Source organism: Alosa alosa, chromosome 18, assembly GCF_017589495.1.
Source record: "Alosa alosa isolate M-15738 ecotype Scorff River chromosome 18, AALO_Geno_1.1, whole genome shotgun sequence".
In the NCBI taxonomy this organism is placed as follows: domain Eukaryota; kingdom Metazoa; phylum Chordata; class Actinopteri; order Clupeiformes; family Clupeidae; genus Alosa; species Alosa alosa.
Window position 1 is genome coordinate 8,201,043 of NC_063206.1, and position 144,179 is coordinate 8,345,221.

Consider the following 144,179-nt stretch of genomic DNA (forward strand, 5'->3'; position numbering starts at 1 on the left):
AGTAAAGTGACATAAGTTATTTCCAAAAGCAAGCAGTAGCACAAGGTTGATAGTGTGACTACACAGAGCCAGTAATTAATGCAGCAATGGTCTTTGGCTTTATCTATATCAAATATCAAATGTTACCATAAGGCAATAGGCAAACCTCTGGGACTAAAAGATGACAAGGTAGCAAGAATAATTTTACATCACCATTCTTGGCTAAACTACTTTCTATTTAGGCAACAGCACTAAGACCTCGAGACTTGAATTTGCAGGCCGAAAGGTCACAATACATTCTCACAGGTAAGTAATGTATTTCAATTTTCAACAAAATAATGAATTTGGCCAGCTGATCTGTGCTTAAAGGTTGATTCCAACCAGTACACGACAAATATCACATTTCCCTGTTTCACACTGTCTTACTAAGGGATAATGACATTCATCTTTCTCATACATCTCTCTTCTGTGAAACAAACGATAGCAAGATAAACAGGAAACAGAGACACAGGAAACACTGTGAAACTGAGGACTGCTGCGGTGAACACCAGACCAACAAACCATGGTAAATACTCATACACACACACACACACACACACACACACACACACACAAAGATAGACAGACAAGAGTTCATAAAAAACACCAAGACAAAATTAAAACAACACTCTGTCCATGGCATAAAGACACAATGCTGTTCCCCTAGGAAAACAATAGAACATCGAAGGGGTTCAAAGTGGACTCTACAGAGTTGCATCTGAGCAGTAAGAAATTCAAATAACTTAGCAATTATCCAATTATCTGATGAGTTGAGTACTCAACAGAAATGGGAAGCTGTGTGGTGAAAAACCAGTATGCCCAAACTACTCTGAACTTCTTATGTAAGGCTTTTATGGTCTTTGTAGAAAGGGGCATTTCTCATGGGCATGGCATCCACACAAAAGGTGGTGTTGTTTGCATGTCATGGTGGCAGCCCGATTTCCCCATGCCAAAGCCACCTCTGTTTGTTCAAGCTAAGAGGAAGAAGTGGAAATAATGAAATATAGGAATCTGAAGGAAAAGGGGAAGCTTTAGCAACATAGCCTGCCCAACCGAAAAAAAGCCAAGAATTATGGAGAAGTGACATAAAGGGAAGCACACACAGGGAATTGTGAAGCTGGGTAACTGAAACGCTGCTCTTTTCAGCCTGTGTGAGCATACCACAAATAAAGAAATAAAGAAATAAAAAAAGGTTTGTAACACATGTGGTAGGCTATTTAGAATTTAGCCTTCACTTTGTTGACTACCACCATTCTCAAATCAAAAGGATTTCAATGTAGTGGAAATCTCACAAACACTTCAGATACCTTTGTAGATGTGGTCACCGGAAAGTACCAGAACAAAACACGCTCAGTACATGACAGCGTGATCATATGTGCTCGAGAAACTCAGCTCATCCCAGCAGGATGGAGAACCTGAAACCGCAGTGCCGTGAGAGACTGAAGCATGTGAAGTCCTACGTGTCCTCCATCATGAAGAGAGGGAGTGCCGTGCGCGGTACAAACTCAGCCATCCATGTAGTCTTACACTTTGTCACTTCTGATGCCCTATACGCAGGTGACACCCACAACTGTGAGGACACCAGCTCTTTCTCACAGGCTCATTTCAGGGTACACTGGCGTCTGTCACCAAAGGAGTCATTAAGACTTACGGAAAGTTCTGGATCTTTTCAAGGAGTTTTGTTGGGCTTTTCTCATACACAATAAAAAACACACACACACACACACACACACACAGACACACAGACACACACACGCATACACACATACACACACACACACACACACACAAACAAATACATACACACAAACACAGAGAGAGAGAGTGAGAGAGATCGAGAGAGAGAATGAGAGAGAGGCCACACACATGAACTAACCCGTCACTAGTATTCCTGTATTCGTGTTGCAACAATAAAGCCTATGGGCTGTCCTAACCTGGGTCAGACAGGGGGAACTGGATCTGCTGTGCTGCAGTCTCCCAGGGATATGGGGAAGTTATGACTAAAACGGGAATGAGAAGAAGGGCTTTTACTTTACATAACGCTTGTCACACATCCTAATTTACCCGTTTTGGGAAGCTACTGTCAAAACCCACAAGGAAGGACAAACAAAGAGCACAGGCCAATAGCACTATATGAACACCATGTTACTTCAAGCGACGGCTTCATGTGGATACAATGACCTGGAAACAATGAGTTTGTCAGGGCACTAGCCACTTTGGTTAGGCTAATACAGGGGGTCACAACACTAGGTTGGCAGAGGCCGGGCTGACGTTTGAACTTCTGAAGTAAGCGGTGATAGTTTGGTGGGGAAGTTAAAATAGTGTGGGGGTTTGTGTCAAAGCACTGGTGCTCTCGATGCCTGAAAATAGCCTGGTGAGTGAGCTGTGGAGACACATGCATACACGCCAAGAAGGCGCAAAAATGATACACGCATGCATATACATATGTTTTGTGTGTGTGTGTTTGTGTGTGTGTGTGTGTGTGTGTGTGTGTGTGTGTGTGTGTGTGTGTGTGTGTGTGTGCACGTGTGTGCACATCTGTGTGCATGAGTGTGTGCGTGCACGCATTTGTCCACACACTGATAAGGAACAGCTAAAAGGACCCAGCCTTGTTTTTTCATTTCAGGAACCTCAAAGTCAAGAGCTACTATCTGAAATTGCTTCATAGAATAGCAGCAGTAGAACTCTTATAGAGCAGTGAGTCTGTCATGAGTCACCAAACAGGGACTCAAAACCAGATGAGACTCTTTAGTGGGTCAAAGCCAAGTGAACAAACACAAGGGAAAATCCTCTTGTGCACTTCTGAACTCCTTGAGCCAGTATTAACACTGCCATGCAGCATTATTGTATATGTTTCATACTTCAACTGTAACAGATGGGTCAAAAATGTTTGTGTTCAGAAAAAGTATTTTTTAATGATTTAACCCTTAAAGGAGTACCATCACACCGGTGTGACGGTAATGTTGGGAAATGAACGTTCTTTGGGTTCTTTAGGTTCATTGAATTCAACATAGAATTTTAGAACCTTCAATTGTTGCGGAACTTAGAATGTTCAAAAAACTACACCTTTAAGGGTTTAATTACAAGACATTTATACACCTTTAATACAAGACATGCTCTACCAAATGGTGGAGCATCATGGGGGGGATGAATAACAGGGCAGAAGTGCAGTTTCACGGTTGCTCTGTGGAGTAGCACAGAGCACACACATACGTCATGCCGCCCCTGAGAAAGATCAAGTGTTCTCTTTTAGCTTTGAGGTCTACGCCTCCTCGGGCTGCAGCACGCCTCCAAGCGCCACACGCAGATTCCTGTTAATGCCTTGCATTTGAAGGCCACGCAGGGTGATCCTGAAAGATAACTCTCCCTCGATAGAGTTGCTGCTGCTTTTTTTTTTGGTCTATCAAAAAAAAGTGCTGCAGAGATAGAACAGTCACATCCTCAAACAGTGACTGATCAGATTAAGAAGGGAAGGCTGTTAAGCACACACACAAATACACACACACACTAAACACACACGCTCACATACATACACTAGGGTGCACGCACATTCACACACACAGCACATAGAACTAACCTATTCCACATAATGATGGGGGTTCCAGTTTTCACTACAAGGCTATTTGGAGAAGTTGTCTTTTTCTAAGATATGCTTCGGGTTTGGCTTTGGTACCTGAGCTCTATGTCTCTGCAAATATTCCATAAAAGTTTATGCTGTCTCCATCTTTCCACAAAAATAAAATTATGATTATATTTTTGACAATGTTCCCTTTTCATTAGAAGCATTCCTGTTGTTTTCCCAAATCATGTTACCCTACTTTACAACAAATTCTCTCAGATATGCTGTTGCTGTCATTTTTGAGTGGGATAGTGTGAGTCATAACGATAGCTATGAAACCAGTAGCCCCCACTCTGGAAATGAGTAATGAGTAATTGTTGAACTCGACTCGTGTAACATTTGGAGGAGTGTGATACCAGACTTAGTAAGTGGGGTCTGTTCTTTTGAGAATGATAACATGTTTATAGTTATTGTGACAGTTAGAGCAGAAGTTAGCGGGGCGCCGGATGCCAAATATAATGCCACAGAGGCAAAGGTTCCAGATCCTTATGTAAGGCTCCTGTACAGTTTTTGAAGGTGTCTGTAAAAAGCACAGCAGTTGAAGTGAAAGCATAGGCATATGTGCAGGTGCACCGTGTGTGTGTTTAAGTGTGTGTGTGTGTGTGTGTGTAGTGATGCCTGACTCTGTTCCTGAGCGCATTATCTCCCTGCCTGGGTGTTGAAACTATCTGAGCTCTGGCAAGTTCTTCTTAGGAAACTCTTGCACATCCTATTTCAGTTTCCTCTGACATTTTGCTTTATTTTTTTTATCTTTTCAGTCAAGAGAGCCTCCAGGACTTTGATGATGAATAGTAATAAAACAAGAGTGCGCACACTGTCGTGGTATGGCCTTATTACTGGCAAGAACTCATTTGGAAACATGCTAAGCCAACCCCAAGTCTGTTGACACTTGTATGTTTTATGGAAAGCAAAATACAATACAACTCCTAATGATATGGCTGGACAACAAGTCAAAAACAATTAGCCCTCCACTGTGCATAGGAAATAATCTCAGTGTGGAATACTAATGGATTGAAGAGGATATCAATTACAGCAATGGCACTACACAACTATCGTAACACCCCCAATTATCACCACTTTTGTTCAGAAATTCTAAAACAACGATTTTTTTTTAACACTTCAAAATAACATTTGCTAAATTAACCTGACATTTTTCAGTAGCCATAGGTGTGTAGATTTGAACAAAAATCTGGTTTGTTTGTTAACGGGAGCATTTACTGCCTGAAATATCCGATTTTGTTTACCACGCCAGAGTTATAGTGCTGGCCTGATGGGTCGCCTATTTACACCGTTTCAACGGCACATGGACGGTTAGACCGAGAATTTCGGCCGCGGAAATTAAAATTCCACTGGAGCTCCAAGCGGTTGTGTACACGCAGCCTTACAACACTGTCTACAGCTCTTTGAGTCACGGTAAAATGTCATTTTTGGTACATAGCTAATTTAGATACACCTATGGTGTGGGTGGTTGCGTTTCTTTAGGAGTCTGCTGTCTTGGTTTGTATAGAAATTGATATTAAGTGACACATACACGCAAGACGGTGGAAATACGGGACCGACGGTAATAGGGGGAGTTCCGATAAACACTTTAAATTCAGGTGAAATTCAGAAACTTTATTGCAGTGAACTAGAGGTGAATGTTCAGTTCAGTCTACTTGTAATGGGGAGAACTTCTCTTGAGCTAGATATGGGCACGTTCTTTTTACACATACACGGCCCATTGTAGTTCAACAGCAGGATATACAGTATATAGTTAATTGAAATGGGATTGCTAATTCATTCAAAAAGGGTATTCTAGAATGGTTAGAGGCTATTGACCTATTGAACAGACTGTCCATCTGACTTGACCAAACTCACCCAAGCCTTTGTCAGTCCTGTTGTTCTGCTGGAGGCCAGAGGTGGCAGACAGGTCCTCTGGCACAGGCATGGCCTCATCTGTCTCCTCCGATGCCTCATTGGCAGGGGGACTGTCCCGGCCTGAGAAAGGACCGGCAGTCATACTGACATCACTCTCTGGACCAGAGAACAATTAATCAGAGTTTCACAACATTACAAGAAACTGTGGGCATGCACACTCATGCCTTACAAAAATGTAAGAACTATTGAGCCCCCACACACACACACACACACACACAAATACATGTGTAATCAATGGCGATTGGACAAACAAAGAAAAAACTGTAGTTTCATCTTTCTTTTTAACCCCTGCACAGAACTGCAGCCCTTTCCCATGTAGCACACTTTTTCCATTCCAAGAAAACGAACAGAAGTGCTTATTGCACAATGTCATGTGGAAGATCTTGAGCCATGACTTGACAGCCCAATTTAAATGTGCACTGATGGCCTGGATACTGTATTGTAGGTGTCATTTCAACTGCGGTTTACCCCATATTGCTTCTGTGTTCTAAAACCCTTATCACTTGATCATTCTATTTTGATTATTACAATATTTATAATAAAATCAAACAAACATTTGCTTTGTTTTGTTTGCTTCAGAGCAAACTCTTCTTGTTTAATATTCAAACATTCCTTCTCAAGGGAAACTTCTGGGTCGGGCTGTTGCAATATCCGATTTTCACTACACGATTACAATGGCCCCTACAAACCTCTATATGTGATATAATTATTTAATTTATTAGATATCACAGTTATAATCAATACTGGTTCATCACAACACCTTCATCACAACACCCCTACCTCTGAGATAAAATACCATTTAAAGAGAAAGAGGTTTTCCAACAACATCAACATGTTGTTGCATACATCACTGCCTTTGCTTGTTTCCTGAGTGTTCATCTCTCCCCATGTCTGTGTCTGAAAGCTATCCTCCAACGAACCAACTATACCTCTCTGTGGGGTTAACTGTGTCACGTGGTCATGTGACAAACCTCACCTGGCATCTGGGTCATTTCCTGGGCCTCTTCAGTCTCCATTCTCTGCAGGTACTCTAAAGTTAGAGAAAGCCAGGGACAGCGAGGGGACGCAGTGACAGACAGAGTGAAAACGTGAGAGGGGCAGAGAGAGAGAGAGAAAGGGAGAGAAAGGGAGAGAGAAAGAAATGTATCAGTTTAATCAACACCTGGCTGAAAGTGGAACCATCTAAAGCAGGTATAAACAGATTAAAGGTGCTGGCCTCTCCATGTACAAACCCCATCATGGACAGCGAGCCTGCCCGTCCCCTGGCAGACGTGATGGTTCTGCACATTACATTACAATGAATTACAGACACTTTCATTACCGTTCCGACAGCCAGCTTGGGGCTGCCAGGGAGAGTGGAGAAGGAGCAGAGCGGGCCAGAGCGCTCTTGGGTGGTGGCGGGGGCTGGTGGCGGGGCTGGTGGCAGGCAGGTGGGTGGGTGTGTAGGGGCTTTGGCGGGGAGCTATAGCTTTCCGACCACATTTGTTATTTATTGTTAATTTCCCACCACATAATCATCCAAAAATGCAAACTGACTGTCGCAAAATTAAGCAGAAAATGAGATGGCCTCAGGTCACTGAGGATGCGGGGCTCTGCCGCAGCCAGCTGATCGGCGCTCGTGTTCACTCTAATTTACTGAGCATGCATGGGTGAGCCGGGCACAGCCGGCCCTACGCACACCCGCACGCACGCACGCACGGGCCTGTGACAGGAACAAAGAACGCGCAGAACGGAGGGAGATGGACAGAGAACGAGTGAGGAGATAGAGGGGGGGGGTTGTATGTGTGTGAGAGAGAGAGAGAGAGAGAGAGAGAGAGTGAAAAAGAAGAGGCAGAGTGATAGAGAGATAGGAAAGAGGAAGAAAGCCAAACAGCGATCTGCAGAGATGGATAGAATTTGGGGAAGTCACAGAGACGGAGCGAGAGAGAAAAAATGGAGACACAAGGAGACAACAAGGCAAAAACAGAGGGAGAGAGTGAGGGAAGCAAAACAGAAAGATGCACGGAGGGGAAAAAGAGAAGGAAATCGAGGCGACAGGGAAGAGGTCAGCGAGAGAATGAAAGAAATAGAGAAGACGCAAAAAACAAAGTGGCTGAAGAGGGCAGATAGTTTGTGTCTGTGTGTGTGTGTGTGTGTGTGTGTGTGTGTGTGTGTGTCTGTGTGTGTGTGTGTGTGTGTGTGTGTGTGTGTGTGTGTGTGTGTGTGTGTGTGTGTGTGTGTGTGTGTGTGTGTGTGTGTGTATTTTTTTCTTATTCACACAAGAGGCAATATTCTGAGGAGCACATCATTGGGCCAGGCCTGCATATCTGAGGAGTCACCAGTGCGCGTGGCCCTATCAATAATGCATGGGCCCCCGAAGCCCGCGGCAGATGGGCACAACAGCCCCGGCCCCCTGGCCACTGCCACCGCCACTCCAAGACGTCCCCACTGGTGGCACTCGCCCAGTGGCCAGGCAGAGGAGCACGGCGCCGAGCAGGGCTCCCTAAAATAGTGACGCGGGCCGGTGGGCCAGCGGGCCCAGAGAAGGCGTCCGGCCCTTTCCTGCTCGCACTGACAGATGGCTCCACACACTTGGAACAAATAGTGGGAAGCGGGCGGCCCCTCCGTCTGGTGCCACATGCAGCGACCGAGGACGGCCGCGAGGAGCCGAGACACGCCATAGCCACACGGGAGGAATGTGTGTGCATGTGTGTGTGTGTGTGTGTGTGTGTGTGTGTGAGTGTGTGTGTGTGTGTGTGTGTGTGTGTGTGTGTGTGTGTGTGTGTGTGTGTGTGTGTGTGAGTGCATGTGTGTGCATGTGTGTGTGTGAGTATGTGTGTGTGTGTGTGTGTGTGTGTGAGTATGTGTGTGTGTGTGTGTGTGTGTGTGTGTGTGTGTGTGTGTGTGTGTGAGTGTGTGTGTGTGTGTGTGTGTGTGTGGGGGGTGAGGGAGCATGAGGATAGCGGGCGAAGCTTGGGAGGAGGTTGGCGCTAGAAGAGCTGCATGGGGAGCGAGGTGCCAGAGTCTCCCGTGGCCCCGTTTCTGGGCAGCGGGTGTGATGGCAAATTGTGATGGTGGGGAAAGTGAGAGATCAGTATCCCACATAAAACCACAGGCATATGTGCTTACAGCCAAAGCACGGGTGGGGAAATCACAGTATGGATATGACTGTTTGGATGAAAGAGACTGTTTTTCATCTGAATATACTAGCTTCTACGGGGGGGTCTATTCATTACCAATAAGAAATCTTCACTCAAACAAGTTTTGTTGACTAAAAATCAATTATTGTAAGCATGACATCTAGCAATGTGAAGATGCTTTTCAGACACATTACTTTTTAATTCTGGTATATTGTAGGGCTCTGTAAATTAAAAGAGATAAAAAGGTTTGTGAAACCACACTTTTCCAGTTTAGAATGCTTAAGTTGTTGGGCAAAATATACTGCTCAAAAAAACACTTCAATCATACACTGATATGCTTATACTTTTGATGCGAGTGTTTTATTTTGCAAGAACTGTCAGACATTCTGTGAATGTAGTTTGAGAATGGAGAAAAGGTTGGAAGGTTTCAAAAAATGTGTTTTAACAATTGTGGAAAACTGTAAGTGTTCCCTTAATTTTTTTTAGCAGTATATATTGTCACATCTAACTGTTATACAACTGCAAAATATGTTAAAATATTGCAACACATGCTGATTCAGCTTCTAAATATCACCATAATATCAAATGATGAGGTTTCTGGCAATTTACGCCTCTACTTAAATCCCAAATAAATTACAGGATTGGCGAGGCTTAACGGCAAATCTCTCTATCCTGGAGAGCCTCATTTAGGAGATTGCAGCTAAAACACACATTCTGTGATATTCCATATGATGTGATAAGGCATCTATGTGTTTCCACAAAAACACCCATATGTCATGGTGGGTTTTGTGAAACTATGGATTCTTCCTCTTATACTGCACATTTCAGTGGTGAGCTGGAGATTTATAAATTGATTAATTGAATGATTTAATATGCTTTAAAAAGTTCATATCCATAATGAGTGTTTTAATAACTCTTTTCCACGAATTGTCAAAATACTGTATTCAATCTCACAGGATTCTACAGGTATGATTTTGACATATGAACATGGTGGCATTGCAACTTTTGTGCAATTAGTAATTCAGTGAAAATATGGCGAATAAATGGATTTACTTCATCTCCATGTCAGTGCACATTTCATCTGATTCCATCGGAAGATAAAGCCTTCCGCTCTGTCACTATCTGCTTAACTGGAGCCCATGAAGAAGCAGGAAGTACAAAGTTGTGAAGTTGTGCATGTTCAATAAGAGGCAGGAAAAGGCTTGTGGGTAGAACACTCGAGCGCGCTCAGTCCTACCTACGAAGAGTGTGTGCTGGGGTGTGTGTGTAGCAGGGAGGGGGTTGGGTTGCAAAGCTTGGTGTGAAAACAGAAAACATGAAACGGAGAAAAGGGTGGAGACTAGACACCATGAAACCGTTAAACAGACTCCATGCCACAGTCTGGGGTCATAAAAGACCAAAGATACTGAAATACTTAAAGACTTTTTTGCTATAGTCAGTCACTGCTTCTTTTCAAGTGTTAAAATAGTGAAAGTATTCAAGAGATGGAGAGGACAGCAAAATGCAAACTGAAGTCTTTTTTTGTATTGTAACAAAAGCTTGTCAGTCAGGGTCAGATGAAATTTAGCCAAATCATGTTTAGCTCATCCCCAAATACGCACTTGGTATAGTGGTGGAATTTTCTGTTCCTGATTTTAGCTACAGTACGTAGGCTATTCACTCTGCTAATACGGTAATTGCTTATATTTATATAATGAATATGTGTTAAAAAAAATCAAGCAAATCTATTGGAAAACAATTGATAATGATAATGAGTGAATAGTGTCCAGGAAAGATTGTGTCTCAGGACAGAAAAGTTGTCCTGAGACACAACTGTACTGTACCACCCCAACACCTTTCTGCTCGACAGCACTTACATCCTCTCTGCATGTAAAACACATTATTTGTATTTTTAAGAACTGTCACGAAAATAAATGTTTTTGATAGCATCAGATATATATGTTTTATCATAAAAATGCAATTATTTTTAATTTATGCAATTAGTTTCAATTGCTGGATTAGCAAAAGGAAAATGAATTGCATTTAAATGTAAGTTATTCTTTTGTTATTTCCAAAATGAAGGATTATCACATAGCCTAGTGTTTGAGTGGTCTCCACCATACAACCTCAGTTATCAGTGGTCAGTTACACTAAATGTATAAACCATGAGTTCCATTCTAATACTACTGAATAGTCTTTGTATAATATAAAATGGGGCTTAAATATTTGCAACTACAAATGAATTGTAATTGAATTGCTCGTTATGAGAGTGGATTTTTGCTATGATGGTTTTGGGTTGGTGGTGCTGGTGGATGAGTTGATTGCTATCAGTAAGAACTGATCCACAAGAACTGACTGAAAAAGAAGAATCCCTTCAGAGAAGCCCACTTAAGGAGCCTAATTCATATCTGACACACTTCACTACACTGGCATTCAGAAGAGTCATTTTAATAACTTTATCTCTCTCACTCACTTGCTCATCTTCCACTTTTCCCTCTCTCTTTGAGCTCACTCCTCCACTTTTCTCTCTCAAATTTGAAATGAGAAGCCTAGACTATATATATTTTCAATATGGTGACTATTAAAAGGCTTAGCCTTTATTTATTAAAATATTTATATTTATTTTGGAATTTCAATCGAACATTTAAAGTAATATTCAATGCAATTATTGACATTCATGGGTTTTTCGGTTGAATGTATACGTGACAAACCCATGGCATGTTCCAGGAAGGGCGCTTGAAAGTGCAACTTCAGGTTTTTGTCATAAACTGTAGCCCTAACTCTAAGATGGTTAACTATTTCAGTAAGTTGTTTTTGGCGACTAATGTACAGTAATGTGGTGGGAAACATTTAAAAGATAGCTCATCTTTTCATATTAAACCATTTCAACATAAGAAATGTTTGACCTCTTAAACCCTGTCGATGCAGACAGATAAGACGTTCACTCATGATGCCGGTGAAGCCACGCAGACTTGTACCTGATTCTCGCATAATCTTGGTATTTCTGTCTGAAGTCAGCAGAGGTTGGCTATAGGCTACGTACATTGCTATCACTATTTCGTGCATGATTAGCTTTGTGTGTACGCTACATGTCCTGCCCACAATCAATCAACACAACCTCACATGCATAATCGGTTCCACGGCACCTGATGTTAGATGAGTTTGATCGATGTGTAGGCTACAGGAGCTTAGAATGTAAGTTCAGAATACCTCTAAAGAAAACTGATGAAAGTAAAATAATTTGTAGCCTACGGGACTATAATAGCAAGGAATATATGGTTACTTTTTAGTGCGAAAAAGAAATAGCTATTTGGAAATGCGCTCTTTGAGATATGTTGAACTGAGATGTAGCCTACATTTACACATTTCACTGAGTTCATGAAAATTACAATATAGGCAACTTTAAATATAGCCAACATTTATGAGGCAATGTTAAACTGTTTGAATTTCAAAATAACGTAGGAAACGTCTCTTACACTCCTAGCTTGTTTACAGTAAAATATAAGTTCAAGCATAATTTGTTTGTCTGGAAAACTTTAATCAGAGACAATTACAAAACTTTCTACCGTAAAACTTCACAATGTCTCAGTGAAAGCAGGATGCGCGTGTTGCAACAGGTGCCATTTAGGAGAAGCGGTAGATTATCATTTTTCTAACTCACTATATTCAACAGTTTAAAATTAGTAAAACTTCTCTTCAGTTTGTTTAATCTAATGTAAGTCTATATGTCAATTATTCAGTGTCGTGACGTTTAAATTATTAAATTATCCGATATTCCAAACCTATCCATTTGGATACCGGGAAAATCCATGGCACTTTAAAATTCATAAAAAGTTTTGGAAGTGAGACAGTACATCATAACAGAGGTCTTCACATAATTTAAACTATGTTAGAATAGTCCATTTGGTCTCCGTTAACATCTAATCCATTCCGCGCCTTTTAAGCTGTCTAGTGCTGTAGCCCCAGTGGATTTAAGTGACGCTCTCGCACCTGCTCTAGACTGAAGGACAATATTTTCCAACTCGCCTCCTTTTTTGTTCACTTCACGGAAATTCGTAAACCCTTCACTTGAAATGATTGGTAGTCAGACTTACTTTGACATTTTTTGAGTTTAAAAGCATCGTGAAAATTACTCTACCTGCTATTCCTTGACTTTGCAATATGAAGCTCTTCCAACTCTCCCCCGCTCCATGTGCAGAAGTTCGTAGCGCCGCTGCAGCACTATGGAACTCTGCCCTCGGTCCCTCCCCTCTCCACTGCACTTCCTCGTTCCAGCCTAACATTGCTATGTCTCTGTTCTCAAACGGAGCATTTTGCAAGCTTTTATTCCAGAGGCCGATTCTGCTCAGGGAGTCGAAGCGGCAGCCCTTGGCACATTGCTTTGTATCGTGCCAATAAAAGCTGACACCCAGTAGACCATCACTGGCAGCCATGCATGAGATAGGATGAGGCGAGCGAAGAGAGTGGACCGTTCATGTCTTATTTATTTATTTCTTTGTCAGGGACGGACAGGGAGACGCATATGCACAGAGGCAGGTCCCCCAGTCACCTGTTTTGACAGTTGGTAACTGATAGCACCAACAGTGTGTATGCCAGTAGGAGAAACTAAAACTTTCCCCTTTCCCCATGCACATCCTATTCCAACCCAGATTTATCCAAGAACCATGGGCATATAGTTATGTTTATCATAATTAGCATATTTCTATGTATTATATTGTTATGTTATTAGGCTATTGATCTAAAATGTCTTCATCACCTTTAACTGGTTCAGCAACAAACAATTAACACACTCTATTAAATACTACATGCTCTTTTCTTCTGTACTGTAGGCCTGTGGAATTTTGATTACTAAAGTGCTGGGTGTAATGAGATACTGGGTACCCTGTTAAGGTTTGGGTGTAATGTGTATGTCCATCTGACTGTTACATAGACCTCAGGATATTTTCATGTCTTTCAGGCAGTATTGGAATGCTTTATCTCTAACCACTGTCCATAAATTCAAAGGAAAAGAAAACATTGCATGGTATGGGTAGCTGAATATGGGACACTCAAAATGTACAAAGTGTTGGTCAGGCCATTTGCCCATCATTATGAGTGTCCTAGTTTAGTTATTCCAATAGCATTTTCCAAGCTGTGTTATATCAACAGTCTTTTTAAAAGCATAGTCATATACTAAAGTATTATAGTAGTCAACAGATATAGACAAATAGAATGTTACAAGATATAGACATAATATAACGTCTAGTGGTTTCAGTCATGTTAATCATCTATGGGTGTTCTGTATTATAATAGTAAAATGCCATGGTCCAATATGCTACTCTAATATACACCTTACTATCTAAATACTCTGCGGTCTATACAATTGAGTAATAGACTCTGCTCTTCATTGCAATATCATTTTGAAAATCAGTACGAGATATGACCTGTTCAACATCTGGCTTTGGCTTAACAGAAATCCTTATTTGAATATGAAGGTATGCTCCACTGTGACAGCAATCATCCAAAATATAGCTATAATTTTATCATTAATATTTATAGAGATCAATAAATAATGAGTTGTGCAGCAAGTTTGATTTTGAATAAATAGGCTCATTTCCCTCCCATGTTTTGTCATTACATTCTAAATAATGATTCTGCTATGCATCGTCCAGTCCAGTATTAGAGCACCAAGCCTGAAACCCAGAGCCTCCCCTCCCAAGTGTTCCTTGTTTTTAACCCTTCAAGGTAGCCCTATCTGTGGAGAGGTGGCTGCAGGCCCCGAGCTGCTGAGTCACGACAGCAGGAGGCTGCCCTTATCTGAGATGAGCCAGGACTTTCTCAGGCAGTTGGTCTGGGTAGAAATGAGGAACTCAAAGGACCTTGGAGAACCCTTTGTAGTGTCTGGGCATGTTGCTTCATCATGACAATGTATGATGTTGCACAGGGCGGACACAAACACCAAACTAATGTACCCAATGGGTATTGGTGGGGCAGTGGGTTCAGAACCTATAGACCCTTTCAAGAGAGTTCCATTATCAGCATCATAGTTGGCCCCACAAGGCTTCCGTTTTAACATTCCATATGTTATCTTAATGCAGAGGAAGTAGATTGGGAACCAAATAGAACGTTCAAGCATTGTTTTTGTTTTTATTGTTGAAAGGGTCTATAATCAGAAGTGGGTAAATGGCAGACCTGCTATGATGCCCATCCAGAGGGCAGGCTGAGGGAATGCCAACAGGGGAGGTGCCGGGGGGCAGGAGAGGGGGCAGTGACTCAGCACCATGCATGGCGTTTCCCGCAAATCATAACTAGCAGGGTTGAACACGCGCTTCCCGGTCTAAGAGATATATTATCAGAGAATTCAAATGAGGGAGTAACATCTACAGTCTATCAGGCCTGGGACTGTACAAATATTGAGTGGACTCATTGCTTTTTTTCAATATACTGCACTATTTTTCTACAACTTAAAAGTATAGTATTTTTAATTTTTAATCAACTTAAACATTTTCATACAGAACACAAAATGAACATAATGTGTTGCATACTATGTCATATCTCATTGCCTCATACAGTTGTTCTTTGGGACCTACAACTTTTGCATTTTAATAGAAATTCAATTTTTAAGAGACAAATGGTATTTTTAAATAAGTGTCTGCCGCATCCTTTCAAAATCAACAGATGAACAAAATTCACTGGACCCAAGCATTTCATCTACAGCACCACAATGGATAATATAGTGCAATTAAAAAGCACCAGTGGATTTGCCACATATCAGTGTTGAGCAAACTAAACCTGAGAGAATCCACAACAAAAGACTGCCTGTGTCTTATTTCATGGATCTTTAAGCAGCATTCACTGCTCCCAATTTAGGAGGTTCAAGAACATGTAGGCAATAATTGGTTTAAATACCTAAATAAGTTTGAGGTGTTCAGGATTGGTAATCATGTTAATAGTGAAATTTGCAGTTGGTGGGCTGAGAAACCTCACTTTCTTTGGGAATGAATTATGCGGCAAGGATGTCAGAGTAAATTAAATTCCCCTTTGCACACTAAACCATCAATTTCCTTATGGTAATTATCTACAGGCATGGATGTGTCACTAGAGGGAGTCAGGCATGCTTGACATTTACCCTCTTTATGGAGAAACGACGAGTAAAAATTAAGACGCTGAGGGGAAATTAATCTCTTGGCCAGGCAAGAGCGACACCGAGAGCCCGATGCATTGTCAGTGAGGAAGCCATTATGTTTGTGACCCTAGTGTGAAGGCAAGGCCTGCTGATGAGATGTAAACCAGTGATGTGGAGAGAGGGATTATGCAGGAAAGAGGAGAGAGCTGGAGAGAGATATAATAGCATGGGAATATATTATATACTGTTTGGAGATATATTAGATCAACCTGTGGCTATATGGGATAAGCACAAAATAGTCAATTTTAAAGGTATGAACTTCTAAGTTACTTTGCATCTAATTATGTTATTCACTATTTCTGATTATTTTATGAGATGTTGAGTAAATTCAGCTAACTATGAGTCCACCACAATTGCATAGCCGTCTGAATGATTTAAGATGCATGTTTTTTTCATAAACAAAAAATAAGCAGTTGACATAATTGGAACCTAATGCATTATTTGTGTTCAAAAGCTAATGTCATCTGTCGTAATATAGTATTTTTTGAGTCAAGTATTTACTAATGAAATCACACCAGAGTAGCTTGCTGAAAACCTTTTTAAAGGCTAATCACCAAATGAACCCTTTCCACTGGGGTAAGGTATAACAAAGCACAAGGAAAGGCACCTTGGAACGGAAAGCCAAAAGGCAGCAGACAGAAAGCCATGGTAGGAAGGAGTGGGGCCCCTCCCAGAGCCAGGGCAGGAAAACAGCCGTAGCCTCCAAAAGGACGTTGGTTATCTGCTAACCACATCTCCATCACTGGGAGCTGAATAAACAGTGTCATTCCCACCAAGACCAAGGTGTCAAGGTTACAGAGACCGCAGCAGAAAATGGTTTGAGCAAAACCCAGAAAAAAAGGCAACAGGATGGATGGTAGGAAGACAACGGCACATGCTCCAGCAGTTGCACTTCACAAGGGCAGAGCATCAGAGCATATATCAAAATATTTGAGAAAAAAAAACATTTATCAATACTGATCTTACATGGAATTACTGTAATGTGGCACACTTTTGTTTATTGCTTACTCTGCATTTAGATTAGCACGTGTCTTTTCACGCATGCTCAAGTAACACCAGATAGATTACTTGAAATTCGTTTTCAAAATACTGAAACACAATGCTGAAAACACAATACAGTATAAAGGGATATGAATATAATCTGGGAAAGTATGGCCATCTAACCAAACATCAGAAGTCAGGAGGAGGTTTTAGAAGTAAAAAAATGTAGATATTGTTGCAAAATAATAAATGTGGAAGTGCAAACACAGTCAGAGAGAACAGCTGAGTGAGAGGACAGAATGTTAATGGATGCCATATGAAGAAAGAAGACATGAAGAGAAGCTTCACCCCCAAATTTCTTGTCAACAGGTAAAAAGATGGCATCTTTAACCAAACTAGTACCAGGTTGCAACCAACCCGAGTTCAAGGTTCTGAGACTGAGTTGCAGATGTGATTTTGGATGTGTGTACATGAAACTGTAATGCATTAAAGCAACACAATATAAGAATTTGTATTTACCCCTTGACATTAAAGGGGTACAGAGAAGTGTGTTGAGAAGTGACAAAAAGTTTGCATTTTCTGCGCGACAAAGTTGTATGTGCAATGTTTGGACGCCCCTCTCTCTTTAAAATATCAGTGTACCATCAAGAGTATAGTAAGTATAAGTACATATATATAACACACACTAATCCCGGCGCAGTGAGCTGCCTGCTACAATGGCGGAGCTCGGGGAGCAGTGAGGGGTTAGGTGCCTTGCTCAAGGGCACTTCAGCCGCAGCCCACTGGTCGGGGCTCGAACCGGCAACCCTCCGGTTACAAGTCCAGAGTGCTAACCAGTAGGCCACGGCTGCCCACAAAATGATCAGTTTGAAGTCATTATTTTCAGGTAAAAAATTACGCTACATAAAAGGGCATCTAGGACTACATAAAATGCTGCTTCATGTGCACAAAAAAAATTGTCAGCTTCATTCTATTTTTGCTTCCCAAGATTATAATATTTTGAAAATAACCACTGGTGGTGTTAATATAAAAATGCACTCAACAGAAACATTTGTGGTTGAGCTGAAACTATATTGTGCTCTACCATTAAAATGGGCAAGACAAAAAAATGAGTTTTTAAACCACTCTAACTATTCTCCAAACAAATGAAACCCCTTTAAAAACTTTTATACACATGCACACTGCACATGCACTCACACACACACACACAAAGAGAGAGAGAAAGTGTACAGTATGTGTGTGTGTGTGTGTGTATGTGTGTGTGTGTGAGAGAGAGAGAGAGAGAAAGTTTGAGAAGACAATGACAGACTATGCTCACTCCCTCCATATTCACAGAAGCACTCATCTAAATCAAGGGAAATTATGCTAATGAAGCATCTCATTATTCCGAATTCTCAGAGAATCAGTCACTGACATCACATCATTACAGATCTATTCACAAACACAGATTGGATTTCATGAAGAGACCCTTACATTTCACACATTTCCCACTTATTTTTTATTTTTTATTTCAAATCTTTATTACTCTGTGTAGTGTGTCTTCTGTGTGTGTGTGTGTGTGTGTGTGTACGCTTTCTCTCTAAGTAGAGATGGGGAATGCTGGAGGGCTTGGTTGGAGGAAAGGGTTCTGGGGTGGAACTCTGGTCACCATCCTGGACAGCGGGCCAGTGTGGCCAAAGGCCAGGTAGCTCTGACGGCTACCCCTGTAAGAGACATGTACCTTTCAACTGGAAATCGCTTCACTTACTATGTCTGGCAAGATATCTTGAACGGCTAACTGCTGCTATATTGCTTTGCACAGGATAGATTTTTTAATCATAAGATATTTAAATGGCATCGCAGAAATGTAGGCATTGTACAAAATATGACTAAAATTGGGGGTTCCAAAATGAACAGTTGTTACAGTTTTTTGCAATTGCTAAGACACAAAAATGCTTGATTACTAATACTTGACTTTACGATAAACTGATAATTTGAATGTTAATGCAATGGTGTCATACAAGTCGTTTTTGACAAAAGCATCTGCTAAATATCATAAACATAAAACAAGTACAACACAAGTAGCCCATCTATTTACCGGGTTTGTTAAACCCATCTTTATACAATGTTCGAAATGATAAAACACACCTTTCGCATAAAACTAAACACAGTTATATACATTAGACATAAATCATTTGAAACTAAAAGCCTTTGTGTGTCGACTGCTAAACACTGCCACTGAAATACACACATCAATTATCAACGATCCAAACCAAGAACGCACATTTCAAAACATTTGTAACCAATCTGATGACTTTGAAATCAGACTCAATTCTCTAAAGAGGGTTCAGGTTTGCACTGTGGGACGATTAGCACTAGGAGGACAAGGAGGATGCGATGGAGGAAGAGGAGGAGCAAGAGAAGAAGGAGCACAAGACACTTTTATCAAAGTGACTAACAATGACATAAATAAACATTACATTAACAATAAAATTAACAGTTTATAGCCAAATCAAATAGCCTAATAATACCCATATTTTAATAAATGAAATAGAATTTACCAAAATAATAGCAATTAACATAAACATATACAAACTGCAACCCTATAGGGAAAAATGTATAAGCTAGAGACAAGATAATAACATAAGTCTTAAATGCTTTTTGAAGATCCCAAGCAATCACATTAATATGGAAGCATGCCAGGGCTGGATACTCCATTCAAGACTATACTTCCCCTAACAGGATACTATGTGTGATGTTCGCAGGCAGGATGGAGGATGTAACTGCACTTCTGTATACTGTGGTGTTTTTGTTATATAATACTGTACTGTATATACCATTATTTACAACCTGCTACAACTATAAATCCCAAAACTTTAGATAATGGTGATAGTTTTGAGTGATATGTATGCTTTTGCAAGAGATTTTGCTTTTGAGTTCTTTTGTGTTTTTGATTTTTGTGTTTTGACAAAAAAAAGACGTGCTTTAGCAATTGCAAACAGCAATCAGACAAAAACAATACTCTACAAGTATTTAGAAATGTGGAAATAAATAAAAAAAAAGTCTTTATATAAACTCTTAAACCATCATGTGTGTACAAATGTAAGAGTCTTGCCCTTTTCCGTTATATGGTTGAAAATATGAGGGGCTAGTTTTGTCGTCAGAGGAAACAGCTTTTTGAGGGCCATTTTTTCCAGGAAAATGGAGGTGTCTGCAGTAAAACCACCATTACCACTACCAGGAACATTTCAGTTCTGGATGGGGCCATCTGGAGAGAGTTGCTCCAGAACAAAGTGAACCTGCTCTTTGGGGTGGGCCCTGCTAGGAAACAGGTTTGACATCAAACCTTAGGCAGCCGCCAGAGAGCTATGGGGTTGCTCCTCTTTTGATGCTATACTTTTCCTTTTCCAGTTCAACACACAATGTGCAATGACAATGTGGAGAGATAGTCGTGCCATTTTTATTTTTCAGTCTTGCAGAAGCTGTGATATTAAATGTATTTCCTTTTTAGGGAAATATCTGGCCATAGCTGTGAGCATGCAACTTAATTCTGGTTTCTGAGTTTCCCAAGTAGTTGTGCACCAACTTCTGTTTGAATCTATGAATATTTCATACACATTCATGACCCCTTTTAATATATACCTATTCTCTCCAGGTCACATTAGCTGGCACCATTTTGCATGCTGACCTTCTGACGCCCACAGGCCACCAGACCCAAAATAAGTCCACAGGATGTGGATCACTGCGGTGTAGTCCATCTAGGCCAGGCCCTGTCTACTGACACAGGCAGAGAGACAGTCCTGCTTTTCAAACCAAATGCACCTCTTTATGCCCTGATCATGTGTGTGGACATGAGGGTAAGGCATATGGACTTTGTAAGGCAAATGTGTTTATGCACGTATTGTGCATTTGATCCTAACCCTCCTATTTCTGTGATACATTTACATTTGTCTTCATAATACATCGAGAGGAACTTGAATTTCCAGCTGTGACTCTATGCTACTCTATGCTACATTACTGCCACCTGCTGACACAAAGGTGCCTACAAACCAGTCTCATAGAAGTGCACAACATTCACCATTCAGCTGCAACACATGTCTCAATGTGTGTCCCAAACACACATTCTTCCTACACAAAGTCATCTGTGGGTGCAGGTAGAATCACTGTGCCCCCCACACACACACACACTTTCATCCTGATCACATCCTGAAGTTGTTCAGACATGGAAAGGACCAAATGGAAAAGAAGGGCTTAGTCTTGAGCTGAGCTCATCAGGATGCTGCTCCACACACAGATGTTCAGGATCAGCCCAACGATTTCCCACTGGCTTGAAGTCAGGGGAGTTGAGTGGCCATTCCTGCTTCTGATGAAGCCTGGAAGGCCCTCGGCACACCACTGCTGACTCACTGCTGTGTAAGCAGGAGCACTGATTCTGAATGGCTGCTTTTTCCAAGTGCTTATGGGCGCCACTTTTTTCTTGAATTGTTCATGTGGCCTACTGAGTATTCATTTTGGCGCCCTAGGATACAGTTTGAGTGCACTGAAACTGACACAAAGCAATGTGGGTACAAAAATAGAACACATTGAAGGTTTTCATGACTATTCATTAAAAGGCATTAGGGCATTTAAAAGAGAAAATCTCCAACTTCTCTGTGCTCAGAGAGACATGCTTTTTGCAAAAATCTTCATAAAGTAAAACGAATCAAAGTTATATTTGTAAGATCGCAAACACAGGTGTAATCAGCAACATTTTCTCAAAGATTTCTGAGACTTCTGATAACAATTACAGATTTGCTCTTGGCCATGGTTACTGCTGCATATAAATGTAGACCTAGGTACAACTACTGGTACATACACTCATGTTTAGTATTTCCTAGTTTAATTACTGGCACCTGTTGCATCCTCACAGCAGCTGATGGTCCCTCAAAAAAAGGTCCCCTACTCATTCTTGTCCTGCAGGGTCCACTATACTGCTACTCCTCTCACTGGCCTCCCCAAGAAATCTATCAGACAGGTACAGCTAACTTAGAACGCTGCTGCCAGACTTTTAGCCAAAACCAAGAAAAGAGATAATATTACTCCAATTCTCAAGTCTTTGCACTTTGCAGTGACACAGTCACTTTCCGAATTGAATTCAAGGTACTATTAATCATGTACAAGACACTAAATGCCCTGGGCCCTAAATACACTGCAGAAATGCTAATGCCATATGCCTGCTAGAGATCAAGATCTACTGAGACAGCTAGTCGTCAGCCAGTCATCCCCAGAGTCAATACCAAGCAAGGTGAAATGACATTTAGCCATTATAGGCTACCGCCCACCACTGGAACCCCCTCCCTATGAAGATTAGATCTGCTCCAATGGTAGTCTGTTTTAAAGGAGACTTGAAACTGCACTATATTTTACTGCCTTTGATTAATCCGTTGATTTCTTGATAGGCCATATGGATTGTTTTATAGTCATATGTTTATTTATTTATTTATTCCTTTTATTTTTTTAATTCTTCTTTTATATTTTTTAATATTAATTTTTACTTCAACTTCAAAGTCAAAGTCAAAGTCAGCTTTATTGTCAATTTCTTCACATGTTCCAGACATACAAAGAGATCGAAATTACGTTTCTCACTATCCCACGGTGAAGACAAGACATATTTTACCAATTTAGGAAGACAAACATAACATTCAAGTAAACAAAAAGTAAGTAAATAAAAATAAGAGGGCACATATAATAATGAAAAAATAAGAGCAGCAAAATGTGGTTGAAATTGTGCATAGACAGTCAATAAAAAAACTAGTGCAAATTCAGGCCAATAAAAGGTTCTGTTTGACCTAAGTAAGAAGAAAGTGGCATAGTGGTGCAAGTTATGTAAGAGCAGCAGAAGTGTTGTGTTCAGGACAACAACACCAGTTGTAAAGTGTACAAGTGTGCAAGTGTGCAAGTGGAGTAGTGCAGGCGGCCATTTTTGGGTCCAATGTCCAGGATGTTATGTAGCTGAGGGTGGAGGGGGGGGAGGAGGGAGAGTTCAGCATCCTTACGGCTTGGTGTATGAAGCTGTTGGTGAGTCTGGTAGTGGGAGCGCAGGCTTCTGTACCTCTTCCCAGAGGGCAGTAGATCAAACAGATTGTGAGCGGGTGACTTGCATCACTCACAATTTTGGTCGCCTTGGCGGGTGAGGTGGGTGGTGTAAATGTCCTTCAGGGAGGGGAGTGAAGCACCAATAATCCTTCCAGCTGTGTTCACTATGCGCTGCAGGGCTTTCCTGTTGTATTCAGTGCAGCTTCCGCCCCACACAGCGATACAGCTGGAGAGGATGCTCGATGGTGCCTCGGTAGAATGTGGTCATGATGGCTGGTGGAGCACTTGCTCGCCTGAGTTTCAAGAGGAAGTACAGGCGGCGCTGAGCTCTTCGCCAGTGATGCAGTGTTGGTGGTCCAGGAGAGGTCTTCACTGATGTGCACCCCCAGGAATTTGGTGCTGCTTTCGCTCTCTCCACCACAGCACCGCCGATGGTCAGTGGCAGGTGTTGGGTGTGACCTCTCCGAAGTCAACAACAATCTCTTTGGTCTTGCTGACGCTCAGCAGGAGGTTGTTGTCCCTGCACCACGCGGGTCAGATGGTCGACCTCCAACCTGTATTGAGTCTCGTCGCCCTTGGTGATGAGACCCACCAGAGTTGTGTCGCCAGCAAATTTCACTATGTGATTGTTGCTGTAGGTTGCAGTGCAGTCATGCGTCAGCAGGGTGAAGAGCAGCGGACTGAGCACGCAGCCTTGGGGCCCCTGTGCTCAGTGTGATGCTGCTTGAGGTATTGTTGCCGACATCGCATTACTTGGGGCCTCTGACAGAGGAACAGTAGCCAGTTGCAGAGGTAGGTACTGAGTCCCAGTTTGTCAAGTTTGCAGATGAGTTGTTGTGGTATTATGGTGTTGAATGCAGAACTGAAGTCTATAAACAGCAATCTCACATATGAGTCTCTTTTTTCCAGGTGGGTGAGGGCTGGGTGGAGGGCAGAGCAGATTGCATCCTCTGTGACCCGCTTGGCTCGGTATGCAAACTGGAAGGGGTCCAGGGGGGGAGAATGGCTTTGATATGTGACATGACAAGCCGCTCAAAGCACTTCATGATGATGGGTGTCAGTGCCACAGGGCGGTAGTCATTGAAGCAGGATGGAGCAGTTTTCTTGGCACAGGTATGATGGTGGCAGCTTTGAAACATGATGGGACGATGGCTTGCTTCAGGGAAGTGTTAAAGATGTCTGTGAAGACATCCTTAAGCTCCCTGCACAGTCCTTCAGCGCCGCGACCTGGGATGTTGTCTGGACCTGTTGCCTTACTGGTGTTGATGGCAGCAAGTGTCCTCTTCACGCTGTCGGCAGAGAGGCACAGGGGCTGCTCATGTAGAGGGGATGGGTCTTCTGTGGGCAGGTGCTGTTTTGTGCTTCAAAGCGAGCAAAGAAGCGGTTCAGGTTGTTGAGCAGAGGGATGTTGCTCTCACAGCTCTGTGGCGTGGGCTTGTAGTCCGTGAGGGCCTGAATGCCCTGCCATAGGCTTTGTGCGTTCCTGCTGTCTTTGAAGTGGGTGGTTATCTTGTGAGTGTATTCCTTTTTGCTTCCTTGATGCCACGGGACAGGTTGGCTCTCGCTGTTTTCATGCCAGCTTCATCCCCAGCTCTGTAGGCTTTGTCTCTGGCCCTCAGCAGCCTGAGGACATCCCCTGTCAGCCATGGCTTCCAGTTAGCCCGAAAGTGATGATGTCTTTTGTGTGGGTCACATCATCGATGCACTTGGTGATGTAAGAGGTTACAGTGTCTGTATACTCCTCTATGTCTGTCCGGTTGTTGTAAGTGGCTGCCTGCTTAAACATTTCCCAGTCTGTTGTGTCAAAGCAGTCTTGAAGAGCATCGGAGGCTCCCTCAGGCCACACTTTTACCTGCTTACAAACCGGTTTGTTCGCTTTTACCCTTTGTCTGTATGCGGGCATTAGCATAACAGTGATATGGTCTGAAAGTCCAATGTGGGGGAGGGGGGTGGCTTTGTATGCTCCTTTGTGTGCAGTGTAGACCAGGTCCAGGATGTTATCTCCTCTTGTTGGAAAATCAACATGCTGGTGTAGCTTTGGAAGTACAGTTTTGAGATCAGCATGGTTAAAATCTCCAGTGAAGATGGTGAAACCGTCTGGGTGTGCTGTCTGTTGTTCACTGACAGCCTGTTGTTTACTTGGGCTATTTCCATTTTATTTGATTGTTCTGCTTGTGCAAAGCACATCAAATGACAATTATGTATGATAATGTGCTATCCAAATAAACTTGACTTTGATTACTCCCCATAATTCGGGAAAAATTAATGAGCAGGGAGGGCTACTTAGAAATTTCAATGACTGATCTTAACTTTAGTAAAGGTGCTACTTTTTCTACTCCAAGTTAACAGGGGCCAGGCAGATAGATAAACCTTATAGACAAACTTTACCTTACCTTAAATATGTCTCCTTACAATGTGTAAGGTGTAATGTTAATGGTTGTTGTTATTATTATGGGAAATTCTATTCAGTATATAACTAACATTGATATTTTCTATATACTCTTTTGATCCCGTGAGGGAAATTTGGTCTCTGCATTTATCCTGTGAATTAGTGAAACACACTCAGCACAGGTGAAAACACAGTGAGGTGAAGCACACACTAATCCCAGTGCAACAACAGCAGCACTCGGGGAGCAGTGAGGGGTTAGGTGCCTTGCTCAAGGGCACTTCAGCCGTGCCAGGGTTCGAACCGGCAACCCTCCGGTTACAAGTCCGAAGCGCTAACCAGTAGGCCACGGCTGCCCCATAATCTTCATTAATGTTAATCTTCATTCTTCATTAATGATCACTTCTCCTCCACACCCAACACATAGCTCCATACAGATAACTTGTCTTTGTTGTATTGTTTTGTTTGTTTGTTATTGTGTTTCCCTGCCTTTGTCTTTGTTGTATTGTTGTTTGTTTGTTATTGTGTTTCCCTGCCTTCCTACTATGTAAAGCGACCTTGGGTTTGAGAAAGGCGCTATATAAAATAAACTTATTATTATTATTATTATTATTATTATTATTATTATTTAGGCTATATGACTTTAAACTATCAATTTGAATGTTAATGTAATGTTTATTGAGGTCATTGCAAGTTGCTTTGGACAATAACATCCGCTAGATAAACAACCAACAAAAGCAGGTAAGACTGCTAACAGATTACAAACAAGTTAACCACTGAGAGAAAGCATTTTTGAGAGGCAGTGTAGTAAAACCTACAAATGCATCTCGAAACACTTTTCAATGTCCATGAAAAGTCAACCAAAAATCTAATTGAAAAGCCAAATTGACCTATAATACAATATAACTGAGATTTCACTCAGTGCACTGTACTGTAAATACTGCTGTTACATAATTGACTAATTAAGCTGTATTGTATCACTGCTAGGGTTGCAAACGTTTGGAAAAATTTCCAGGAAATTTCCATTAGAAGTTAAGATGGGGAATTTTGGAAACATTCCAAATTGGAAACTTTCATGGAATTAATGGAAATTATGGGAATGAATGGGAATAACCTGGGATTTTTGGGTAATTCATACAAACTGTTTCATATACAAACATTATCATTTTGTTTCGTGATAAGCAATACGATTTGTTTGTTCGTATTTTCGCTTAGCTTAGCATACAAAGCTAGCAATACTAGCGGGATCCCATTCTCTGTCTATGGTTTACTAGCGTGCTAGGTTAGCAACACTGAAACCACTGAACTGCCCAAGATACACCATGCCACTCAACAACAAAATCCAATTGGTTGGGATATTGACTGACTATCACTTTGCTGTCTGCAGTCAGAGTCCCAGAAAATGGTAAAACAAATAAAATATATATATATATAAAAATAATGAAATTGCATATGGTTATTAATTGTCCTGTTAAAGCTAATGCAAAATGGCGTACACCCATTTGATTGACAAAAGTGACGACAAGCCCATAACTGGGCAACTCTGTTTGCAAACTTCCCCCAGTTTCACATCAGTTATTCCCACATGAGATGATGTTTTCATTGTTAATTTTTTTCACCCATGCACATGAACGCACCATAGGGTTCCTTTATGCCTAGTACCCTACGCTGATTGCTGTGTGCATGTCATTGACATGTGCAGGGTAGAAATTCGAAATTGCATTAAATCAGGTTGTTTTAACTAATATTATGCTGCAAGATGGGGGTTTGTCCACTACATTTAAGTTCCCTGTTATAGACTAATTTGCCATATTAAAATTCCCCAGTTTATTACCATTAATTCATGTTAATTCCCGTATATTTTCATTAATTCCCATGGAAAGTTTCCAACTTTAGGAAAATTTCCTGAATTTTGCAACCCTAATCACTGTAGATCAAAATATATGGTGGCATTGGTGGCATGAAAAGCAGCTCAACCCTGCAGGTCTGTCAAAGACTCCTGAGTGGTTGATAAGCTGCCAGTGAGCTCTCAGCACGACAGCAGCGCATATTAGCCGATTTCATAGTCTAACACGTCTTAATGACCGTGAGACAAACAATTGTCATGCTTCTGCAATATCTTCATAGTGTCACATTTCTGGGGCTGTGCCAAGAGATGGCGTGACCAAACATGGAACAACTGCTCTGAACTGGTTTTGTTACAGTTGGCCTGTGTTTTGGCATACATTTTGACCAGATCAATGGCAACCCTCAGGCCAACCATCAGCTCCACGGTGGCTTAGTGGTGATGGTGATGGTGATGGGGGGGCAGCGGGGGGACTTACCCCAGGGCCGGAGCAGTGTGGGGCAGAGCAGGCAGGCTGGCCGTGTCATAATGGGCTTTACCAGTGTAACCTGGGATGGTGAGTCGACTTGCAAATACAAAACAGGGCTTTTGTAAGTGTACCACAGAATAAAGGTGCATTTGTCAAAGGACACATTAAAACGGTCATGAAGTGTTTAGTGTCGCTATTCAAATGATGAATTTGTCTGTCATCTCTTTATCAATCTATGTGTCAATTAATGCATCTGTCCATTTATTTGGACTATATTTCACACACAATAGTGCATACTTACTGTGCAGTGGGGGTGTACGGAGGCATTGGTTTACGCAGCATGGTCAAAGGGGTAAAGTCCTTCCCAACAATGTCTACATTGTCCATGTTTTCTGATCCAACTGTGTCACTTCATGAAGGGACATTATACACAGAGAGAGAGAGATCATTCAAGAATCTAAAGAAAAATATTTGGAACATTGGCAAAAGGAGACAAAAAAACAAAGCAAATTAGAATGTTAAGAGTCAATAAAATCTGAATACCAATTGGAAGAATATCTCTTTACTGTTAGAGATATAAAGCAGAGACAGATCCTGACCAAATACAGACTCAGTGACCACAGTCTAGCCATAGAAAAGGGCAGACTGAGAAAATCCTGGTTGCCAAGAGAGCAAAGAATATGTGGTCACTGCGTAACAGGTGAGGTTGAGACTGAGGTGCACTTTCTTCTTCACTGTAAGAAATATACAACTATACGTAAGTCATACTTTGACAGGCTTACAAGCCTAATCCCAGGGTTCAGAAATCTAGAAGAACAAGAAATAATTGCAGTCTTACTCAGACAGCAGGGACAGACAGCAAATCTTGCTGCCAAATAGGTCACCGAATGCCATAAGGAAAGGGACAGTGGTTAAATAATTAAATAATTACATAATTATTAGTTTTATATGGCACCTATCCATATAATTACACAGACAAACACCATACATGCACGCAGCCACATACACACCCACACACACGCACACACCCACCCACACATACACACACACACACACACACACACACACACACAAACACCAGTTTGTTTGTTAATCTAGGATGCGTATCTATTTGCCATGTACTGTATTCCAAGCATTCTCTATGTAAATGTATGTCTAAATGTTCTGCTTTGGCAATGCAAAAATATTAGTCATGCTAATAAAGCTCACTTGAATTGAATTGAATTGAGAGGGAGAGAATGGGGGTATCTTGTCATCAGATGTCTTGTCACATTGCATGACTGTCATGTCAAGTTATGTGCCATCTAACTACAACTGCCAACATGCCAGAAATCCATTGCAATGTCAGACACATTGGCTTTGACATCAAATTCATACCTCAGTAAACCATAATTTCAAAATTGACAATACCATGAGTTTCTCACAGGAAATTCTTGCAGGGATTATTACAAACAATATTACTGATCACCCCTAAGCTCTTTGGGGCTCGAGGGGTGAACAGGAGGAACTATAAAAGGGGGAGATACTGTGTGCTTGTGCATCACTATTGCAAAACCACTAGATGGCTCTACTAACAAATCTGTGAATCCTTGCACTATTTTTCCTTTAGTCTCTCAAGTCAGCTGCAATGTGTTGTGTTATATTGATTCAAAATATATTTTGCACACACATACTACTACAAACTTGACCAATAATTTGCATTGAACTCAATGAGCATCAAACCACCTAATAGGCTAACTGAAATAAAACCATGCCAATCTAGGTATGGTGAAGGGTATGTGATGATGCTATTTTAATTCCAAAGGCCAAGGGAACTTTATCAGGATACATAGCATCCTTGATCCATGAAAAAACTGGGTCTCTGCATTTATCCCAATCTGTGAATTAGTGAAACACGCTCAGCACACAGTGAACACACAGTGAGGTGAAGCACACACTAATCCCGGCGCAGTGAGCTGCCTGCAACAACAGCGGCACTTGGGGAGCAGTGAGGGGTTAGGTGCCTTGCTAAAAGGCACTTCAGCCATTCCTACTGGTCGGGGTTCGAACCGGCAACACTCCAGTTACAAGTCCGAAGCGCTAACCAGTAGGCCACGGCTGTCTCTAAATCTGCCTGCCTCTATGGGAATTTAACATAGGGGTGCCAATACTTATGACCCCTGTATTTTAAGGAAGAACATTTATTTATTTATGATACATTATTCATTCACAAAGAAAAATGGTGTCCTTAAAAGGTTGGATATGTCCTCATCTTTTTACTTAAGGCATTAAGTTCAATTTCCAAAAGATGATTTTATATTCCTTTTTTAGGTCAACTTAAGCAGACGTGCCAATAATTCTGGAGGGTACTGTAGTACTGTATGTAGACAAATTTCTTGTACATTGATTTAAGCCTGTCCTCGGTTTTAAAAAAAAGTCTAGTTAATCCATGTATGGGAAACTGGTCCATTAAGATTAAGATGGTGACGTAGCAAATGTTTTACAGATACATTTATTCAGTTTAATCCCAGTAAGGTTTCTGATCAAGCAGAGTATTTAGATCTTAACAAGATCACAATTAAATAACCAAAAACGATTTGACAAGCCTATTACTTTGTGACCTGCCTTGGGCACTGTCCAAGCTAACTTTTGGTCACTGTTGCCTCACTGGGACCAATGTGATTAGTGCTTTAGTGTGGCACAAATAATTCTGGTTGGTTGCCAAGACTTTCAAAATGCTGCGTCTCAAACCACAAAATTCTGTGCAAAATTCTAGCACAGATTAATTGTGACAGTCCAATTGAGTTGTTTGTTTCCAGTATGCTGCAAACCTCTGGTACAGTCTAGACCAGCACTAAGCCTTCCTTGCTCATTGAGTAATCCCTTGTTTGTAAACCCTCATTCAGCCTCTTGTACTGTGATGCACTGTGCCTCAAGACTGCAGGGCCTTGTTTAACCCACACCGATTTTGTATTCTGTTAACGACTCTAAAATGACTTGTCTTCCTGCAACAGCATAGCCCTCCATTGACATTTTAAAGAGTAGCTTCCCAAATGTCTCATTAAACAAGAGTATAGTGGTCTTGGAATGCTTTATTTGCATCCATTTCATTTCATTTGTTGAATACAAGATTAAATGTTGTATTGTGGATCACTTCAGAATATGAGGCAAATGGAGCAAAATCTCCACAAACTCTGACTGCATTTCCACGACCAAGATTAAATATGCTGCATTATTACGCGGCTCTTCACAAGGCAAGTAACGCTCCATTGACTTGAATGGGATTTCCCAATAACGGTCATTTCCGTTCCGAGGAAAGGACCTCTGAAAAAAATAATGACCGCTGTCAATGGCAACGAAGTTTGTGCTTCTAATTCAGGTATTTCATATCACTACGTAAGGACTGGAACTTCATTCAAAAGTGAAAGCAGACGGTTGATCAGCTGTGTTCTAAAGAATGTTTAATTCAAGTTCAGCGTGTGTTGTTGCGAACTCTTTGTGTCTCAGCAAATGCCACGATGAACAGTAACAACTGTGTCAACTTCACGGCGTAGCTACGCCGGCACTCCTACGGTATCGTGACCATTTTATGGTTCTGTGTCGGGTTGCTTTGCATCGCGGTGCATTTCAGCGCCATAAAGCTCGGTGTCGCCTGTGTCTGCGCCACTCACCACCGAAACAAGACATTTATTTATTTGCAAAGCTTATATCAGTGAACTAGCATGTTGCTAATCCCAACAGTAGGCTGCTTGAAACACCAACTATCAAGCGCTCAAGTTCACAAGTTGTCACATGAAAAACGTGTGTCAATAAAAAAAACTAAATAAGAATGAGAGTCAGACACACCTTAAACGTATATGTGCATCGTGCATCAAATTGTGCACGCGTCTGTGTATTGGGCCCAATGTAGTCTCCATGGGACTTATTTGTTGAGTTGTTTTCAGCTGATTTCAGCTATTTGTCTTAATATATCCACCTGTCATTATTATTGACTTGCCAAGGGAGACTTAAGCTAGAAATTATTCTGTCCCACACTCATTGGTTTATCAAGTTAGTATTTCATTTTCTTTTCTAGTTACACAATGGTATTTCTTAGGTGGATGAAAAAAGCATAAGGTGCACCTGTTACAATTTCACTCACTGAAAATACACATATTCTCATTTCAGGTGCGCAGAGAACCAAAACCCCAAACCCAAAAGACAAGGATTTAACTATAGACCCTTTCAAGAGAGTTCCATTATCAGCATCATAGTTGGCCCCACAAGACTTCCTTTTTAACATTCCATATGTTATCTTAATGCAGAGGAAGTAGATTGGGGCCCAAATAGAACGTTCAAGCATTGTTTTTGTTTTTATTGTTGAAAGGGTCTATATTAACAACCCAACCTGCTATGCTTGCAAACCATGTCATAGAATGGCATCTCACTACAAACACCAAACAACAGCCATGTTTGTGTCTAGTGGGTTGGCTCCATCCTATGATTGAACTAAAGCGATGCAGATACAGTCATCCAGCCATGGTGAGACTGAAACGAATACATTAGAGACCAAATCTAAAGGAATCAAATTCTCTTTTTTTCTATATCCAGGCTTTAGATGGGGAAACCTGGGGATCGAAAACATGTTTGTAGGCCTTTTGAAAATTAATGCTATTAGTCTATTCAGTGGGAGATAACCAAACAGGGGCACTCTGCCAACTCTGAGTGTCCCTAGCGTAAGGCAGTTCAATGTTCCAAACCTACCTTTAGGCCCGGTGGTATTCAATGCTCCCAATAGGTTGCCAAAAAGGGGAGCCAATTTCAAAACCACAGTTTCAGCATAGCCTTAAATGCCTATTGGGTTAGTAGGTTTAGTGTGCCTCGCATACAATTTAGGATTTGGGCCAAACTGACAACTTTATAACGATGCCGATTCCTGAGGGCACTCTAAATGCAGTGACCTGGACATCTAAAAATAGTTAAATAGATAATAGTAAGTAAGTATAGTTAAATTTTAGAGCACATTTAACCACAGCTCGCACTGACCAAAGTGCTGTACATAGTGCATAAGCTAAAGAATAATAAAATAAAAATAAAAATAGATTAATACACATACAGATACAGTGATTTCAGCTAAGATGACATCAACAGACAACACTTAATTACAGACAGTACAGGGTAAGACAATTATAACACAGGGATGGCCGATGTAAAAAGGTGCGTTTTGAGCCTGATTTTGAATATTGTAATTGAAGGGGCATTTATGATGTCAAGTGGCAGTTGGTTCCACAGCTGAGGGCCAGCAACAGAAAAGGCTCTGTCACTTTTTTGCTTAAGCCGGAACCGTGGGACATGGAGGAGACCTTGGCTGGAGGATCTGAGGGACCTAGGGGCTTCATGGGAATGAACGATATCAACTATGTAGCTGCATGAAGAGCCTTAAAAACCAACAGCAGTATTTTAAATTGCTTGAGTGGACTGGAAGCCAGTGCAAGGAAGCTAGGACAGGTGTAATATATTCACGCTTTTTTGTGTTGGTGAGCAGCCTAGCTGCTGCATTTTGGACCATCTGAAGCCGTGCCACCAGTATCAGAGGGAGACCAAAGTAGAGAGAGTTAGTTATAATACAATAGTCTAGACAGGAGGTTATGAAGGCATGGATGACTTGTTTCAGATCATTGTATGATAGAACAGACTTGAGTTTGGAGATTATTCTTAATTGATAAAAACTGGTCTTTACAACAGATGAGATTTGTTTGTCCAGGTTAAGATGAGAGTCTAAAATAATACCCAGGTTAAGTGCATGGGATTTCACATAGGGGGCAAGGGGACCAAGGTTGGCGGGGATGGAATTTTTGGATTTTGAAGGCCCAAAGACAATAACTTCAGTTTTGTTATCATTTAACTGAAGGAAGTTGTTAGCCATCCAGATTTTAATTTCTTACAAACCGTCTAAAAGAGGCTGCATGGAGGTGCCGGATTTAAGTGGGAGTTGGAGTCATCTGCATAGAAATGGAATGAAATATTGAATTTTCCCACTGATGTTACCTAGGGGGAGCATGTACAGGCAGAAAAGTACTGGACCCAAAATGGATCCCTGGAGGACACCATAAGACACAGGGGCAGAGGATGAAGAGCACTTGGATACAAAGAAAGATCTATGGTGGAGGTTGGAGTGAAACTAGTTTCGAGCTGTACCTTTAATGCCAACCCACTGTTCAAGACGCTCTAGTAGTGTACCATGGTCTACAGTGTCAAATGCAGCACTAAGATCCAACAGGACCAGAATGCCATTATCACCTCAGTCAAGGGTGAGCAACAGGTCATTATCAGGGCTGGTTCAGTGCTGTGACGGGCTTTGAAACCAGATTGAAATGGCTCTAGGATCTCTGTTGAGTTGAGGTATGGAAGCAGCTGTGTTAACACCACCTTCTCCAACATTTATGAGAGAAATGGCAGTTTAGAGATAGGCCGAAAGTTATTAGGACATTTTGCATCCAGATTATGTTTCTTAAGCATAGTCTGGACAACTGCATGCTTGAAACATATAATGGTGCCGGTGGCAAGGCAGGAGCTGAGAATAAATTGAATGGAGGGACCAACAGCATCAAAAACATCTTTGATAATCTGTGAAGGGATAGGATCGTGTGGGGCTGTTGATGGTTTCATGTGCTTTACAATGTTCCATAGATCAGTATAGGACACTGCTTTTAATGTCAAAAGTAGCTGCAGCAATGGAGAAACGGGGTGGAGTGTCAGATTTAACTGTGATGTGGTTCATTTTCTACAATTGAGTTTATGGTATTAAATGAAATTCTAGGGCATTAAACCATTCATAATGCTTTAATACGTTGCTGCCAGATTATCCACAAGCTCATTCTATGTTTTCAGAAAATACTGAATTCTTGGCAAGGTGAAAAGAGAAAGTGCATCCTATCTGTGATTAATCTGATAGATTGGTCCAACTCACTTACCAGTACAAAGGGATCTGGCCTGACTTTGGACATGGGCTGGTACTGTTGAACAAAAAAGTATTACAAATATGAACCATGCATATTCATTTTAAAAGACCTCTAAGATCTACCCATGATTTGTCTGATCAAAACATCCTCATTATTAAACATTGGTTAATGTCAGATATACACAGGAGAGGTGTTACATTCTTTTGCTGAGAGGAGGGGATTTCCCAGCCAATCAACATTCAGCAAGACATGCTCTACCAACTAATTCTTCAGTCATTCTTTTTGTTGCTGTGATAATTGACCATCCGATCAGCAACATAACCAGATAAACCAATGATGCAGGAACCCACAAATACAAAAAAGGGATATGGCAGATTTTGTTTTCCCTAGATAATACCAGCAAAGTCACAGCAGAAAAAACTTACAATGTGATTGGCTTCCTCACTTCATTTCTGGAACGGAGTTGATATCTGTTCCAATGGGGGCCGACAGCCTTGACAAAAAAGTCCAAAAGAATGAATAAGTAATAAAGTAATCAAATCCAATTGCAAACTTTTATGTACAACCTGCTCGTTCCACACCATATGGAAGGACTCACCTGCCACAGCTCAGGCCTGGTGTGGTATCTTCTCACGGTGAAACGCTGATCCACACGGTCTGCCATTTTCTCCCAAGTGGTTGAAGGAGGTTTGAGCCGCGGAGGCAACTTAGTATCCCAAGCAACATCCTCATAGCCTCTGCCACACATCATAACTCCATTAGGTCATAAGGTCCGCCACAGGAAAAGTGGCCTAGGTCAACTAACTGTTGCCAATGGAGATCTGTTCCATTGAAAGATTGTGCCAAGAACACTACAACTGACCTTTGAGCCACTGATGTGTAAATGCAGTGCTGAGCTGCCTCATTCACAGACTGCGGTGAGATAACAGAGTATGGCTTCTATAGTGCACACAGATTCAAGAACATCTGTGAGATATACTATTAATGATGGCACCCTGATCTAGTGCATTTGAGGAAAACGTGACAAGATAGTAGACTCATAAAAAGTATTTTAACATGCATACAGGGGAAAGTGTTGTGCTAAGTGCTATGCCTACCGAATTTGAGTCATCCTTTTCCAGAAAAAAACTAAATAACTTCACTGAGCCTGGAATTTTAGGAGCAGCAGTTTTCACTCTCTCAGCACTTGTCCAACCTTTGTGAGAACACAATACAGAGACAGTCATAATATGGCTGACTGAGCGCAGGGACCTCAAAACTGTTTCAAACTCAGCATACTATTGATTTGGACAAAATCGTTAACCAAATACCACAAACATAAACACATTTCAGACCTCTGGATAACATAAACGGAAAGATTTTATATTAGTGGTAACATAAAAACGATGATGATAAAGAAATACATTTAGGCCTACCTCCTAAGCCCGCCCGCACTGCTGCGTCAGACAGGGTTCTGGAATTCCATGAGCTGTGTTCGGCTGAGTCACAGACCACAGCCGATGGCCTTTGTGGTGGTGTCTGCGGTCTGTCTCTTGAGCCAGTTGGAACCCACAAGTCAGACGGAGTGTTTACTCTGCCTATAAACTTGCGGCATCTTTTGTTTCCAAGATTCACTTCTGCGCCTGCACTCAGCTGTCCTGAGCATGGGTCAATTAGTAACACCTCATCTCGGAACGGTGCCAAGGCAGCGTTCTCCGCCGGTGGCTGGGCTTGCGGATTGAATTTTGTAAAACCGTGGAGTGCTTTTTCTTTCAGGCTATCGAATTCGTACCTTCCTTCGGGACCCCTCTCGCACGGCAGATTGATCTGTTTATGTAACCATTTGTCCACCCCAATTTGGCTCTGATTAGGTCTCATAATGAGTCGAATTCTGTGGGGCTCCATAGAGGCGGACATTTTTGGAGCCAGGAGGGCACTTGTCAATGCCAAAAATAACCTTTATAAAGTTAGCTAATTGCCTTCAAACATGCCTCACCCTTGTTTAATCCTTTACTGGAGTGTGACTGGATTGCAACTGACATGATGTATGCTAAGAGCGCTGTTCAGCGTTTCCTGTTGCCTGGAGACAGCAACAGTGGCTTGGCTCCTATGTCACTGATGACAGTGTCACAGTGGGGGGCTCAAATTACTCTGCTGTCAAGTTAATAGGCTTACTTTTACCTTGGTCTGTTCAACCAGTGGATGATACACAGAGCGTAAAGTATAAAAACTGGTAACACTAACAGAGAACATAAAATTGCTATTGTGGTAAGCTTAGGCCTACTTAAACACAGTTTCTTTTGAGGTGTTGAGCTGAAAAACTGCGACTGTAAAGCACTAGATGGCAATATTTCACATAAAAAGCAGGATACTAAATGGGTGGGGGAAATTAGCCAAGACCTGTGTGGGCATGACATTTATTTTGTAAAGTAAATATACCCCTCTTCCCTGGCATATCTCAACTGATTATAGTCTATTGACAGGGACGCTCATTTTTGAGTCGGCTAAGAATCAGTAAATTAACTAGCCTATTGAATACCCTGAATTGCCTGGGCAAGAATTACAGAGCTAGATGGGGGAATACTTTATAAGATATTGTTATGGTATTGGTTTACAGGAGTCTGTTTACTTGTATGATTAAGCAGACCACATTAGAGCCAATGGTAGATGACTTGATCTTATTAACCAGTTCAAATGAATGCTGTATGTTTGGAGTCACTGAAGCAAAAAGAAAGAAATAATAATAATAATAATAATAATAATAATAAAAACACATGCATCTGCTTCAGTGACCATATCAGCTAATGCTCTGTTTGCCACAGTTGTAATTTTAATGTAAATGCCATAAATACATAAATAAATAAAAATTAAATAAATGGGCCTACTCGCTTGTTTCTGTGCTGCTGACTGTGTGCTTCACAGAGGAATGACATGATGATGATAAGTGTTGATGGCTGGTTTTATAGCCAGGCTGTCATTAACATAAACATCTAATAAACAAGCACAGAGCTGTCAGAACAGAAAATATTTGGTTAAAAATAACCCAATTAGGGTCATTTTGACAAGATAGTGCTGTAAGTATTTCAGCTCTTCAAATTAATTATGCCACAATGCTCCGCTTATACTGTGAAAGGGGAATTATCGAAAACTAAAGGAATGAAAACAAACATGCATCCACTTTAAAGAGCAGAACTAGATCATATTGAGGATTAATTAATTTACACACAAAGAAAGCCCTTGCTTGCTCATCACATTTGAATGGATCAACCATGCCTTATGCAGTTCTGCACAAAACCAGTGATAGACTTTAGTTGATTGAGGTCTTCTATATTTTCTCTTCAAATAATCACTCAACATTTGAGGTACATTACTAAGTCCTTTACTGAGTAAAATGATTAACAGACACAATAAGAATCACTCCAAGTTACAGGTACAGTATCTGTCAGCTGATGGTATAAAATCAGATTGTAAGTGTTTGTAAGTGTAAGAGTGCTTTGTATTGATTCTCTTTGTGTTTGGCTATGATCTGTAAAGCGGTTGTACTATGACTTCACATAGGGATTGTTTATTATTATGACTTTATATTCAATAACAATTTCAGAATGTGTAGATATGACAAGCCCGAGACTGTTCAGGCATTGGAATTATGCATGTAAATGAACAGCCATTTCCTCTCTAGACAGATATGAACATATTTCATGTATCTGCTCGTTTCATTTTTCAGGAACATTTTTATCATTCTTGCCTTCTTGCCAATTAATTCCCAATCCATAATTAATCTGTTTTCCCCTCTTTTGTGCTTCCGTTTCAGTCTGTGGGAGTGCTTCTAACGAATTACAACATTCTCCCTGCCCCAAGAAGAAGAGTATTTTTGGCATGGACTTGGGTATTTTTAGTGTGAGAAATCATTTCAGCATGGAGCGAGCCACATTGCTGAAATCTCAGTTATTAGTCAGCTTGTCTGCCATGTCCCTTCTCTGCCGTGGCTGAAATTATTTAAATCGCACATCATATCCCATGGTGCAAGTCCATACCACAGCAGAACAGCTAATTTGAGCAGGCAGCATTCGGCTGGAAAAGAAACACATGCATTCGTGTAGAGGGCAATTGGAGCCCTTGGAGTGCAAAGCTGGCAAAGGCCTCGGCGTGATTCTGCATCTACTGTCTAAGGACCTGAGCACAGCCATTTCTCTCCATCGTAGATGATCTTGTTATCCTGTTAATTAGACTACAGTAACTGGGGATGGATGATGCCCCCACATGACACGTAAGAAGAGGTAAAATGAGGAATCTGGGAGTTGAGAGGAAAGGGGCAGGATGAGCGATCAGGCTCGACCAAATCACTTTCTTCAGGTCAATGTCTACTGTACATCGACATAGATGGATGGACTGTAGTATGTATTGTGCATATAGCACACATTAATTCCTTATTGTATGGTATACGTGTGTTTTTCTGTGTGCGTGTGTGTGTGTGTGTGTGTGTGTGTGTGTGTGTGGTGCAGTGCGATTCGTGTGTGTGTGTGTGTGTGAGTGTGTGTGTGTGTACGCGTGCACGCATCAATATTTTGCCGTATTTCATTTTTCTTTTGTCTTCTGTTAGCAGTTGCCTCTCCATGTCTTGCGTAAATGTTCGATGAGCTCAGAAACTGAGTCAGAATGAGAATGTCTGGCACACACTCACCATGCATATTGAAAAGATGTCACAATGCTGAACGAGGGCCACACAAAGGCAATATTCTCCTTTCAGTGGAACAACACACAGAAAATAAGCTGCACGTACTGTATATTCAGCTGAATGCAAATCTTGACATAAGTTGCAGATTAAATTCAAACAATATTATTTATATATATGGAGTCTTCCATCCATTAATGAAACAAATACAAGTCCTGGAGAGTACATTTAGATAGATAGATACATACCTATTACACTTCTCTGGTGGGTGTTTTTTCATTCAAAACACATCCAGATCTGTCACAGTGTCTTCCCTTCAGAATTGCGTGCATCAGCGCCTTCCCCATAAATCTGTGCCAAGATGTCAATAGCGTTTGCTCTAATGGCCCAAATGAGAATTCATGTGTTAAGCAAACGTATGAGGATATGCGGCCTTATTTATAGAACTCAGAGCTCTGGGTTATAGCTTCTGGGTCTTGGCCTTTTCGGCTGCTCCGAGTTCCAACTGATGACTGTCCAAGCATTAAGGAGCGGGACAGAGAGTGCAGAAATGCATCCTGTCGCTGCACGCCTTCGGTTTGCCACTTGGAAATGTCCAAACAGAAGTCTTGTTCTGGAATTCCCATAAGCAGGATGAAACAATCTTGTCCTGTGAATCCGGCCGAGGGCGAGCCTTTGGAACAGCTTCCCCCTTGCCCTCACTATCTTCTGCTCTGTGCCTGTCACAGTCAATTAGCTCAATGGAGTAATGAATGTGCTGCTTTACATTTTTCATTAGGGACCACTGATAGGGAACATATCTGGGGGCTGTCAGGTCCCTAATGTGAATCATCCCTTTAGTGTTGTGTTCCTACAAAGCCCAGAAAGGTGGCAGCGCAGATGCTGCTGAAAATGCCCAAGTAGACAAGGAAGATACAAAAAGACAAAATGAACACTAAGTCCAAAGGTCACCCCAGGCCAGTGTAGGCCAGTGGCAAACACACACACACACACACACACACACACACACACACACACACACACACACACACACACAGAGACAGACACAGACACACACACACACACACACTGGACGCACAATGCATTGATGCATTAAATGAAACAGACTGGAAGTGTATCTGTCAATTAGTCCCGCTTGCTTGAACTGCACAGTGTGCTTTGCTTAGCGAATGTCTAAGTTTGTGTCCTTGTGGGACCAGGCCACCACCAGCAGCTTATATGACTAGAGTTGTGGCCAAATTGTCTCCCACAAACAACCAAACAATTTACAACATAAACAAAGAGACAATACACAACATCCTCTCACTGAGTGTTAATGCTTGTCTCCGTCACAATACCTGATTCTGATTTGAATGTTTTGAATGTTTCCCATACTTCTGCAAAGTAGGCACTGTCCAAGATTTTCAAGGAGAAAACACCTCATAAAGGTGCCTGGTGGCATATTGTCAGATATGAGCCCATTGAATTTGAAAATGTTCTAAATTTGAAAGCTGAAGATCATTTAGGTTGAACAGTATACGCCAATCGTATACGCCTCATGAATAGCCTCGCAACTGTATGAATGAAATGGCAATTTTCAAACAATTCTCAAGCAACTGTACAAAACCCTTTGGGTATCAATTATTCTTCGGCTGCACTTCTGTGGAAGGCTGGGTTTTTCTCTGCTGTCCTCACAGGACAGATCAAGCTCATAGGAATATGCTCTCATTGCTGTTGTATTTTTAGAGTTGTCATTGCCAGAGGTGGCAACGAAACGAGAGACTGAATTTTGCTGTCTGCTCTCTCTCCCTCTCCCTCTCCCTCTCTCTCTCTCTCTTTCTCTCTCCCTCTTTCTCCTGTACAAACACTCTTTCCCTCTGTGTCTCTCCTGTTCTATCCTTTCATCTCCCTCTTGCCTTCACCTCCCTCCTTCTCTGTCCTTCCCTCTCTTCACTCCTGTGTCTGTCTCTCTAGAACACAAATACGCTCTCTCTATGTCTCGTCTCACTCCCTCTGCCTGAGTTATAATACAGCCAACAGTTTCAATTAAGGAGTAAGAAGCCACATTAGGCAAGAAACACTGAGGGTAATGGACTTTTGCTGTTGCCTGGAGAAATGGGCCTGTCCCCAGGGGCCGGCATGCTTTCATTATTAAACCACTACACAATTGTTGAGCCAAGCTGTTTCAGCACCGCATACTTGGATTGGAATGACCTGGGGGGGGGGGGGTTAAGAGGAGGACTTGGGCGAGCACCACACCCTTTAGTAACATAATTGCTGTCAGCTAGCAGGGGCTACTTGTATATGTTGTATGAATAAGAGGCCTTGTTTTGAACTATCAGTCAGACCTTGGATATCTGTGACATAATGCCACAGAGTCTGCGGCTCATGAGCACCCGCGGGCTGGACGTCCACCGCGCACCTCGTCTGAGAGGGTTGTTTAGCCGACTTCTGAAGGCCTGTAAATGAAACCCCAGACGGCCCTGTGAGAGATGTTTAGAATAGAGTGATTTTAATTTTCAGCCAGTTGCATCACATAGCGATGTGGCAACATGGCTGGGAGCCCACAGGAGAGGTGTGCTATGAGTGAGAGTTACACGCGCGTGTGAATGAAGAGTGGCTGGCAATTGATCTGATTTTATTATGCCGTCCAGCCAAAGACGAGAAACCAGCTTGCTTTATGTTAACATGACCCTTTGCTCAGACAGCTTGACATCTAGTTATGCAGACATTCGTATCAAAACAATGCTCTCCTGGGCTGAACCTTGACAAAGAGCATTTTGTATTCAGGTCACACTGGGGTATTGTAGCTGCTTTCCCTCTTTGTGCACTGAAACTCCACAGAGTCGGATGTGCCGGATTAGACTATGTCTCAATCACTCTCCAACTAGGCATGGGACCAATCGATCATGGATGCAGAGGAAACCACAATAGGTCACACTGGCTCCAAAAACGAATTGCCAATACCCATCAGCTCTAGTCTCTCCCAGCGGAAGGCGTGTTTTCTCTCTCCCAACCACCCTGTTCATTAGCCACTGAGAAACAGAAGGGAAGGCAGGCAGGCAGGAAGGAAGAGCGACTAGAGAGGTGGAAGTGTGTGTGTGTGTGTGTGTGTGTGTGTGTGTGTGTGTGTGTGTGTGTTGAGACAGGGGGGGCATGACTGTCTGAAAGCAACACAACATTACACCTTCTAAATGCAGCCGTGCCATCTGCTCTGTCTGCAGTGGGGGTTCTGTCAACACACAGCGTGAGCACAGGGGCATACATCTACATCTACATCTGGTGTGGAATGGACCGTAGCAGTTATCGCAAGCCAACTGACTTATGTGCGCTCTCCTTTATTACCACATTCTATTAGGGCCCCCCCTCACATGGCACGCAGCTATTCTTAATCTTGCCAGCGGCGTTTCACACCAGCCCTCAACTGTGAGGTCTTTTTTTTTCTCCAGATGTGTTAACGGTTTGAGTGGGTAGCAGTTTCATATGTGTGAAGGAAGACAGACAATTGTGAATTCCAATTAATGGTTAAAGAGTCATTTTCAAATTGGGTGCAAGGGAGGTTTAATTAAGACCCAATGCTATCAATGGGTCGGGCAATATGCAATTTGTCAGTGTGAGCCAGAGAAAAGAGTGCCATTAAAAACCCTCTCTGAAGCAGGGTGAAATGGATGAGGCAAAAACCCCTCTCAATCAAAATGCCAAAGCAAGCTCATCCCTCTCACATTCGTGCCCTACTAAAATCCTGGCCACTGATGGTATTACTCTTTACCATACAGAGCACGTATTTCTGGTGGAAGTACAGAACACTCATTGGATTTGTTCTTAACTAATCTGTAAAATGTTTGTTTAGATAAGCATGGCACACTCAATGAAGATGCATTATATTCCACTAAAAATAACCCTCTCTATCTGAATCCACCCACCCGCTTTCCAGAAGATTCTCACAGAAATGATTCATCACAGAATCTCATTGAGAAAAACATGTGGAAAGGTGAGGCTGAGCATAATTCATAGTGGGTCTAATTCTGGCAGAGAGCCAGAAATTAATGAAGTCCGCTGATGGGTGCAAGTTACTATTTAAATGACCAGAACATGGCCCACATTTTAAGGGGCACTGTTTCAAGTTGAAAAGGGTAATCGTTTTTGGTCGTCAGCAACAGATTTTCCTCATTAAAAGCTCCCTTTGAAGGAGGAAGCGGCAGCCTGGCATGAGACCACTTTGGGAATTCTCTTTCAAAGTGGAGGACTAATTTGGTCTCTCCACAAGTATGTTATCACCACAGAAACTTTAATCATTCTGTCCTTGCAGGGAGACCTGACATTCAAAACAGTCCAATTAAGACTAAAAAGTCTGACTAACAATAATAAAAGAGGTACTTTTAAACAGTCTTTTAAGGCTGTGCTAATGTGGTAGGCTTTTTGCTTGTGTTGAAAAGAAGCATGAATTGATTCTTTGGCCATGACAGAGCATCTACTGCACCTGGAGGAGTCAGACAGGAGGCCTGAGACTCAGGGGGGTGCAGAGACACTGAGGGATGAGGGGAGGGAGGAGGAGAGGGAGGAGGAGAGGGAGGAGGAGAGGGACATTAGCAACAGCGCTCCTCTCCTGTATGTGCCCCTTACATGTTCAAAATCCATATTCTCTGATTGAGCTGGGAGTGGTGGAGTGAGGGGAGAGAGCGGGAACCACAAAGGGCTCTAAATGGTGAGGACGAGGATCGCCCGCATGTCCCCTGCACCCCTCCCCCAAACACACACACACACACACACACACACACACACACACACACACACACACACACACACACACACACACACCATCGTCTCGCTCCGAGTCTGTCATGTATGCGCACACAGCTGGGCTCATCTCCCACAATCCCCGCGCTGAGCCCGCGAGCACGTCTCCTCTGCTGGAGACTCACCGCTGTCGTCGGGCATCCCTGGGATCAAAGACCCCCCCCCTGTGTGCCCCACACATTAATGGGCCACACACTGATAAAACCAGGCGCACATAGTGCCCAGAGAAAGAGAGAGAACATCTCCCACCAGGTCTGGATGGAGGCTGTGATCTAAATAAGGACTGAAGTTATCAGTGGTTCTACTATCTCTGTACGTGATAGTGTGCTGGCATCAAGGTGGCGGATTTGCTTTGTTAAAGTGAATTAACAGTTCCTTGTTGGAAGGAAGCATTTGCTATGCACTGGTTGCATGCTCTGCATGAATAATATTATACTGTTTTGATTTGTGATATCAGGGCCTCTTTACAGACACATGGGAAATCGGTTTGATTAAATCATGGCATTTCTAAAAGGCAGCTTATCCTTTGACATCTCAAAACTTTTCAGGCACACGGCCATTCCTGCCAAACATGTTATCGACAAGCTGAGATGAATTACACTAGCCAGTGACTGGAAGTTGATCTTTTCTTATCCCAGCTAGAGGGTAAAGCCTTATCCCTTAGCACCATTTATACAGAAAATGGAAATGCAGTTTGAGATTCTAACCTGCATTTTATTGGTTCAGTTATTGACAGCCAAATGTTTGCTCTGACATTATGAAATCGAGCTAACCTTGCTCCAATGATTTTTGCTGAAATATTATAACATCCTTTAGCTTCAGGTAGCCTAAACTCTGACACGGTCTCAGAGTTCTTCTGTGAGTTTTGACTTCTGGGTATTTTGTTATTCAGGAGGTAAGGCCAGACTATTTTTTTTACTTTGGTCCTTGTGCTTCAAACACCGAAAACAGCTTTTGAAGAAAAAAGCAGACGGTTGCTTAAATGGCAAGCATCAGCATCAACAACAGCATCCTAAAATGCACAGTGTGACTTGATTTATTTGTAACAATTATACACAAGACAGATATACTTTTTTTCTTTACAAAAAATGCACTTACTGCTGAGAACAAATACAAAGACCTACAATAAATACAAACAAGCAGTTGATTTTTCTTCAGTATTGGAGGTCATCAACTTTGTTACAGGCCTTATACTGTAGTCTTCACTCCTGCTTGTCATTACATCACAGAGAAATTCCTCTTTACACTACTGTGACAGTTGGCACGATACATTCCTCGATGTTGGGTGGAAACCTGACCCTGTATAGTACATCTCAGTATATCAAAATACATAACTATAAAAAATATCTGTTTTAAGCCCTAAATATTTTTTTTCATCCATAATGTTCCATAAAATGAACCAATTCATATAATGTATAAATAAATAAATATCATTTTATGGGTTACAAATCGTCATAGAAAGTTTATATAATAATGTATTTCAGGAGACTCTCGGCATCATGCGGTCTGATACAAAGCCCACAGTGGGGCTCGTGGAGCATACTGTCCATAAGGCGACGCAACATCGGCAGCATCACCACACTTAACAGCATGTCAGCTTCGAACAAGCCTTCTTCTGTACATCAAGCATGCAAGGTGAAGCAGTCTGGCAGGACGCGCACTAGTCTAATTCAGAGCTTTTCTCTCCGCTGCCCTCGATCCTCGTCACGGCCCCGTGAAGGGACAGCGGGGGGCCGCGTCAACACTGGCTTTGTATCAGAAGGTGTCAGGACCGGTGGAGTTGTGATGGAGGTGCTTAGAGACACAGAGGTCGCCTGTTGCCACGACGCTGGCCTCAACCTCTGTGTGCCCATGCCGACAGCAGAGAATGCTGTGTGTATTGGTGTGTGAGTGTATCTGTGTGTGTGTCTGTGTGTGTGTGTGTGTTTGTTTGTTTCCATGTCTGTCTGAGTGTGTATGTGTGTGAGTGTGTGTGTCTGTGTGTGTGTTTGTTTCCATGTCTGTCTGAGTGTGTATGTGTGTGAGTGTGTGTGTCTGTGTGTGTGTTTGTTTCCATGTCTGTCTGACTGTGTATGTGTGAGTGTGTGTGTCTGTGTGTGTGTTTGTTTCCATGTCTGTCTGAGTGTGTATGTGTGTGAGTGTGTGTGTGTGAGTGGTTTGTTATGTATGTATGCATGATGGGCAGCTTGTCACCCATGCCATGCTCTCGGCTTTATCTGCGTCGACACTCGTTCTTACTGCAGGTGGCTTGCCGCTCGATGCGCCATGTGCCCTCCTCGTACGTGCAGTAGCAGATGGTGCACTCGTCAATCTTTACCTCACGGCCGGCTGGAATCACCGCAGTATCCGCATAGCAGTTGGGTCCTGGGAGAAAAACAAAACAAAAATAACAAAACAGTGACAGACAAACATGATGCACGATAGTGGACAACAGCAGTAACAGCAGCATCATCTGAGCTCCATGCCAGTACTACATCCATTCTGCTTAAAACAAACAGGATGTGGTGTGAAGCAATCTCAGTGTGCAGGAGAGTGTCAGTCTTGACAGATATCTTTAAATGAAGCGTGGACAGAGTGTCACAGTTTCTCGGACACACGTGCTTGAGGACAGCCTCTACCTCTCTAGGTTCTCCAGCGTCCAACTGCCACGTTCAACATCTATCGCGTTTCATTCTAATCCCAGAGTCTGAGCCTCTCTGCACTGTGAGTCAGGGGAAAATGGGCTCCGGGCTCTGGACGCTTTCCAGCCTCCGAGCCGAGAGCCTTCCAGCCAGCCGGGGGGTTCAAATCCCTCTCACACACAAGTGTCGGCAGAACTAATGGCCGCTCCCGGAGGATGGCACAAAAAAGCAGACAGGCAGCGGCTGCGCCTGAGAGGCGCGAGAGGAGAGGAGAGGAGAGGAGGGGAGAGGAGGGGAGAGAGGTGTAAGAGGAAAAGAGGCCGAGAGCTTTTCACAACTCATTTCTCCTGCTCCAGGCTGCAGCTAATGACAGGTTGTGCGGCTGTGAAAGGGTGCGTGCAAAATGCTCATTTCTTTGGTGGAAGAGCCGAATTGGATTCATGCCATTAGGCTACTTATGGCCAGCAAATGTCTCCTAAGCACTCTGAGAGCCCAGTAGCTCTCTCTTCAGGGGTGTTCGCCGTGAGGACTTATTGCAGATTCATTTCAGCGGGTGGGCTCCCTGTCCATAGGCGTACATACAGAGTACTTACCTTGCATTTATTTTTAATTCTCTTTTTGTGTCTCAAGTTTTTCAAGACACCTTAAATCATACATAAATGAACCCGACATGAAAGCCCTTTCCTGAAGAATAGCAGAACCAGCGGCACACTTGGGCGGAGCAGCCCTACACTCAAATGGTTCTCAATCAAATGGACCCTTTCAACAATCAAAACAAAAACAATGCTTGAACATTCTATTTGGGCCCCAATCTACTTCCTCTACATTAAGATAACATATGGAATGTTAAAAAGGAAGTCTTGTGGGGCCAACTATGATGCTGATAATGGAACTCTCTTGAAAGGGTCCATACAGAGAAAAGCATCTGGGAAATGTCAGCGAGTACAATAAAAACACTAATGACACATTATTAAATCTGATCACAGGAGGTTCCCTGACATTTGAGCAAATGTCCTCGAACCCATGTGTGGGGGTATCATGAGAGAGGACAGGATCCTTCATTCTCAGGAGGGCGAGAAAAATTAATGAATGATGGAGAGAAAATACACTGTGTATGGCCTCCTACTGCCTGCACTCCATTCCGGTCACAACTCATCTACTTCTCTCACACAGTGTGAGTAATACAGGCTCCAAGACAATGGCTGCCCTTGGAGAGACAACTTGTAATGTACCTTGCTTGTTTCCCCATTTATAGTCTTGGGCCAAACTGCTCTAGACATTTCCCATAAAGACTGGTCATTTACCATAATATAAAAGTTTCACGATATTGTGAAATCCTGTGAAATATCACAGCGATGCAGGTAGCTATGGACCCTTTCAACAATAAAAACAAAAACAATGCTTGAACGTTCTATTTGGTTCCCAATCTACTTCCTCTGCATTAAGATAACATATGGAATGTTAAAACGGAAGCCTTGTGGGGCCAACTATGATGCTGATAATGGAACTCTCTTGAAAGGGTCTATAGAGACACAAAGGACACCTTCCTGCTCTCCCGGCCACTGGCGGAGGATGGGAAGAATCAAGGTTATCTCCTCCGAGTACAGTGGACACTTGCGGGAAAAAAAATAAACCTTCCATGGCCTCCTCAGCTGCGTAATCAGTCAAGATCGCTGTCTGCACACAAAACTGGCCCACAAAAGGGCGCACAAGACAGCCTCTGTTTACTGCTCCTACATTTAAATAATGGCCGCGTGGACACCATCTAAAAAGCTGCTTCGAAATGCTGATGAATCACAGCCAGAGAGCTCGGAGCGAGAGGACAACATCACGGAGGGGAAGGGCTCCACTCCTGCATTCTGCCACATCAATCAACATGAATATTTGGCTGAGGCTGTCAAACCGTCAGAACTCTTGCATTTATAATGGTTTCAGTGAACACTTCAAGCCCCACATGAATATCAAGTCACTGCAAATAAATGCCTCTGTCACAGTGCATTCATCAAGCACGTCTTTATCCCAGATTAGTTGAAGTGTGTCTGTTACTGTGACTGGCATGTGTGTTTGTTTACTGATACAGAGATGATATGGGAGTTGTGTGAATATGTAGATATGTTCTGGAGTCCGCAATACTAATGACCACACAGCCACATAAAGCAGAAGTAAAAGAGAAGAGAGAGAGAGAGAGAGAGAGAGAGAGGGTGCACAAGAGAGAGAGAGAGAGAGAGAGAGAGAGAGAGAGGGTGCACAAGAGAGAGAGAGAGAGAGAGAGAGAGAGAACACACAAGTCTGTGCTCTATTCTTAAGCCCTATGTCAAGCTTTTTTATCCTCCTAAAAAAATCAAAGCAGAGCTACAAAGGTTACAAGGATGGGAATGTGATTGGGGGGAAAATCCCCTTCTGTCCATTCAAAGATTCCTTGAGCTCCCTGAGGTTCGGGTCTAATTGTGATGGCCCAGGGAGCGAGGGCATACATCCAGGAAAGGGAGAACTCCCTCACCTCTTATTAGAGCAGCTCCACTGTTAAAGCGTGTAAAACAGGCAGTAATGGGCACAGGTCTGAGAATGCAGGAAAATAGTTCCCACTAGCCCAAGATTCTTCAGCACACAGGCTTTTTGTGGAAATACAAGTTGGTTATTAGGGACTGGAGATATTTGGAGCAGTGATTTCTGCCAGGCATTAAATATTCATCCCCTTTCACGTCTATTAGCTTTGGTGGTGGGAGGGTTGCAGTGTTTGAATGTTTCTCCTGTGGAGCTGTCTGATCAGTTTGCTCATTCTGCAGTATTAAAGACAGCATCCTACCGCTGATGCTGATGTGTGACACCAAAAACGCTTGTTACGTAATCTGATAATTATTCATCACATCCCCTTAATATTCTAAAAGTTACCACAGATCGTATCTACTCCGAGCACGCTGACCTTATACGCAGAGGAGTGAAGGGAGGAACACAGTGACATGACAGGGGCAGGCGGGCAGTGGTCTGGGCTTGGCTGTGGCCGGCACCAAATTCATCTGCATTCATCTCTTTCCTCTATTATCAGAGAGAATCAAGGGCTCTAACAAAAGGGATGAATACATCTATGCTAATATGCATCCGTCCTGTGCTGCTTTCCAGCTCCTGGTCGAAGGCAGTTTTAGGTACTCAAATTCTATTTTCCCCCTCATTTCAGCAGCCTTGCCCGAGCTGCCATGAATATTCTTCCTCTTGTTCCCCTCTCCCAGCTGCCAACTCCCCCACCCCCCGACCCCCACACTGAAAATGAATATTAGGCATCTCCTTCCCAGCATTGGCGGGCTCCTCAGCTGACCTGCCATGATTTGAAGTGCTTTTGGCTCGGGCTCAGGCTGTTTATCACAACCTCCCCAGATTAGCCGCGACCCTGATGTCTGAGGCTTCAGAGGGAGGCTTGTTTTCCTGCACGTTGCCAAGGCGATGGCCAGCCAGAGCCAGGGTCGAGGAGGAGAGCGACAGGGAGAGAGGGGAAAGAGAGGGAGAGAAAGAAAGAGAGCGTGATGGTGAGAGGCAAGATCATAAGCAGCACAGCTCTATCGGCGAGGCCCTCAGCATGAACCGGCACGCTGTGATCTAAACAAGGTGGTCTCTGAGTAAGTAGAGGGAGGAAATGTGTATGTGCACTCGCCGGACTGGACGCTGTGGTCCTGACAAGGGTTGCCAGTTCAACAGAAAATATGAGCCCCGGAAAGTCAATCCAGACTACCTTTGCCATTCATGACCAAAAGCAGAGTCTGAAGTCGATTTGACAGCACAGGCTCCTTCCCCTTATAGCACACAGGCAGTTTGGGGGGATTTTTAAGTGGAGCATTAAATAGCCCATCTATTCCATGCAGAACGCATAAACATTGACAGCTCCAAGGCAGACCCTGAGAAGTGTCTGTGTTTTTGTGTGTGTGTGTGTGTGTGTGTGTGTGTATGAGTGCGTGTGCGGGGTGGAGGATCTGTGTGTTTAAAGTGAATATGAAACTCCTTTCCCCCTCTCCCTGCCATTCCCAAAGACTCCTCACACAGATGTTCTTTGATATTCATGAACAACTGCCTGTGGTGGATGTTAGCAATAGCACTCACTTTCATCTCTCCCCATGGCACTTCCTCAAGTGTCTCTCTGCATAGAGCGCCAGCAACACGTCCCTGCAACCGCGCCGCGCCCCAACATAATGCTCCATTCACCGCCTATGAATGGGCTTGAGCTGTCTCTCGCTCTCTCTCTTTCTCTCTACCTCTCCCTTCACCCCCCCTCTCTCTCTCTGTCTCTCTCTATCCCGCTCTCTCTCTTTAATGAGCCCAGAATGGAGATGTCAAACCCCAGCTTTTTTCCCCCTTATTTTGGGACTCTTTCTCCCCGTGTCTTGACACTCACTTCAGATGACAACGGCGAAGGTGAGGCAGAAGCAAGCGAACAGAAGTGACAGGCCGATCTTTTACTGCGTGATTTATGGTGCCTTAATATTGCATCTGCATTTCCATATCTGAAGTATATCTTGGCACTGGGGTGGTTTCAAATATTCAAAAGACATATGGTCTGGACAAATTAGGCAGCTTGATCACACTTTAGCTGAGATAACAAGAAAAGGCTTTCTGCACCAGGAGGCATTTTTGTGATAAGTACAAACTAGGCCAGATAAAAGGAGAATAGAAAAGTGGCTATTTATAAACCCATGCGACAAGTGATCTCACTATTTCATGATCACCCAAAACCCCTTAATGAAGTCCACTGCTTCAATTTTCTCTTTTTGATATCAGACATTTTCATCCTATTGCCCAAGCAACTTTTTTCCTCTTCATGTTCCTGTCAAAAAAGGTCCCATTTATAGAAAGAAGAGGACAAGTATTAGTTAATCAACTGCTGATGGGATCCTTATTATCTCAATGAATCCATCATTCTACTGCTGCTCCCACTGCCTCAGGCGTCCTGACTGAGCTACACCTCACACACAACTCCAATCTCCAATATTTTTGTCAACTTTGGGTGGAACAGGTGCAATCCATGTGGCAATTATTCACTGCGCATAATAACTTCAGCCTCTCGTCTGACACTTAGCCCGCTCTTGGGAAACGGTGTCAGTGAGTCGCAAGGCTTTGAAGTCTTCACTTCAGAGCCATCAGATTCGCGGCAGTCTCAGGAGGTCGCAGCATCTGTCGAGTTTCGGCATCTGGGCCTTTGTAACTCGGCAGACACCTGCATCCCCCGTGACTCGGAGGTGCCGCTGAACCCGCTCTACTGCTACCGCCAGCGGCGTCAGCGTACGCCGGGGTTGAAAACGCCAGCGCTCGGCTCGCACAAGAAAACAGCGATTACGGAGGGCTCAGGCGCAAAAAAAAAAATACAACAGCGCGAGGGGAAAAAAAGGGGTCGCTTCCCAGAACTGGTGCGTCTGACTCACCGCAGGCCTCAGATATGGAGCAAGCTCGCATGCGGAGTGCTGGCCAACTGGGGAGAGCTGCCTTGATTTTCCTGGTGCTCAGTTGTGTGCTAAAAAACTCGTCAAACAGCAGCTATGGAAATGTGTGGCTGAGGGAGCATGTCCCGAAGGCCTCCAATCCATCTTAAAACCACAAATACATCATGCACGGCTGACCTCGCACTTCTGTTGCGCCCTCTGAATATTCTCAAACCGTGCTCCACTGCTTCACAAAATCAGACTGACTTATCTCATGGACTTTTTTGTTGAAAAATGTAAGCGTCGTACTGGGGTGACATTTCCTATGGCGCTAGGTAAACTCATTTAGAAATTCTATCTTCTATCGTGGCTGTGATCCCTTGTTTGTTTGTCAATAGTCAGGGGGCAAAGTCTAAACTGCCTCAGCTGAGATAGATGTCCCCAGTCAACATCCCTTTTCGCTGAAGGAGGCAACGTCGCTGGCAGTGCCATGTTGCATTAGAGTCATGCTAAGCAAACAAGGGGCCACAATGTAGGACGTGCTGTCGGAAGTCATTGGAGAGAGCTCTAGATAATCAAGCCTGATCCAGAGAATGTCTCCTAAGACAGCATAATGTGTTCCAATATAGAAGCCCTCACACACTATCCCAAGAGCCTCCAGCGTACATAACAGACCACAGCCACAACACACATTGGCACATGACTGGAATGCTTACACATGCCTTCGTTTTCACCAACACACCAAGCACTAAATCTCGATATAAAATAAATACTTGATATTTCTCCTTTTTAAAGGATACTATACTGTGTGATTAAACATCATTTCAGTGATTAAGAATCAAGAGTGTTGAGAGAAACCTTTTTCCATCTCTCTGCTTGTCACAGCGAATTAAGGAGAGAAACGGTTTAATTACCAACACAGTTTCTTCAAGGATACCATCTGCAAGACAGAAGCACATTACTGACTTAATGACTTGGACATAAACTCTAAACTACTGAATATTAAACCCTTCTACATCTATAATGGAAACAAGATGAGGGCAAATTACATTATGCGGGTGCCAAGTCCCTGCATTCCCAGGCTCTCACGTGTGATGTCTCAACATCTGAGAGATGGTCGTAAAACACACTCAATAACTTTCAGACTCCTCATAAAGAAGACCAGGACAGACCAATCAATTGCAGATCACTCAGAGAAAAGGTTCTCATGTGGCAGTGGAGGCTACTGCAATGTCAGCCCTTTCCTCCCACCGCAATAGGAACTCAGTCATCTGTTAGGTGCTCCTGTTTCACCTGACTGGCTGTTTGTTTGCAGCGGGCAGTGCCAGCGAGAGAGGACCTAATTCTGGAGAGAGAAAAAGACAGAAAGAAAGAAAGAGGGGGGTGAGGGAGGGAGAGAGGGAGGGAGAAAGGGCACATTACTCACCACTCTTGCAGACAGGGCAGCACTGATCTGGCTCATACTCAGGGTCCACACACTCTGTCTGGGGGCAGGCAGCTACAGAGCACAGCACCTCACCACTGGGCTCACAGCGACACTTCTCACAGGGGGACACCTGGACACACGTATGCACACACACACACACACACACACACACACACACACACACACACACACACACACACACACACACAGACACACAGACACACAGACACACACACACACACACACACACACACACACATGTACACACACATGCACTCACACACACACACGCACATGTACACACGCATGCACTCACACACACACACACAAACACACACACACGCACATATGCACACACACAGACACACGTATGCACACACACACACACATGCGCACATACACACACACACACACACACACACACACACACACACACACTCAAACCAACATGCCCGAAGGCATGGACATGGACATGGTAATGATTGGACATAGACACACAGCCAAACACAGACACACACGCACACAGATACATAGGCACTCAAAAACATGGATGTAGGCATGGAAATGATTGCACACACACACACACACACACACACACACACACACACACACACACACACACTTGCATGATTGAAGATGGACACATACACACACATAGGTGAACACTCACACGAAATCATGTAAGCACCATTTCACCACACAACCTCACACACATACACAAATACCATGGACGCATGGAGGGATTCACACAGACACACCGACAGACAAATCACAGACAGACACACAGACAGGCAAACATTACCACAATCTCAAATAAACACAGAGAAGAACACATGCAGCCTGTCTATGCGCTTACAGTAAAATAATTGCTCACACCTTTTAGCCCCGCTGTCTGTGAGAAGACAACTGGGATGTTATGATATAGAGTCAGAGGAACAGAAGGTCCTGTTGACATAATGACATAATTGGCTAAATAGGGGTTTCAAATTCAGAGAGCATTTCAGGAGTAATTTTAAGGTTCAGTGCATCAGTAAATGAAAGGGCCTATGTGAAAGAGACTTTGTACAGCTATCTGCTTTCTCTTGCTCTACTATTGTCTCTCTCTCTCCCTTTCTCTCCCTCTGCCTTTCTCCCTCACCCTCTGATCTCTCTCTCTCTCTCTCTCTCTCCGTGTCTCTCTCTCTCCGTCCTCTCTAGCACGCAGGGCCGAAGCATTCGTGTGGCACAGTGCCGCGACTTAACGCCCCAAAAAACATACTGTAACGCACATAAGGTTACGCTCACTGCTTTGTTTGTAGTCTCCAGGCGAGAAGGCGTGCGGCTCATGAGCGATCTCCACTGAAGGAAATCGGGCTTTTCTGCACAACAGCCACACGTGGCTCTCCTCGCCTCCCTGGAGAGCTGAGCAGTCATGGAGATGGCAGGCGAAAACGCCGTCCAATGTTTTACAGCCATAAAACCCAAATCCCTACACATAATGACTGCTGAGGGAACCTTGTGTTGTTCCGCTGCTCGACAACAGGTTTGAGCACTCGCAGAAAAAAAAAGCCAGCTTATAAATGCATAATTGTGTGGCTCCGCATGGTGTAAATTCTCACATTAATTAATCATGTCTTACCCTACAGTTCCCCCCTAAGACACAAGCCCCAAGGATCAGATCAGATATTATGCAAAAGTTACCTCATTTTGCTGAGGCTCTAACTGTTTAAAGATTATATTATGCATGTGCAGTTGGTCCTGTTAGGATGGGGCTCTCCACAGAGCCCCTGGTCTTTCCCAGTCTTCTGTGACTAACATTAATGCTGACTGCTGCAGTAATAAAAGTGCTTGCAAGCCACAGAGCTCAACTGTAATGGAACGACAATGCAATAAACAAGAAAATAAAACTGAGGTGAAATGCGACTGTTTAAATAAACAAGCAAGCAAGGAGTAGAAGATAGCATCTCGGATTAAAACACAAGGCCTTGAGAGCAAAATGTGGAGACCTGTTAGGTCTTGACAACTGACAAGATTTCTAAGACTTCTGCTAATCAATAAACCACTGTCCTGAATAAATATTCTTGGCCTTTTCAGATAATTAGTATTGTTGCACTGATCCCTGTGAGACGATTTGTAAATTGGTTTATTCTACAAGCAACTTTAACACAGAGTCGAAATGGTGGGCTTAGCGGAATGCTTGAAGTGTACTTAGACATTAATAGAGCAAATAATATCAAGTCTTGCCTGCAAGCCTGGGCATATGCCACATCAAACTGGTGCTTTCAGAGAGAAAGCCGCACATAAAATATTCATATCATATTTTTTAATATAGACCTCATTCCCATGTGAGGGTAATGACTGAAACACTGAAAGACACTGTTAAAGGTACCGTCAAAAAAGGGCTCAAAATCACTGAAGTCATTTTCGGTCCAACAGAATCAATACTGAATCAAGGTATGTATGGCCTGGCCATTAAAGCATTTCAATGAGACAGGACTCTCCACTCAACCAAAAAATTCCATCTGAGCTGAGAGATGAGCTCAGACAGGTGTTGGAGAACGATATCCTCACCTCCAGTGGCTCAGTGAAAATCCACCTGGCCCTTTATCTTATCACAAAAATGAATTTATGCAGAGATCAAGGCAGTGATTAATTGGAGTCTAGAAAGAGCCGTCGCTGGTAAAGACTTATCTAACCTTGAACTCCTCCAGTGATGAGTACATCTTCCCCCGGAATTCACAGTAGTTCTTCTTCTCCTTGCACTGTGGGCAGCACTGGCTGGTGTCCACGCGCAGGCAGCGCGGGTGGAGCTTAGGGCACTCCGGCTTGGCACACAGGGGCCCCTCGTCCGTGCAGACGCACGGGCACGTGGAGGGGCCAGGGGTGAATGTCTCCCCGATGGCGAACACGAAGCCTGTCTCGTCCATACAGCCCTTGCCCCGGTAGTCGGGGTAGGCGTACTCGTCGATGGGGTCCATGGAGACGTCGTTGGGCTCGCCGGTGGGGCCGTCGTCACCCTGCTTCAGGGAGTCCCGCGCGCCCCAGGGTTGCTCCTGGCTGGCGCCCTGGGGCTTGTTGGGCCCACGTCTCGGGGGTGTCCAGCCAGGCCGGGGCCTCCCCCCGGTGGTCTTGTTGGAGCCGCGGCCGGCATCCAGCCCGCCCGTGAGACTGATCTCCTCCAGCCGCTGCTGGGCGCCGGGGCTCAGGGCGCCCTCCTTGGCCTGGGTCAAGGCGCGCTCCAGGCGCTCACGCTCTCCGCCCTCGGGCAGGGGCACCACGGGGTTACCGCGAGCGCCCGTCATCAGCCACCACGTAGTCAGGACCAGTCCTGTCACCATGGCAACGGAGCACAGCATCTCTCCGACCCTCCCGACCACCTGTGAGGTGGGCTGAGACCTCGCGTCACATAACACGCATCACATCCGAGGTGCAGCCCAGTCCATCTGAAAAACAGGACAAAGGCAATCAGGCAGGCCTGAAAAAAAGCCTCAAGAGCGGGAAAGACTGCTGAGGACAATCAAGCAAACGCCAGAGAGCACAGACACAGCACACTTTCAAGATTAGTTTTGGTATGAAAACAGTCTGAAAAACACACAAAACAGCGCCACACCCCCTGTTCCAATCGATGCTTTGCAACTGAATTTGGTTTCAACGAATTGATTCTCTTTTTTTTCCAGGTGGTTGCGGAAGGATGTTTCAGCTTCAACAAACACAACAACAAGGGAACCTATTTTTGCGTGGCTGTCTCTCTCCATCTGGGAACAGACAGGCTTCACAAGTTTTAAAGGTGTAAGAAGGTGCAGTCACAAGTCTAGAGAGCCTCAGCCACACCAATCTCCAACCAACACCTCCATACATCAATTTCCACTGAAGTGATGGGCATGAAAGTAAATTGCTTTACAGAATCAAAGACTTGAACTATCTGTTCATCAACGACCCCTCTCACTAACTCTATCCCTCACACCCCCTCCTCTCAGGTAGCCACTGAGGGACAAATCAATTCATTCAATCTAATCGGCTGAGCAGAGTGGCAAGAGGTTAATCAGGAAATGGGTCCCAGCCTTTCCAAATGGAGATGGAAAAGAGAAACAAATAGTGTGAGGCTCAAGCAATTCACGAATGTTTAAAGACATCTCAATTAGGCTAATGTCTATTAGGTATTCTATAAGGTGTAATGCTGAATTTTGAGTTGCATTAAGACTTGTTTTCAGCTGCTTTCATTGAGGTTGCTTATAGCCTGCCGTACTGTATGATCCACACAGACAGCGGCAGCGTTTGATAGGCTACAGCTGAATCAGACTCCAGAAGACTCCAGACTGGCACGTTGTGTGGAACTGAAACTGCATTTGCATTAGTATACAGAGCAGTTCTTAGCGGGTAACTGTTGCTTCTCCAATCAAATGTGTTAGAAATGGCTGAGAAAAACAATCATCCGCGCAACATCCGTGATTAATACGAAATGGACATGAAATTCTCATACCAGCAGTAGCAGAGAGAGAAGTTATACATGCGCACGAGAAGGTGATTGGTTACTTTTGTTCTGCATAGCAATGTAGACCTAATTAGGAAAAACGTCGCTATGACACACATCTGAGGTGGATGCATATGTTCGGAACTCAACAGGATATGTAGGCTATTATTTAAAAGTAAAACAACTGATTATTTCCGATGGTATTATTATGATTTGATTTTTAAAAATACCATATGTGCCTCCACGTCTTACTGAACCAGCGAGCGCGCTGCTGATATAGCAGCTGTGTAAAGTGGGCGTGATGGTGACTGGTCGGTAGATATGAGTAGCCTACAGAATTTGTCAGTCGGTTTACCTACAAATAAAGGATGCTAAATGTAACGACATCGGATTTTTAAATGCTACTTATATCGCATTATTTATTTTTCTAATTTCGCCTAATTATTGACATGTTAAGGATGATGTTGTTGCATGCCCGACTAAGATTATCAATGAGATGCTGCGGGAAGTTGTCTTTCAATCGATAAAACTAATCGTGCGTTATTGAACCTTACCGGTGAGCTCGCGACTGTGTCCAAGTAGTCCTCGGTTCAGTTTGCCAAATGCTGACAGGTGATGAGAAAAGTCGATTTGGTGCGTTAAGCCCCTGAAATTAATAGTTAGAAAAACTGGGCTGTATAAATTATTTTGTTGAAAGGAACATACTTTATAGAACGACTCATTATTCGTGTCCTTCTTCCTGATAAATCCAAAGGGTTTTCTATCGCATGTAGGACCCGTTTTATGTTCTCTGATACCGGCGAAAGAATACCGTTGTCAGATGCTAGGGTAGTGAGCGGTGGCTGGTCGCGCTCCTTCTACTGGAGTGTTCACTTTGGTTATGGTGGCACGAAAACATCAGCCTTACGTCACATTGTAGTTTCATGAGGATAAACGACAATGATTTCGGCCACCAGGTGGCACAGTCTAACACTTGTTTTTCTAAAGAAACTTTGATATCAGCCTTTTTTTATTAGCTCAAGCTTAGGGAACTTATCTTAGGCTCTTATCTTTGTGCCTCTTTGGGGTATAGCATTAATATCAAATTGCATGATCGATCAGTGTCACCACCCAATGATATAATGCTTTACCCTTCCCCTTTTCTCCATTTAATGCTATAAAAAAGTGTGACAGGCACACAGCTTTAATAAAAAAAATAATAATAAAAAAAAATATATATATATATAATCGATATCCTTTGTAGGCTCCACACAATGTCTAGCCAGCCAAACACTAAGTGGTGTCTGTGTATGTGTGTGTGTGTGTGTGTGTGTGTGCGTGTGTGTGTGTGTGTGTGTGTGTGTGTGTGTGTGTGTGTGCGTGCTGGCGTGTGTGTATGTCCACAAAGTCAAACACACTCTCTCAAAGCAAAGAGTGCCTAGCCTGGGGGGAGGTGATTACATGCTTTTAAAGACATGCTCTTTATTTCCAGCTCCCAGCTGCATTAATACAATTGATTATTCAAAACTGGCCATGGCCATTTCCATCATCTCCCTCTGATGGGGTGAGAGGAGAAATCATTAATTCAACATCAACAACAAAAAAAGTCAGGGGGTGATGGCAATGTTACGGTAGGTCTACTGCTGAGACTATGCTTATTAACTATTGAATAATCCCAACAATAATCCGGCAATGCACTGGGCAAACATACATAATCTGTAGTAGCCATGTACCCACTGCAGGTCTAGGGTCACGCTCTTGTTATTTATTATTGTGTGTCTGCCAGGATGCATTTAAAAAAGTCCTGGTCCTCTGCATCTTGAGCCCAGTTGGACTTGGGAGAAGAGCTCTGAGGAGATGGCCATACTAATAGCTTTTCCTGGAAGCATGCTCCAGTGAACATCTAGACAAAAAAAAAACTGTTCATGCGGCACCTGTGGGGGATATTTTGGAGTGGAAGGTGAAGCAAAGTTCATTGGTGTTTCCAGTGGATTTGTGCAAGGCATTTTTTCAGGGCATTGCAGTCCTGCATCACCTGGCTCTGTAAATAGTTGCTGGGTTGAGGAACTGATAAATGTTTTAGAGGCAAGTCCATGAGCTGGACATGGACAGCTCATTCTAGGACACTCAGCATGGGCCCACTATGGTGTAATGTCATCTAGGAAAGCATTACAATGTAAATGAATTACATCAACAGGTGAATCCTGATCAAAAAAGAAAAAAAAAAATCCATTAGCGATTGTAATATTTTTCAGAGGCAGAGATGCAGAACCAAGATTTGATAAGGATGAGTACTTTGTAATTTAATAATCTTATAATCACCTAAGTCCCCCAGTGGCTACAAAGTATCGGTCTTGTCAAAGATCTGTGGATGACTTTTGTTTAATTGATTTCGACTTTAAAAATCCCTACTTATACTTTGACTAGGATGGATCACAATGTTGCCTTATGCACTGAAGTTAAGGTGACAGACAGTCAGTCTCAGTGAAACGATCATCATGCACTCCCTCCCCAGCACAAACTAGTGCACAAATAAGAGCCCAGTTCCTAAAAAAAAGTGCTTGCTTTCCCTAAAATAGACTTTTGCACCTGATGAATAATTCATGAGGAATGCAGCAATGCAGAAGTCTGTGTGCACCATCAGCACAAATCCTATTGAGACAAATACCTAATCCCCTCACCCTCACCCCAGACACCCCCACTTAGATGACATCAGTTAGCAGAGCTCAACATCAAATACAAAACATTCAGATGCTCTCAACTAATAACATGAATTGCCAAAGAGGCAGTATTAGTTAAATGTCTAAAACCTCTGTTCAAAACAAGATGACAAGACAATGTTTTTGTTCTCATAAAAAGCTGCCACAGTTTAATTCAGTAACCTGTGTTCAATACTATAACAACAAGCAAGAGCACACTTTTACAGTACAATATAAACATGACAATATTAACAAGAATGGCTTAAAATCAAAACTAGTAAAACAAGCCTGTCTCCATTTTGTACCCTCTACACATCACAAATACTCGAGTACTGAAAGAAAAGAAAGCAGGACATTGACAGAAGTATTTTCTTTTTTCTTTTTTTGTTCCGTTTCTCTCAAATCAGTTCAGGAATGCACATGTTTGTTTGCTAGACATTCGTGAGAAGTCTCAAGTCCGTAAGAATCCCAATTGGCTGTGGGCTAATCCAGTCAGGAGATTAATGTGTAACTGTGTGTGCTGTACAACTAAAGCACACCCAGGCCAGCTACCACAGAGGACAGCCTACGGGGGAGAGGGGGAGATCAGAGAGGGACAGAAGAGCAGAATGCCGTTCAATCCAGATGGTCTGCTGAAGTCTACCATGAATGTTGCAGTACATCATCATCATCATCACAGCTCCAAAGGTCAGAGTGTCAGTAGTTTGAGACACTTTTTTTTTTTCAGATGAAGACACGCCCCCTCACATACGTCCAAACCGATTCACCATACACACTCACACACACACACACACACACACACACACACACAATTGAACCACAACACAACCCACATTACCACGGCATGCGTATTAATTGCGCCTGGAAATGAGAGCATTACAACGTTATGACAATGTTAGAAACTGGCAGCAACCCTGCTGATGAGATGTCACACTGAAAAGATTAAAGATTTTGAACATTCAAGGTAACATAGCTCCAGCGCATGCAAACCCACACACCAGCATGCACAAGGAAACATACATACACACTTGTGTGCACTCATACAGTGTAGTAGAACAAAATATGGAGACCTGACACTTCAAAAGTGAGAGACAAAGAGGGAGTGCAGAGGATGATTAAAAGAGCCTAGCATGCTGTTCCCCTGATTCATCTCCATCCTCTCTCATTGCATTATACTGCATAGATTGGTGAGAACTTCAAGTTAGGATTGGTGCAAAATCAAACACAGTACCACAGGGAACTAGCGACTGAGGATGTGTGTGTGTGTGTGTGTGTGTGTGTGTGTGTGTGTGTGTGTGCTCATTTTAATAGGGAGCAAACTTCTGGCGGTCGGATTTTTTGAAGCCGGCGGTGGGGATCTTTGTGGTGTAAGGATTGAGGCCTGGAGGCAGACCAGAGGAGGCTGCAGCGTGCACGGCCAGCAGGGGCATGGTTTTCATGCCAAGCAGGCTGGAGACAGGGACGGCGTAGTGGGCACTGGGGATGGTGGAGAGAGTGGAGGGGGAGTGCACGTTAAGGGCGTGGGAGGCCGCCCCGGCTGAGGCAGCCAGGACAGCCATGGAGGTGGGGGTGGGAGAGGCGGACTGGGAGAAGCCCATGTTCAGGTCAACGGGAGTGGTGGAGGAGGAAGCGGCCTGGATGCTGAGTTTAGCCATCTCTAAGCTGCAAACAGACACAGATGAGGGAGGGGAGGGGAGGGGGGAGATCAGGAGAGAGGGAGGGGAGGGAGGGAGGGAGGTGAGGAGAGGGGGAGAGAAGAGGAGGGTTAACAGAACAGGTTATGGAGAAAAAGAAGATGAATTCCAAAGGGAGAGAGGAGGAAAAAAGGGGGGAATAGATTGGGAGAAAGGGGTGAGAAAAATGAAAAAAAGAAGAATCAACACGGGAATGTTATGTGTTACAAGGAAAACTCATAAAAAAAGGGTTTCACATGCCATGATGAGTATTAATAGGCTGAGGAGCACAGAAATGGGTGAGAATCTTTGAGCAGATCTCTAGTCTATATCTATGATAGAGGACCCAGTGTCTCACCCCAAAAATGATTTATGCATTACATTTACCACTCATATGCGTGTAATAACCAAGCAAAATCAGTATGGGTCTAACAATTCATTTCCAGCAACCTTACACAGACTGTTTGTTCTAAGTAGCTGAAGCAAGTCTTGCAGAGCATGACTGTCTTCCCCAAGCTAGATTTGGATCGTGCAAAGCCCCTACCTGGCGTTGATGAGGTACTGTGCCACACTGATGTTGGCGGGCGAGCCTGTGATGGTGACATGGCGCACAGCTGAGCCATCTGTGGCCCCCGCGATCTTGATCTGAGCACCCGACATCTGGCGAATTTCGTTGATTTTGCTTCCTTGTCTGCCGATTATGCAGCCAATGAACTGATGGAATAGACAGCAAAGCGAAAAGAAGAGAGCAAATGTGATGAGAGATGAAGAGGCTGACACATTTTTTGGAAGATTGATCACAATTCAACTCAAAAAGACAAGATTTAAACGAATAAGTGATGATGGTGACCCACTTCAATGATTTACAAAATAATGAAACTGGACACACAAGGCAATAATGATTCATATTTGACAGATATTTTCAAGCATGAACATATGCAGATAGTAGCTTACATCATTCGGAATGGTCAGCTCATGAGAACTCGTAGGCATGGCAGCTTCCATACCTATGTAAGGAGAGACATGCAAACAGTAATACATGGCAAAGCACACAGTCAATAAACACAACACAATCATGTATGGGATGATTCCTTCTGTCATACATGTCAATACATGGAACTAATGTAATAGCTGCAATACATACATAAATCTGCATGTAATAGCTATAGCCAATATATACACAAGGTTAAGCTACATTACACCAGAATAACAGAATTACAGCTTCAGTAAAACTGGCCTTCTTAAAAACCTCTGTAGAAACATACATATCTATATTTTCCCAGAACATTTTTTCCCAGAAAAAGAAAAAAACAGGACATTATGCATTTCTGTGAGAGTTGTTGAAGAGGTAGAGGATATGGGGTGGAATAAGTTAGGGTTGCTTTGGAGGACATGACATAAAAGGGAACTTTAAAAACAGTTTTCATGCTGATGCCTTTGTTGCCTGCTGTGCATAAATCTAGAATGTGTTAATATAGGGCATGCATAGTAATGACTAAGTGGTAAAACGGTGGCAGTAAAGTTTTCTCTTTAGACTTGTTTTACTAATAATGCAAAAGAATATCGCTATTCACTATGAAATGCAAATATCAACCACTCCAAATATCAACCAAATGGACTGTATAAATTCTGTGTCCATGATGTTGTCACAAAGTACATCTTTTTGACAATCCTGATTAGCCTACATGATGCCCTCTGGCTAAAGCCCTGAGCTCCAGAGCTCAAATAAATGATTGATTTGTTTGACGTGGACAGACAGACAGAGTGAAGACAAGGAGACAGAGGGAGAGAGAGAGGGAGACAGAGGAGACAAAGGGCAAGACAGAGAGGGAGATATGGACTTCCCCAGGGAGCTTTGGGTACGTACCAGGGAAGGTAGGGTTGTTCTGCCCAAGGGAGGTAAGGGGAATATGCTGCATAGCCAACTGGTGAAGCTTGGTCAACTGCAGGGGCAGGAAGGGATGTTAGAAACTAACCAATCAAATGGAATTATCCCAGTGGACACTGAAAGCTACAGAACAGAATCTTTTGGTTGCACAGTGTTAGTCCCATTTTGGCCTCCTCCTCCCCAACAGAGTCTGCCATAGAAACAGTATCCACATCTGATTCTGTTAAAACAAGGACGGGCTCTAAACATGACATGAAGAGGGTGGGTGTTAGTACAGAGTGTCGAGTGCTACGACTGTATGGTGTTAGTTCGGTGGGCATGTTTGGCTGGGAGGGAGATCTTCTCTGGGCCAATTCTGGCTGAACAGAAGAAGCTATAGAGTTACATGTGGTCAGTAAGGTCAGGGCTGGGGGCATTGGCAGTAGCATTGTGGGTGGAACTCCATGCAGGATGCCATGGGGAAGTGGTGGTGGTAATGGTGGTGGCTGTTTGGGAGAGGAATTGGCTGGGGCTTGGGGTTGGTGACACTTTGGAGTGGGATGTCAGAGAGCACTAGGAGTGCCATGAGGACTGCACTCACATCTTGATGTGGAATGGCATACTGCCCTGGCATTGCGAAGGCCTGCGGAGGAACAAAAAGACATAATGTTGATCACAATGATACAATGGGACAGTGGGTTTATTTAACAGAATTTCATTTTTTAGTGACTAGAATGTTGGGACACAGAAGGCTTATCCAGACATTATCCAGAAGACACACAGATGTGAAAATGATTCTAAGCTGGTTTGTGCTGACCACTTTTACCACTACCACCAGGTGTCACTCACAACAAATGGGCTATTTGCCTACCCTGACGTATCCCTAAAGAGGACCTGTCACTCTGAAACTGTGATATGCATATGAGAGCATACAGAGAAATTAACATGTAAATCATTACACATGGCTATAGGAAACAGCTCTTCTCCTAGTGGGCCTTTTTCCCCTTTGCACCACATTAACCTCTGAGTCCTAGCAGTTAGTCTAAAGGTTACAACTGCCCTCTCTCTTCCCCAGAAAATACACAAAAAAGTCCCCTGGACATAAACATGGACGTGAGTTATTCTCCCAACAGAGAAATAGCTGTATTATGTCACGTCAAAGAGGAGAGGTTGCATAAGCTTCCATTTGCCTTTTTCTGCAGGGACAAAGAAAACTATAATCAGCAGCATTCTGCATCTATGCTTCATCACACCACTAACCTTTCCAAACCCAGCTAGACATTTATCATTCCCGTCACAGGAAAACATACTTGTTCCTGAACATAATTAGCCTATTTGCTGTGGCTTTTCCAATACGTGACTCAACCATCTGTCTAGTGAGTTCATACATGCCATTGTAAATAACACAACCAAACTGACCTCATGACTATAATTATCACAGCACAACACTGGCCAGTGAAAACTGGCGGCTTTAAGACTGATGGTTTGAGGATGACCTAATCGACAAAACCTAGCACTAATCCTAACTAGCACCTTACCCTAAACCCAAATCCTATTTACATTTGTCAGTGTCAAGAGAGACTCAAGTGTTTTTGTGTACAAAAATGGCTGTCGAAAAGGAACCAGGACCTGGTCTGCTAGTTCAGAAAACACATTCTTATTCAAATGAGATGCACAATGCTAAATAAATATTGAAATGTGCCTGAATAAAGTATGAGGATACTCACTGCAGATGCATGTGGCTGCGCTATCACAGTGTGAGGCCCTGCAGGCGATGGCTTGGGCCGATACGGAATCGTCGCTCCTTTGGGTGGGGACTGGACAACAACAAGAGCCACGCGGCAAAAACAAACATTAACAATTCATGCATTCCCTCGGGTGGACAATTTGAATGAACTGCCCACGTAGTTAATAAGTAGCAGTCCCAGTGGGGCCGATCATCAACCCTGTGCTCAGACCCTTGGTGACGCCAACCTGGGCAGCTATTTGGCTATTTCAGGGTTCCACTTTGTTTAGCGTGGAGAATTGGCTCATGCAAGCCTGTCCGTGCCACTCAAGCTCCAGGGACACATCAAAGGCAGCGGGGGAGAGCACCAGGCGTGTTGGCTTTCATTTGAGGAGTGCCCGGCCTCCCTTACCTCCAGCATGACAGTGCAGATGTGGCGCACGCACTGAGTGATGGCATGGGGTGTCCCAGACACGGTCACGGCCCTCTCCGTGGAGTCTGGCAACAAGTCGCCGGCCACCTGGACCTGGGCACCAGTGGTCTGCAAGACAGCACAGACAGGAACGTGAAACCAGGACTCTGAGGAGCCAGTTGAGACCCCACTGTTGAGTGATCCTAGCCACCGCTCAGAATTTTTATAGCACCGTCTATTTATAGACCCCAAACAATGCCCATATGGCAGGCCTTCCACAACTGTTCATTTAAACATGCTGTGGCTTTAAACCACAATAAGACATGCAACTATTCAGGACATTCTGCTTGGCAATTCATACCGTGGTCCATTCAGCTATTTATATATTCATCTATTTCTGCCCTCCTGGGTCACAGTGTCCTAGGCAGGCATTCCAGGCTGGCATTAAGTCAACTATTTCGCTCATATCCTGAAATAAATAGGACCAATTTGAACCAAACAAAAAAAAATTAAGTTGCTGAAAGGTCCTTACTGTACATTGGTCTTCAATGCACATGGTCCAATGAATTTAAGTGAGACAAAGTGGGGTGTCTGTATCCAATTCTAGTCATTAAACATCCATTAAGACTGTGAGCAGATTATTTGGTAGGAATAGCTAGAGCAGTAGCTGCCCAGCTCAAGGACGAAGCAGTCCTTAAATAGGAGAACAAGAGGCCCAGGTTGTTTTTAACCCCTGCGGGATAACAGGGTCAAAAGAAGCGCTCTATTTTGGATTCAATTAATGACTCGATGCAAAACAACAGATCTATACTGTGCTTACCTCTCTGATCTCTTTAATCTTGGAGCCCCCTTTGCCTATGAGCGATCCACACTGGCTGGCTGGGAAGACCAGGCGCAGCGTCACAGGGGGTTTGCTGGTCACCGTGCTGTTTATCATGCAGGCGTTTATGTCCTAAAATAACAGTAATGAGACAATGAAACATGAGCGTGCCAAAAACACTCCCCAGAACAAGTGGGGAGCTCTTCCCCTCCGAGCCATTCAGTTCAAAGGAGTACATGCAAAACCCTACTAACATACCTGCACATTATATGCACATGATATGACACCGTTACAGACGGACAATGGGACAAAAAGTGGGAAAAATTGATAAAGAATATGACCTACCTCTTCAAACTTCTCGGCGATCATGGCGAAAGCTTTGAAGATGACCTCTGAAGCTCCAGTGATGGTGACAATCCTCTCGGGGCTGGAGCCGTCAGATATATTAATCCGAGCTCCACTCTGACAACAGAGGCACAAATTTATACAGCCGTAGAGCATTCGCAGACTGCCAGCCTAATTGCTGAGGTTCAACCCTTTCTTCTTTATTATTTCATGAGCTTAGCCTAAAGCTATCGCATATACATGAGAAAGAGTTACCTCTGTGTTATGTGAATTACAAAGGCCTTTTTTCTGTCACAACACATAACTAAAAGAATTTGAAATGTACCTCTTCTCTCATCTTTTTCACGGTTTCTCCTTTCTGAAAGAGCAAACATGGGGAAAGCAATATAAGATACAAGAAAACAAAACATAACTCTAATAAATAGAGTTAATAAATAACAATTATTTATATCTAATGGATGTGAACATATGCCTCAAACAGGGTCTTGTACATACCTTTCCAATGATGCTACCAACCTCCTGAAAATGAAAAGGAAATGATGACTACTTAGAGACTCTGACTGAGGGACTTATGAACACACCTCTGGCGCCAATCACTCTGAACTCACTCCATTGAGCCTCTTACATGAGTTCTTTTCCTGAAAGATTGGAATTGCCCTCTTTGACAGCTAATACATAGGAACCATGGGGCCCCAAGGCACATAACGTGCTCCCCTCCACTGTGATTTATGCTAATATTTTAAGGATGATTACATGAAACTAATTTAGCTCGAGTGACACATAACAAACATCCTCAAGAGCTGCTAATAGGGTGCCATGATCACGCTGAGGAGAGGTGTCTCACACGTTGGACCTCTCTGAATATTAACTAGTCCTACAAATGACAGGCACTGTCACAAGCCTAAAACTAACAATGAGCACACACACACTTGTTCTAATGGCATGTGGTATGCTGCGTGGTATGTAAGCTGATAGCGTAGCGCCACTTTAACAATATACCCGGCACCATGCAGGTCAAAAGCTGATATCTTGTAAACGTGGCTGAGCAGCTCCATTAGCACTTGATACGGTTGATCCAGGTTGCAAGTTATGGCATGAATCTGATGTGTCATAACATGACTGAATCTAAAGTAATGTCATGATCAGACAATTATTCTATAATAACAGACCACATGGGAAACGTCACATGATTGTCTGGTCACAGCTCTTCTTTTTCCGAGGGCACATCTCCTCTCAGCAGGAGAACCAGGGCTGGCTATACTTCTCATGCTGGAGTTTAAGAGGGCAAAAGCAAGTTCCGTGGTCTCACCTTGCCGTGCATCAGCAGACGTATCGTTAGGGTCACGTTCAATCCGCCATCCAAGGCTCCACCCTCAGGATCGTTAATATTCATGTTCAACGACAACGAAGTTGCTCCTCTCACAGCCTCACAAAGATACACACTACTCACTCACAAACATTACACACAAAGACACACACACACACACACACACACAGAGAACAACAGACAGACAGACAGGGAGAGAGAGAAAGAGAGAGAGGAATAAAATACATGACAGAACAATCCAGAAGCACAGCGTCATGCACAAACACAAACTACATTGTTACCGCATCATTCTGTCTCACTTGATGTCATTTTCTAAGCCTGTTTAACATGGAAGGGAAGAATAATCCACATACATACAGTTGCCATAAGTTGCTGGTCATGATACTGACTTCTTAGTTGGAAATGGGAGTGAGCAAGGGTCTGCCCCTGATTCAATCCACACACGAGATCCTTCCATTGGTTCCAGATAAATAGAACTAGTGTGACAACATGTGCTTACACATGACACAAAGGGGGCTGTTTGTCTCCTGCTGGGTCTTGGGATCAAGTGATGCCAGTGTGACCATATCTAATAAGATGCTGCTAATATGGCACCAAAAGAGCACAATGTCGCACTGTTCTCATTTCACAAGCGTTCTCTTTGCTGTCTGCACTGGTGATAATTCACATGTCTGAGCTTCACCAACGCTTAGCTGAAGCTGAACACAGGGGTGTTCAGTGTGCATGTTCTGTAGCCACTATGGGCCGTCCATCAATCAGTGTGTTCATTTTTAAAACATTTCTCTCAAAAACGGAAAACATCCTTTTTGCCTTTAGATTGCTCATATGATACTCACATAGATCCCAAGACGTGCTGTATGCTCTATCTCCATGGCATATCTGGAATAGAGACTCATCTCAGTTATAATCCTCTCAACATATGATGAATTAAAAAATGTCAAAAACATATAGGCTATCAGAATTTATCTTGAAAATCAATCAATCAGCACTGCAGCCCACAACAGGCCAAAGGCTTATGGCCAAGCGCGAACACTAATATAATCCATTAGTAATACATCATACCTATGCTTCCTTCCATGGCTACCCTCAATGTATGCCAAATGCATTAATCTTTGGTCAACATAAATAAAAGCTAGGCATATCGGGAGGAACCCGTTTCATTGTGTGGCCTTCCTCTCTCTCTGTGTAGTTCTATCAGGTAAATGCATCAAACCCAACGCAACCCGAGGGCCTAATCCTATAGGCCAGGATTTGTTTGGCTAATGCTAAAACCCTTTTGACCCACTTCTGTCTCCTCCAGCATGTCAGCACCCACTCGCCACTTTGAAAACACAGCACCCATATAATATAACACTAATGAATACAGATAGAATGCTGATAACAAACATACATAATTTTTCCCCTTGTCATTTTTGTATATTTGCCTCAGGATTAAAACAGTCATCGACATTAAACAAGGTACAAAATCTTGCAAAGGAATCAGAAAAATTCCAAGCACCACACAAATCCTAAATCCATGACTTGGAGCAATTCTCAAGCTGTCTTGTTGAAAGGCGAGTTGTTGAGCACTAACAATGATTTCTACATAAAGAGATGAAATAAATTGAACGCTAATATGAGACCAAAAAGTAATACTTCAAAAGCGTCTTTGTTTGTCCATCATGTGTCATATTCCACTTCAGTAGGCAAGATCAGATACAGTAGCAACTCAAGTCATGTTTTTTTAAGCAATCAAGTAACAGACAGCAAACACTTCTCAACCTTCTATTTGTACATATATATGAATTCAGCCTTTTTAAGGATTTTTTTGACGGGACAAGAACTCTCTAGCGGAACACAGAGTGGGCCGAAAGCCTCATTAAGGCTGTTGGAGGCCTGTAAAGTATATCTGTCAAAAGGATTTAGTTTATCATGGAGAGTTCAGCATAACTGACCTGCTGGGCCGTTTCAGAAGACTTCGGTAGGTTGCTTTTTTCCTCTCGTCCTTCTCGTCCCCCTCAGAGAGAGAGTATGTCCAGTGTCTGTCGGAGTGCTCCAGAGAGAGAGAGAGAGAGAGGGAAGAGTTCCCCCCCCCCTTTTGTTGTCAGTTGTATTCAGAGAATGGACAGATGGCCTTATGCCCGCAGTCGTGCTAGAGGGAGACTGGCTTTGCTGTTTTTTTCATCCCCTGGCTTAGCCTCTGATAAGCCCTGCACTAGGGGAAGTGAACTTACAGTCCTTCGTTGTGTTTAACACTTACAGTTTGCTCCACTGTACAAAAAGTTGGCTGGCTCCTATCGAAAGTCTTGGAGTATGGAAACGAGATCTCAAACTGGGCAAAGTCTGATCATACTGTGACGTATAACGCCACAATATAATTTACTGTAATCATCTGAATTATGCTTTGGAGGCTCACCATGGAGAGGTGCTTAGAAGTAACAGTTCAGTTATTTTTTAAATGATCAGTGGCATAATATAAGATGTGTGTTGTGCAAATCATCAACACCATTCCAGCAATAATCTGAAATGATAGATTGAGATAAAATGGAATTCCACAAAAGTTATGCGGATCCTAGCTTTCGGATCTTGGGGAATCATGGTGACGAAGAGACACAACGTTTCTGTGGACAGTTTCCCCCTCCCCCACGCCAAACCAAATACCCCTACTAATGAGGCCACAGCCCTGCGAATACAATGTGGTCCTTTTTAACAGAGCGAGATGCATTCAGCACAGCAGTGAAATTATGAACTAAATGAGTCAGTCAGGCAGAAGTGGCATATTTAATTACTGCCTGCTGCTTGGGATGGGAACACACAAAGGGTTCTCTGGACCTCATATCACTCTATCTCCACCGTGCGTAACTGGTCATCTCTATGAAACCATGTCTTTCAGATGTGTGTGTGTGTGTGTGAGAGAGAGTATGCGTGGGCACTTGTCAGCAACAAAGTATCTGAGACACAAATTTAGCAGCTTTCTGCTCTCTGTTCTGTAGAGGCACTATAGCTTTTACCACAGCAGAGATGTGCATCACATCCCAGCTTCAATAATAGTGCCTGGCTGGATTAAGTACAACCTAGTGCATTGTTAATTTTCTTCTTCTTCACATATTCCATTACTTTTCTTACCCGATGACAGACATTTCAAGCCATCAAGAGGGACTTGCACAGATTTTTATTGATTCTTCATACTTTTCGGATTTGTTTTAAGTCTAAAAGAAGAAACTCCCTCTAGGACTGGTGTTAGTTGTGACCCGTCATCAGCCGGGTCAATCTTTGGCCATCTGCTAAGCCACAAGCAAAGATCTGCCAATATACTGCCCTGCTGTTTAAAGTTGAATGAAGTTGACAGGTTGGCCATTAGGAGTACAATAGAAACATCCACTTACTGCTGGCTGTATGTAGCCTTATCTATTCCCGAAACACCTAAATGACCATCCACACTGCGTGTCCAACCCACTGATCTATAAAGTTCTTCATAGATCAGTGGTCCAACCCGAAAGATTTACCTTTTAGAGTGTGGAATCTATCGAAGTGCATAAAACGACTACTTTACTTAGGCTACTGGGCTTGTCCTTCATCTGTGATATCACAAGTAGGAACTAAAACGAATTGTCCTGTCACTGTGGAGATTGATTTTAAACACATTTCTGAAAAGGTTGTCAACAGCACTGTTTTGTCTTTGTGTTAGGGACTTTGAACTCCGAGAGTTTCTGGCGTTTCACCATGACTAACCTGTTGGCTAGGCTACACGTGACAGTTGTGAGGTTAAAGTTGCAATGGCTAACTTAATGCAGTCACTTTCAAAGATATGAAGGTAACGTTCACGTTAATGCCAGTATGGAGCTTGAACACATGTTTACACTCCAGAGTTACCAGGATATCTGGGGGTCTTACGGATATGACATTGATTTGCCAGAGATGATTGAAAAGGAATTCAGCCGAATGAAAGGTCTGTCATATGTAGTTTTACAGCCATGGGATGGATTTGGAATTGGATTAATTTATCAATAACGTTGATTTCTACAATCGTGTCGTATCATTTAACGTATTCATACCTGACTCTTCCTGTGTTGTTCTTGTTCTGACCTTTTTTAAACATTTTCCAAGTCCATGCGTTGGAACATAATTTTGTCTTGATATTTATCAACTTTGAAGTTCCGTAATGATTTGCAGTTTACGTTGCGTTCTCAAAGTTGCTCTCCTTTGAGGCAAGTGGGCGCCCTCTTTTGACTTTTAATTACATTGCAATAAAGGCAACGGTCTTTCTCAGAGAAACTGCTATGATATTCATTTGATACAGTATAGCTTTTGGAGGCGGGGTGACGAGTTCAAGATCAAACATTTTCATGTCCTTTCTCTCGAATAGGTATCACTTACCTTGATCATGCTGGAACAACGCTCTTTTCTGAATCACAGATAAAAGCCTTCTACCAAGATCTCACGGGAAATGTCTATGGTAAATAACCTTTAAATTAAATGGTCACCTATCAGAACTGAATTAATGATGAATTAATATCACAGTATGTCTGTGATGTGATATATTAATCTATCAAATGATATTATTTGATGTTATATGAAAACTGACCTACAAAGTCCTCAGAAACCCATGTGAATGTACAGGCTTGTTCTATTTCAGGCAATCCCCATAGCCACAATCTGAGCAGTCGACTGACACATGATACCGTGGAACATGTCAGATACAGGTAAAAGGCTCTCTCTCTAAAATGGCATAAATCAGAACACAAGCAAAGACTAATTCCATTTCCATTCCATTGGATAGGCTTATACTCTATATCCTTACATTTGGATCATATCTTAACGCTTGCTGTATACAGCTGCACATTCTGAATATATCCTTTCTTTTGTAGTTGTTTTGTCCTAATGTACTGAAAACCAAACCTGTTTATTTGTCTAGTAGGGTACTGGAAAACACACAGTAGGAGCTATGCAATAATTAAGACGATGCTGATGGCAAATTTTTGTAAATGAGTTCCTGTTGTATCTGAAGGTGTTGTTAATTCCTCCTGCAGGATACTGGAGCACTTTAACGCTAGTCCAGAGGAGTACACAGTCATCTTCACCTCAGGCAGCACTGCAGCACTCAAGCTTGTGGCTGACTGCTTTCCCTGGAGGTCTGCCTGTGGCGGAGAGCCAGCGAGCCACTTCTGCTACTTGACCGACAACCACACCTCAGTGGTGGGCATCCGAGGGGTGAGCAGCCAGCTCGGCGTGACCTCCCTCCCCGTCTCGCCACACGAGGTGGAGGGCCGAGCCAGACAGCCGCCGCAGGCGACGAACGTAAACGAGTCCCTGACCCCTCACCTCTTCTGTTACCCAGCTCAGAGCAACTTCTCAGGCAGGAAGTACCCTCTGAGCTATGCAAAGGGCATGCAGACGGGGCGCCTGTATCCGGCGTGTGATTGGCCAGGTCGATGGCTTGTCCTCCTGGATGCCGCCGGCCTGGTGGGCTGCTCAGGCCTGGATCTGCGGGAATGCCCCGCCGATTTTATCCCCATCTCTTTCTACAAGATGTTCGGCTTTCCAACAGGATTAGGCGCGCTACTAGTGCGGAACGAGGCAGCGCCGCTCTTGCGGAAGGGCTACTTCGGCGGGGGCACGGCAGCAGCTTACCTCGCAGGAGAGGATTATTTTGTGCCCAAGTCAAGTGTGTCCAGCAGGTACAGGCCAAACAGCCATCTAATTAAAAGTGTTCTGCCGCTTTCTTCCCACTCCGCTAGCTCATTAAGATTCTTCCCACACAGTCAGCGCTTAGAATATCCAACTCATTCTGAATGTCATCTTTGATTCTTATGTAGCTTTTGTTTTCAGTATAGTTGTCCTTAAATTATATAAATTGAGTTATTTTTTTGCTGAAGTGTTGTATCATGATTTTTAGGTTTGAGGATGGCACCATCTCTTTTCTGGACATCATTTCTGTCCATCATGGCTTTGAGGCTCTTCAGAGGTTAACAGGTATTAAACAGACAACACTGAACTTTCACAACCCTAACCCTCAGTTCGAGGGCTTTCTTTTATTTCTGCACACCCCACGAAACGCTATTAATATTTCCCCCATTATTTGATGAGTAATGCAGCGCCCTGCCACCTGTGGAGGTGGTGGTGAATGTGTCATAACGGCAGACTCTCCTCCAGCCTAGCTCATTAAAAAACACGCCGCTTCTAAAAGCCTCGGGAGTGCCATGTGATAATGCAAGTGTGTGCAGCGTTCAGCATGTGTGTGCTTGTGCTGTCAGCTTGCGCGCTTCCCTGGGAATGACAGCTTTATTTGGTCTGCAGGAGGCATGGTCGAGATCCAGCAGCATACATTCGGTCTGGCGCGCTACACCTACGTAATGCTCTCCAGCCTGCTGCATAGCAACGGCAGGCCGGTGGCCCACATCTACTGTGCTAATGAGTTCCAGGACCCGGCCTCCCAGGGAGCCATTCTCAACTTCAACGTGCTGGACTGCCACGGCAGAGTGGTCGGCTACTCTCAGGTGTGCTCTCTCCAACATGATGGCCAAGTGCTGTAAAATAAAGTAACCTAATATGCAGGTTTTTTACCCTTTGAAGTTGTGTTTATGTTGGCATTTTGATTGTAGTAGTTGTGTGAAGGAGAGATGAAACACCCCATCATTCCCTCTAGCCACCCAGATGACGCTGTGCTGGTGTTGTTGTTTTTTTGCTCTGGGTGGGGAATCCTGTGAAACCGGAAGAATGGCGTTTACAGCACATTGTCGCAAAACATATTGTCAGAATTTATAGTTGCCAAGAAGCTAGCTTGCTTTAATCAGTGCTGTGCTGTGTCAAAGGTGTTTGCAAAGCAGATCTGTTTCTAGCAGGTTAGCGGACTAGTTTTAGGTTAAAGAAATCTAAAATGCCCCCAAATCCCCCCATAACAGCATGTGACATTACGGAGCTCTCTTTCTCTCTTGTGCCTAGGTGGACAAACTTGCCAGTCTCTTTAATATCCATGTACGCACAGGCTGTTTCTGTAACACAGGGGCCTGCCAGTCGTTTTTGGGCATCAGTGATCAGGAGGTGAAAGAGAACTTGGAGGTATGTCACTATGTTCAGAGTGTTCACAGCAAACATGATAAGATTGGCTCCAGAAATGACACCACTGTTTTTTTTTTTCCATATTGGTTTCATCTGCCAAGGCTGGCCACATATGTGGAGACAATATTGACCTTGTGGACGGCCGACCGACTGGATCAGTGCGCGTCTCTTTTGGATACATGTCCACGTTTGAAGACTGCCAGAAATTCCTGAGTTTCATTGTGAACTGCTTCACAGATAAGCCGTTAAGAGTGGACAAGGAAAGGCTGGCTAGGCTAAAATTAGCTGTCCCTGTTGAGAACACTGTGGGCCACTTCAATTCCTCACCATCTAATGGACAGCTTGGTCACAAGGCAGACCAGGGGGAGACAGCTCCCTCTTTAATCTCAAGCACAAATGGAGGAGAGATTATGATCCCAACGCCCAAGAGACGTGAAGAGAAAAATAGCTTCCAGACATTGACCAACATATTTATTTACCCCATCAAGTCCTGTGCAGCATTTGAGGTATGTTACCTTGTGCAACTGTACTAAATTGCCGTTTTAAGTATAACGGAAAAAATAAAAGAAGTATGAATACTGTATAATAAGACATTACACTTGAATAATGTGCAGTGCAGTTCAGTGAGTATGTCCTCTTACATGGGTTAACCTACAATCTTGCCTACTGTTATGATCATTTGGATCATTAGGCTCTTAAGGGTAATGATAAAGATGTCATGCCTCAATGCCATTTGAGAAAAGATACAACGGATAGATGTGTACTTGTGCAGAAGGCTTACGAGGTATGATTGGTAAAGTGTGTTGTTGCTGCTGCTGCTGTTGCTGCCTTGTCAAGGTGAAGGAGTGGGGTGTGGGGCCTGTGGGCCTGCTGTATGACCGCACGTGGATGGTGGTGAACGAGCACGGCGTGTGCCTAAGCCAGAAGAGGGAGCCCACGCTGTGTCAGGTCCAGCCCCAAGTCTCCCTGGCCTCCAATGCACTCCACATCAAGGCCCCAGGTGCAGCAGCAAAGCACCACACTGTTGTGCCTGGGATGAATAATAGCTGTTTCCACTGCTGAGACACAATACAAATAACTACATTTCTCCTGCCTTTATAGAAACATGCATTATGTTTACACAGTTGTTCAAACATGACAACTATTTGTTGCTTTGAATGTGGTGAAATCTCTGTCATAGGGATGAGCAGCATCACTGTGCCACTTGGGGACTTGAAGGAGCGGAAGCACAGTCAGAAGGCTTGTCAAAGTAAAGTGTGTGGTGACCGGTATGATGACTCCACATGCATTCATGATTTTTTCTTCCTCAGCGAGACTAAATCAGTATGTACAGTGTAAGGCAAACCTGTCAAACCTGTTTTTTTGCGCTCCTTCTCCAGGGTGCAGACAGTAGATTGTGGAGATGAAGCTGCATCCTGGTTCTCTGAGTTCCTTGGAAAGCCTTGTCGCCTGATCAAACAAAACTCTGAGTTTATTCGCAAGATGAAAACTTCCTCAGAAAATGGTATATGTACTTGTCAGTTTTGTCAAATACTGGGAGAGAGAAATTTTAATATAGAATGTTGGACAATAGACAACAAACAGTATATCCAGTTTTCACTAATACAGAACTCCATTTATTTTGTGAAGTTGGCTTTAGTTTAAACAAGATATACAGTACCTTATGCTTTAAAATAATCAGTTAGGTTATCAATAGATAATTTGGAACAATGACTCCATGATTTCCATGTCCTGTAGTGGGGGATGGTCCTGCTGCCCTATCCTTAGTGAATGAGGCCCAGTACCTACTCATCAACAGAGACAGCGTGGCCATGCTGCAGGAGCAAATCAGTGGCAGGTATTTCAATATGCCATTCATGCATAGACACAGTTGTGCATGTAGAACACTATAATTACAACTTCTGTCTCCCCCCTGATGGTTGGCCAATCATCGGGGAAAAGACTGGACCATCCCAGCACCCCCCAGGCAATCAGCATGCAGCAACTCATCGCTCGCTTCCGTGCCAATTTGGTTGTGTCGGCAACCAATCCGTTCGAGGAAGATAACTGGTCCAGTTTAATGATTGGAAACACCACATTTCAGGTGAGATTGTTTATCACTAAATCACACCCTACATCTGTCGTTGCAGATGCGGGAAGTGAGTGTTGAGGGGGCCTAGTTTACTTCTTGCTCTGATGGGTAGTGTTCTCCTAGGTGGCAGGCAGATGTGGTCGGTGCCAGATGATCGGCATTGATCAGGAAACCAGCGCCAGAAGCCAGGAACCTCTGAAGTCCCTCTCTGACTTTCGCCAGGGGAAGGTAGGTGCACTGATGGTCAGGAATGACGTATGAAACTTTACTTGATTTCACAAGAAGTTTCTGCTGATGTATCAGACCGACTTTTTTACACCTTAGGCCAGGCAGACACTGTACTATTTTGTTTAAGTCGAAAACAACAAACGACTCGCACTCAAAGACGGTCAACTTAATTTTTTGACATGGCAGAAATCTAATAGGATCAGACTTAAGATGGAACATTAATTGTGATGTTACATGAGCCTGCTCAAACTGCTCGACTAATCGGATTGTAAGTCGGCCCAATTCTAAAGTTAGTTATGTTCGATTGAATCTGGGCTAAAATCGGGCCAGAATGGCAGTGTCTGCCCGGCTGTAGAGCTGTGACTCCTGTGAGTTTCAGAAGACGTCTCTGTCCCTGAGTGTCTCTGCTTTTTCCATTTGGCTTGATATTGTTTTGTTCCATTATTCCCTTTCAGTTTGAAAAAAATCGTGTTATCAGAATATCTTATATCTATTAATTTGCCTGAAAGCTATATGGTTTGAGAACTAATGGCATGAATTACCTGCAGCCATGAGAAATATTGCACTCTTTTTACTTGGCACAGTTTTCTTTGAGCCCACAGTAATATTCTTACTAATACTTTTGTTCCCAGGTCACCTTTGGTATTTATTTACTCCATCAGTCAAGGGCAAGCGCCAATGCAATCACCACACTCTCCGTTGGGTCACCCATCACATCTACAAATGAGACAATCATGGAACTTCTTAAATCTTAATAGGATCTAATTTGGGCATGGTATGCGCTTGGTAGGTGTAGAGTTTAGCTGAACAAACTCTGTAGAGATGATGCTCATGCATTATGGTTACTTTTGAAGACTATGGAGCAGATGTACGAAGCCAGCGCCTCCTGTGTCAGTCCTCAGAAACTGCACGCTGTGCCTTGCTATATATGTGGAATTTACTAAGCTTTCACTGCATCCGGTAAACAACACTCAGTACTGCACGTCACCACCCTCTAATGTAATTTGTGCTGCCCTCAACTGAACGTTAATCAATCACAAATACAGTTGAATTGAGTCAACCAATGACTCAAAAGTGAAGTGAGGTCTGTTTATATATGATGTCATGTTTTAAGGTGCACATGGCGAAGAAATAACATCTGAAACAGATGTTATAATGTTGGTACGTTCGGCCCCACCTTTTCTATTTCTGGCCTATCTTGCCAATCTTAAATGTGTGTCTGAATGTATTATGTTGTTTGAACTTGCCTTTTCAATTGTGATTGAAATGTTCAGCTGTGAGTGTATACGTCCACTGGTTTTAAAATGAGTCATTGACTGCTTAAGGGAGTACTGGAGTCCATGGGTAAAATTAGCAGTGTTAAACCAAAGATGCCACGAAAAGAGACAACCTATAGTCCCTTGTTATATAGACATCACTGAGTCAGTGGTTCTTAAACCGGTCTGGCTTTAGGACCCACAATTTCCCATGTTCATCAAGTCGCGACCCATATATTATTTTTTTTGCGTTCAACACAACAGATATGGTGAGCTACATGCTAAGACACGCAAAGTGCCTGTAGGCCTATTTGTTTGGAACATGCTGATGTTTGCGATTACATTTGTGAAGTCTTCAACTCCTGATGTCACCTTTCAAAGTAGGCTACTTGACAGGGGTGCTTGGTTTCCATGTGACATTTTGAAGGTTTCATGCTCTCATGTGCCTGCAATTCACTGCACACCACACACTGGGGTTTCTGTCCCATTTGCCCTCAATTTAAGTGAATCCATATCCTACTTTAAATATTCAGGGTCGTAGCTTGTGTTTACCGCTAAAATGATGTCACATAAACATTGTCTATGTCCATGGCAATGACTGACATACGAATAAAGTCTATCAAAATAAAGGTCCAATATTAGATCTGATGTAGCATTTTAAATGGGCGATTTCTTCTTTTTGAACACAAGCCCCACGACCCACCCAGAACAGTGGGGTCCCGACCCACCAGTTAAGAAACACTGTTCTCGATGACACTGCAGTAGATATCCTAATTTTGACACTGATTTGCGACTGTCTGTGATGAAATTTCTACTGGTTTGCTGTTAAAACATGCTTTCATGAAAGAGCCTGTTTTGATTTTGCTTGAGTTATAATTTCCTATAAACTGTCTTTTATTTCTTTTAGATTTTTATTATATATATATATATATATATATATACACTGTATTTATCTCCTTTTTCTCCATTTAAATTCTGCGGTGTTTTAGGGCAATTCCACACAAAACTGTCACGTCCATAACGGCAACTAAATACCATGGCATTGTGTTGCCGTTATGGATGTGACAGTTTTGCGTGGAATTGCCCTTTACTTGTTTTCTTTTAACTGAACTGATGAATTTATGAATGTCTGTGATATATGAATTTTATTAATGTACTGCCTTTGTAAAGTGCTTTGTAACACAAAAGAGCTCTATAAATAAAGATTATTATTTTATTATTATTATTATTATTATTATTATTATTATTATTATTATTAAGCCAAACCTGGCACTGTTGCTCCAGCCAAGGCTTTGTGCATGTTGTTACATGGACTGATCTCTGTTCACATTTCTGCCCTGGAAAAATAACTTCTGTGTCTGAGAGTACTTCAGCCAGGGTCTTCAACCTTTTTTCCCTCTGAGAGCTAACTTGACCAAATGAGCGTGGCGGAGAACTACTCATGTTTGTATTTGTAGTAGTAGCATTTATTCACGATTCATGATCTCCACCCAAAACAGAGATGCATTTTAAACATGGTTTGTAGCTCCTTCACCTTTCTCTACCAACACGCTCGCACTACGGATGACACACAGACACAGATATGAAAATAGTAATCTATAGTAAATACTAATTGTATATAATAGTAATCTATAGTAAATACAGTAATTGTATAATAGGTTATTGTCCATGGTCAAATCTGGTGTGTGCTTGTTTGTGTCACCTAGAAGCACAGTAAGGCATCACTTAACTTAACAGCAGCATAATTTGTTTAATTTAGGCCTATAGTTGATTATAATAATAATTTTGTAGAATGGGATAGGATGTCAGTGATTTTGATTTTTATCAGATTTATGTACATTGTCTGAGAACATTTTAATGAGCTAGAAACAGGTGTAGAGCTCCTGGTAGCTCGTGAGTTGCCTGTAAAGATGCCAGATCTGAAGAAAGTATTACAAAGAATCTATTGTCAAATTTGTCATTGAACTCACTAAAGTGCCAAAGGCCAACCACAGTAAAACAGCAGTGCACTGTGTATTCTCAAAAGATTCTGGTTTTACAGAATCTATTTGATAGAGAAAGTGATTCATTCATTATCATAAACAGACTGAGGATGTCCTCAACTACAGACAGTATTTCATTACATGTTTGATTTTAAAGCTGACCGGTAACATCTGGCGACATCTGTCACTGGTTTAAATCACAGGTTTTCAGAATTGCTACCCTGAAATCTGCCACCCTTTTCTCAAAACTATAAACAAATCTCAAACTACATTCCCAAAACCTTTGCCAACCTCTGCAAAACTAAACAATCGCCTCAAAACAGTTGTACCTGTTCTCAAAACCAAACACTGTCTTCAGATCATTTCACAAAGCAGTCAAAATTAAAACACTACTGAGCAATCGACACTACATCAAAAAAGGGCAAACAGTGTTCAGGGCAGCCCTTATAGCTCCAAGAGACATTTTCATTGTTTACAACACAGTAAATGCATTTTGCTTCTAAAAACAAAACAAAAAGATTTCATAACTCAGTGGATTCAACATTTACTAAATCCAGTAAACATACAGCTTTGAGAAAAGGGTGGAAGGTTTGTAAAAAATGTGTTTTAGCAATTGTGAAAAAACTCTATACTGGAAAGAGGCATTTCAGTAGGCCTACTGAAAATGAGAAGTACATGTCTGTCTACAGCCTACAATGTACTCTGAAGGCCTCACTAGTTATTGTCCATTGTTGATATGAACCTGCACTGTTCGGCAACCTGTTTACACTCTGAACTAGCTTATGTTGGTTGTGTCACATCATTTGAAACAAGAGTGATCAATTTTGAGTAGTTTTAACCAGAGCATCTCTCTCTGTGTTTAACATATGACATCTGTGCTCTGTATGTGTTTACCTTTTGCCACTTGTGGTTAACATTATGCATCACAAGTGCATCACAGTGCAAAATTTGTCTTATTGCATGAGAATGTGTTTAGAGTTTAGCAAAAACAGTGTATGGGATGTGCACATTGTGTTTTATATATGGAAACTGTTTTGCCAAAAGGGGATTGATTCAAGAAATGTTCAGGCAACTAAGAATTTGGTTCAGAGAATGGAGTTCAGTGTTTTAGCAATTGTGAAAAACTGCAAGAGCAGTAAGTTACACTGCAAGCAGATCTGAAAGTAAGATGAAGTCACATTTCCTCAAGCCACTCTGACTTCAGTTCACATATGTGTTTTTCCCCCTTTTTGTTTCAGTAAATTGATGCTTTTCCTTCCCATAACTATTGTTTAGGCTTACTTTGAGCCCTGACAAAATGAGACTTGTACTCATTTTTATAATTATAACTCAAAATGAGACTTGTACTAACAACATAAAACATGCTCTATTTTCAAAATTGGCTTCATTTTGAAGCGAATGTCGCCCTCTGGTGGAAACTGAATTATCCAACAGTCTTACAATTAATATTTGGCAACTTAACTAAATCACACTGCCTATGCCATTCATTTAATTATTACTAACTAGTAGAGAGGCCACCCATTTTCTTTACCCCTGCTTCTAATTCACCCTACTCCTTTCAGCGTGCTGAATTTGGCATATCCATCTCCACCCCACGTCCACCAGTTGGTCCCTGTCTTGAGCTTATGCTGGGGGTAGACTCCTCACCCCTGCCTTCCTCAGTCGGCAGGATCCGAGATCTCCACACTGCTTGCCGATTTATGGACAGGGGCCTACACACTGATGTTTCTGATATTGCTCACATATCCTATTCAGGATTAAATTCTTTCATTACATTTCTGTCTCCTGAGTCTTTCTGGTAGGCTAGAATTATTAAGAAGTGTTCTAGCCATGAGTCAGAAAGAAAATGTTCTTGTTTTATAGGCCAATATTATAGAAGTCATAAAATGAGACTGCATTTGATGATATAGTGAATCCAGTCCACATTAAGGCCTTTAGTTTTTAGTGCTTAATTTAAGATTTACCAGATTTACCTTTCTATTTATATATTTGAGAGAGGTATGCTATTTTACCAAGGTGGTAAATATTATTCAACTATGCACAAAATCCTATAATTGAACCCTTGTGATCTGAATGCATTAATTTTGATTGTAAGGTTTACAGAGGCACAAGCTGTTAAAATAACTGATTAATTTCGATTAATTAATTTGAGAAAAAATAACTGATTAAAAAAATTAGTGCAGATTAATCGATTCCGTATGACCTTTGACCCCGAGCCGTTCTAGTCAGTAAAAATTAGACTGTAAAATGAAGGAGAGAGAAGAAAACGTGCTGCCTGGATCATTGATTGGAACATTTACTTTTAAAAAACCTGGTGGTGTTGATAAAAATAAAGTGTTGAAAATAAAGTCCTCTGCAATGTCTGCAGCAAGGAATTTGCATATCACCGGAGTTCATCAACTCTATAGTCGCACATCAATGCAAAGAAATAAGTGTTGACATTGAGGGGAGTGTTAATTTATTTTCATTGTGTCCCCTAGGTTATATCTGTGGCCTGAAATGCCCGAAGCACTTTTGAATTTATTTCCTCAGAATATTAGGTCATATCATAGATTATTATGGCAATTATTTGAACAGTGAAAATAATAATAAAAGAGTTTTTGAACTTTAATGTCACTAATGCTGATTATTCAATGATTTATTTGAATTTAAATATTTAAAATACTTTCACAGCAAACATTATATATGCGATTAATTTAGATTAATTAATCACAGAGTATGTAATTAATTAGATTATTTTTTTTAATCGATTGACAGCCCTAGTATTTCTATTTTATTTTACTGCTACATATACTTTGTGAAACATATAACAGGGATGGGCAAAAATACATCAGAATGTATTTCAAAATAAAATACCTAATACCCTCATTTGTAATGTAGCAAAATGAACTACAAAATACAGTAACCATATTATGTATCAAAATAAAATACTGTATTTTTGTATTTAGAAAATACTCAAAATACTTTTTTCAAGGAAGTATGAAAGCACTGCAAAAAAGCTTTTTAATATCCCAAACATTTAGCCTATTAAAACTATATAGTAAAAAATAATACAATTTGGCCCGTCATACCAAATAGTATACCGTATGCAAGTTCATGTAGTGTGATTAGAAGAATAATTCAAGAATTTACATTTAGTCATCTAGCTGATGCTTATCCAAAACGACTGACAGAGCTTTCAATTAACCACATTATAATCAATAGGCCAAAATCATAATTGTGTATCTGTGCCGAATTTCGTAATTCAAGTCCAGTGCAGAACAACTGAATAAGAAAATCATAAGGCTACTGTATGTATCTTGAAGTTCCAGTATGTGAGAAACTTGATATGCCTTAATATCTCCAACCTCAAGTATGCAGCTAATAAGGAAATAGAATTGTTATTTAATTAAACAAGATGAACTTGTCGCCACTGTAGAATGCAGAAATGGATGCTACAAGGAAGGGAATTCAAACACACTCAACACCTTACCATCTATTGATGTCATTGTGGTTCATTGAGATATCTGACATTTTTTCTGTTAAAGATTGGCATGGAGACAATAGGACATGGTTGCCTTTGTCAGTGTCCTTATGTGAACTTGCACAGGTAAACTTGCTCATCTTAACTTGCGTACGACTTCACACCAGTGCTTCAGACCAGAGCTGATGCTTCAACAATAGCCGTCACTGAAAAGCTGTGAGTGTCTTTGAACACAGCTGTTCTCACATTAGCTGATTGCGATAAAAATAAACCATTGTTGCCTAATTACCAATTATTCATTACACGTGTAGTATCTACTTTTTTTAGTGTTTTTCACATATAGTATTTTGCAGTATTTCTAAAATACAAAAATACACACCAATAAAGAATTTTGATACAAAATACAGAGCCATTTCATTCAACCCAATAAAAATTAATTGAAATACAAATACATATTACATGTTTCAGAAATACTACCCATCCCTGGGAACAGGCAGATTACATCTTATATATATAGTTGGCCATATGATGACATACTTAGGTTAATACTGTATTTCACCAGTTAGGGCACCAAAATGGCCAGCAGCGGCACTGTGTAGCCTATCTTGACAAGTTTTGGGTTACAATATACAGGCAGTGGGCTCTCTGTTGATTTTAATGAGTAGGCCTATAGCCTACTTTGTTAATAGGTAGTGCATCTGTTTGTAGCCTGTCTTCTTTGTTTATGTATTTATCTCTCATCATTTGTGGTAGTTATTTAATGGTTGGCAAGTGAACATTATTTGTGTATGCTGAGGCAAACCGTGAGGTTTATTGGAATTTTAGCTTATCACTTTACTCTAGCTTAGCTTTCATCTTAACTTTCAAATTACACGACACAGAAATAGCGTTGTGGAAGACTGGAATAGAAAATTCAAGAAATGATCCATGAATGAATGTATGAATGAAATGTTACAATGATTTTTGTATGCATCAATAGCAAAAGGATCTGAACTACCCTGACTGTTATCCAGTTTGATTTGGAAAACATGTGACACATTCAGCAAGGAGCTTTCAGTAAAATGTTTTGTTAAATGTTAAATGTTGTCCCATTTTTGCCTGATATAGGATTTCAATTGCTCAACAGTCCAGGATCTTCTTAACTATGTTTTTCATTCCATGATGTACCCAGAATATGTGCAGAATGAAGTTTGCCATTGTTTATCTGAAATATTCAGGCCCTATTTTAACAATCTGAAATCTGCACAGTCTGTAGTGGTCAAAGGGTGGGTCTAAAATCTGGCGTAATAAGTTTGCCAGACACCAGGCGCATTAAAGGGTTGTTCTTATGTTTCTTAATTAGTCATGGGTGCATTGGTGCGTGACCATGTATGTGTAGCAGGGTTGAGTGTGTTTCACTGAATTGCCCCCCACTTCAGGTCAAGTTCATACATAGTATCTACCACGGTGGAATCCCTTAACTTTTCATGCTGCACCAGATCTGCCTCTTTTGTGACTATTGTGAGGCAGAGGAGTTGACGCGCCTGGCTCGCTCTGTGCCTGATACATTTGCTTTTCCTTTGTGTGTTATCAATAAAGAGTCAAAGACCAGGTCGGTTGTGGTGTCTCTCCTTACACACAACACAACGCAGAGAACGTGGGAGAGGGAAAACTACCTGTGTTACATATGCAGTACCAGGATTCCACTAAAACGTGTGTGTAGCCTGCATGCATCTTTACTCGCCTATGATTTCATTGAGTTTTGAACTGAGCACTATAACAAGTTGGATCGTCCCTTTTCTCTTTAGCACACAGAGGATACATAGGATACATGATCCATGATATCCAAAAGGAATAACACATTTTGATTGGTCTGACCACAGGACTGTTTCCCACTTCTTCTCAAGCTCGGGAGTTTACACTATAGCATTTGTGAATGGAGCATCACACTGTGCTCAAAGACAATGGTTATTGGAAGTTTTCCTGAGCCCATGTAATGATTTTCTTTACAGAAACAGTGCCATCTGAAAGATTTTTTAAAAGATTTTCTGAATATTTTAATGATATTATGTACAGTAGATGATGAGATCCACAAATTCTTCACAATTTCATGTTAAAAAGTATTATATTGTTCCATTATTTACCCACACAGGATTACACAGAGTGATGAATACCTCAGCAACCTTTACTTCTGAGACTTTCTCACAGTATCTTATACCCAAGCATGGTGCCAGAAACCTAATTAGTTATGTAAGCATGATTGTGATAACATGAATTTAAGGTCAATTGCTCATGAATTCATCATGTCTGTGGCCCCTCAACTAAAGTGGTGAATATGTGAGAAAAATAAATAATCATGATCATGCTTAATAAATCATAATTCATATAATGTAATTACTCAATGCTTTAGGTCAGTGTTTCTCAAACTTTTTTTCTGGGCACCCACTTTTTAAAAATGACTATCGCGACCCAACTCGTGACTGTGGTAGTTAACAAACTGGTGATGTGCATGTCACGAATGACAGACTATTAACTCATATCAATTCCTGATGATCCGTGAGACACTGAGGAATGAAGTAATACAAAAATTATGAATTAATTCATGCATGAATTCATGACAATCATGTACCCTTACTGTAAAGTGTTACCTCATGTTTTACGTTGTTTTGAATAGCCACATTCCTGTGTTTCTGCGTGTTGCAAAATCCGCAGAATAGTTTTATATTATTGAGGTCAGACATGATAATCACCCACACATCTTGCATTCGCTTAACTTTTTATCTGTGTAGGCCTACACTGATTCAGCTCTGCCAAAGCTGGTAGCCTATCCCAGTGGTTTTCAAAGTGGGGGCCGCGAGGGGGTTGGAAGGAAAAATAAAAGCAATAAATAAATAAATACATTTGAAAAAATTTAAATATACCTATTACTATGAGGGGAGGCTGTTATACAATGGCATTATAATAATTTGTCGCATATCTGAACATTATATTTTCCATGATAATGACTAGGAATAATAGTACAGTGATAGCTCTCATATAGCAGAAAGCCCCAAATGCAATTTTTACACACTGTATGCTACATCGCAAAATGCTTGTGGCTAAAATAATTATTACTGTAGGATTAGGTCAATGTATTCTTACATTTGCCGTACTATTGTCGATAGGTTTAATAACACATCAAGGGGGTCCTTGGCCAGAACCTAGTGGTATTTGGGGGGCCTTGTTGTGGAAAAGTTTGGGAACCCCTGGCCTATCCTACAGTGCTGTGTGAGACGGAGAGTGTCTACAGTAGAGAGGAGAAAGCCAGTAGAGCTATCTTTCTATCTAGAGCTATCTATCTTTCTATCAGTAGAGCTATCTTTCTATCTATTTCTATCTTTCTATGCTATACATAAACAATAGATGGTGCAATCCCGGACATGTTACAGTGAAGGAGACTGTATGCTGTAAGGATGTGGAGTTACAAGCGGTCAGTCTACGACCATACTACATGCCGAGGGAGTTCTCGCGACGCCATTGTTGTTTGTGTTCACGCGTCCGCCTCAAGCCCTCCCGGACACAGCGTGTGACGTCATTCACTCTACATTCGCTAGGCTCCAAACTCAGCACAGTGATGCCTTCTTTGCAATCTCTGGTGACTTCAACCACATTACACTGGATTCCACCCTCACAAACTTTTACCAGTTTGTTGACTTCCCAACTAGGAAAAACAGGACAATAGATCTCATGTATGCAAATGTGAGGGATGCTTACAGTGCCACCCCCCTTTCCCCACTGGGGAAGTCGGACCATAACCTCATTCATTTGCAGCCAATGTACAAGCCAAAAGTTCAGAGGCTGCCAGTTGCCACGCGCCCCTTCAGGAAGTGGACACCGGAAGCGGATGAGGCTTTGAGAGACTGCTTTGAGTCCACTGACTGGAGTGTGCTACTGAATGGAGAGGACTTAGAGGAGGTCACACATTGCACTACTGACTATCTGAACTTCTGTATGGACATTGTTGTTCCCACAAGGACTGTACGCTGCTATCCAAATAACAAGCCTTGGATAACCAGTAATGTCAAGACCCTTCTCAATAGGGAAAAAGATGGCGTTTAAGGAGGGGACATGGCAGAGCTGAGGCGAAAGTACAGGGGAACTCAAGAATAAGCTGAAAGAGGCTAAGGAGGACTACAGAAGGAAGATGGAACAGAAGCTCCAAGATAACAACATGAAGGAGGTGTGGGACTGTATGAAATCTATCACTGGCCTTAAGAAGAGCAGCAACACTGTGGAGGGAGACCTGGACAGGGCGAACCAGCTGAACCACTTTTACAACAGGTTCGATTGCCCGTCCCCCAGCCCCCACCCCCACCTCATTACCAGTGCAACACTCACCCCCACCATCACTGGATATTGCACCCCTCCCCCACATGGCGACCACGAACAAAGAGGTGACAACGACCTCAGTCAACAGCCATCAGACACACAGACCCCAGATGCATGTTCTTTGATTTCTCAAGTGCTTTTAACACCATCCAACCCCTCAGACTGAGAGACAAGCTCTTGCAGATGGGTGTGGACGCTCACCTGGTAACCTGGATTACAGATTACCTGACCAAGCGACCACAGTTCGTCAGACTGAAGAATTGCCTCTCTGACACTGTGATCAGCAGCACCGGAGCGCCACAGGGAACTGTGCTCTCTCCAGTCCTGTTCACCCTGTACACATCTGACTTCTGCTATAACACTGAGTCATGCCACATGCAGAAGTTTTCTGATGACACTGCAATTGTGGGGTGTATCAGGGACGAGCAAGAGGAGGAGTACAGGAGCCTGGTGGAGGACTTTGTGCAGTGGTGCAAACTCAATCACCTTCAACTAAACACTTCAAAGACCAAGGAGATGGTGGTGGATTTCCGCAGGTCTAAGCCCGCTCTGCTACCAGTCTCCATTGATGGGGTCAATGTGGAGGTGGTAAGCACCTACAAGTATCTGGGTCTCCACCTGGACAATAAACTGGACTGGTCAGCCAACACTGATGCACTCTACAAGAAAGGACAGAGCAGGCTGTACTTTCTGAGGAGGCTGCAGTCCTTCAATGTGTGCAGCAAGCTCCTCAGGATGTTCTATCAGTCTGTTGTGGCCAGCGCCCTCTTCTATGCAGTGGTATGCTGGGGAGGAAGCACAAAGAAGAAGGATGCTGGGCGACTTGACAGGCTGGTAAGGAAGGCTGACTCTGTAGTGGGAGCTGAACTGGAGTGCATCACTTCAATATTTGACAAAAGGACCCTAAACAAACTGATCAACATCTTGGACAATGAATGTCATCCGCTCTACAGCACTATCAAAAAGCAAAAGAGCTTGATCAGCTGGAGACTTCGCTCACTGCCATGCACAACTGAAAGGCTGAGGAAGTCATTTGTCCCCAGGGCCATTGAACTGTTCAATGCCTCACTAAAGGGAAGAGGAGAGATAGACTTCTCTGCTTAGTCTGTCTGCCTCTCCACCCTCTCCATGTCCATGTTTTTTGAGTACTGACTGCCCACTACTGTTTACTACTGTTTTACTAATGTACACAGCCTAATGTTTTCACTACTGTTTTACTGCTACACTGTTTTTCATGCTATATTAGCACACATGGTCAATGGCTGCGGGCAGGCTTCTGATACAATACAGAGCCTACAAAAGATTAGTCTTAGTTTAGATTAGTATATTTTGCCATTCAGATCAGAGATGTCTAGTTGTCCATTCCTGAAGATCATGGAAACTTTTTAATGATAATATTTCTAATATTTTCACTTTGGTTCATTCTGAGTTGCAGAGAGAGAGAGAGCATCTATGTGCCACTGCTCTTTAGACCAAGTGTATAATCAGCTGAATGAAGTTTGGTTCAAAGTAAAAGTCCTCGTTAAACTAAATTGCTCAATAAAAGTCCTTTGAAAATTACTTTGTATAAACACATAGCATAAAAGAACAAACTCATAGTATAAAACCACACCTAAATGACAGGGTTATCTACAGTTCTTCCAAAAGTGGATGCTTGGTTAACACCAACTCAAATCTCTTTGCAATGATGAGCTCAACGATACTGTACACAAACACACCAGTGACAACATTATGCAGCTTGTTTTTGCCACAGGAGCGCCAGTTATACATTGGATGAGTGTGAGTTATCCTTTGGCGTATACATCAGATTGTCAAAGGCTGCCATTGACATTACTGCTGGTGTTGACATACTGTAGCCTACATATGAGAGAAGACATTTTCTGCCTCTGCTTCCAATGCCTTTCTCACAGCATTTTCACAAGTGAAACCAAATTTTGCCAGTTGCTTGAGACTTGTTTGTTAGGGATGGCTACACAAAAAGTTTAAGAACCACTGGTCTAGGGAGCAGTTTTGTTTTCAGTACTATTTACATGATCACATTGAACCATCTGGCCATGGCAAAATAGAAGAAAATATAGCAAACTTGCAAATGTTGCAAGCAAGTTTTTGATATAACTAAAAAATACAACTTGATAAACTTTGGCCGCAATATATGGACTTATCTATATAGCAATGCATAGATTTTTGCTCTTATTATTATAGTTCTGGTTGTACTTTATTCATCCCTAATCAATTACATTAGAATAACAAAAAGGGGGAAAGAACAGGGCTTTGCAATGCTAGACACTATTTTTTGGTCTCCCTCAATGTTGACTCTATGGATAGTACCTTGAAGTGTTAATACAGTTCCCAAGTCCACATACAGTATTTTTACAGATGATTTTTATTAATCAGATACATTTTGAAAGAAGTACTGATATAACACTGATATACATAAAATATGCTCATGATTTCAAATGCAGAAAACATTTTCTGGAACAATATTCTATATTTACTTTGTGTAGTTGTTGATTTTTGTTTGCCCATTTATCTATCATCACTGATTATGAAAACAACCATTTATCTGACTGTCCTCAATTACAACATCCCCAACAATGTTGAAATCAAGGGGTTTATGACATCACCAGGGGTGAAGTTCAGGTCACAGATGGAGAAAGGGCATACCATGGGTGATCATCCCTACAAATTGGGGCATCAAAACCCTCCATCTGGTGCTCTTGTCCCAGGCCATTAAATACGATTCCTTGCTGATCCAGACCTGAGCCAAATCCCAGGTTGCAGATGGAGTACCAGGTGTTTGGGTCATCTGGTAGGCCATTAAATCGAGAGAATTTGCCACGTGTGGCCACATCAAAACGACCTTTGTTTGGTGTTTTAAAGATTAGGAATTCATTGTTATTGGCAGTGGATGCCATTGAAAAAAGAGAGTAGGCTCGAGTAAGGTCAGTAAGGAACCTGTAAAAGAAAAACAATGCCATTGCTTCATGTAGGTATGGATGGATTTTGTAGTGTACTGTTGAATCCAATATAGCATGTGGGGCAGCTTGATACTTTACAGGTCCTATTTTGGTTATCAGAAACGGATGGTCTGATAAAGGTTTACAGACATTAAAGGCGTGGCCAGCCCACATTCACTAATTTAATGGTGTGATTTTGTGATCAAACGCTGGGTGCTGGGCGCAAAAGGGTTGTTCTTAGGTTTCTCATTCGGTCATGGGTGTGTTTTGGGCCTAACATGGTTTAAAGGGATATTCCACCATTTGGGGAGTTACACTCAATTTCCATCTCCCCTTGAGTTAAACAATTGATTTTTACCTTCCTCCAGTTCATCCAGCCATTCTCTGAGTCTGGCGATACCACTTTTAGCTCTAGCCTAGCATAGATCATTAAATCAGATTAGACCATTAGCATCTCGCCTGCTAGCATCACGTTTAAAAGTGACTAAGATTTCCGGTAATTTCCGGCACAATGATATCATGCAGCACCTGAAAATAGTCCCCGTAGGCTAACTTCCAGCAACAAGGTTGAGCTGCAGCAGATTAATTGGTTGGTGACTGGATTATTACGCCTGAATGAGAGTATAGTTCCATGTCAAATCAGCCTAGAAAATCACCATGTTTCATTTTCCGTTGGTTTTATTACGCTTTCTAACTTGACAGGAGACAAGTTTTAAATAGGAAAATTACCAGAAATCTTAGTCACTTTTAAACGTGATGCTAGCAGGCGAGATGCTAATGGTCTAATCTGATTTAATGATCTATGCTAGGCTAGAGCTAAAAGTGGTATCGCCAGACTCAGAGAATGGCTGGATGAACTGGAGCAAGGTAAAAATCAATTGTTTAACTCAAAGGGAGGTAGAAATTTTACGTCGTACGTCACTTTTCCACGTCAAAGGGGAGGTGGACATTTTACGTCGTACGTCACTATTCCACGTCAAAGACGTTTTTTATAAATCTGAGCGTTGCCATGGATTTGAGCGTATGCACGGTCTAAGATCAAACCTGTGCGTAAAAAAACACTTTATAAATGAGGCCCCAGGAGTTTTTTGAAGGTAGAGAGGGATGTTCCTGGTCTGGTAACAACTAGTAATGCAAATCCTGTAAATCCTGTCATTCATGCATATAGAGCACCAAGACCAACCTGAGGCAGACTGTCACAGAGGTGAAGTTATTTCCTGATGGCAAGAGTCTGACACGAGCAACATTGGACTCCACAGGAAACGTAAACATTTTAACTGACAGATCTGTTTGGATAATAGTGAGATTGAAAATAGTTCTCTGATCAGATGTTTTATTACAAGAATACATGTACGTTCAGAAATATAAAGGTACAGTATATATCAGCCTTGATATCAATAAAAGTGAAACATTTGGTAATACAAGTAGCGGTAACACTTTTTACGGTAAGAATACATGAATATGCTCAATAAATTCATAATGATGTACTCACCATACCTAATACTCTAGTTGATGTGTTGCTCATGCAAGTCAAGAATGACAGATTATGAACTCATGTCAATTCCTGATGATTCATGAGATATTAAGGAATGAAGTAATGCATAAATCATGAATTAATTCATGATAATTCATGTACCCTTACCGTAAAGTGTTCTTTCTTTCTGTTATACTCCACCTTACCTTGAGGAACAGCACAACAGGCTGTGAAAAGGATACTTGCAATCCAAAGCATCTGCATCCTTCAAAAGAAATCTGAAAATAAATTGAAAATTAAATTTAGCTAATGTCCTCAAAAACACTGTTAAATCACATGTACAGTAGGCTACTTTTTATGCAATTAGTATCTACTTATAATTTCTACATTTCACCATATACAGAAACAAATGGCCTCCACTTTTAAATATATTTGAAGCTATTGTGCTTATTATGAAAAGCACAATTATGTAGTATGAAAAAAAAGTTCACACTTACCTTCCCTATGACCTAGTTAAGACGGGTTGACACTGTGACTCTTCTGTCTGGGTAGCTTGTACTCAACTCCAGGGCCAGCGCTGCCTTATAACTCCTCAAGGGGAGTGGCCAGAGGACAGGTGTGATGGCCACAGCCACACATGGTAACACAAGCCCTCACTTTACAAATGCACATTATTAGTTTCTTTTGGTACATCATGAATTTGCTGCACATTTTATTGTTTGCAGTCACATGTGCTATTCTATTCAAATAACTTACTCAACATTTTGTTTCATTTATTTACTTTATTAGTTTTTGTACTTTAGCCTTACATTGTTTTATATGGGTGCACACATTTTATTTATTTATTTATTTATTTATTTATTTATTTATTTATTTATTTATTTTTTTTTTTTTTTAAATATGAAATGTGTTTATTTCCCTAACTCTACTTCTTTTTTTTTTTTACATTTATTTTTTATTGAGGCAGATAAATGTATATACATTACAGTAGTGAATCTTCAGCTTATGGCCTTAGGTTATGTACATTTTCATATAATGAAAAAGAATAAAAGAAAAATAAAAACAATATGAACATTTCCATTCCATTTCAGTTGGTACATATGTAAAAAAAAGAGGACAAGACTAAATAACCTCTTCAGCTAACCAAAGTCTTCTCTTATACATGAAATATACCCAGTCCACTTGGTCCAAATTCTAGAGAATTTTTCAATCTGAATTCTTAATGAGTATGTCATTTTGTTCCATCACATATATGTCTTGAATCACATCTAGCCAATCAGTTAGTTTAGGAGGATCTGGTTTTAACCATCTTCTTGTAATCGCTTTTTTACTTGCAACTAGAAGCATCAGTAGTAATATTTTATCCCTATAGTCCCAGTCATCACATTCAATGTTTCTTAGAAACATAGTATCAAACCTATATGGTATATTAATCTGAAAAACAGCTTCTAGGTGTGTGTGTATTTCTTGCCAGTATGTTGCCAGAGTGGGGCATTCCCAAAAAACATGAACATGATTGACCTCGATGAGTCCACAAGCTCTACAGCATCTAATATTGGGTATTTGTTTACGCTGTTGTAAGGGGGTAACAAAGAATCTGGTCAGATTTTTCCAACTAAATTCTCGCCAAAAATTAGAACATGTGGTCTCCCACTGCAGAGTACAAAGATTTTTCCAATTCTCAGCTGGGAGCTGTAGTCCACTTTCCTTTTCCCATTTTCCTTTAATATAAAGTGTATTGTCAGAGTTAGCTCTGCGGAGGCCACTATACACTCTAGAAACAACTTTGAAACATATTTGTGAGGTAATTGCTTTCTCAAACACTTCTAATATCCCCTTTCCCTCTGCCTCTAAAGTTCCCGCTATATTTTGGTTGTAATGATGTCTGACCTGGAGGTATCTATGAAAGTCTTGACGCTGTAGGCCATGGTCATTCTGCATTGCTTCAAAACTTTTTAGAATCCCTCTTGTTGCAAAGGTGGTATAGGTTGTTAAGCCCTTTTCATTCCACATTTTGAACCTGGCATCTAATTTAGCCGGTGGAAAGTCAGTGTCAAATGCGCACCATTTCAGCTTTCTGAGTGGCTTTTCAATGTTACAAAATGTTATTATCCTCTGCCAAATCTTCAAGCCTGTGTTAATCCAGGGGTTGTTTAGATTTAGCATTTTTTTCTGCAATTCACAGTCTGCTATTACTGCTGCAAGAGGAATCTCACCAGACATAGCATTTTCAATATCCTTCCACCTGGCAAAATAGAAGGAGCTGGACCAGCACACCAGGGGTCTTAACTGGGCTGCATAATAGTAGTCACGCAGGCAGGGGAGGTTTAGACCTCCTTTTCCCTTGCCTAACTGCAGTGTTTTATACCTGGTCCTAGGTTTCTTACCTTGCCACAGGAACCTTGAAATTAATTTATCCCATTCAATAAACTGATTGGTTGGCACCTCAACTGGAAGGGCTTGGAAAAGATACAATAATCTTGGAAGTATGTTCATTCTGATAGATTCAACTTTAGAATTTAAACTTAGAAAAGGGATGAGAGTCCATCTTTGCAGGTCTGCTCTAATGTTGGCATTTAAAGGAGTGTAGTTCAGGATCAACCAGCTTTTTAATGTCTTTAGGAATATTAACTCCCAAGTATTTTATGTAGTCTGCATCCCATCTCAGGTCATACTTCCTTGATAAGTAGTCAGGTGGGACATAGTTGAAGGGGAGCACTTGGGTCTTTTGTACATTTAGTTTATATCCTGAAATTGACCCGTATTTGTGTAGTGTATCCATCAATTTGGGGAGTGTTAATGTGGGTTGTGATAGATAGATTAGGACGTCGTCTGCAAATAGTGCAAGTTTATGCTCGTCAGTGTCCATTCTTATCCCTTTAATATTACCATTTTGCCTAATACACAGACTCAGCGGTTCAATAAACAGTGCATAAAGGAGAAGGGCATCCCTGTCTTGTCCCTCGTTCCAAAGTGATGGATTTTGATCCTTTTGATTTACTTTAATTCTAGCTGTGGGACTATCATTGAGGGCTTGAAATATTGCTATGAGAGATTCATGGAAGCCAAATTTTGCAAACACCCTGTATAAAAAAGACAATCTCACCGAATCAAAAGCCTTTTCTGCGTCTAGACTAATCAGAATTGCCTCTGCATTATGTTGATTGATATGGTTAACAATATGTAGTGTTCTTCTCAAATTGTCGTGTGTCTGTCTCTGTCTAATAAAACCTGTCTGGTCCGTATGGATAAGTCTAGCCAAAATCCTGTCTATCCTATGTGTCAATATTGATGTGAACAATTTGTAGTCCACATTAAGAAGACTGATGGGACGATAATTGCTACATTCAAGTTTATCTTTTCCCTCCTTTGGAATCAAGGAAATTATCGCTTCTCTCCATGAAGGTGGGATTTTCTTTTCCTGCAGGATCCAATTATAGGTCCTCAATAGTATTGGGGCTAGTTGCTCGCGTAGTGCTTTATACCACTCAGCACTGAATCCATCTGTGCCTGGCGACTTACTAGCCTTCAGGTTGGAGATAGCAGAAGTCAGTTCTTCAATTGTTATTTCTGATATTAAAGTTTTATTTTCTTCTTCTGATACTGAAGGTAAGTGTAATGACGCGAGGAATGTGTCCATTTCTGAAGTATTATCAATTTGTGGTTGGGAGTAGAGGGTCTTGTAATAGTTTTCAAAATGTTCTTGAATGTTCTCTAATCCATAGTCTATTGTTCCCAGCTCTGGATGTCGTATCTTGTGTATAGTATTCTCTGCCTGCTGCTTCCTTAGTTTGTATGCTAAAAGTTTTGTTGCTTTCCCCCCTACCTCATAGTAACGCTGTTTTAGAAATGCCAACTTCTTTTGTATTTCTTGTGTACTCATATCTTGTATCTGTTTTCTTAATTTATCAATTTCTTGTTTAGCCTGATCATCTAAAGTGCTACTATGAACTCTTTGTAACTGTTTTAATTCACTTTCCAGGTCTCGTAACTTTTGTTCTCTGAGTTTTTTCATATGTGATGTAATGGAGATAATTTTGCCTCTCATAACCGCCTGAAGCGTGTCCCAGAGAATATCAGGCGTAACTTATCCATTATCATTTATTTCTAAATAGGTATTAATCTCCTGTTTCAGACTTTCTTTTATGCCTGTATTGTTCAAGATGGTTGAATTTAGTCTCCACAATGTTTCTCTTCGTTCTCAAATAAGGTTTAAAGTTAGGTATATAGGGCTATGGTCAGACAGAGTCATGGAACCAATGAAAAGTAAAAAAGTAATCAATTCTCGTATACACTGCATGCAATGTGGGGTAGTATGTGTAGTCACGCCTGGTGGGGAAAAGCTCTCTCCAGACATCCACTAACCCCGTTTCTTTCATTAATGAATTTGTTCTCTTGCTTATAAGTTTTGGCTCCGAATTACCCCGTGAGACATCTAATTTAGGATTTAGATGTATATTAAAATCCCCTCCGCAGATAACCATTCCCTGTGTTTTTGTGGCCATTAGATCAAATATTTTCCTGTAGAATTCCCAATTGCTATCTGGGGGGGGAGTACACATTCAGGAGAGTGATAACTGTTCCCGCCAGCTTTCCTATTGTCATGACAAACCTGCCCTCTGTATCTGAAACCCTTGATAAATGCTCATAATTCAGCCCCCTTGCCAGTAATATTGCCACCCCCCTTCTACGTCCCGATACATGAGACGAGGAGTATACATGTTTAAAACCCATTCTGTTCAATTTGGCATGTTCTGAACTATTCAGGTGGGTTTCTTGTAGAAAAGCTATCTGCACTCTATCCTTCTTCAATTGTGACAACATTTTCCCCCTCTTAACAGGACTGTGTATTCCATTTACATTATAAGAGGCTATTCGAATGCTTTGCATTTAAGTTATATCCTCTGACATATACTCTGTGTAAGTGAAAAACTTCCCCTTTACAGTAAAGAACGACTGTAATAAGCTAACAGATAAACATTTGAAAAATATAACAATCAGGAAAAAAGAACAATTCAATATAATATCTTCCACATTATGGGTCTGTCTCATGACCCTCCACCAAATGTTATTAGGTGGGTTTAAGGGAAAGCCCCCCTCTCGACACAGAGAAGGAGGGCCCTTGTGAGTGGCAGAGCAAAAAGGGTCCAGTTTCCAAAGTTGGCCCGAATCATGTTTAAATTCGACAGACACTAAGCCAACAATTAAGTAAACGTCCTTGCATGTTTATCAGCATCATTGTCTATTAATCAAACATAACTCACCGTTCCAGCGAGATCTCATTATTACTGACTACCACCGTCTGTGTTTGCGGGAGAGGACTCCCTTCTAAATGCGTGTAATTTCGCCCTGTATGTGGGAACTTTACCAACTGCTCGTCGAGGTTGTTTCTGCCAGGTTAGCTGCCGTAGTCGCTCCATCATTGTCCCAGGGGGCTTGATAATCTCGACTGGGAAGCCCCTCTCGTGCATGTCGCGCGTCGCCTCCTCTACAGTCTCGTAGATCTTGGGTCCATCTGTATACTTTACTTGCAGTCTTACCGGGAACATCGTGTGGAATTTGATGCCTCGGTCCTTCAAAATTCTCCTGACCTCGGCATATTCTTTCCTCTTTTGGATTATGCGTGGCGGGTAGTCGTTGTCCACGTTCACTTTTTGGCCTTGCCAGGTCAATCCCTTCTTTTGCCATGTATTACGCAGAATAGTTTCTTTGACTCTATAACTGGCGAACTTCACCAGGATGGATCTCGGTGAAGCAGTAGAATGTCTTCTCTATTTTTGAATTCTGTCCTCAGCTTTAGTTCCTAAAGTTTTGGTTATTTCCTCCTTTATGTCTTCTAGTTGTGCCCTCTCAATTTGAAGGCTTTTGGTGTCTATAATGTCCAGATTGTCACCAAGCAACTTTTCAATAAACTCGATCATAGACGGGAATTCATTTTAGGTTAAGGAGCTCTATGGAAAGTGGATACAGCCGAAAGGTAAAACGATTCATGATGTTAGTCAAATTATCATATTGGAGCAATATTTGAGAATGGTGTCCCCTGATCTTCAGGTCTGGATCAAAGAGCACGACCCTGCTTCAGCAATGGAGGCTGCTAAGCTGGCGGATGTCTTTGTGGCGGCGTGAAAGAAGGGGCAGCCATGGAGCCACAATTCATGGAAGACAACAAGAGACAGCCGTAAAACCACCCCGCAGCACTACCTGAAGCCAGAGGCCAGTGGGGGTAAGCCGGTCATTGGGGAGAGTCGATCCATGCCCAAGCCACAAAAGCCAGCCGGTAAGATACCCATCTGTTATCTATGTGGAGTAGAAGGCCACACCAAGCCTATGTGTCCTAAAAACACAGCAAAGTCAAACAATATGTGTGTTGTGCCACGACCTGGTGTGGATTCAGTTCACGTTAACGATCAAGATGCCAAGATGATTGATGTTGAAGTTAACGGGACTGCGCTTAGAGCCTTAATTGATACTGGGAGTGGACAGACGCTTGTACATAGGAAATTTGTGCCGCCTTATATTGTCAGTACAAAAATGCTGTGCCCATTTGCTGTGTGCATGGAGACGAGAAGTGTTATTCCACAGCCGAGATGTACATTAAAGTTGAAGATCAAACCTATCTGTTGAATGTTGTGGTTGCTGATAATTTGCCCTACCCTGTCGTACTAGGCCGTGACCTCCCAGTGTTGCTGGATCTGTTGGAGCCAAACAAGAACCTGAAATGTTGTGCTGCTGTCACTAGAGGACAAGCTAAGAAGTCGAATGAGCACCAGGAGATTCACAGCACCCTGACATTTTACAACTATGAGTTGGAGACAAAACCCGGGAAGTCTCGTAAGACTCGTAGGCAGAAAAGACGGGAAAAATTTCTTCATACTGTTGTGAAAGTTCCAACTAATGCTGAACCTGAGTCACCTCTAGGATTTCAGATGCCAGTCGATATCATTGACATGCAGAAAGCTGATAATTCTTTAGCCCCTCTGTTTCAGAATGCCAGTGAGAAGGAACAAGGAGCTGATCCGGATGGGAACAAGGTGTACATACTCCAGAAGGGTATTCTCTATCGCCAGCAGGGGTCAGTGTTGCAGCTTGTGGTCCCCCAGCTGCTAGAGACATCGTATTGCAGCTGGGGCATGCAGTTCCCTGGGCAGGCCACCTAGGTAGACACAAGACCACAGCTCACATTAAACGTCATTTTCACTGGCCCAGTCTGTACAGAGATGTTGCCCAGTTCTGCAAAAGTTGTCCAGAATGTCAAATAACATCTGCTAACCTACCATCCAGAGCCCCGCTCCAACCACTCCCCATTATTAGTACACCATTTGAACGCCTAGGAATGGATATCGTCGGTCCTGTAGAGAAAAGCAAAGCCGGGAACCGTTACATGCTAGTGATAACAGACTATGCGACCAAGTACCCAGAAGTTTTCCCATTGAAGTCTATAAAAGCAAGATCGGTTGCCTTTTGTCTGGTACAGTTCTTCTCTGGAATGGGTTTTCCACGAGAAATTCTCACTGACCAGGGAACTAACTTCATGTCAACTCTCTTAAAGCAGGTCTATCAATTGCTGGGAATCAGGAGCCTGAGAACAACGGCATACCACCCACAAACCGTCGGGCTGACAGAACGCTTCAATAAGACCCTGAAGCAGATGCTGAGGAAGTTCGTCAGCAGCAGTGGTACAGATTGGGATTTCTGGCTGCCATATCTCTTGTTCGCATACCGTGAAGTCCCCCAGGCCTCAGCGGGTTTCTCTCCGTTCAAACTCCTCTATGGGCATGAAGTCCGAGGGCCTTTGTCTTTGTTAAGGGAGATCTGGGAGGGTGACCAGGGGAGAGAGAAGGCTGTTAATGTTGTGTCCTATGTTGTACAGATGCGGGAGCGTTTGCAGAAGATGAGTGAGCTTGCCCAAGCACATATGGCGGAGGCCCAGCAGCAACAGAAGGGTTGGTATGACCAGAAAGCCCACCAAAGATCCTTCAGCCCTGGCCAGAAGGTGTTGGTGCTTCTCCCAAGCAGTGACAGCAAGCTGCTAGCGAGATGGCAAGGCCCATTCACGTCATAGTAGGGTTTTGCACGTAAACCTCCTGAAGGAGTGGGTGCAGCGACCTGAAAAGAGCACAGATGTAATGCTGGTTAGAAGAAGAGGAGGTAGATGAACAGCACTTACCCCCTGCTGGTGATCCGGTGAACTACAATCTTAGCCACCTCTCAGAGGGTCAACAGCTCCAGGTGAGGGAGATCTGCAGTCCTGAGGTGTTCCGGGAGAGTCCAGGGAGGACTGATCTTGTTGTCCATGATATAGTTCTTAAAGAAGGTGCTTCTCCAAAACGTCTCAGTTACAGGATCCCAGAACGCCTGCTGACGGCACTGAAGGGGCAGGTGGATGTCATGCTCTCCCAGGGCGTCATAGAGCCTTCCAAAAGTGAACCCAACCCAGTAGTCCTTGTGCCGAAAAAAGACGGCCACATAAGATTCTGCATCGACTTCAGGTATCTCAACTCAGTTTCCCAATTCGATTCTTATCCGACACCAAGGATTGATGACCTGTTAGAACGTTTGGGAAAAGCAAAATTCTTAACTACCATTGATCTTTGTAAGGGTTACTGGCAGGTCCCTCTGACTCAGCAGTCCCGGGACCTAACAGCTTTCCGGACTCCATGGGGGCTGTTTCAGTTCACTGTACTACCATTCGGGCTCCATGGGGCCGCAGCCAGTTTTCAGAGGCTAATGGACCAGGTGCTCTGTGATTTTTCTGATTTCGCAGCTGCGTATTTGGATGATATAGTCCTTCACAGTCCTTGCTGGGACCAGCACCTGGAACATCTGAGCCCTGTCCTGGGTCCTCACAGGATTAAAAGAGTATAAATACTTATAAATGGGTGTCCAAAGGGTAAGGTATTTGCATAGATACTTGTTAAGACCCCAGAACTATAGACTTTGAGATGTAGGTTGCTAGTGACAAAATATTAGCTTTCAGTATGGTACGATGACGGCCCGCGTCCGGCCCAATTCCGGCCCGCGACGTATGTCAAAATAATAATGTAATCCAGCCCTTGAGGCTATTTTTGATTGCGACAAACAACGATACTGATTAAAATAGACGATAGATCCAAGTACGGTGACAAATCTCATTTGTACTCTGCTCCACTATTTGCTAGACATCCAGAGCTTGATTCAAACCCAAAATCGCTGCGCAAAGTTTTCAGGAAATACTTGTATTACACGCGAGAAACACAAAGACCGACGTGCATTTGTAATGACGCGGAAGCGATGCAGGCCATAGTTTTGCACAAATTGAAGCAGAAATAGGCCTACACCAAAATGTTCACGTGTGATGAAGTCTTAGGTCGGCTATGTTATTCACCTATTCTGATTCTGAAGGAGAATATCCTTTTGGAGATTATGATTGATCGTCTATTGACAGTGATAGTCACGGTGCGTCTGTGAATGGAGGTGCGTCTTTGTGTGTATACGATGATGTCCACTAAGCATACCATGCTTATTTCGACCCTCTGCCCAACATAGCTTGGAGGTTGCAGTGGTAATCGTGATGATAGTGTCCGTAATGGATGTTGTACAGACAGCAGGGCTAGTAGAAATAGGGCTCTAAAGAATATGATGCGAACTTCTGGGTACTCAAATTACCTGCGATAGCAACTGATTTGACCAGGATACTTTATTGTAAACCTTGTGGTTTAGTAATAGTTTACTATTGTTGGTATACATCTTAGGTGTTTTCCTGTTAATTTGTTATGTGGGTAATATGACAAAAAAGAAAGTAAACCTACTCAAATATGTTCATCCAGTATTTACTGAAAGGTGCATAATTTGAGGTGCTTGCCATCCAGTGGCAAATTAGATGGGTAAATTTACCCCCTTCATAAACTTTTGTTAATACTCACATATGCCTACCTGTTTTATGCTTTTTTGTTTGTTTTTATAATTTGTATTAATATTTATTTTATCATTATTTTATTTATAAGCTAAGGTTGCTAGCACAGGTGACATTGCATTTTAGGAAATAGCCATTCTTTTTTTAAATTATTCTTTAACACTGACGTGGCCCTCCAGTCAGATGACATTGGCAGAAGTGGCCCCCAGATCATTTGAGTTTGAGACCCCTGGTCTAATTCAACGAAACACTGTTGAAGGAAAGTGCCTCTTTAATAAATGCTCCCGAAGCCTGCTCTGTTGGTGATGTTGTTTTGCTCCCGAAGGTTGCTTTGTTGTTGATTTTGTTTTTGATGGTGAATAGGTTTGGTTGTTGGATATCCCCTTGACTCTGAGGTGTAATGTTGAACCTCCCATTCAACTTAACCTTCACATCATTCACATCATTCCCATCATCATCATCATTATGACCGCCAAGCGGTCATATAGGGATTGTCAAAGTTTTTTTTTTTTTTTCGTCATCTACTTCCTGAATTTTTGGTCAACGATACCCGGGACACCGAACCACATGAAATTTGGTGGGTATGTAGCCCCACTAGACTTTGACACACTAGTGGAAAAATTTTGTTTGGTCCCCGGGGGCCACTCCCCCACAGCGCTGGGCCCCCTGAAACCGAAAAAATTCAGTTTTTCCTAAATAACTAGTTTTTCCTAACTAACTCATTTGTGATTTGCACCCCCCCCCCAAATTTGATGTGTATGATTAACCTGACATTCTCTGGGGGCATGCCAAGTTTCGTAGAATTTCATCCATGGGGGGGTCTAAAAAAATTAAGTTATGTGTACATTTAGTGACTGTACACTCATTGGCCTGTAGATGGTGGTGCACACATATACACACGCACACACACACACAGGTACGCACATACCATCAGTATCGGCAATTACAACGGCCGATACATAATTACAAATTCAGTAGGATTAAAGGAAAACCAAATATTCATCATAATAATTTGGCTGCACTTCCAGTATTGGCGTCACATAGTCGTTTGTCCACCAGATGGCGCATCGTTGCAGTGAGACGTAATTTTGATGTAAAGTTAATCTAAAGTGGGTTGGAAACACACTACGCTTCCTACAAGGACAAGACTGTAGTTTACAGCAGAGAACGTCTAATAAGGGTAGGATGATTTCTGCATGACATGTAATTCCCATTTCTTCTTTAAGCCGAAATAAATCTGTGAATGTTTATCGGACATGCTTGGTTTTTACTGCAGGTAGGCTACGTTAATCTTAAATTATATCAATAGCCTAGAGTAGGTAGTCCACGTTTGCTGTTTTCTGTGTCTTCACCCCATCACCGTCCAACCTCAGTGTGTCCTTGTCGCCACCATCCTGTGTGGACGTGGGTTGCAAGCAGGGTCGGACTGGGAACAAAATTCGGCCCTGGCAATTTTCTCCTGGACTGGCCCACCACTGGACCCCCCCCCACACACACACACAAGCCCACCGATACCAAAATCCCCCCCTGATTCCCCCCATAAATAACAAACACACATTACATTACATTACATTTGGCTGACGCTTTTTAACCAAAGCGACTAACAACATGGTAAACAGTAAGTTTTTAGAACAATTCTCACAATTTTAGGACAGTTTAAAAAACATTAGAGTACAGTAAGAATAAGTCGCCGGGGAGTGCTGTTTTAGCAGTTACTTGTCAGTTTAAAACGGCTGGTGAGTGCTAGGATCAGTAAGACTTGTTGTAAAGTGTTGCTATGAGAGTAGATGTTCTCTAAAGAGCTGGGTCTTCAGGAGTTTTTGAAAGTGGAAAAGGATGTCCCTGCCCTTGTAGGAACTGGCAGTGTGTTCCACCAACGAGGAACAACAGATGAGAAAAGTTTGATTGGCTTGAGCGTACAGGTGGTAGAGCTAGACGCCGTTAGTCAGGAGGCGCAGCGGTCTGAGGTAGTGTAAGTCTGTATGAGGGCATTCAAGTAGGTGGGAGCAGAACCGAGACTACTTTGTAGGCAAGCGTTAGAGACTTTGAATTTGATGCGGGGCCATAGGTAGCCAGTGTAGCTGGATGAGCAGCGGGTAACATGTGCCCTTTGGGTTGGTTGTAGACCAGGCGCCCGGCGTTCTCTGATCATCTGAAGTGGTTTCACTGCGCAGGCTGGGAGACCTGTCAGGAGGGCATTGCAGTAGTCGAAGTCGAGATGACTATTGCCTGAACCAGAAGTTGGGTAGCATCTTGAGTCAAGTAAGTCCTGATTTTCCGTGATGTTGTAGAGCTAAACGGCATGACCGGGCTTAATTGAGGCAAACATGATCTGAGAAGTTTAGTTGGTTGTCGAGAACAACTCCTAGATTTCTTGCAGTCCTGGTCAGGGTGAAACAGACAGGGAGTCAAATTTGATGTTGATGTCGTGGTGTATGGTAGGTTTAGCTGGGATGACCATCAGTTCAGTCTTTGAGAGGTTCAGCTGGAGGTGGTGTGCCTTCATCCATGTAGCTATGTCTGAAAGGCAATCTGAGATCCGCGGCTGAAACCAGGGGGTCGTCAGGTGGAAAGGACAGATAGAGCTGTGTGTCGCCTGCATAGCAGTGGTATGAGAAGCTGTGCGAACGGATAATCTGTCCCAAGGAGGTGGTGTAGATATAAAGAGGAGGGGCCCAGCACTGAGCCCTGGGGACCCCTGTGGTGAGATGGTGAGGTGCGGATAGCTGACCAAGCCATGATATACGCTAAACGAAGCGTCCTGTGAGGTAGGATTCAAACCAGGAGAGAGCAGAACCGAGATTCCCATGTCAGCGAGTATAGAGAGAAGGATACAGTGATTAACCGTGTCAAAGGCAGCCGATAAGTCAAGCAGAATGAGTACTGATTACCGAGCGGTCGCCCTGGCGATGCTGTAGCAACACTTCATAAACTGAACCCAAACATTTAGATTTGGACCTATAGCCTATAGGTTATTATAATCACAATAACACGGGGGTCCGGGGGTGTCTCTCTGAGATTTTTTTTAAATTCTGGTTGCTAATCACACCATTTTAAAGTGATTTGAGAGGGACAGGATTCAGGGATAGGCTACTAAAGACAGGCTCACCTTCTGTCTGTCTCACGTCATGTTACCCCATGCATTAAACCCCATGTCACTGCTTGACTAAATGAAAAATATAGGCTACTGAACATGGACATCGTCTTAGTTGACAAAAATTACGTTTTGTGCCAACATGTTGTAGAAACACAACCACAGCCTTTATTTGGTGCAAATCTTCTCCTTTACTTTGGTTAAAGTCCGCGATTCACATTAACTGTAGGCTATCACCACAAGTGTATACTAAACGTTTTTGCCCAAGTTTGTGTGCCATCATCACATTTTGCAAAATTAGGCTACCTTCGTTATCCTACTAACCTACCAGTTGATACTTTTTACCTGCATCGACTCGCGATTGATTGTGCATCTAATATAACACTCGGTGGAGAGACTTCCACTTTCCAAGTTTCACTTTCACTGTCGTTGTGAGCTAAGGCTACTATATGGGAAATACTTTGAAGTTCCTTTTGAGTCCAAAAATGAATGGGTTTTCTTTAACCTGTGCTACACTTTTCCACCAAGTTGTGCGAAAATTGTAGGCTACCCGTAGTTTTTTTTTATGTTGACAGACAAACTACAGTAGCCTACATGGTGCAGTAAATGGAAGCTCTTGGTAGCGCGTGCAACTAACGTCTATAAAAACAATATATTTATGGAATAAAACTAGACACCTCTGATTGCTGTTTACGGTTAAACTGCGATGATGTGAACACCAGCCAGCGGAGGGAACTTATAGGCTACTGTACCATGCATGGACTCAGAGGCTATATTTCCCACAAACCTAGCGGCTGCTTGGACAAATCCACTTGAGGGGTGGGGCGGGGGCAGGGGGGCGCGATCGTAACACACACTGAACCTGTCATGAAGAGGCCAAAATGATTGACCTGTCACCCCCCAAGCCAAATGGATGCAACTGCGACGGCCCGCAAATAAGCTAAATAACTTTAAAAAAAAAAAAAAAAATCCCGGAGGTCACCGGCCCACCGGTTGTACAGATTACCAGTCCGAGCCTGGTTGCAAGGCCCATTTTTCACACACACTCACCCACATACACTCACCCATACACACCCCTACACTCACACATTGTTCTCCATGAGGTTCTCCTGTGCGGCCTTTATAACTTGCCCAACATTTGATTATAAAGATTCACAAATGTCCTGCCATACTGTATTAAATTGTTCTATTTTATTTCTGTCCTCACACATTGCTTTTTCTATACTTAAATAATATTTCATCAATCCCTTCCATGCCTGCATGGATGGGGCCTGTGTGTCTTTCCAATGCTTCAAAATTATTTTCTTATAAACCAAGGAGGAAAAGAGGATCTGCCATCCTATTGGATACTTCAGATTATCTGTTCTCTGCAAAATACACTGTGTAGGTGGTAATTTGCACTCAATTTTGCAGGTTTCAGTCAACAACTTTTGAATTTCCAGCCAACCCTGTTTAATTTTCTTACATTCCCAGAAGGCATGTATAAGAGTGTCCACATGAGAGCCACATTTCACACACAAAGCAGAGGATGATGGGTCAAATTTATGTATTTTAGATTTTGTATAATATATTCTTGTCATAAGCTTATATTGTATAAGCCTCAGGTTTTCATCGATGGTAATATTATTGGTTAGGTTTAGTCCCTCCTTATTTCAAGCATCATATATATTTTTTAAAGAGTAATTATACACCTGTGACTCAATCAAACATTTATAAACTTTACCAATTAGTTTCTTTTTCTCTCCAATTTTCATATAAAGCTTTTCTGATGTTGTTGATTCAGTATTATAATTTAGCTCAACATTCTGTGATATCCAATTTTTCAATTGTAGATATTTAAATGTTTCATTATGTGTTAAATTAAATTTATTTTTGAGCTGTTCAAAAGTCAGGATTTTGTTTTGGGATATAATGTCAGAGACAGTACTTATTCCTTTATTAATCCATGATTGCCATTCTAGTTTTAAACTTTGAATGATGTGATGTGATGTGATAGATGGATTGTTCCACAGGTGTGTACAGATATTGCTGTATACTGTATTCCTGGGGAAACTAATATGCACTCCTATAATATTTTTAATCTTCTTCCATGCCCCCAGTGTACTGTTAATTACAAAATTATTTTTATTTTGTGTGTGTGTGTGTTATGTGTATGTGCGTATGATTTTACATTTTGTAAACATAGCTAAAAACTAGATGTACCGCAGAGCGGTAAAAAAAAATATATGACCGCCGCCCAGTCCAGCACATTTTTTCAACAAAAATAAGTCACGCTTGTCAAATTGTGTTGATTTCCTACTTTGTTCCTTTTTTGTGTGTTTGTAATTTAGTGTGTGCAGAGTGTGTGGTTGTTTTTGTGTATATGTGTTTGGTGTGTGTGTGTGTGTGTGTGTGCTTGTGTTTGTGTATGTAGGTGTGTTTGTATGGGTGCATGTGTGTGTGTTTATGTGTTTGTGTGCGTGTCGTGTGTGTGCATGTATGTGTGTGTACATGTGTAGTGTGTGTGTGTTTACGTGTGTTTTGTGTGTGTGTGTGTGTGTGTGTGTGTCTTTATGTATGTGTACATAAATAAAGCAAATCAGGGAACTACTCTTTGCGATAAGTGCCATGGAATCTTGAACAACCATGGTGAGTCAGGACCTCAATTTAATATTCATGCAAAGGGAAACATCTATAGTACAATGTCCCTTTCACTGCAATAGGACATTGGGATTGATATTTGTTAGGTGGCTTTTGGCCACAGGGAAGAGTGCCACCTACTGGCCAGCCACCAACACCACTTCCAGCAGGAACCTACTCTTCCAAGGAGGTTTCTTATCCAAGTACTAACCAAAACATGATTAGTTCATAGATTTCACATGTAAAATACATTTTATACAACCCACCCTCATCTTGCCTGTTCATAATTCTGAGAAATTCTTGAATTGTGTGCATGTGTGCGTGTATGTGTTTATGTGTGTGTGTGCGCGTGCATGTGTTTGTGGGTGTGCCTGTGTGTGTGCATGTGCATGCATACATATGTCTACTGTGTGTGTATGTGTCATACGTATAATTACTGTGAATGTATGTGTGTGTGTGAATATCTGTTTATGCACATATGTGCATATGGAATGGGTTAACATGACCCCTGGAGGCAAACATACACAAAAAATTGGTCATCTTAGGCCCTACGGTTCTCAAGATATTCACAGAAAACTGTTGGCGTACGGTCACTAAATGTACACATAAATTAATTTATTGTATGGCCCCCCATGAATGAAAGTCCACGAAATTTGGCATGCATTCAGAGGGTGTCATAATGATCCTTCACTTTCAATTTCGTGCAGTTTTGACCATGTCAGCCAGAGATATTGTGATTACAACACCTAATTTTTTGCTTTTTAATTTTTAACTAGGTGGCGCTATACATGAATTCAGTGGTAATGGGATGGGTTGACATGGCCCCTTAAGACCAACATACAAAAAAAGGTGGTCCTCCTAGGCCCTACGGTTCTCGAGATATTCACATAAAACTGTGTCCGGCCACCTACAGGCCAGTTGGTGTACAGTAACATAAATTAATTTATTGTATGGCCCCCCATGAACGGAATTCCACAAAACTTGGTGTGCATTGAGAGGGTGTCATACTGATCCTACACTTCCAATTTCATACAGTTTTGACCATGTTAGGTCACAGATACCTGCAATTACAACACCTCATTTTACTTTTTCGTTTTTAACTAGGTGGCGCTATACATGAAATGAATGGTTATGGAATGGGTTGACATGGCCCCTTAAGATCAACATACAAAAAAAAGGTGGTCCTCCTAAACCCTACGGTTTTCGAGATATTCACAGAAAACTGTGTCCGCCCTACCCTCCTTTCGGGGGGTCCAGTCCAGCGGGGGTACAGATCAAAACGAAAAACGATGGTTCCATGCTATCCTTGTGGGGCTTCATGCCCATCCAGTTTCATGCACCCCGGTCTTTCAGTGTCCCGAGAATCCTTGACGGAAATTTGGCCATGCGAAATCTGACTTCACTGCGCGGGGGATCTTCCTCTGATTGAATAATAACAGAGTTGATGTAAAAAGCTGGGCTGAGTAGTAATACAGTTCAATGTTTGAGAAATTAAGGCCTCCCTCACTTCTACAGTTCAACTTAATGGGGTGGGATTTGTTTTTGAGCTAAACAGTCTGTTAACCATCTTTACTTTGGTGGTATCCCTGTCTGGAAGATAAACAAAAATTTGGGTAACCATATCATTTTAATCACATTTAAATGTATCCAAAATGTATTTTTAAGATCTTTAATTAGAGCAACATAGTTATCCTTATACAGTATTGTTTTACCAGAGCTTATATAGCATCCTAGTTACTTAATCCTTCCTTTTGGCCATTTGAACTCATTAAAAGACTCTTTACTCTTGGACAAAGGCTCTGTTATTGATAAAAGTTCAGTTTTCCCCAGGTTCAGTTTATAACCAGATACTTTAGAAAATTGTTTTATGATATTCAACACATGTGGGATTGATGTTTCAATTTTAGTGAGATACAACATAATAAGGTCATCTGCATACAAGTTAAGTTTGTAACACTCACCACCTATCCATGTGCCAGTTACCTCTTCTGAATTCCGAATCTTCTGAGCCAATGGTTCAATGGCAGGGCAAACAGTGTTGGTGATAGTGAACATCCCTCCCTGCCTTGTTCCTCTCATTATTTGGATGGCCTCCGATAGGATCCCATTAGAGTAGACATATGCTGTTGGTGCCATATAGATTGCTTGAATTATTTTTATTATTTCCTGTGGAAAGTCATATGCATGTAATACTTCATATAGGTAACTCCATTCAATGCCTTTTGAGCATCTACAGCCATTAATGTTAGATCTATTTTTTTTTTTTTTTAGCAAATTGTGATATTGATACACATTTTGTAATGGATAATAGATGGGAGTACTTTAGCAATTCTGTTATTCAGGATCTTTGTAATGATTTTATTATCACAATTTATCAAGCTTATACTGTAGGTCTGAAATCTGAAGGAGTATTATATTCTTTGCCTGGCTTTGGTATTACATTAATAATAGTTTGATACATTGATTGTGGTAGATTCCCATTTACAATGGCATCCTGTATAACTTCAAGAAAATTAAACTTATATGGGGCCAGAACATTGAATAAAACTCAATTGGCAATCCATCCATTCCTGGTGCTTTGCCCTTTGAAAAGCTGTCAATTGCTTCTTCTCAGGTTCAGAAATGTCCTTTCTTAAATGCCACTTTTTGTTCCGCTAATAGCCGTTTAATATTCACAGACTTCAAATAGGCCTTCTGGTCATTACGCTCACATGATAATTCTGAAGTATATAATTCTTTATAAAAGCAGGCAAACTGTTGATTGATAACATTATTATCTGAGAGTAGAATTTGTTATGGAATCCTGAAGTACTATGTCTTCTCATCTGGTCATCCTTTTCACTAATGAGGAAAGTTGCTTACCTGTTTTGTTTGAAGATATGTATCTTAGTTTATTGGAGTTGTACCTTAAGTTATTAGCTTTTCCAGTAGGAGTTGATCATATTCTAATTTCAATTTCTCTAAAATGTTCAAGGTCTTTTTTTGTGCTTTCTTGTTCTGACTGAGTTATGGTTTTCTCCAGTTCTTTCATACCTTTATCTAATTGTGCCTTCTTTCTAGAGGAAATAATAACCCCCTGATATATACTCGGTATGTATGTTTTGCTTGTGAGTGTGTGTGTGTGGGAGTAATGGGGTGTGTGTTTGTGTCTGCTTGCCTGCATATGTGTGTGTTATGTGTCTGTGCGTGGGTGTGTGTGTGTTCGCTTGTGAGTGGGAGTAATGGTGTGTGTGTGTTTATATGTGTGTGTGTGTGTGCCTGCTGCATGTGTGTGTGTATGTGTTTGTGTTTATGTGTGCGTGCGTGTGCGTGTGCTTGTGTGTGAGTCTATTTGTGTGTGTCTGTGTTTGTTCGCTTGTGACTGGGGGTAATGGGGTATGTGTTTATGTGTGTGTGTGTGTGTGTGCCTGCATGTGTGTGTTTTTATGTGTGTGTGTGCGTGTTTTTGTGCATGCGTGCGTGTACGTGTTTGTGTTTTTTGTGTGTGTGTGCGTGTGCGTGTGCTTGTGTATGCAAGTGAATCTGTGAATGCGTCCGTGCGTGTTCTTGTGTGCGTGCATGTGCGTGTGTGTATGTGTGCGAGTCTATTTGTGCGTGCCTGTATGTCTGTGTGTTCGCTTGTGACTGGGGGTAATAGGGGTGTGTGTGTGTTTATGCGTGTGTGTGCCTGCTTGTGTGTGTTTTGTGTGTGTGCATATTTGTATGTATGTGGGTGTTTATGTGTGTGTGTGTGTGCGTTTTTGTGCATGGGTTTATGTACGGTGTTTGTGTGTGTGTGCATGCATGTTTGTGTGTGCATGTGTGAGTCTATTTGTGTGTGCCTGTGTGTTCGCTTGTGACTGGGGGTAATGGTGTGTGTGTGTTTATATGTGTGTGCCTGCTTGCCTGCATGTGTATGTTTTTATGTGTGTGTGCATATTTGTGTGTGTGCGTGTGGCCGTATTTGTGCATGCGTGCATGTACGTGTTTTTTTTGTGTGTGTGTGTGTGTGTGTGTGTGTGCGTGCCTGTGTGTGTGTTTATGCGTGTGAGTTTATTCGTGCGTGCCTGTGTGTGTGTGTATGCGCGTGAGTCTATTGTGCGTGCCTGTGTGTGTTCACTTGTGACTGGGGGTAATGGGGTGTGTGTGTGTGTGTGTTTATGTGTGTGGCTGCTTGCCTGCATGTGTGTTATCCATTCCACTGATACCCGTTTGTTCACATAGCTGTGTTAGTTATGGGAACTTCATGATAAATGTCATTACTTTTCACCACTTCCTTGTAGACAGGAGACAATAGGTGTGTGGGTGGATACAGAAGACAACAGAGAGGCTGAGGACAGAGGTCAGCAAAAGCCACGATGAAACGGTAACAATTAAATATAAAGAGCCGTTCAGTCCTGCACATTCTCTCCGCAAAAATAAATCACGCTTGTCAATTTGTCTCAATCTCCTACTCCTTCCTCTACTCTTGCAACTTTTGTGTATGTAAATGAGTGTGTGCATGTGTGCGTTTGCTTTTGTGTATGTGTGCTTCTCAGTGTGTGTATTTTCGCTTGTGAGTGTGTGTGTGGGAGTAATGGGGTTTGTGTGTGTGTGTTATGTGTCTGTCCGTGGGTGTGTGTGTTCGCTTGTGTGTGTGTCTGTGTGCCTGCTGCATTGCTACATGTTTGTGTTTATGTGTGCGTGCGTGTGTATCAGGGATGGAAATTAAATATTTTTTTTACCAGCCACTAGAGAAACGGCATGAAAATGTGATATCATGATTATAGTAGGCTACCCAAAATGATCACGGTAATCAGCATTATTGCAATACGACTAAAATGTGCTGAATTTTTCCCTAAACCTACCAGCTGTCCTCCAAGCACAGTAGCAACAAAACTAAAGGTCAATAGAACCATATTCATATTCTATAGTGTCTTGTCATAAAAGTGGTGTGGCTCCTTTAAGACTCCGTTTCTGTGAGTTCTGGAGCATCCTATAATCCAACCCTCCAACTTGATCTAACTATAGTGTACATCTGATTTAAATATTTACAGGTATCAAGGCTATATTTAACATTTAGCCTTTATTTTCTATTTGGCCCGTTATGAAATCATGCACTGAACAATTTAAGCACAGCTCAGCTTTAAGAAACGTAATATGCATGCTTAGCATTTTGTGAAACTACATTGAAAAAACTCTGGTTGTACAGTTATCTAGGTGATATTGTTAACATTTATTTTGTATTTGGCCTTATCATGTATGACAAAAGCCCAAAGTTGGAGACCGTGTAGACATTTGCTTCAATTTCAAAACCGGATTACTCTGGAACGGCTATAACTTGTATAAAGGAATGCTTTACACCTTTGTGTTCGGTAAGTTCTGCTGTTTATTCTGATATACGGTTTGTAATTTCTTGAATTAAAAGTTTGTGAGATATTCCACCACGACGAATGGGTATGGAGATGTCCGTCTGTCTGCCTCATAGGTCTAAATAGCAGCGTGTCGCGGGCCGGATTAAAATACAGCTTTTGCACAACAACATTGCACTTACGTGGTAGTGAGTAGAGGGTCCCTAAAGCCAAACCGAAGTATCCCGAGGTCTTTATGTGGTGGGATAGAGAGTTCAGAATGAATTTCATCAAGCCAGTACCTTTCGAATGTTGCCATCTTTGCTGCTGTAGAATTGGATTGCCAAGTGTTTGGAAATTCACAATTTAAATTCGCCGTTTAAAAAAAAAAAAACATAGTCCAGTCCATACAACTTCATTTCAATTTCAAAAGAAATACTGGACTATGTTTTTTTTTTTTTTTTTAAACTGGACTAAATTGTGAATTTCCAAGCACACGGCAACCTAATTCTACAGCAGCAAAGATGGCAACATTTTCGAAAGGTACTGGCTTGATGAAATTCCATCATACACCGGTTTGGCTTTAGGGACCCCTACTCACTACCACGTAAAAGTGCAATGTTGTTTGGAACTGTAGAAGAGGTATAAAAATAGCGTTTTGTAGTGGCTGAAATAATATGCCCATCTCACTTCACGCTTAACGAAGCTTTGACTAAAAACGGTAACATCGAACTTTCTCAAAACACATCCGAATGACATGATTTGGATGTCAACGTATGTACTCCCAATCATCCGTAAATCGATCTAAAGTGCATTTTACTCCGGATAATTCCTTTAATGCAAATGAACGGCAAACTCTGAAATATAGCCTGAAATGAGATGTTATTATCATTGAGACAGGGGGCCAGGGGTATATCAAAAAAATCCGATTGTAGTTTACAGCAGCCGACTATTTAAAGTCAAGTTTATAACGTTGTGGCACCAAGCGTCTTCTGCCCCACGGCTGCGCGCAAATGTAGTTTTGTTGGTAAACGGGAAACCCATCAGAGCAGCCGCTCCACAAACGTGTCTTAATTAACGTCATGCAGTTAACAAGGTGTGAAGCTTTCTCTTCTCCGCAACCCTGTCTATCACGTCATCAGCATCCAAGTTCATTATAGGACCTCTTTCTCTGTCGCCATCAGCATAAAGGCCTCCAAATTATCCTGTGACAATCGTGTCCTTAGGCGATTCTTGATGAATTTAAGAGTGGAAAAACTCCGTTTGCATGCCACTTGAGTACATGACAGTGTTAATAGGAATTCATTTGCTGACAATATATAGTTGTAGGCACAGGTAAAGAGGTTTAACTGCTGGAGAAGGAAACAGCAACAGATTGCACAATTCTTGCAGGTAGCACATTTCTTGCTCAACAGGTTTATTTCTGTATCTTCCTATATCTCTGCGGCATCATCAAAGTCCGACGCTTTGACTGTATACTCGTTTAGAGGAGACTTTTTCAGGCTGTCCCAGCGAGATGTGTCAATTCCGACTGTAGATTTTCAACCGTAGCACCTTCACTGAATTTTAAGCATACATTCTCTTACAGTGGGCATCGCTTTCAAATGACCACTTCATTCGCGCATTACGCGGCGTGAAGCTGCGTGAAGCTTTAGTACCACTTTCAGCCACTGTCGTCCGCTCTACCACTGTACATCGCTCTGCCTGCGCCCCCTTCTGAAAAGCAGGATCTACCATTAAACATAATTGTTGCCGATAGTAATCCCAGCCTACGAATTCAATAACAAAATAAATCATGCATAATTAAACATTACCTCGATTTAGGTAATCAAAATTTGCTGTCTACATTATTGTCAGTGTTGGGGTTAACGAACTTCATAAAATCAAAACAGTGGTGTGATAATTGAGCCAGTAGAGAAATAACTGTTCAGAATTAATCTGTAGCCTTGGGTAGGCTTCTGCAGAAAACAATATTGTTGCCGATTTAATTCTATCTGGCGACGTTTTTAACAGGCTACTAATAGAGGCTTAGACAACTATGACCCACGTTTTGGTTTCCTGTAAATTAATTTGCCCTACTTCTTGACATGTCATTTTTATTTTTCTGTACAATAAACAAATACATCTGCTTTATGCCCACAGAATTACATTCATATTTGGAACTTACATAGTCAAATGCATCGTTTCCACTCGTTAGTGTTTCCCAAAACCATAGTAGCAACGAACGTTCGCGAACCACTATCGTAAAGTTGTGTAGTTACAACTACACCTCTCGACCTGTGGTAGAATGCTAGAAGCATAGTTCAGGGATCTTCATGTCAAAGGCGTCACTGACACCAGTTATTTGTTTGCAAATTAATAATTATAAATAATATTTAGGTTTCTAATTGATATTTACACTTCTAACCACCATACATCCATATTTTAAAATGCCCAAGGCAGAAAATACATAAATTAAAAAAGTCAATTTGCAGCCATGTGCACGTAAGTAAAAAGTCACACACTTGCAGATAATAATAAGGTGGTGCGCACTTTGACGAGTCAGCTGAGAATATGTAGCCTTTGATTTTCATGGGGGGTCCTTGTTAGTTTACGCAAACCAAGCCAAGAAGGCTGATTCTGATTTTGATAATATGATCTGCACAAAAGATAAACTTAGGTAAACAACGATGTCAATATTGTTGTCAACGTCTTAACCCAGATTGAACTCTTGGACGGGGGACTGGTAACTGCTGTGCAACGGCGCTGTCATCTGTCGCCTTAACGCAATCGCCACAGAAGTATGTGCAGGTGCCCGTTCACGTGCTACTAAACGCCATTAACCACCTTAGTCCAGACTACTGAAGTTTGGAAACTATCATGGTCCAAACTTATAGTACTATGTAAGAAACGACAGTTTTGGGAAACAGTCATAACTTACATGTTGGTTAGTTGAACGATGCATCCTGTTAGTAAAAGCTAACCTCCGTAGTTGTCACGGGAAACGCCCCAAAGATCAGCTTGTAGGCCATTAGCAATCTGTTTATTTTATTTTATGAAGCCTACACGGTATATCACATGCCCACATTCTCACTTTCAATAGACAGATGCAATAGCCATTGGTCAAGTATTGAGTATAAAGCAATTAAGATAGTACCCTATACAAAAAGTACTTCATACTATCATAAAAATTCGTTAAAACGAATAGCATTTTGCAACTTGTGACAAAACACTGGATTAAATATCGTGAGGCAACAGGAGAAAACTTGTACATCCATTGGCCCATGCGGGGAGATCACATGCCAGTTGCCTCTCCCTTCAGTATGACTTGTTCGGCTGTGAGCTTGTTTCGCCAAAAAACTATTGCAGATATCAATGCGTCTTTGTTCATGGGTTTGGCCTCACAGCAGAGGCTTAGACAACTATGACCCACGTTTTTGGTTTCATAATTTGCACTACTTATTGACTGCAAAGGTAGTCAATTGACTGCTTGACAGGTTATTTTTTTTATTTTTCTGTACAATACACAAATACATCTGCTTTATGCGCCCAGAATTATGCACTTGGATAGCCTATAGAACGGGCACATTTTGGAGAGAACGCATGCGCAAGAATCTGTAGGCTATTTGTGGCTGATTACCAGCAAACAATGTTTAATGCATTCTCAAAAAAAAAAAAGACGTCAAACATTTTCTAAACAATACAAACAGAAAGGATGCAGCAGGCAGCAAATGTAGAAGAGTCATTTCCAGTGGAAGAACAAAATTCTGAATGAAGCCCAAATTTATGAAGGCATATCTGGCAAGTTGTTATTTTTTGAAGACGTAAATGGTTGGGCTATAGGCCTAGTTTGCAAGAAGGAGACATACTGTAAAGCGTGAGCATGCCACACTATCCACAGCTGTGGTAGCGGGGGGTAGGAGGATTACTGTTAAGAGGATTTATATAAAATTCTTCAACAGAAGGCCTGCCTCGAATGCAGGCTTGTGGTTTGCGCCAGCCTACAGTAAGTAGGTCTAGTGAGTTAGGAGTCCTCTAGACTTCTTTTCAGCTATCTCAGAGGTGGAAAGTTGCGTTAGTTGGGGCAGGGCGGGTTAACAATTCATAGACCCTTGGGAACAAATGTCTGATGGCCCCCTGCCCCCCAGCCACCCCAGAATCGGGCGGTCAGTTAATAGGCCTATCGTGAAGATTTGTATTGCCATTTAAGGCACGAGCGCATCTGTGAGGCCAACCCTCACCAAGTAGCCCGTTTGTTTACAACTAACATTACATTTAATTAAACTGCTTATAGGCTATGCGAAATAGTTTCAACATTTTGAATATCAGTGTCAGGTGAATTAGGAAATGCCTTATGGCTGAAAGCTGCTTGGGATCCCCTGTCAAGCAATAACCATACAAAAGTTAAAACAGATGACATGATCGATCACTGACATAATGCATAAATAATATAGCCTAGATATTCCAATATATTGAATACATGTGTTTATTTTAGAGGGGATATTGAACGTCATTTTTGAGCAATTTTGACAGCCCTAGTCCACTGTAGGCTAGCTCATGTCGTCTATTAACACCTTCCACTAACCCGGTGAGTGGGGGTCGCTATAATCTTGCGATGCATGCTGCAGCAGTTCATCAGACATTCACAAACAAGTTGTTTTAGGGCGGTTTGAAGTCGCCACGCCATGAGCTCGGCTACATTACAGCCACTGACAAAAGACATGTAAAAAATATGTTTTGAAAACTAGCATTAAACTGGATTCGATCCCGCAAAAGCAACACACGCGTGACTCAATTAACTATTGTAGGCTACCATTAATTAATAATGTAGGCAACACCCAGGTAAATATGTTGTCCAGGCTATCTGAAACAAGGGGTTGCCTCTCATCTACAACAACAGGTTACGTTGGGCTGCTACAGTCGTCAGTGCACTGTGCACAGTAGGCCTATGCTACTCTTTGTGGTTGATCATCTAAAAATAAGAGATGTATTTGGTGATGACGTTATTGTAGGCCCAGTAGACCTAAATTCTGAGAAATTAAATGGTACGAGAAAGCGATCTACATAGCACCAGACCGCAATGTCTTCAAGGGTTGAATGGAGGAGTTTGCAAAAATTAGTGTATTTTTCAAGTCAATAAACTTAATTTTCGAATGTCTGTCAGGGAACATCTGACTTTTAAAACCATAGGCCTGGTAGTCGCCAGACAAGGAGTTATAAGATAAAAGGCAATACCATTTTGTGTCACCTAATGCAGTTCAGTGAATTAGCAAGATACTGTAATAAATCTGTGGGTAGGAAAAGGTCCCCTCTAGCGACCCCCTTTGTCCCTTCCCCAGGTAGACAACTCAGAGATGTGTAGACCCACACCACCACGGACGGTAAAAAAGTAGCTTTATTTCCACAAGCACAGCCAGGCAGCTCCGGACATTATAATTAATTAATCAACTGACATGATTTGGGGGATCCTCTCCCAACTGCGGCAAAAACAACAATCCAATAAAACACAGCAATTCATAAACACCGCAAAAGGGAAAACATCTCCATTCAAAAATACAGCACACCTTTTCCAGTGTTTAATAAAAAGGTTCCCCACAACCCTGTCACTAATAAATTATGTTGCACAAAAGCTACCGACTTTCAATTATAAAACAGACACAGATACATATTAGTCAAATGAGAGTTATTAAGGGAGACTTCCCTGCTCCCTGAGACCCTCCCCCTGGGGCCTGATGGCAAGGACATTTAATGAACTTTCAGGTGGCCAGCGCAGGTTCCAGAATGTAAATTCCCTCGGTGTAAGTTCCAGTATGTAGTTCCAGTGTGAAAGTTCTAGTCTGTAATTCCAGTATGAAAGTTCTGAGGAGTTTGTGCAGGGGGCTCACGAGTCCAGTAGTCCAACTCGCCAGCCAGTCAAAGGGCGTTGGTCTAGGATTTTAACAAAGGCCTATACTAAGGTTCCTTCCCCCTACAGCTATCTTCACTGGCGGGTGCATCCTACTGACCCAGCGACCAGCAATAATTGCACTGGTTTGATAACGCCTCCCCCAGCGTTTAGCCTGGACAGCTCAGATCAACCTCGGACTCTCTCCCGCATCGCTCCCTCTGCATGCTCATATTGTCTCCTACCCAGGTGAGTCGGTGGGGGCAATTAGGCATCAAACGCTCCCTCATTATCTCCAGGCATTGCCCCCTCAGTTCACCACAATACCATCAGAAGGCAACAATCATAAAGCACGGTGGCTCTCTCCCCCTGGGCGCATGAAGCTGTCATGCGATGTTGTGGTGGGCTAGAATTCGCGTGAGTTCTTTCTATCTGCTTACTTTTGTGAGTTAGACCACCTAGGCTATGTTTATAGACGCGTTCTATGAGGTACCAGGCTGTGTCATTAAAAACAATAGCTTTGTCAGACTACTTTTAAAAATGATATTCAGGGCTATATACATTTTAAACATTGGGGCTTGAAGACCGACAAAGCCGTTAATTCTTTCAGGTGGGAAGTCAGGAATTTTCATGCAGAGCGGCTCTCGGTGGTGTTTAGGGGTATATGAAGTAGGGAATTGACAGCAACATAGCTGAATTTAACATAAACTTCGCGATGTTTGATTTTAAATTAATGTAAATTTAGCCGACTGTAGTTGTCACCACGTGGGTGCTCGATGTTTTCAGTGGGTGCTGAGAGAGGCGAGCATCCACGTTATCGGCCCTATGACAAGCTGCGATATCTACGGGTTAAAATCCATTACAAACAAACATGCAATGTGAACGTCTGGGATTGGGAAGAGCACTAAAATGCTCTACTGAATAAACACGGGTCAAACCTTTAAATGAAAACACTCTTTAATAATCAAAAAAACCGCTAATGAAGTAAACTTGTGACCATCAAAAATCGTTTATAAATGTAACTCCATTGATAACAGGGCGTAACGGAAGGCATTTAACTGAGCAGCGGAGGTTAATATGCTCTATATTTTGTCAAATGATGTCTGTCTATCATCTGGTTGCACTTTCACGAGGAGAAAACCAGAATGTTTAATTTGTCCCTGCGTTTCTTCTACAGCTGCAAAGCGGGATTCCTAGAGGTGCCAGTATTTCTTTATTAGGGCAGGGCAGGCATATTTCTGGCTATTAAATTATTTCTAAACCAATTCTGCTAAAGTTTGTAGTGAAGTCCTGTGGGGTTTTCCAGGCTCCATTTCTACGAGACACCCTGCTCGCGAGCCATCTACCGGTTGTTTGGGTTGTTGCAGCGTCACACTGGGAAAATACAAATTGATGCGTGATACATTGATCTATAGCAGCGGACCCTTGATGAAGCTAATGAAGTCAAAGCACTGCCCTGTATGTTTCAAAGTGCATTTGGGGACCAGTTTATTAGCTTTATAAGGGGAAAAATTCCGAGGATCAAGGCATGCTAGATCGGCAATTCCGATGCTGAAGAGAAATGAGCGCATTCGGTTTGAAATTCCCAGAAGTCATTTACTTCATGTACCTAACTTTTGTAAAACCAATAATAAAATAAAAGATACAGGCAGCATATTTTTTGTATTCAATTTCAAATAATGCACTTTAAATCATTTGATTGAATAATAAGGTTACAAAAGAATGTAGACTGATGTAAATATTGAGGGTCACCATGACTGTAGTGTAGAGACTCATGTCTGGTATAAATACTGATCAGATTCCTACTATGAAAGGGAGTTAGAGATAAATGGCTTATTGACCATGCAACTTATAATGATGTGATAGTGGGCCAGAGAAATATTGTAAAAAAACCGTCTTTCGAATAAATGGGCCCTGCACATTCTCTCCAAAAAAATTTACAAAAAGCTTGTCAATTTGTCTCCATCTCCTACTTTTTCCTCTACTCTTGCAACTTTTGTGTATGTAAATGAGTGTGTGCATTTGCTGTTGTGTATATGTGTGCTTCTCGGTATGTATGTTTTTGCTTGTGAGTGTGTGTGGGAGTAATGGGGTTTGTGTGTGTGTCTGCTTGCCTGCATGTGTGTGTGTTATGTGTCTGTGCGTGGGTGTGTGTTCGCTTGTGAGTGGGGGTAATGGTGTGTGTGTGTGTATATGTGTGCCTTCTGCTACGTGTGTGCGTGTTTGTGTTTATGTGTGTATGCGTGTGAGCCTATTTGTGCGTGCCTGTGTGTGTGTGTGTGTGTTTGCTTGTGACTGGGGGTACTGGGGTGTGTGTTTATGTGTGTGTGTGTGCCTGCATGTGTGTGTTTTTATGTGTGTGCATATTTGTGTGTGTGTGGGTGTGTTTATTTGTGTGGGTGTACGTGTTTATGTGTGTGTGTGCATGCGTGTGCTTGTGTGCGTGCCTGTGTATGCAAGTGAATCTGTGCATGCCTGTGTGTGTGCGTGCGTGTGTGTATGCGTGAGTCTATTTGTGCGTGCCTGTGTGTTCGCTTGTGACTGGGGGTAATGGGGTGTGTGTGCCTGCATGTGTGTGCATATTTGTGTGTGTGTGTGGGTGTTTTTGTGCATGTATTCATGTACGTATTTGTGTTTATGTGTGTGTGTGTATGCGTGTGAGTCTATTCGTGTGTGTCTGCTTGTGACTGGGGGTAATGGGGTGTGTGTGTGCCTGCATGTGTGTGTTTTTATGTGTGTGTGAATATTTGTGTGTGTGTGCATGGGTGTGTTTATGTGTGTGGGTGTTTTTGTGCATGCGTGCATGTACGTGTTTGCGTATATGTATGTTCTTGTGTGCGTGCCTGTGTGTTTGTGTGTATGCGTGTGAGTCTATTAGTGCGTGCCTGTGTGTGTGTTCGCTTGTGACTGGGGGTAATGGGGTGTGTATGCCTGCATGTGTGTGTTTTTATCTGTGTGTGCATATTTGTGTGTGTGTGTGCGGGTGGGTGTTTTTGTGCAAGCGTGCGTGTACGTGTTTGTGTTTATGTGTGTGTGTGTGCGTGTACGTATGCCTACTTTGTGTGTGTGTGTCTTTCTGTGTTTCTGGCATTTCTATGCCTTGAACTCACATCATATTATGACTTACACTTTCTTGAAATAGCTTATGATGTCCTCCACCTTTCTTTTCTTGCACGACATCCTCGAATCAACAGCCAAGCAAAGATTACAGAGCTAAGATCTTTATTTTTTGTGTGTGGCCCGCCATTTTGTATCCTTTTTGTGCGTAGACATTAGATCCAGTGTCGTTTTCAGTTTGTTTGGTGAGATGAAGGTGCCCCCCCCCCCCAAATCTACCACACAACTTTCATCATTGTACTGTAAGACTAGCAATAAACGTCTATCAAATATATAAATATATGAATAGCAATCAGCAATAAGCCTAACAGCTTAAATGTTAAACGTTTGATCAATGCATTAAATCTGTTCAGTTCTTTTGGAGAAATAGCATAAAGGTGGCCACCACACAGCCTTGGTAACATTTTAAGACCAAACCATAAACATGTCAAAAACACATAGGCTAAATAAGAATCAATAACAACTTAAATGTGAAAAGTTTGATCAATACTGCAAGATAAGACACCCACTGTTTCAATAACACACTTGTAACTCAATAAGCAAACAACTGTTTCAATAAAATAGGTATAACTTATATTTCCAGCCCGGCTTGTGAGACTACAGCATGAAAGGATAGCATTATGTTAGGTTTTCAATGGAATTTTTTATTAAGTTTCAATGTGTGTTTAAAACTAAAACAGGAACAAATGCAAAAAGACTGGGAGGAATGTATGGTGACACTGCAACATAAAAAGGAGGTCTGACACTAATTTAGGTTTCCAAAAATAAAAAAGATTTCAGTTTCAAAGTTTGAACAACAATTGTGTACAAAACTACACAAAGACACAATGTGGAAGGGATGATGGGTAGCTCTCCATATACTCTGTACACCTATAAAGGGACATGGTAAGGAGGATGCAACACATTTGGCTGCAGTCAGCAGTGTTACGGCTTCTACACACAGTTGCGTTCCGTCTTGCCATGCCAGTGGGTGTTCCCGGCCGGTAGCTATGCAAAATGACTTGAAGTATAACCGTGGTTTGATTGGTTGGTGCCGTCTGTCGATTGGCTTGATTGACCGGTGCCGTCTGCCGGTTACAGCAACAGCTGAACTTCTCACTGGCGGACGGGAAACATAGCGCAATGGACTCCAATTGAGTTGACAGCGGTTGGCGATCTGCGGTATGCTCATGTAAAGAGTGAATGGGATCGTCTCCAGCACTGCAAGCATACGCGGCTGTGTGTAGAGGCCGTTATGGGAGGGTGTGGAAGATGATGGATCAACACACCTCCCTTTTGAAAACTCAGGACCCATTGTATTGGACCTCAAACAGCAAAAATTATCTTATCTGACCATTCCAGCATTCTTGTTCTCACCATCCCTTGGTCCCTAGATAAGCAGAACAGGCACAGTGGAGAATGGAGAAGAACAAACAGGTACAGTAACACTCGGTGAATATTTGGGACAACACATTAAGTAATTAGCAGAAACCTAAGCAAGAGGCCAACAAGTTTTAGTACAGCACCATAGACAGCCAACCATTTGCAAGGCTGGTTGGGGGTGCCACACGTTCACACAAAACCCCAAAAAAACTATGACAATAACATAAAGAATGATTTTGTTGGGGATCACTTTCAGAGTGATCTATGCCCTAATAACCCTGACTACACTTTTTTGGTTATCAAAAAAAGACATTTGTCCTGCACCCAAAAAGATCGCTGACCTAATGAAAGGCCTTCTTGTCCCGTCAGTCTCTTCCATGCAGACTTTGCGATGTTTGACGAATTTACTTTGCAGACAAAACAATCAAAATTATTACACCAAAGAACACCAACACGAAATGTTACAGTTGTACATGAACTGAAACCTGAAATCCCGGTCATCGGTTGGGCAAACAAAAACTCTAGGCTACTATACAGACCACTGTCCCATTCACGGCTCCCCATGCCGCTTGTGCCACTGTCCTGTTTGGAACAGTGATGAGTGCAAAGGACCTCAGGCTGGCAAGGGACACAAGGCCACCTTTACCAGTAACAACAAAAATAACTTATAATAGTCTAGGTTTTGCTCCTACTGCTTCCCTAAAATTCATAACTGAAATCCCGATTCAAGAGTCATGGACACTAGCCTACCTCATGTCGTGTTCAGCCACGGTTCAGTTCATAGCGCCATAAAACTTCGCTAAACAGGTTTAAAGACAATAATCACATTCATTTGCTCCATTTTTCACCTGAAGAGTGTTAATCACAAACCAGGGTTTCCCGCGGCACTTTGCAGTCAAAGGCCGGCCGCCAATAAAAAACTCGCCTGCCGCCTTAACTACGTTGTCAAAAAGTAGTCCACCATGTTACTCTGTCCTGTTTTCATTTCCAAACCGTGACCAACGCCAGTCTCCCTTCTCAGCAGAGCGCATTAAAAAATACGAAGGAAAAAGGAAGCGTGCCATGAGTGAGGAAAATAATCAGTTTTATAATCTTTACATATGTGATATGCCTCCGGATGGAGCTAATAAAGCCGGACTGGCGGGGTGCATCCCCTCCTCCGGTGGCTGTTTAGCAAGGCCCTCCTCCACTCCCTGCTCCACTGATAAATTATCCTGCTCAGTGAAATCACTCCATGCTCGGCTCCAATTTAAAAGAGGAGAAATAATCACCACAAAGCTGAATTGTCACCTTAAACAGAAAACTTAAATCCCAAAGAACTAAAAGCAACGGCAATATATTTCCTCAGAATATTTATTTTAAAAGATAGTGCAACAACAAACAGGCTTGGCAATGTTAATACACATAAGCCTAAAACTAAAGGGATCAGTGGGATTAATTGCCTAAAGAATACAGGCTTAGCATCAAGTTTTACTTTAGCCTTCTACTTGATATGAAGCATATTTAAATTGCTCACGTTTTCTTTGCTTTCCGTGCACACTCTCTCATATTTCCATGAGGAAATGTGTCCTCTTAGATTCTAAAATGAATCTTTTACTCATTGAAACTGTATCACCACATGGTTATTCTTGCTCTACATTGTTAGTATCTAGTTGTTTTGTAGGAATAGTACACTTATATGCATAGGCGTGCATAAATAGACACTAGGTGGTGCTAAAGCACTAGGAAGTTTGCCCTTTATCAGCGAAAATGCCCTTTTGAAACCTTTTTTTTTTTTTTTTTTTAATTATTAATATTATTACTGATGTGGTTTTGAAATGATCTTTTGAAAACCACAGGCCATTAAAAACGACTGAAACAATGCCCACGAAATGAGCCACCTCCTTGCGCGCACCCGACCAGCCTATCTCTCTTCTTTGTCCGTGAACTTCGGCGCAATGTCGCAGAGACGCATGAATGCGCAACACCCTAGCAGTTCGGTAAAGCGTCTTCAGATAGCAGGCATGGTGCTTGAACGAAGGCTGCTTCTCCGTGCCCCATCAATGGGTAACATACAGATCAAGCAAAAATCTTACAGTTTGCCCTCTAAGCCCAACATGTAATAATTTTTGTTGTGCAGTAAAATGTATCATTCAGCGCAAACAAGCATTTTTTGCCGACTGGTCACCTGATAAACTAGTTAGATAAAGCTAGATAAAGTTTTACGCTGTAAGCCCAAATCAATGACAGATAGCGTGATGACATACAAATAATTTGGTAGATTTAGCAAAATTTATGTGTTGGAAAGAGCGTTTCTGTTGTATATTTTTTGTTAGGCAACATGTAGCCTATTAACATTCATTTGTGACAGAAGGAAAAGGAAGTTCCACATTACCCTGAAAACGCCCATCTGCATTCATGTAATGACAACAGTCAGTAGCCCACTATAACTCCTTCTCCTACTGTTTGGTCTCTTTATTTGTCTTACAGATCAAGTAAAAATCATTACAGTTTGCCCTCTAAATAGCGATATTTATCATTTTGTTGTGTACGGTAAAATGTCTCCTTACGGCATCAAACAACTAAGCATTTTTTTAGCCGACTGGTCACCCTGATAAAGTTTCGCGGCTGTAGCCCAAGTCAATAGGCATGTTCGACTTGGGGGCAGATCTGACGGTCTGGCTTTCGTAAAAGCGTGATCTTCAGAGGCTAGCGGGAGCTACAACAGAGGGGGCAGCTCATCGGACAGACCAGGCTACAGTCTGCCCTGGCGTGACTTCGCGGGGAGACATTGCGAGGAGATGTCGGCGGAATTTTGTTTGCAATAAATACAGCAGAACTTTCATTCTTCACTCATTAAAATGAGCATGATGACTGTGAAAAATAAATTCTTATGATGTAGTTTAAATAAATCCCCTTTGTCATACAGGCCTGCTTTGTAGCACATAAATTCAATATCAAAGTGTTTTCCCTATATTTTTGTCTCTATCTATTTAACCAACAGCAGAATATCAAACATTTTCAGTAGGCTAGCCCTACCATTGATTTCATATTCAACATAGGAAGCAGCATGAGGACTCCTGTCAAAATCGTCATGAGGACATTTCCTCCCAAATGGCTCTATCGTCTTTGAACTGGCGTCATGAGGGGTGTGTTTCAGCTCGTGGAAGGCAACTGCAAGATCTGTCTGTCTGCAGGCTAGAGTTCATGGGCTTTGGAAAAATCTTTCTCAGTGAAAACATCATCATTCCAGCGTCATTCCGCGTCACTTAATGTGTGAGTCAGAGGGTGGAAACTGGGGCTAGATTTTGCTAACAGAGTTGCCCAGTTAGGGGCTCGTCATCACTTTAATGGAATCGCGTTGTAGTTAGTTTGTAGTCCATGTGGCCTTTCATGTGTCCAACGGTTTTTCATGTGAACTTTGGGAATTTGCGTTTTTGTCGCCAAGCTGCATATCTTTCTTTCACAAGCATCTTACACTATATTTTAAGCAAAGAGTGTATGTTTTGCAACCTTTGTTGTGGCATCCGTCCATAGCCATAGCTAACTTGCTAGCGAACTTTTCCATATTAGCTTACTTGCTAGCAAACTTTGCATCATCAATTGTAACTAGTCAAATAGTTGACATTACATGCTAAACATTTTTCATTATGGACATTTTGGGGGATGTTAATTTGTATGAGAAGCTTCAACTTCTGGGTATGTAGCATTGTGTCATATAAAAGCTTAGGTAGTTAAGCTTAACTCTGGCAGAAATCTCCGGTGTTCTTGTTTCATGTAGTTTCATGTTGCAGCCACAGCACGTGGAGCTAGCCTACAGGAACATGAACTCATTTGGAATATTTTGAAAGCGTAACAGCTAGATATTCTGTCTTCTCATTTTGTGAAGCCCGAAAATGAAGAGATTTTATCTTAGTTTTTTTATTTCATGCAAAACATTTTAGTCACCGTCTTTTTAGTCAACAATAATGCATCTTAAGATAGTCTTAGGGCCAATCTCAATTCTCTATTTTACCCCTTCCCCTTCCCCTTAGTTTTGCGTGCCGTGAGACGAAGAAGGGCTATGTCAATCTCATTTCGATCGAGGGGTAGGGATAAAGGGCAAGGGGTAGATACCCTTAAAACCAAGTAAGATCGGGGAGCTTACTTGAAACCGAAGAGGTAAGAGAAATACCCAACCGAGAGATTCATTGACATGAAATGTTGGCATTAATAAGGATTATAAAATTAAAATGGTAATTGTTTTATGTTGCATTCAACCTTGTGACCATATATTGAAGGTCCTGTTCTTCACGAGGAAGTTTTTAAAAAATTGCTGTTTTGTGAATGTTAACAGCACATCATTATTTCGCGAATGTCTCGCATTTTACATATTTCCATGTCTACCCTTGAAATGGCAGCATACCATGTCAGAAATGTAAAGTCCAACAGCAGCTAAATACGCTGAACTTTTACCGCTCGTCTGATATGAATGCTGCATAGGCCTACTGCTGCCGACTCCTCGCATAGGCAGGTAGCGATTGCTTCTGATGTCAAAGTGCGACCATTTGGATATTATTGTAAAATATCAAAGGAGTTGTGGGATGTTTACATAGCAAACTGCATGTTTATTTTGTCCCCATGCCTGTTTCATTCACCGGACCAAGGTAGGCTGCAAGCGAACATAGGCACGCGTTCAGCTGTTGTTGAAATAATTCCTGAGCGGTTTTATTCGAGCTGAAAATGCAATTATGGCCTATTTGACAGAAGACAGGTAGCTAGTGACAAAATATTAGCTTTCAGTGTGGAATGCGATCTCTGTAAATTACGTTAATTCAAGTGTTTCAATCATCCAGCTCTCCTTATGGTTGGCTAGTGGTATCTCATTTCCAAGGGAAATATGTGACCCTATGTCTTGCCACTTTCGGTTTCGAGGGACAAGGGCTAGGGGTAAGATGAAGGGATAGGGGCAGGGGAAGGGGTAAAACAAAAGAATTGAGATTGGCCCTTAGTCAGTGTTTCAGGACATTAGTGCCGTCTAATTAAATGCCGATCTCATCTTAGTCATGAAAAAAAAAAGGTTGTTGACGAACATATTTCCTCGTCTCGTCTGGCCGAAATTAACACTAATGGGTCCGCTGGATTTTCATGTAAAAATGGATTTTTTTTGCATATTTTGCTAATATAGAGTCTAAGGAACAAGATTTTTTGTCTTCAAATTTTCACGATCCATCTTTAGTGTTTTTATCTGTATGTTTTAAAATAAGCGATTATAGCAAGTCCAAAAGTGATTTTCACATTTTTCTTTCTAATTTTTGACAATTAATTCCACTTTTTGCACACAAAACCCTAGATAATGTATAAAGGTTGTTGGTTCTAAAACAATATCCATAGTTTTCAAACTTTTAGTGTCTGAAAAGTGTAAAAACACCTCCACCCTTGTTGCCCATGTCAAAAAACGATTTCTTAATCTTTGCTTTTCTTGATGCTTTCCTTGACCTGCCATGTCATTCTATTGTCTACCTTAAGAGAAATATGTCTATAATCTATAATAGTACAGGCAACACAGTACACCACTAGGTGTCATAGGCATGGGTAGTTGAGTAACAGTAGGCAAAATTAACAAACAAAAGAATATAAGGTACAAACAGACAAACCACGGATGGCCCTCTCAGAGCCTGAACTAATACAACAAACAAATAACTCAAGGGAAAACATTGCTCAGACACTAAACCATGTGCATTTGCTCTCTTTAAAAGCAACGGGTTATCCACAGCCAACAGGCCGGGCGTGCGAGAGAAGCAATGAAGTCTTAGAATTAAGAACAAAGCCATTGTTCTCCCAGAGAGGAAGCTACGTATATGATCACCACCCACAGGTGGGCGTGTGCGCCAGCGCTGCAGGTCAGCCTTTCCACATACACACCTGGCTTTAAAGTTCACCGTCCTGGTAGCATACCTATCTACTGCCAAGGTCTGAAGGGGACGGGGAGAATATTTACTTCTGTTACACTGGCAGAGAACTCATGTGAAACAGACTGTGGGAGGTGGAAGGGGTTTGAATGCTGTCCGGCAGTATTGTGAGTGGAACGTCTTAGGGGGGCCCTCTTCCCCATACAACCTGATCTTATAGTGTGTGCCAATTCCATCCAGACACTCCACAATTTCATACTTGGTAGACACCCATGTATCCTGGATTTTGTGGCGACCGTGAAAAATGGTTCAGAGTTGTACATGTACATTACATTTAGCAGACACTTCTTGACCAAATTCACTTACATACTGTATGCCAGCTATATTACAAGGGATCACATTGTCCCCGGAGCAACTTGGGGTTAAGTGCCTTGCACAAGGGCATAACAGTGAAAGCCGGAATTGAACTAACAACTTTCAGGCTGCTTCACGCTTGCCCAGCTCCTTAACCACTACACTACCACTGCCCACTAGAAAAAGACTAGAGTGCAAGGTGGTAATATGGGTACAGTGTCAGGACCGCACACTGCAATCTCCCAGAAGAACTAAATTTATTGAGGCCTGATGAAGACCCTGGTGGATCGAAACGTTGCGTTATGTTTTTAACTCAATACATTTTGTTCTTCTGGGAGATTGCAGTGTGCGGACAGCTACTCTTCTTTCCTTGATAAGCCTTTTTTGTCCTGCACCTGGCCTCAGTGAGGTGGGATGTCCATACAACCACTTTGAAGAGGACTACAGTGTCAGTACCACCATGCCTACGATATGCCGCAGCCCTTTCTAAGTGTCTCCTAGCACTAGCATAGACAGAAGTCAGGTACTCTTGATGTTGCACCACCCAACAATGTCCCTGTGGTCACCTCCAGTATTTCCAAGTAGGTGGTCGACTGGTAACTGTGGCTTCTGACCGAACATCAGTTCATATGGGGAGTGATGTGTGGACTGGTACACGGTGGTATAGACGAACAGGAGCTGAGAGAGCAACTGGGGCCATTTACGCTTCTTTTCAGGGGGTAAGGTCCTGAGCAAGTCATGAAGTGTATATGCATATAGAACCATCTCTCAGTTAGAATCTTAGCTACGGTGGAAGCTCTCTGATCAGGGGTGGGAAAGGCCTGGGTAAACTTTGAGAAAACATTTGTGACTACCAGAACATTCTCTTGTCCTGTGCTAGCCCAATCCATGAGAGTAAATTCAATGGAGATTATCTACAAAGGCTTAGTGGCTAACAGATTTCCCAAGAAGGTTCTGGCTGGCTTGGGTTGTCTAGCTTTAGCAACCACACAGTGCTCACACTCAGAACACCACTTTTGCACCTCATGCCACATCTGGGGCCAGTAGCACCTCTGTCATATAAAATCTGTGGTCCTGTCCACCCCAGATGGCGTGGTTGTTGTGTAGGCTAGTGAGCACGCCGACTCGCAACACCTTTGGCAGTAAAAGCTGCAGCACTGGATCCCTGGAAGGAGGAGCCTGGATCGCTCGGTACAAGGTCCCATCCACTTCCTGTATGTGGGACCACTGCTTTATCAACTCGCGGACTTCCTTGGTTCACTCCACTTGTCTTACGGGTATGTAGTGCGTCCCTGTCACCAAAACCACAGGTATCTGGAAATACAAGGATCAGTCCCTTGCAGGACTTTTCAGGTCTCTTTTGGTTCCACCAGGGATGGTGTCCACCATACAAGAATTTGTCATCAAGAGTCTTGGATAGTGCACTCGAGGCTTGCATGTTGGCTATGGCAAGCGACGGGGGACGTCCAGGCCGTGTGACACAGATGTCATAAAGTGTTAGTGGGGCTTGTGGGAAGCCTAGAAAGGGTATCGGCATTGTGATTAGCTGTCCCAGGAAGGTATTTGATATTGTAATGAAGAGGGCAAGCTGAGAAACCCAGCAATGTTCCAAGCCCAGTTTAATTTGACTGCAGGTATTGGAGGGATTGTTGTCAGTGTACACGGTGAACTTGTTGCCCAGGAGATACTTGCCTTTTTTTTTCTTCTGTGATTGCCCACTTGACTGCAAGGAGTTTGAGTTTCATGGCACTATAATTTGACATGTTCCTCTCACTTGCCAAAGCCCGGCTAGCAAAAAGGCTATTGGTGGCTGTAACCCATCCTTCTCCTGTGACAGAACTGCCCCCAATCCGTCTCTAAGATAAAGGGGCGACTGAAATCGACATAATTTAGGACTGGCGGCTTGAACAAGCCATTCTTTTAAGGCTCTGAATCCAGAAAAAGTTCTGAAGGCAAACCTGAGCATTGACTACATTCAATGTTAACTATCCAATATTCAGATGTCTGTAATTGAAATGTATGCAAATTAGTGCATAATTAATGAGATATTGTTAAATTACATCCATAAACATATATTGTCTCTACATAAATAATCAACTAGTAGAAGTTTCATAAGAATATCAAGGAGTTACATTTTTTACCCTATTCACCTGTTCTACGTTGCCTATGGAGGCCAGTTTTAGGCCACAAATGCTAATTAGCAGGTTTAAAACTAAAAAAAATCAGCTAAGTAAATATGATATTCAGAATCAGCACCCAAAAATTAGGCAAAATACCCTCTTCACCAGTGTTTTCTCACATTTGACCCCCAAGTGATAGTAGTCCCTGTCTTAACTAGATGTACCGCAGAGCGGTACAAAATATGACCGCCGCCCAGTCCAGCACATGTTTTCCACAAAAATAACTGTCTCACTTGCATTATGCACACTCAATTCTCACTGGTATCTGCTAGACAACAAGTACCAAAACATGATTAGTTCATAGATTTCACATGTAATATACATTTTATACAACCCCACCCCCATCTTGCCTGTTCATAATTCTGAGAAATTCTTGAATTGTGTGCATGTGTGCGTGTACATATGTGCCTGTGTGTGTGCATGTGCATGCATGCGTATATATGTCTACTGTGTGAGTATGTGTCATCATTGGGATTACTGTGAATGTATGTGTGTCGTGTATCTGTTTATGCACATGTGTGCATATGGAATGGGTTTACATGACCCCTGGAGGCAAACATCGCAAAAAATTGGTCATCCTAGGCCCTCACGGTTCTCAAGATATTCACAGAAAACTGTGTCTGCCCTACCCTCCTTTCGGGGTCCAGTCCAGCCGGGGGCTACAGATCAAAGCAGCGATGGTTCCATGCTATCCATGTGGGGTTACATGCCCACCAAGTTTCGTGTACCCGGTCTTTTCAGTGTCCCGGGAATCCTTGTTGGTGTCACGGTCACTAAATGTACACATAAATTATTTTATTGTAAGGCCAACCATGAACGAAAATCCATGAAACTTGGCATGCATTCGGAGGGTGTCATAATGATCCTGCACTTTCAATTTCGTGCAGTTTTGACCATGTCAGCCAGAGATATTGTGATGAAAACACCTAATGTTTTGCTTTTTAATTTTTAACTAGGTGGCTATACATGAAATAAGTGGTCATGGGATAGGTTGACATGCCCCTTAAGACCAACATAAAAAAGGTGGACCTCCCTAGGCCCCACGGTTCTCGAGATATTCACAGAAAATTGTCTCCGCCACCTACAGGCCAGTTGGTGTATAGTAACATAAATTAATTTATTGTGTGGCCCCCATGAGCGGAATTCCACGAAACTTGGCGTGCCTTCAGAGGGGTGTCATAATTATCCTACACTTCCAATTTCGTGCAGTTTTGACTATGTTAGGTCACAGATACCTGCGATTACAACACCTCATTTTTACTTTTTTGTGTTTAACTAGGTGGCGCTATACATGAAATGAGTGGTTATGGAATGGGTTGACATGCCCCTTTTGAGATCAACATACAAAAAAAAAAAGGTCCTCCTAAACCCTACGGTTCTCGAGATATTCACAGAAAACTGTATCTGCCCTACCCTCCTTTCGGGGGTCCAGTCCAGTGGGGGGGCTACAGATCAAAACGAAAACAGGAGGTTCCATGCTATCCATGTGGGGTTACATGCCCACCAAGTTTAGTGTACCCCGGTCTTACAGTGTCCTGGGAATCCTTGACGGAAATTTGGACATGCGAAAAAGAAAAAAGAAAAAAAAATCTGACTAAACCTATATGACTGCCGTGCAGCGAAGCGGCGGTCATAATTATGCATTATATAAATGATGATGTCATCTAACTGTGAAAATGGATCGTGAAAATTTGAAGACAAAAAAAATCTTGTTCCTTAGACTCTATACTAGCAAAATATGCAAAAAATCAATTTTTACAAGAAAATCCAGCAGGATTACACAAGACACCGTACTATTGACGATCTAGTTGATGGGAGCGCGCCGCAATTCCAGTAGGCTACTAATGTTACATTTAATTTACATGTTGACAATTATTAGCCTAGTTTTGGTTGTTGTTGGCGGCGTTATTGCATGTTAGTTATGCCTACAATGCAAAATTGCTTCCTTGCGATTGGAAGCTCCTGTAGCTGCATAGGATTTCAAAACCGCAGGTTTGTGAATAGGTCTGTGAGTAAGGAGTCCTCTTGACTTCTTTTAAGCTGAGGTGGGAAGGTGTGATTTTTGGGGGAAGGGGCGGATTAACTGGGCACAATTGTCTGATGGCCCCCCTTCCCCAATAGCGATAGAATCGGTGGTTAGTTAATAGGCCTATCGTTAAGATTTTTCCTGCCATCTAAGGCACGGCATCTGTAGAGGCCAAGCCTCACCAAGTAGCTCGTTTGTTTACAACTAACATTCCATTTAATTAAACTGCTTTATAGGCTATGCGAAATAGTTTTCAACATGCCGAGCTTTATAGGCTATGGCGAAATAGTTTTAAATGTCAAGCAATATAACCATACAAACGGCGCTTCCTGCACTCATTGTTTCAAAAGGAGTAATTTTGGCTTTGTCAAGAACTGAAGAGCTGTGGATGGCCGCGGCCTGGTATGCCCAATGAAAATAAATTATAGCAGCAACACAACACAACACAGACCCAGCTTCTCAGCGTCAGTCACTGACATGAGCGAAAACACAGAACCAGCTTCTCACGGCAGTCACTGACAGTAACCTAGAATAAATGCATGGGGGAAAACACTTCCTCATGACAAAGACATCGTGAAAAACACTGAAAGTTAATATTTTGTCACTAGCAACATTCATCTGTCCTTTGTCAAATGTATTATGTTCCAAGTACCCTATGTAATTCTGCTTCATAAAAGTTGAACAAATACATTTGCTTATTTCACAGAAAAATATAAATAGCCAGTCTACAGTGCAGAGTTGGTAAGTTATGGTAGGCCAACTTGCAGTGAACATACAAACAGGGGAAATTATTATGACGCCCGGCGCTTGTGGCAGGTCATATAGGTTTAATCAGATTTTTTTTTTTTTTTAATGCCCAAATTTCCGTCAATGATTCCTGGGACACTGAAAGACGAGGTACACGAAACTTGGTGGGCATGTAACCCCACATGGATAGCATGGAACCATCGTTTTCGTTTTGATCTGTAGCCCCACTGGACTGGACCCCGAAAGGAGGGTAGGGCAGACACAGTTTTCTGTGAATATCTCGAAAACCATAGGGTTTAGGAGGACCATTTTTTTTTGTATGTTGATCTCAAGGGGCCATGTCAGCCCATTCCATAACCACTCATTTCATGTATAGAGCCACTTGCAGTGAACATACAAAAGGGAAATTATTATGACGCCCGGCGCGGCGGTCATATCGGTTTAATCAGATTTTTTTTCTTTTTAAATGCCCAAATTTCCGTCAATGATTCCTGGGACACTGAAAGGACCCGGGTACACGAAACTTGGTGGGCATGTAACCCCATGGATAGCATGGAACCATCGTTTTCGTTTTTGATCTGCTGGCCCCACTGGATGGACCCCCGAAGGAGGTAGGGCGAACCTGATTTTCTGTGAATATCACCGAAACCCATTAGGGTTTAGGAGGACCATTTTTTTGTATGTTGATCTCAAGGGGCCATGTCAACCCATTCCATAACCACTCATTTCTTGCCAGCGTGATCATATAGGTTTAATCAGATTTTTTTTTTCTTTTAGATGCCCAAATTTCCGTCAATGATTCCTGGGACACTGAAAGACCGGGGTACACGAAACTTGGTGGGCATGTAACCCCACATGGATAGCATGGAACCATCGTTTTTCGTTTTGATCTGTAGCCCCCACTGGACTGGACCCCCGAAAGGAGGGTAGGGCAGACACAGTTTTCTGTGAATATCTCGAAAACCGTAGGGTTTAGGAGGACCATTTTTTTTGTATGTTGATCTCAAGGGGCCATGTCAGCCCATTCCATAACCACTCATTTCATGTATAGAGCCACCTAGTTAAACACAAAAAAAGTAAAAATGAGGTGTTGTAATTGAAGGTATCTGTGACCTAACATAGTCAAAACTGCACGAATTGGAAGTGTAGGATCATTATGACACCCTGTATATGCACGCCAAGTTTTGTGGAATTCTGTTCATGGGGGCCACACAATAAATTAATTTATGTTACTATACACCAACTGGCCTGTAGGTGGCCGGAGACAGTTTTTCTGTGAATATCTCGAGAACCGTAGGGCCCTGGGAGGTCCACCTTTTATGTATGTTGGTCTTAAGGGGGCATGTCAACCCATCCCATTACCACTTATTTCATGTATAAGCGCCACCTAGTTAAAAAAATTAAAAAGCAAAAATTAGGTGTTTTCATCACAATATCTCTGGCTGACAAGGTCAAAACTGCACGAAATTAAAAGTGTAGGATCATTATGACACCCTCCGAATGCATGCCAAGTTTTGTGTACTTTCGTTCATGGGGGCCTTACAATAAAATAATTTATGTGTACATTTAGACGGTTACACCAACAAGGATTCGGGACACTGAAAGACCGGGGTACACAAACTTGGTGGGCATGTATTTCAACATGGATAGCATGGAACCGTCATTCTTCGTTTTGATCTGTAGCCCCCCACTGGACTGGACCCCCGAAGGAGGTAGGGCGAACACAGTTCTCTGTGAATATCTTGAGAACTGTAGGGCCTAGGATGACCATTTTTTTCTGTATGTTTCAGTGTTAATTTCGTCAGGCGAGGCGAGAGGAAATATGTTCATCAACTACCTTTTTTTTCATGACTAAGGCGAGGCGATGGCGAGGCGGCAGTAATGTCCTGAAACACTGACTAAGACTATCTTTAAGATGCATTATTGTTGGCCGAAAAAGGCGGAGACTAAAATGTTTTGCATGAAATAAAAACTAAGATAAAATCTCCCTTCATGTTAAGTCTACAAAATGAGAAGACAGAATATCTAGCTGTTATGTTTTTAAAATATTCGAATGAGTTTATACATAACAGCTTTCCTGGAGGCTAGTCGTGCTGCTGCTGCAACCCTGTGGCTGCAACCGCGAAACTACATGGAACAAGAACACGAGATTTCTGCCAGTTAGCAAGCTAACTACCTAAGCTTTATGCCACAATGCTACATACCCAGAAGTTGAAGCTTCTCTCATACAAATTAACATCCCCAGAATGTCTATACCGAAAATGTTCAGCATGTAATGTCAACTATTCATCTAGTTAGACTGATGATGCAAAGTTTGCTAGCAAGTAAGCTAATATGGAAAGTTAAGCTAGCAAGTTAGCTATGGCTAAGATGGAGAGTCTGTTTGGGGAATGTGTTGTGTTTGGTATATCACCATCTAGGGCGGAGTAAAACATTATTAGTTTGGCCTACAACAGTGTTTCTCAAACTCTTTTCAGTTTCAGGACCACTTAAATAACCCTAGCTAAAAAACCTATACTATACTTCAACAGTGGCCTATAATTAGTCTACACAATAGGCCTACTCACTGAACCACCTTGCTTATTGTCTTTGCACTTTGCTTATTGTGTCAGAGGATTCATACTGTATGATTTAAATTGGCATATCTTACATAGACAGTGTTGCAGAACTGTTTGGATTTAGATACAAGTTATATTGCAAACAACTCATCTATATTATATTTTACCACGTCTTTTCGCGGACCACTTGGGATAGCTTGCAGACCACCAATGATCCCGGACCACACTTTGAGAAACACTTGTCTACGAATATGACAGTGGTCCAGTCAAATCTTTTACTGTCTATGGTCAAATCCCAGCCGAGCTATAACTGTAGCTCGACTTACCTGTGCATGTAAACATACTGACTGACAAAAATCAGAATGAGTAATTATAACAGACGAGTAGCCCTGTGGACACACAATGTTGTTAATCAGAAATAATTTGTTATAAAACAGACTAAAATGTGTTGACTAAAACTGACTAAGACTAAGATACCTTTAGTTTTCTTTTGACTAAAACTAGACTAAAATGGCGAGACTATTAGTCGACTAAAAACTTGACTAACAAAATGATATTTGAATGACTAAATATGACAAAGACTAAAAAGGACATTTCGTCACAAGACTAAGACTAAGACTAAATTAAAAATAGGTGATAAAATTAACACTAGTATGTTTGCCTCCAGGGGTCATGTTAACCCATTCCATGTGCACACATGTGCATAAACAGATACACAATCCACACACATACATTTACAGTAATCATAATGTATGACACATACTCACACAGTAGACATATGTACGCATGCATGCACATGCACAAACACACATACGCAGGCAAACACACAAGCACACATACACACACACATACACACCCACACACATAAACATAAATTTGTACACACATGCACACAATTCAAGAATTTTTCCCGTCATCTACTCCCTGAATTTTTGGTCATTGATACCGGGACACCGAACCACCGGGTACATGAAATTTGGTGGGTATGTAGCCCCACTACACTTTTTTTTAAAAATTTCATTTCGATCCCGGGGACCACCACCAACCCCGTGCTGGGCCCCTGAACCGCATAAAAAACAGTTTTTTCTAAATAACTACCTGAACCGTGGCACTGAGGATGTGAATCTTTTATGGTATGTTGGTCTCAAGGGCCCACATCAACCTGGCTCATAATCACTCATTTGTGATTTGCACCCCACCCCGGTAAAAATGAAAATGCAATATTATTCTGCTTTAATCGCCTCTATCTTCAGTTAAGATGTTCAGAACTGCACCAAATTTTATGTGTATGATTGACCTGGCATTCTCCTCGGGTATGCCAAGTTTCAGAGAATTTCATCCATGGGGGTCTAAAAAATTAGGTTATGTGTACATTTAGTGACTGTACACTCATTGGCCTGTAAATGGCAGTGCACATATACACATGCACACACAGGCACCCACATACTATCGGTATTAGAACGGCCGATACATAATTACAAATTCAGTAGGATTAAAAGAAAGCCAAAATAAATATTCATCATCATCATCATGGCTGCATTTTCAGTATTGGCGTGAAGTAGTCGCTTTGTCCACTAGATGGCGACGTTGCAGTGAGGCGTAATTTTGTTGGAAGTTAAAAAGTGGGTTGGAAAAAACAATGGACGCTTCATACAAGGACTGTAATTTTACCGCAGCGAAACATCTAATAAGGATAGGACGATGTTCACATGAAGTGTAATTCCCATTTCTTCTTGAAGCCTAAATAAATCTGAGGATGTTTATCGGACATGCTTGGTTTTACTGCAGGCAATGCGTTAATCTTGTAATATCAATAAGGACCTAGGTAATGTTACCGCTAGCGTTGGTTGAGTGATGGAGGCATTTGATTTATTGCATTTGTAGAAAACTATAAATGCGTTATACTCAAGCAAATGTATAGCAGCACTGTTTGTATCTTTCGACTGTCATTTATTGCACGTGCTACAAAATCATTCTGTGCAATGGAAGATTTTACCAACGTTACACCGGTCTGATACAGTTTTGCCTATACATGCGCAGTGGGAGACTGAGGCGCCTCGTTTATTTTGTTTTAAGGCGTGCAGGGTGTGAGAGGGGAATCGATGTGCTTTGATTACAGCTTGGTAGTTGTAGTCTGTGAAATAAAAAGCGATATGTGTGAAGTATCCAAACAATGACACCTTCATTTCATTATGGCTGCTTTAGCAAAACACCTTAAGCTACTGTGTAGTGGGTCCCATTTAGAAGTGGCTACTTCATTCGCTTTCCTTGACTCATGGAGCTGCGTGAATGTTATTACAACTTTTCGCCACGACATGACAGTTTAAGTCCCTTTGATACTGTAAGGCATGAAGCCATTGGTTTCCAAAGGAGATTTTATTTGTGTCGCCAGCATAGCCTATTGACAATTTATGTTGTAAATAGGCCTACCTTATAATCCTACCTGTAGCTTAGGGAAGCTAACAGCTTTCTATTAGGATCTAGTTTGTTAGTTACCGCTTTGTCATAACTCCCTGATGCATTTTTGCATTTAGAATAGCCAGAGCGTGTATATCTCAATCGAAATTTAACAATATCGGTGCCTATGGACTAGGCTGGGTGAACCCAGCCTGATCTGCCCGCTATTTATTTTTGATTTCTTAAAAGATTGAGCTTGGTCTGATGAAAGCTAGACTAGCCATGGACCTCAGTTAAACAATGCAAGGGAACATGAATCAGCCTATATTTGCACTAACAATAACGGACAAAAGCTCTTCAACTTTGGCCCGTTAAAATGTGTATGAACAGTCTAGCGACGATTTCATCAAGGCCCATTTGGACATGTCAGTTATTTGCACCACTGGTTAGATGTAAAACAGCATTTCGTTTCAGACTAGGCTACTGTTACTTAATTTGTGCATTAACAATAACGTTTCAGACTACTGTTACTTAATTTGTGCATTGACAATAAAGTATTACATGAACTAAAGATGACTAAAATCTTATGTAGAAGAAGAAACATTCACAAAAATCCATCCATCCAAAAATGACCTTTGTTTTGATAGCTGTTGAAAACGGCATGGAACTGACAGAGATGTTTTTGTTTAAAAATACATAAAAAAATAAATAAATAAATAACATTATGCTGATACCTTTTGCTTTTCCCAAATACAATGTAGCCTACAGGTGTAAGTGACCTTTCATCAATCCAGTTGCAATGGATGAACTGTGATGAACTGCCCTACTTGTGATTGTTTAGAGATTTTAAAGGTTTTATAACAATGCTACATCTTCTTTGGCTATTCTACAATCTATTCACCTTTCAGCACCAGTAGGCTACTTTCTGTGCAGCCGCGACACACACACTCAGGCATGCCAAACAAGCATACACAAAAGTTTCAAGAGTGGGGATGGAGTAAAATATGGAGACAAATTGAAGTGTGATTTATTTTCACGGAACGGATGTACAGGACTGAGCGGCGGTCATATTTTGTACCGCTTATGCGGTACATCTAGTTTCTCTTGCAGCTGAGTAGCCTCAGGTGCGCACGTGAGACATAAGGCCGAACATGCAGGCTTCAATGAGTCGCGGTTTTCACGACAATCGCGCCGTTAAACTTAAATAGGTTAACATCACTCTAAGTTCGCCTTCAAGCAAGGAAAACGATGATTTGAAGACATCTGTTTTCGTTGGAAGGGCAAGGGTAGCAACAGGGCAACACAGAGACAGGCCCGATGGCAGGGCTGTTATGAGAGTATTAAAATATGGGATATTCTACGGAAAACATTAAACGGCAAGACAGCGGGGAAAGTTAAAAATACGGATAAACACAGAAAAAGTTGGCATGCATTGTTTCCGTCCCCCGCACAGGGATTATTTGTCATACTATTAATCACATATGATTATTTGTGAAATTGTGCAAACAGGCTAAACACATTTGAAAAGGAAGGACTGGTAGCATGCAAGCTCACGGAAAGATTGATTTAAGAACGTTATCACAAAGTGTGTGGCTGTGGCGCCGGGCGGAAGACAATTGGGAGGGGAGGGTCATGTCTTTTTAACAATTCTGTCGGAGGGTCATTGAACAATTTCTAGCAGGCAAGAGAGGGTCGCGGCAACTTCCAACTGAAGCACTCAAAATTCCTCCGTGGCCCCTTCAATAAATAACGATCAGTCCCTAGATTGCTGCTGGGCTATATGTCTTGGTTCTGTTAACAACTCATTGTCAAACGCGATAGCCTATCTCAGGGTTGCATCCATTACAAACAAACATGCAATGTGAACGTCTGGGATTGGGGAGAGCACTAAATGCTCTACTGAATAAGCACGAAGTCAAACCTTTAAATGAAAAACACTCTTTAATAATCCAAAAAATAAACTGCTAATGAAGTAAACTTGTGACCATCAAAAATCGTTTATCGCTTGTAACTCCGCGGATGCCAGGACGTAACAGGAAGGCATTTGGCTGAGCAACGGAGGTTAATATGCTCCATGTTTTGTCCAAATGATGACTGTCTATCATCGTTGCACTCGGAGAAACCGAATGTTTCATTCGCCCCCCGTTTCAATCGTCCGGTTGTACCTACTCAAAACGCAGATAGAACCTTATTATTCTAAGGTAGCGAAATAGCGTTCAGCATGATTCATGCCCAATTAATCCCCCTGTTAAAGTGTTCGCCTTTGTAGTTTGGTTTCGCGGATAGCCTATGATAAACGGCTTATGGCCAAATATGTGAAAACGTTAAAATACAGTAGGCGATAAACCCCGAAAAAAGTTGACAGTGATTTTTCATAATCACTTTGGGGTCATAGAAAAATGTATTGCTGGCGAGGGAGGGTCACGTCTTTTTGGACTAATGCTCCCAAAACTCCTCCGGTAGCCCCTTAAATAAATAACGAACAGTCCCTAATGAAGTAAACTTGTGACCATCAAAAATCGTTTATCGCCTGTAACTCCGTGATAACAGGACGTAACAGGAAGGCATTTGGCTGAGCAACGGAGGTTAATACTCTATATTTTGTCCAAATGATGTCTGTCTATCATCGTTGCACTTTCGGAGAAAACCAGAATGTTTAATTTGTCCCATGCGTCTCTCACGGCTGCAAACGGGATTCACTCGCAGTTAACCAAATATTTCTTTATTAGGGCAGGGCAGGCATATTTCTGGCTATTACATTATTTCTAAACCAGTCTGCTAAAGTCTGTAGTGAAGTCTGTGTACGGTTTTCCAGGCTCCATTTCTTTTTATGAGACACCCTGCTCACTTGAGCCATCTACCGGTTGTTTGGGTTGTTGCAGCGTCTCACTGGAAAAATACAAATTAAAGTCCCGTGATACCGCGTGATCCCACGCGCGGACCGCGAGTGAAGCTGGCCAAGTCAAAGCACTGCCCACTGTATATCGCCTAGATATCTGTAACATCAGAGAATATACAGGCAGCTCACGGTTAAAGGGGCACCAGGCAACGTTTTCGTGTTAATTACTCATCTTCGTAAGTCGGTATATGGTTAAATGACTCATTACAGGGCGAATGAAGACTCTCTCGCCCGCCCCTACTGCCTGTAGGAAGAATATCCCGCTTTGCAAGTTCAGTGTATCGCACCTGGCTAATCGAAGCAGTTTCAGTTTCCATCCTGCATCCACAGCACAGAGGGAGGCTAACTAAACGCTTAGCGATTGTTGCAAACGGTGTATAATGGCAGAGCCGGGCGAAGAAGCAGCTTAAAACCCTTGACGGAAGATGC

General features: G+C 42.2%; 5 protein-coding genes across 20 annotated transcripts in view; 1 reads left to right on the forward strand and 4 right to left on the reverse strand.

The window, feature by feature from the left end:
- Positions 1-13,090, reverse strand: part of ikzf1 (IKAROS family zinc finger 1 (Ikaros)) — an 18,652-nt gene extending 5,562 nt beyond the window's left edge. For 2 of the 11 annotated variants that reach the window (XM_048270496.1, XM_048270492.1), the window contains exons 1-3: positions 12,791-13,078; positions 6,531-6,584; positions 5,495-5,650 (exon numbers count right to left, since the gene is read on the reverse strand). In XM_048270496.1, the coding sequence (XP_048126453.1) occupies positions 5,495-5,650; positions 6,531-6,584; positions 12,791-12,935 (355 nt within the window). In that variant the 5' untranslated portion in view covers positions 12,936-13,078. Of the gene's footprint in view, positions 1-5,494; positions 5,651-6,530; positions 6,585-6,875; positions 6,898-12,790 lie in introns of those variants that run through there. The other 9 variants (XM_048270500.1, XM_048270493.1, XM_048270502.1 and 6 more) reach the window with 8 other exon arrangements.
- A 5,227-nt stretch (positions 13,091-18,317) lies between these two features.
- LOC125311748 (spermatogenesis-associated protein 48) lies at positions 18,318-36,506 on the reverse strand. Its single transcript, XM_048270060.1, has 9 exons — positions 35,889-36,506; positions 35,571-35,668; positions 35,336-35,412; positions 35,072-35,210; positions 34,899-34,966; positions 34,486-34,527; positions 27,855-27,962; positions 27,563-27,649; positions 18,318-18,501 (listed from the first exon to the last, which is right to left on the reverse strand). The coding sequence occupies exons 1-9, from the start codon at positions 36,367-36,369 to the stop codon at positions 18,378-18,380; spliced, it is 1,224 nt and encodes a 407-aa protein (XP_048126017.1). The 5' UTR covers positions 36,370-36,506; the 3' UTR covers positions 18,318-18,377.
- A 9,452-nt stretch (positions 36,507-45,958) lies between these two features.
- On the reverse strand, positions 45,959-56,684 carry vwc2 (von Willebrand factor C domain containing 2). Its single transcript, XM_048268938.1, has 3 exons — positions 56,025-56,684; positions 53,350-53,479; positions 45,959-46,264 (listed from the first exon to the last, which is right to left on the reverse strand). The coding sequence occupies exons 1-3, from the start codon at positions 56,682-56,684 to the stop codon at positions 46,113-46,115; spliced, it is 942 nt and encodes a 313-aa protein (XP_048124895.1). The 3' UTR covers positions 45,959-46,112.
- Positions 56,660-72,906, reverse strand: zgc:110045 (uncharacterized protein LOC664755 homolog). 6 transcript variants are annotated; one of them, XM_048268933.1, is made up of 15 exons: positions 72,682-72,906; positions 70,582-70,679; positions 69,484-69,526; positions 68,630-68,762; positions 67,816-67,839; positions 67,646-67,678; positions 67,321-67,437; positions 66,976-67,107; positions 66,156-66,284; positions 65,745-65,834; positions 64,619-64,660; positions 64,018-64,093; positions 63,105-63,157; positions 62,695-62,864; positions 60,619-62,139 (listed from the first exon to the last, which is right to left on the reverse strand). In XM_048268933.1, exons 4-15 carry the CDS (start codon positions 68,711-68,713, stop codon positions 61,782-61,784), a joined length of 1,308 nt encoding a protein of 435 aa, XP_048124890.1. In that variant the 5' UTR covers positions 68,714-68,762; positions 69,484-69,526; positions 70,582-70,679; positions 72,682-72,906; the 3' UTR covers positions 60,619-61,781. The 6 variants fall into 6 exon arrangements, with proteins under 6 accessions (XP_048124892.1, XP_048124890.1, XP_048124893.1 ...); XM_048268935.1 differs by lacking the exons at positions 60,619-62,139; positions 72,682-72,906 and adding an exon at positions 56,660-56,771 and having other exon boundaries at positions 70,582-72,388; XM_048268936.1 differs by lacking the exon at positions 72,682-72,906 and having other exon boundaries at positions 60,619-61,042; positions 70,582-72,388.
- On the forward strand, positions 72,386-79,947 carry mocos (molybdenum cofactor sulfurase). Its single transcript, XM_048268931.1, has 15 exons — positions 72,386-72,575; positions 72,993-73,082; positions 73,263-73,329; positions 73,657-74,304; positions 74,523-74,599; positions 74,924-75,123; positions 75,569-75,685; positions 75,787-76,191; positions 76,523-76,685; positions 76,866-76,953; positions 77,065-77,189; positions 77,423-77,522; positions 77,627-77,768; positions 77,880-77,984; positions 78,617-79,947. The coding sequence occupies exons 1-15, from the start codon at positions 72,464-72,466 to the stop codon at positions 78,737-78,739; spliced, it is 2,562 nt and encodes an 853-aa protein (XP_048124888.1). The 5' UTR covers positions 72,386-72,463; the 3' UTR covers positions 78,740-79,947.
- The last annotated feature ends 64,232 nt before the right edge of the window (positions 79,948-144,179 follow it).

Coding starts and splice junctions, on each gene's coding strand:
- LOC125311748 (XM_048270060.1), bottom strand. CDS start 36,369: ATGTCCGCCTCTATGGAGCCCCACAGAATTCGACTCATTATGAGACCT. Junction 34,528..34,898: donor GTGAGGAAGCCAATCACATT/GTAAGTTTTTTC, acceptor TTTGTTCAACAG/TACCAGCCCATGTCCAAAGT. Junction 27,650..27,854: donor CCGTACACCCCCACTGCACA/GTAAGTATGCAC, acceptor TGTATTTGCAAG/TCGACTCACCATCCCAGGTT.
- vwc2 (XM_048268938.1), bottom strand. CDS start 56,684: ATGCTGTGCTCCGTTGCCATGGTGACAGGACTGGTCCTGACTACGTGG. Junction 53,480..56,024: donor CATCACTGGAGGAGTTCAAG/GTTAGATAAGTC, acceptor ACGTGTGTCCAG/GTGTCCCCCTGTGAGAAGTG. Junction 46,265..53,349: donor CTGCCCTGTCTGCAAGAGTG/GTGAGTAATGTG, acceptor TTTTTCTCCCAG/GACCCAACTGCTATGCGGAT.
- zgc:110045 (XM_048268933.1), bottom strand. CDS start 68,713: ATGAATATTAACGATCCTGAGGGTGGAGCCTTGGATGGCGGATTGAAC. Junction 67,679..67,815: donor TTGGTAGCATCATTGGAAAG/GTATGTACAAGA, acceptor TTGCTCTTTCAG/AAAGGAGAAACCGTGAAAAA. Junction 66,285..66,975: donor AGATTAAAGAGATCAGAGAG/GTAAGCACAGTA, acceptor GCTGTCTTGCAG/ACCACTGGTGCCCAGGTCCA.
- mocos (XM_048268931.1), top strand. CDS start 72,464: ATGGAGCTTGAACACATGTTTACACTCCAGAGTTACCAGGATATCTGG. Junction 74,305..74,522: donor AAGTCAAGTGTGTCCAGCAG/GTACAGGCCAAA, acceptor CATGATTTTTAG/GTTTGAGGATGGCACCATCT. Junction 76,192..76,522: donor AGTCCTGTGCAGCATTTGAG/GTATGTTACCTT, acceptor TGCCTTGTCAAG/GTGAAGGAGTGGGGTGTGGG.